Below are 118237 nucleotides of genomic sequence, written 5' to 3'. Positions count from 1 at the left end.
ACCCCTAGATGCCAGTAGTCTCTGCAGGTCATGCTGCTTCATCACTGCCTCATTTTTAACACCAGTGCATTTCATTGGAGAGATACATGTTGCTGGATGAGAACCTATGCCCTAAAATATCATCTTAAGCTAATGACTACAACCAGGGCTCCATGACGTCAAAGAACTGTATCCATCCTAGGTCCTGGACTGACAAGACATTAAGAAATTGTTAAGGGTTGTATCAAAACTGCAGAGGCAATTTAAAGCAAATCCTTTGTTAACAGAAACTGGCTTTGCATTCACCGTATTCTTTCAACACATGTAAAATGAAGGGGAAATAAAAGTTGTGTGTGTTGCTTCATTGCAGCCAACACCTTGAAAATGTCTGTTGCCACTGTATGTCAGGACTGGAAACAGAAATATTATCCATGTTCGTCTAATAGTAGAAATTACCCTGATAGTGTTTGTGTACTAAAGAAAGAGTGATAACTGGAAACATCCTGTGAATGGAAAAGTAAGTAAAAGTTACTGACTTGCTTTGTCTTCAAAACAGATCGCTGGAATTAGAACAAAAAATAACCATGAAAAAAGGAGCAATACTTATGGCATTATGAGCATTTTCTTATCATTTTGGTTTGCTTCTTGACATTTCTCTCAAATGTAGGTTGTATGGTCTCCAGAACAGACATTTTCTGTGAAGCATTTAAGCAGATGTTAGACTGCTCTGAAACTGTAACAGAGAGAGGACTGTATGCAGATTTTAACTGGAAGCAGAAAGAGCCAGAGGGGTTCCTTACACTGAAAGGAGAAAGAGGGAGCCAAACCTTTGGCGATCTACCACTCTGCGAACAAGTCAGAGAGCAGGTCTCCCCCCCTCTCTTTACCTTTTTCACAGCCCATCTAACTTCTGATGAGCAGGGATGCTCCATAGAGGGACAGGCCAGGAGCCCTTTGTCCCTGTTTTCAAAGAGATTTAAGGAGCATCAAAGACCCAAATGTTCTTGGTCTTGGAGTGCCCTTTCAACCCTTGATTCTGACCATTTGGCAGACCTGGTACTTCAGCTCTGCCATATGTTTTGCCTGACCTATTGCCCCACTTACCCTGACAAGAGAGTACACACGCGTACGGTGACAAGCACTGGGGTCAGAAGCACAGGCAGCTGTTCAGCACATGCTCTTGCTGCTAACCTTATCCTTCCCACTATGACCACCCTTTGCTACCCAGTCAGTGTTTTTTATGAAACTTGTTGGAGATTAACTCTTGAGACCTTGTCTCCTCTATTAGACATGAGAGAAACAGGTTCAAATGAACTGCACAAATTAAAAATGGCAAAGGGCAGCAAACGAGGAGCCCAAGAAGCTGAGAAAACTGGCCTGAGTTTTCACAGATGTGTCTCATCTACTTTGAAGAGAGAAGCCTAGTAAACTCTGTCCCCAAAAGTCACAGAGATAATTTTCTGCATCATGGGAATCCACACACTACGTTCCCACACAGGGGTTTTTGAAGAGGGAGATACATGCAGCAAAACTGCTTTTGATGCAAGCACTGCAAAATACCATGAACATTCCTGACAGTCTATTTTCAAACATCTGGTTCAATCCAGTTTTAGATGAAAGAGATACTCAGATGATGTAATCTTGCTTCCACACAGTCCCATTTTGATCACAGATAGCATAGGAAGCAGAATTTGGGCTATGCTCAAGTTTTTAAGCGATTGTCTAGAGCAGTTGATTTTCTTGTATTTTCCAGTAAAAGATTCAGTGGGGCACTTATTAAAACAAACACAAAGCCATAATTTTAGTAATGTAAAACCTGTCATTTACATCCAACAAATAGATCAAAAGATGCTCTTTTATAAACAAAATTCCCATCCCACAGACACAATGGTGTGCACAATAACATCACACTTTGCCAAGAGATTCCAGTATAAGACACAGTAATTCAAAAGAAACAAGGTGTAAGTTTATTGGACGCCAACATTTCTTAGTCAAGATCTAAGTAAAGAAAACACACAGTAGAAAAAGTTGTACAAAGCAGCAATGGATTTACATTACATTAAAGAAAAATTTACCCTAAGCTATTAAGTCTCAGTCCTAAAAAAAGTAAAAACCCATCCTTAATTAAAATTCAGCACTGGTGTATTGAACTGATATACAATGACTATAAGGTATACAGGATTATAAAACCAGCTTCTTTTGTCTTACCTCTATAATCCTTTAAAATGACAAGTGATTTTGCGTAACTAATTGGAAAATTCTGTAGCAAATATAGTGGATAATTCCAATTTCTAGAAACTGTAGGAAACTAATCCCCTGTACCCAAGCACTAAAAGTGATCCCATTTTCCTGCTTTTTAAAAAGGGACACTGTCAAGAATAAGCCTTAAAAATGTGTACTTGATAGGTATTTTGCATGTTACATTGCAAAAGATAGTTTGTTCTGGTTTTATGTACATAATTTAATTAAAGATGCTGCTGCAGTAGTGGGAAGCTGGTGGCTTTGAAAGGTAATGTGTATCGCTGAGAAACTGGGAAAGGAAAAATGGGTTGAGGACTTCATTCTGCAATAGTGAGAGAAAGAGCATCAGGAAAAATAAGCTCAGCCCCCAGAATTCAGATACATTTTTCAGACATCCTTGCAACAATTGAGGATGCCCTTAATAGGTATTTTCATGCCCAAGCAGCTCAAGTGTTACAACTCGTGTTTTTAAACTCTTTGATTTTATTAATATCAAGTACTTAATACAGATAGGTACATTTACTGTATACAACCTTTCTCTTGATAGTGTCCCTTTATGTACAACAGTTATAGTACAGTTTATTTCACAAGTCATTTTAAATAAACAAGAACCAATGACATTAAAAAATACTATCAGGCTGTGTTCAAGAAAAACAAAAGAAAAAGATTTTAACACTGATTCATTAACAGCAACATTAAAAAAAAAACACAAACCAAACCCTAAGCTTGCTTTGATTTTTATCTAAATCTTCTGGTAGGAAAATGTAAACAGTTTCACTGAACAGTATAGGCACATGCCAGATTTAATGGCTCATGCCATGTATTTGCACCCTCACTGTTAGTGCCAAGAAGGTAGGCATAGTCTGTCCTTATCCCATGTGAGGAACTTCTGGTTTTATCACTGGAAACTTGGAAGAAAAACAGAGTACATCTAGCTTCAGACCAAACCCACATGCCCTACTTGAGGGAAAACAAACAAACATGATCAGACAAAAATCTACTGGATGTCACTAGGCGGCCTGCCTAAATAGGAAATGCAGGAACAAGTCTCTTAACAGCTGTGTTTTGGTTCACTGATAAGGCTACATCTCCATTCTGAAATACACAAACTCAAGTGTCACCTACTGCTTCAGCAGGCTATCTGCTCAACTCACTGTCACAGAATGTTTCACCCCCCCTTATAAAAAAAAAAAGGAAGAAAAAGCACACATACAAGAAGTAGAGATGGTATTATTACTGGTTCATGTCCTTTGTTTCTGAAGAACTACAGAATTTCACCTAGCTGTAGATGCAGTTTTTAGGTGGAGGAAAATTAATTTTAACTTTTGGTTCTAGGACTTTAAAAAAAAAAGTGTATGTATTTTTCTGCCATTGCTTACTTTCAATGGTTGTTCATGGTCCCAATTTAGCAAAGGACTTAAGCACATATTTAAAAAAAATTAAGACTGATCTCAATGGAACTTAACCATAGGCTTAGACACTTTGCCAACACAGTGCCTGAAAGGAAAAGAAGTCCCAAAAGTCCCAAAACAAAATACATTTCATGGCTCAACCCTGCTCCTCTTAAATAGAATGGAAGTTTCCACTGTACTTCCACTGAAGCAGGATAGTTATCTGAAATTTATCTGACAGATTATAAAAATAGAAAAAAAGAATTAAAGATTCTAATCTATATATTAAAACATCTGCACATTCCTGTCATAAATTTTAAGAAAAAAAGCAAAACATTTTTTATATTTAACAAGAACCCTAATTTTGTGTCACTTTATTTCACAGCTACAAAATTAAAAAAAATATGATGAAGACACGTTTTTGTATCAATAAATTTGCCTTTTATTTTGGCTGTGGCCAAACTAGACACTCTACAAAAGACCTTTATTTATAAACAAGCAACTAACATTTTTTCCATAATTTAACTTTTAAAACATATATTAAAGTTATATAAGTGGAAGCATATTTATTCTGTATCCTCCAAAATAAACACTTCTATCAAGGGCTTTTTAAGATACTGTATAAAAGCTAATAGAAAACCAGAACTGCTATATAAACATCTCATATTTAAACTTCAGAGATCCTAAATTTCTTTACTAAACAACAGGAACTGAATTTTTTTAAAAAAACAACCCAGAACATGCTCAGAGTTAAAAACAAAACTTAAAAAAAACCAGTCCAAAACCCCAATAACTAAAGCAAAACTTAGAAGGAGGCTATTTAGACCAAAAATATTTTATGGATTTTTTTATAATACATAGTATGCTAGGAAAAAGGTCAAGGTTTCTTCAAAGATGGTGCACAAGCTTTTAATTTAAAGTATGTGGAATTTATCATTGTATCACATGGCAGAATCCCAGTTGGAAGTTAGATGACTATGACGTAGCTGAACTAGTTGCCATCTTCCTTCAGAAAGCATGCTGATTTTTAAAAGGCTACATATAAACTTTCAGACTGTTGTGTAGAGGAATCATTGGTGAAAACTTAGGAACCATTTTACAGAGACCTGTTGGTATTTTATATACACAGATTTCTTAAATACTTGTAACAGATACTTAGTGAAACTTCATGTTTTTCTGATTTTGTTAAACCAGATTAACCAGATTAAATGCAACAACCATTTTATTTTTAAATTGTTTCTGGTAAGAAAGAAATTTAGTCTTATTAGGTGGTACAAAAAAGTCAATAACTAGAAAGGTCACTATTAAACAAGTACCTTGTTTTAACTGCGATGTCACTGAAAGATTTTAACTGACAAATTAGCGTAACCATAGTCAGATACAATTTGCCTGAAAGAGGGCAAAAAAGGACAACACGTTACTATTAGATGTGGTTAGTAACAATTTTAGACTTTAATCAAAAATGAAACAGAAAAGGTTTGAAACTAACACTGCAATTTTTTTTGGTAGCTGAAAAAAAGTCAGTGGTCCATCCTGAGCCAATTCTTTTAAACTTAACTTACAGGTCAAAGATAATAATAGAAAAAAAATCTGTTGGAAAGAAAAGGTGGCACACTTGGGCTTTCACTGAGAATAATCTACTCCTGTGTCTGCCTAACTGAGGATGCCCATCCTCAGATTCTTAGGAGTTACACTTGTGCTTAATTCTGCTAAATCTTAGTGTCAGCTTGCAATTCTTTTTGAGTTCGGGATGCTGAAAAAAAATTCATAGTTACGCACACAATTAAAGCCTCACTCCTGCTCCCCCTGAAACCGGTAACCAAACTCCTGTTGCTTTCAGCGAACACAGACTGGGTTCTGACTCGGTAGTGTGGAATGCAATCCCCCTCTCCCAACCTGCACAGGGTAAAGTTGGTCAGGATTGTAAATACTGTTTGCATCATTTACCTTCCCTTTAATCCATCATCACTCCATTAATTAATTATAATTCCAGCAGAAGAATTTGTCACTATTAGTTTACCACCTACTTCTGGGTAAATATTTCTTTTACATACAGAATAATTTTGGACCCTTACTACAGCTTCTGGTAAATATCTATGATCCTACCTATACTAAATGCTCCAGTTGTGATTTGAGGTAAAATAATGGAACCACACAGAATATCTGCAGCCCATTATTACCACGATTTTCAACAAAATAGAAAATTGCAACACAGTATCACAAATTATAGAAAGCAGCAGAAAGAAATATTCTATGCATTGTATTCATAAAATGCAGTGATTGTAGTGTGATGTTTTTTTCCTCTGCTTTGAGCTGGATATGTGTGCTTAATACAAATTCCAAATACATACTTCTTCATTTATACAGGTGCCTATATAAATATTTACATTTTTAGTTTTTGTTAAAACATACCTTTGTACTCATGGCCAAGCTTATTACTGTGTGTAGGAACACAACTCCTCTTCTGTCCCTTAATGAGCTCTCTTTTTTTTTGATTTAATAGTTATACATTCCTTTGTAGTTAGAATTACAAACAGTTGTACAAATAGTGGAAACAAAATTATGAAACTTGCCTGACATCCATTCAGTCTTAGTTCATATTATAAACAGTACCATTTGCATTATGATGGCTGTTAATACAATGACTTTAGCTACCAAAGTATCTATAGTAAATTAGTCTTTGGGACATTATATATAGCAAAGTACCCCCTCTCCCAATTTTCCTTAGAAACTCATAGTTAAACAGCTGAAAGCAGGCTTGCTGCTACTTTTCGTATAAAATCTTAGTAACAATATTGCTGACTTTAGATTCTATTTTAATTTGCACAAGTTCCATAAAACAAAACAATTCTACGTTCCCATAAAATATCAAACATTCGTATCCAATAACGTCAGGATTACTCAAACTTGAGGTTTATTTGTTATTGCTAAAGGTTTCTAAGACCTAAGTCAATACAGCAAGAGACTCCATCCACTTCCTCCCTAACTGCAAGTGCACGGCGACTATTCATAAGGAGCTTGTGTGTTGGTTTCTTTAAAAAAAAAATTAATGAAGTTGGTTACAGTATTTCACTACTATAAACTCACAGTTAGAATCCAAATTGTTGTTGCTCTTTCATTTAATATATAACTTTATATATAATACACACGCACACACCAACATCACAGGATGAAGATCCATGCATACAATCCAGATGTGATCATGTTTCAGTGTTAAATGAAATAAAAATTGTTCTGTTACTATTAGATCCCAGACCACAGTATTTTAAATTACTCTGCTTTCTACCTACTAATCAAGTTAATTTACCTTAATCTTCAAATCCAAGCAGCATCACAAATTCCAAATTCTTCATCGCTGTTGTCATTTTGATCCTTTCAGATTTCTAGTTTATATGGCATACGTCTGAGATCCTGAACACAGCCTCCACTGAACCAGCTTTTTAAGATATCCATTAAAGCTAATTGTGTGTCTGTTCATGGCTCCAAAGACTAAAAGCTGTCTTGAAAGTCCTATGACAGAGTTTGCACATGTATTGTCTTTTGAATGTGATTGCTGAGAGTGGTGGAGCATGATAGAAGAGTGTATCTGACTCCTGTGGTACAAATAATTTTTCAGTAGTAGTGGAGCTTTCAGACAAGCCTGTTGGACTATCAGGCTCCAAAGGCTGGATTTTGGGAAGGGGTGGAGGTGGAGGTAAGGGTGGTGGTGATGGGGAATTAGCTGGTGGGCATATCTCAGGCTCCTTATTTGTGGACTCCTCTGCAGCCTGTGACATATGAGACTGGAAGTGACTCCACAGACGGAAATTGGTTCGGAAGGCCTTGTTGCACACGTGACAAATAAATGGCTTCACGGAGCATAAGAGCTCTTGGTGACGCTCCAGCTGTTTGCGTACAGTGAAAATCTTCCCACACTTTTCACAGGGCCACAAACCAGCATCTTTGTTGGAGACTACTTCCTTAGGTTCTCTGCTTGTTTCAGTGACCTCATCCTCGATATCATCTGCAGGCTCTTCTTTGATCTGAATTTTAAACTGCTTGGAAACACTTAAGTCTTCAGGTAGGCAGGAGGAATCTTCGGAATCAAAATTTATTTGTTCTGACGAATCACTGAATACACCGTCTTCCTTTGCCGCAACAAAATTGTTCATTTTATTGGATTCTGACTGAGGAGGCAATCTTGACGAACTAGTTATTTCTCCGTTGTGATCCAGGATAGGTAACGAAAAGTTCTCTAATGGAGCCATTGTGTTTTGATTGTGAACTTCAACTTGATGACGCCAAATACTAAAGGATGACTTAAAGGTACGCATACACTCAAGACAAGTAAGCTTCTTGTATTCACATTTGCTTTCATGCTCATGCTTCAGCTCTGGAGATGAAAACCTAAGGCTGCAGTAAGGACAGACAGTAGCGTTTCTGCAGAGTCGCTCATGATTTCCCTGTTCAATAAGCGAAGAAAGCTTAGCATTGCAGAGACGGCACTGATAAACCTCTTTGTTTTCTACTGGGCTTTCAATATGAATATGATCTTTCTGCTTAGAAGCCTTATTTCCTCCAATTGGTTTCTCCCCTGGGTGCATTTTTATGTGCTGTTTAAATTGCGAGAGGAAACGATAAGCTTTCCCACAGTAGGTACAAATATAGGCTCCTTTGGTTCTTGATCTTAAATTCCTTTTGATGACTTGTTGTGCTTGTGAAGCAGACTGTCCCTGAAAACCTTGCTTGCCACGTCTTAGTTTAACTATTAGAGCTTTTTTAATTTCTCTCTCTCTCACTATATCGATCAGTTTTCTTTGGAATTTTTCATCCAAAACAGCATGTGAACTGGAAGCAGGTGAGGGATTCTTCACAATTCCATGTTGTGTCTGGCAGTGTGTCCACACTTTGAAATTTGTGTGAAATCTCTTGTGGCATATGTCACAAGCATAGGGCTTCTCTGGATTATGATACATGTTAACATGACGATGAAGACCTGCTGTTGATCTGAAAATTTTAAGGCAGTGCTTGCATTTAAATTTTTTATTTGGTCTTGCTTCTTCCATCTCACTGTATTCCTCTTTACTGACATCAGAATCAGGAAAATCAGCATCAAGATGCGTAGGGCTTGAGCCTTCCTCAAAGTTATCTTCTGACCCAGGAGAACCCTGCTCATCCACCTTCAATTTCTTAAATGGTAGTCTTCTATCAGTTTGAAATCTCCTTTTTGCTGGAAGTCTGCTTGGTTCCTTGTGATCATCCTCAGTTTTAAAAGGAAAGTCTTTATTTGTTGATGCTGAAGCATCACCCACTGTAATTCTTATTATTTCAGCGGGATCTGAAAGTGGACTGCTAGGTTCAGTTTTTATTCGTACCTCTGTGAGAGGGGAAGCAACCTCCCTATCAGTTGACTGAGAGGCACTGAAAGACCTAAGGCGATGTGGGTGTATTACCTGTGGTTTTTCATCTAAGACTAACTTCTCTGATGATTCTTTCAAGGATGACTTCTGAGCTACAACATTAAATGTCTTCTGGGAATCATTAGTTCCCGGAGAGGAGGATGATGATGCCTGTGAAGGTTTTAGGTCAACAGAAGGTGAGTAAATAGGAACCTGGCTGTCCATGGACAGTGACCTTCGAAGGAGACTTTTTACAAGTGGCCCACTTCTGTCAATACTTTGGTGTTCTGGACCAGATCCACTAGATGGGATTACTAGCCCTAACTTTGAGTAGTATAGCAAATTCCTGTCTTCACCTTGCCCATTTCCTTTTCCTGCCTCTCGCAACAAAAATGTAGAATCTGATGCGCCACGCAGAGACAAGACTGGCGGACGTGGTCTTTTTAATGGCACCTCTGTGGTCTTTCCTCTTAAAAGCTGACCACTGCTTCCTGGTTCATCGCTTGCAATTTCTTTCTCTGCTAAAGGCATTTGAGGCAGTACTGTGTTCCGTTTCACTAAAGCACCTCTGCTCTGATCCTCCACGGTTCCAGAAGTTTCATGAAGCTTGGTATAGCTCACAGGGCTTTCTTTCAGCCATCTCCTTTCAGTCAGTGATAAGTTGTGAAGGGTTTCAGTTGGTTTTGTTACTTGTGGTCTACTGCTAGTTTTGGCAGGAACAGAGGGTGAAGGTTTAGAAGTATGGCTAGTATGGCTTAAATCATGTTGTGTTTGATTTACACTTTTCGCTTGCGCTTCAATTCTGTTCTGACAAACAATGACACTCCTCTTCTGAGAACTACTTTCGTCTTCATCTTGATACAGTATTTTCTTAATAGGGCAAGCTGGAAAAGGAGCTTGAGGGCTCTTAGAAACAATGTTTGTAAGAAAGGATATTCCAAGACTGTAGCCCAGTTCTTGCACAGCTGCAAGACTCCCTTTCTCAATGAACAAGGATGAAGAATAAATGTAGTTTAACACATTATCAAAAGCATCTGGTTCACAAAAGTCAAGTTGAAACACTGACTGAGACTCGTTCTCTTTATTTGTGAACAGAGTCTGGAAGTATTCACTGCTGGCAGCCAGGACATTTTTATGAGCTCGAAATTTCTGATCTCCGACTATAAGAACAACATCACACAGCTGTCCCTTTAGACGCTCCTCATTCAGTGCGCTTAGAAGTGAAATGGCATGTGCTGGATTTATGTAATGCAAGAGCCCCTCCATGATTCTGATGTCTCTGAAAAACAACAACAACAACAAAAAGTTGTAGGTTGCCTTATGTGAACTGTTGTTAGAGATAAACACAACTAATCCCTCTGTACTTCATAAACTGTCTAAACCAGCATCAACAGTGCTGAAGAAAACAGCTTGTTTGGAAACTAAAACACTACTGTAAGCTCCAACAGATGCACAGGCATGCGAAGAACCAGCTCATGTGCCTGCTTTCAAATGAGCCGTTAATAGGTGTAATATTCTTGGTGTAAGATCAGCTAACTAACTGGGGGCCACGGGAGCTGTGTTCTCTTCCCACAGTACACCTGTCCACATGAAGGAAGAGTTCCATCATTTCACTCTTCATCATCTTTTTCTCAGCTTTAGTTTTATGCAGATCTATCTTGCCAACTGCATTGATATAAACTCTTGAATCAGATATGTAAATCTTAATTATGCCAGGTCACCTTTTTGAGGCCAAGCAACCCTGACAGTCTCCTGCTGACTAAACAAATTAATGGAGTTTTGTTGTCATTTTTAACAGGATGATGGAAAGGGCATTAACACTGAGAAGGGAGAAGGAAGCAAGATTCTTGTCTGTAATCTAGATTAATTCACCATGTTTGCTTATGTTTAATAAGCGTTCTTAACATACACTTCTAGCTATCAAACATGTAGCACTTACAACTGCACTGAGAGGACCTGGTTTCTTGGAAATTTCACAGTTATAATTCAATTATCCCTGCATAGCTTTCTTCTAGGTAAAAGCAATCAGAGAACTAAACTCCCTGTTTTATTCATTATTATAAGACCACATTATGCCCACAACCCATATACCTGAGCAACAGTTACCCTCAGAGTACAATAAGCACAAATTAAACTGCAGTGCAGAAATCGCCATGTTCCATATGCTTCAAAACGCAGCCCACTCCGTACTGCAGGATATCTCAATAGCCGGTTCCTGATTAGATCTTAACAAAGGATGAGAATCAAGTCTTAAGTCAGTTTAAACAAAGAACTTCTGTGGCATGAATTGTAATTTATATATCTGTGTACATGCACACACAGAGAAATCAGCAATATCCAATTTTCTTTTTTTCATAGATAGTCTTACAATTCTGTTCAAGTTAACCTGCAAGAATTTTACACTATCTTCCTCTACGGTGGTAGTAAAAGAAGTCAATGGTGTGTCTGTTAAAAGCAGGTCTCTTCTTTTTACAGCTGAGTTGAGAAACTACTCTCTAGATATTTACACATGATGTACACTACTACAACAAAAACGTTTCACTATTCAACAGTTTACAAGCAAAACGGAAAAGTTTATCAAAATAAAAAGCAATATTAAGAAGCAGCAACCCCATAATTAATAAAGGGGGTAGTGGTAAATCTTACAACTAATGGATATAAATAAGTGATCAAAGTCTAAATCGGTATTCTTGCGAAATGAATCAAAGGGTGCCACATACAGTGTCTCAGGGCATTGATTGTACCATAGGACTGAGCTACCACTTCTACACCTGACACTACTGAATGAGTTGATAGTGTCACGGCAACAGCAAAGGCAGAATCCTGCTTCCTCACCAGATCTGTCTCTTTACTGAGTGTTTCAGTGTCTTGCAGTGTTGTTTCATAAACACTAATTTATCCTTAAGTCACCTCAGATAGTTGTAATGCATAATCCCCCCGCACCCGCCCCATCTAAAAACAGCAGAGCAGACAAGCTCCCATGAATATGAGAAACCAATCTGGTTTTGTTTGCTTTGTATGTTTTGCTTAAAAGTACTGTGAGAGGTGGGGATGTGTGTGCGCTACCTGTCTCCTCTGTGGATGCCACTGCAATTGAAAGTGGTAGAGTCTGACTGGCCCAAGTCCAGTCTCTTGGTCTTGAGCACCCATTAACACTTGGAATGTTATTAGAACAAGTGTTCCAGGAATGCATCTTTTCCTTTAGTGTCATCTGAAAGAAACTGAGTTTGCAAACTCAGGTGATTCATCTCGGATGCAAGCTGCAGCATGGTATATGGAGGTAATAGATCAACAGTGTGCTTATGAAGGAAACTTGAACTAAAACAGTATTGTAGAGACACCCAACAGAAGTTCCTGCAGAACCCATGTTTCAAGGACACAGTGGGAAAGGAATATATTAGTCAAATGTTTTGAAGTATTTTCACATCTTTCATTCTAATCTGCTTTACCCAGGCCTCGGGTCTCTTGTAAGACACCCACAGGATAAACACCATGTAATTACTATACATTCCTTTGTCCATTGTAACACAGTCATGCTGTTAGTAGAGATGTGTGTAAATTCTGTACTTCTAAAGTAGAATCCAATAATCACCCATCCTTCTTTCTACATTCTCCTTTTTATTCATGGAGCACTTTCAATTTATTACATTAAACAAGACAGAGATCAGCATCCTATTACAATCTTCCCTTTCATTCTCAGAGCATGGTCTCTTCTGTGCAGTGAAGGAGGCAGAGCTCTTAGGTGCAATGCAACTGTCACTTTAACAGTAGCCAAGGCTGCAACATACACAAATGGCAAGGGACCAAATTAATCCTGCAAAGGCAGCTTTAATCCTGGTATTTCCTAATTCAAGGGCTTGACTTACAGTTTAATAGCCTTTAAACACAACAGTCAGAAATAAAACAAGTTAAGAAACAAAGCCAGAACTGGTTTGCAGAACCATTTTAACACATTCACACAGAGCATCTGAAAGCCTGAAATACTTAGATGTAAAAAAACCCCCAAAGATTACCAGAGTCCATGTGTAAGATATTAAAATTTCACTGCATGAACACTTTTCAGTTACAAAATTGATCCAAGCCATTCCTGCTCTCTTTTGTTCATCTTACCTGCACCCTGCAGTTCACTCCTCCTTCAGCTGTGCCAGTACAAATATTTACATGCCTGTATTACACAGCAGATCAGACAATAAATAAAAACCAAATAATATTTATTTTCAAACGCTTATATTAAAGCACAACCTCAAGAACGAATGCATTGGCATAACTGAAAAGGCAGCAAACTGTGGCAGCGGAGCAGCTATAGGAAGGCAGAAACTCCTTACAACAGTTTGCCATGAAAGCCAATGCTTGGCTGACTGAACTCAGCCCCGACAGGAGAGGTGTGCCTAGCTATAGTGCAGATAACAGCACTACGGCAGTCTCTTGTAACACTAGATTTCATTCCAGGTGTGTGAGGCCTCATGCTTCCTCAGCTGAAGATTATTTTGCCATTAACTACCTAAATTCTTTCTGGCAGATAATTTGCTTCTATTTTCCAGTTTTTTCCAGCCACCTTCACTACTGACTGGGAAAAAAGCTACTTCCTCTATTCTTCCCTGATATTCAGGTGACATCAAAAAAACAGTAGGAGCATATCAGAAAATATCCCATTGTCTCTGTCCAGGTGTTACATACTACAGCAGCTACTGGTCCTCAGGAGGAGTAAGACTCCAGACCCAGGAAGGGCAAGTGGAGCAGGAGCACCTGCAGCCTTCCTTCAGAAAGCCAGGAAGAGATTTTTAGTGTCAATCTTCAACAGCCCTCTACTGATCTCAGCAGACTAGATTTCAGAGACTTAAGTACCATATTTGATACAAGATTTATTTTATTTTAATATTTGAATAAGGATAGAAAAAGACACCTCTGCTATTTCAAAATTACTTTCTGCAAAAAGGAAATCTCTACTTGGGAAAGCTCTTCACAAGGAAAGGGTCAAAAATCTTAATCTTTGGCCCAGCAGTTTACTGATCTTCAACAGCTACTTCCCTTTGAAGTAGTAGTTCACCTTCCTTTCCTCTGTCCCTTACTCTCACACCTCCTCATCCCAGCCCTGTGGTACCCTTCCTCTTCCTTTCACCAGCTCTTGCTGCTCATTTGACCTCCCAGTAAATTGATCCAGCTCCCTAAAATGAAGCAGCAAACAAACAAACGAGATCAACCCAGCTTTTCATATCTGTTTGCTATTTTATAGGTTAGGAGCTTAATCAGCTCACTGAGAGGGCAGATGAGCATCAGAGTTGCTGCAGGAGAAGCCATGAAACTACCCTTTCTTTGTCAGCGAGTTGTTCAATCAGCTTTGTACATCTGAAGCTTCACTTTCAGAAACAATGAAGTCACTGATGCTGAAACTTTACAAATAGAATCCAGCAGATACTTCTGTGAACAGTTTCAGCATAACAGCTTACACTTGCAAATACACAAGCAACTAAAATAAGATGTTGATGTTGCCTGCTGACTTCCATTATAACGACATGGCTGTCAGCTAAAGCTATGTTAATAGCATGTTGGGGGTGGCAGGGGGAAAGATGATGTTCTGAAACACTTAATGAGATGCAGTGTTACAGCAAGGAGGCGCAAGGGCTGTGAGAAACTGCAGTTAGAAGTGGAGAAATCAAGGAAGGAGGAGAAAATGCACACAGAGGAGACTGGCAACAAGGGAGACTTAACAGGGGTTTCAACAGGGAAAACATACATCAGAAGTGTGGTGGGGGCAAACCCACTACATAACCCAAATAAACACAGATTATAAATCTCACCCAAGAAATACAAGGTGACTTCCTGGGGTACCCCCAGGGAAATGCAGGAATGTTGCACTCAGTTGTGAGTGCTTTGCAGAGGCTTTGATAGCTCTGATAATTCATGTGCTGCTACAGACACAAGGGCCGGGGGGAGTTCCCATTACTCGTCAAGAGTCCAGATGCAAAAGAAACCTATGCTGCTTAAACTTCTGCTCAAGGATCCTACCCTGGATTTTACTGAGGTTGACAACAGTGTATCAAATGCCTCTTCTCCCGTCAATAGCCTTTGCAACATACATACTCTCCTACGGTCTATACATATTTACACACACACACCCCTACACACCCCCAAAAGCACATGTAAAAGCTCCAAACCTGCAGAGCAAGATTGTCTGCACTTCTCTAATCTTTTTCTAACTAAATATTTGAGTAATCTCTTGCTGCAAGTTTGGGGATTCTGTCTTCCTGGATTTAACGAAATGCGATTTCAGCTGTGGGGTGGTTTAACTCAGCCGGCAGCTGAACACCACACAGCTGTTTGCTCACCTCCCCCAGCGGGATGGGGCAGAGGATCAGAAAAAAGGTAAAACTTGTGGGTTGAGATAAAGACAGTTTAATTGGACAGAAAGAAAGGGAAAATAATAACAATGATGATAAAAGAATATACAGTATAAGTGATGCACAATGCAATTGCTTGCCACCTGCTGACTGATGCCCAGCCAGTTCCTGAGCAGTGGCCACCCCCCTGCCAATTCCCCCCAGTTTTTTTGTTCAGCATGATGTCATACGGTATGGAATACCCCTTTGGACAGTTGAGGTCAGCTGTCCTGGCTGTGCCCCCTCCCAGCTTCTTGTGCACCTCCAACCTCCTTGCTGGCGGGGCAATGTGAGAAGCTGACAAGTCCTTGACTAGTGTAAGCACCGCTCAGCAACAACTAAACCATCGGTGTGTTTTCAACATTATTCTCAGGCTAAATCCAAAACACAGCACTATGACAGCTGCTAGGAAGTAAATTAACTCTAACTGAGCCAAAACCAGGACAAACCACTATTGCCGTTTTCCACTGCAGACGACAATACTGCGAACTTTCTCCAAGACAACAAGGTTTTTCATTTCCAATAGGTCAGCAGCAAGGAGAGACTCAGTGGTACAATGACAGGCATAAAATCAGCTAAATAATATATTTGCTAGTGTGTTAAACTGATGTATTAATTTCCAACTATTTATCTTTCACACCTACAGAATCAGAAATTTAGGGAGAAGAAAAGAAGAAACTATAATATTGTACAATCTCTCTCTTTTGCCCTCCACTAGAGACAAATAATTAGCAGTTATCCTGATACAGGCTAGAAATTCTCTTAGAAATCAGAGGCTACTTTTCACATTCAGATCATATCCATAGTTTCACCAACTGACAATCAAAATAGCTCCTCCTGACTGGCAGCAAACTACAAAATGTCAGAGTAACACCATAATGCTCCACTTGTCCTCATTCTTGTTTACAAACAAGTAGCAGCTAAGGGTGCAATTTCATCTTACTCTCAGTCTAATGCAGGGATTGCTCCTGCACGGAGCAGTCCATGTCTCCCCCCTGACTAAGGAAGGACCAGCTTGCTGTCAGGTCAGTAAACTGATCCAGCTGACCACGGGATTGCACAACTACTGGATGTAAGGGAGAGGGCAGGAACGTGTGCCGGCTGTGAGCTTTCCTGAGTCTTCTTTAAAGAGTTCATGAAGATTAAAACACATCAAACACAGTTTGATTAAATATTTGTCCTGGCCTCAATGCCTTGACTGAAAGGTATGTAACTTATCATCCAAACTGCTGTAAACCAAACCAAGAGATAAAAAGTTTAAAAATACCTTTCCCTACGGAGCTCTTCAGTTTTCGTTCTCTTGAGTTTTGTAACATTGCCATTAGACTTTCTGATGCGACAAGACCTAAAGGCTTGATGGCCATACAATTTGAACACCTACAGAAAACTTATTCCAAGAAACATTCTGTATGATTTTTTGGCAAGAGATGCATGAAATCAAGAATTTAAAGAAGGGGAGACACACACCGAATGTGTACACTTGTACTCTTTCTACAGGTAATGCTGAGATATACTTACCAAATTGAATAATATTCAGTCACCTGCTTTACTATATGAGCCACTCTTTCTTTAACTGACCCAATGCACAACGAAATCTTGTCTGCTTTTAATTTTACTGGTATAATGAAAATGACAAACCCTAATAATGGACATATTTCTATTAATATAAAGGTACTTTTTTACAGGCATAGTCTATTTCAGATGGGAACTGAAGCCAATTATACCCATATAAGGTACATGCCTATCAACAGAACTGTGTTTACACTGAAGTTTCTATAAGAAAACAAGAGATGGGGGAAAAAAAGTCATGCGCTTAATCTGAAACATGCAGTAGTAAATTAGAAGTGGAGCCTAAAAAATTGCCAAGTGAGAACTTATGATTTAGCGAATGCAGGTATCTTCCACCCACTGAAGGGATCCAAAGAAAATGCCATTCAGCCATCATCTCCATTCAGCCATCATTAATTATGGGGAAGATACTGGGAAGATGATAAAGGATACTGTAAAAGGGGAAAGACAGCAGCAATTTTATATGAGCAATTTTATAAGAGATTTACACAGTCATGAACAGTACATGGAAGTTTTTCAGCTTACTCAAAGTCCACGGCATTTGGAGGTAGGCAATATCTCACAGTTTTTAAAAATGAAATTTTAAAAATCCTCCTCTGTGAAAAAGAACACTATGTATTTTTTTCTTTTTTTTTTTCCTCAAAAGTATTTATGAGAAAGAAGCTGGTCCTATTCTTACTGAACTTCCAGGGAATTTGGCCATTGACCTCAATAGCTGAAGGACTGTACACAAAATAAGCTAATTCCTTTTGGTTATCACAGGTAGATTAAGTTGGGGCAAACAGGGATTAGAAATCACTGCAATTCTGCTGCTTTTCCCTCTGTGTTTCTCAATTTACTTTAAAAGGATTTTTACTTTAAAAGGATTTTTGAGTGTCACATTTACTGTATCAAGTACACTTTTTTTCAAAAATTCTCCAAAGATACTCACAAATACATTCAGAGCAGAATGCCAAATAGTTCACCCCAAAGTAGCTTTCATGATTTTTATCTGGCTGGCACCCACCCCACTGAGACTACTGGTAGACTCCTAGTCCCAGTGTACTGTGGTGTCAGTCTGGGTGCTGGCCTATGCATGAGCCACACGGTGCTGGAGGGAAATCAGGGCGTCAGAGGAATGGGGGTCAAGGGGTTGGCAGGGACACTCACTGTCCCCCCCAGAAGAACCACCCCAACATTCTTACAACCACAACTTACCAAAGAGATTACTGAGAATGAATTGCAACCTAAAGATTACTCACACTGTTAAGTGCTGATGTAGGATAAACCATGGATAAGGAGATTAATGCTCTGAGACAAAAAAGGGAAAAGTATTTCTTCCTTTCCTGAAAAATGCAATTTAATTACGTATGGATTATTATGAAAGGACAAGTTTCACATTTTTTTAAAAAAATTATTTGGCCAAAGAATTTTTCATGTCTTTTCATCACAGGTTGTAGGGAAAGCTTTTGCACAATAAGGTGTAGTGTTTTCACTAACTCTCAGAGGGAAAACCCCCTTAACAATCAGGACTAGGTGATTTTAAAACTTTATTTTTGCTGGGCTGTAAGACTACTGATCTGATAGCAACAGTGGTAGAGGTAGAATGAGTTTAGGAAGGTAGAAGAATTGCTCAACACTTTCTTTTCTTGTTCATAAAATACACCTGAACTGTTCTACAACAAAATAATACATAAAGTAGCCAATAAGCAAAGACAACAGATTTTGGTTTGTTTTATTTCACTGCCGAATGAAAGAAAATGTAAAAGAACCACTTCTTAAATATTACCATTAAGGGAAAAAATGGAAAAAAGATTACAGTACATAGACTAATATTAAATCTACACAACAAATATTTGGGGAAAGGAACTCCCTCTGCACAGAATATCTATTTTTTTGCAGTCTTTCCACTTGCAACAAATGATTTTGCCACCTCCATATAGTTTTTTTCCCTTCCCTTCCGAGGATCTCAGATCAGTAAATGCAGCAGAATTCATTATGAAACAGCTCAGTTGCTCAAAAGTTGAGGATTTCTTTTAATGACAGCTGGAAATAGCTGCAACTAGCTTGTGACTCACAGCATAGCACCTCCCAGTGCAGCACAAACCATATGGTGGTTACAGCCCAACTTCCTCTCCCCTGCTCCTCCTTCCTCTACCCGGTAGGTCTACACTTGTTTTATCTGCAAAATAATGATAACTATGGTTTAGAAACAACTTTCAAAACCTTGAAAACTATAATGGGAAATTACTGGATGTTTTTTTACAGTAACTGCTTCACAGCTGCTGAAGTTCAAAATGAAACAACTTCAATACAGTATGAAAGCTCACGGCTTCCTGTAAAGTTGTCCTTTAAAACCCAAACGCTGGCATGCCTCTAACTAATTTTAAGGAAAGCCAGCCAGCCATTACTATGAAGATGATCAGAGCACCAACTATTTAATTCTCTAGCATCATGCACACAAAACCCCATGAGCTCACAAAACTCGATCTCTTCGTGACATCAAGCTTCTAGTCATCTAGAGCGATCCCAGCATGAAAAGCGTGTTCAATTCGAGTCAGCTGACAAGAGTATCACCCTCCCACTTGGAACCTACACAGTAGGAAAAGGAAGCACAAATGTTCACACTTATCACACTTGTGTACCATGAAATGTACAGCGCAGAGGACTTCAGGGACTTCCTACAAGGTATTGCCTCTTTTTGTTATTTAGTAAGAGAGCTAATACATACTGAAGGATAAGTTACCTTAAGCACACAGCTCGTTATGACTTTAATCCCGGTTTGGATCAGGGGGCAACGTTGAAATTAGTGGAGGAGCAAATGCACCACTGAGAGCAAGAGGCATGGTCACTCACGCTCAGTTCCGATCCCCAGGGGTTATCTTGGCCCCAGCAGGCCCAGGGGAGCTCACAGCTGGAGAGACCCCTGATAAATCCTGGTCTGGCTCACATCGTTGTAGCTGAAAAGTCCAGAGGTTGTAATGTGGGACATCTCCCTGTGAGTCCCTACTGAGAACACAAATGACAGTTCTTTAAATGTTCTCAAACCAGTCAGGTTGGGTGGATTTTATACACGCAAAGTAAACCAAATGTTCTTATGAGATTACAACTGTATAGCATGTGGGTAATAAAATCTCTGAGAGAAAGGGATGTCGGATCCCTTTCCACCTAATAGATAGCCACATAATTTGTTTTTTTTGCAAACAAGGTTTATAAAAACAGTTGCAAAGTTTGCTCAAAACTTCCCCTCAAGAACATCAGCATAAACCTGGTGGAAAATTTTAGTCAAAGCAGTTAGTTTGTCAGTTTGAGCAAAGTCAGAACAGAACACTGTAACTGGCAGTGTTAAGGCAACACAAACATAAAGCACTACTAGATTTTCCTGTAACACATATTTACCACTCCTGATTTAATATAGAGAGCCTTGTTGTACAAAAACACATTTAAAAAATCTATTTTCATATTAACATTTATCTCAGAATAAAATTATTGACTATAACTTAACTACAAGATCTTCACTGTGTTCACAAAAAGCTGAGTGATTATGTAATTCACGACAATCTCTTCTTACACCTACAGCCTACCTACCTCCTACTTCCCCTCTGAGTTCAACAACAAGAAAAAAATGAATAGGTTTTAAAACAAGTGCCATTTCATTATTAAGAAGTGCTTACCCAGTACACAATGAAATTCCACAATGTTTCCTGTCTCACAGTAACTCCTTTGGGTTAAGTTTTCCTGCGTTCATTACTTTACATGAGCTGCATCCAATCTGGACGTATAATGACATGAAAGAGCACTAAAGTAATATTCTGACAGCTGCGATTGGGTAGAACACCTTCCACAGCTTTCCGCAAACGCATAGCACATGCTTGTGCACAGCGAGGATTTTTCCACTAGACTACGAGATGTACTTTTTCCTACTCATTAATAATATAGCCAAACAGCGCTTGGCCCAGTAAAGCTACACTTTAACACCTGCGTGTACTTATTAGGTCGCAGCAACCTTGCTCGATTGCTTTTCGCCCTGAAATTTGCAGGCTACCGAGGCTCTCCTTTCAAGACCCACCAGGGAGGACCCATGAGGTACGGCCCACCCGGACCCTCGGTCATGCTTTACAGCTGGGATCACAGCCGGTATCAGGCTGGGGGTGACAGCCGTGAGCCGCAGCTCCGGCGGCGGCGGCGGCGGCACCGGCACAGCACGGCACCGGCACGGCCCCCCGCTCCGTCCCGTCCCTCCCGCGGCCGCTGGGGCGGGGCGCGGCGGGGTAACCGCCTCCCTGAGGGGGCACCGCCCCCCAAGGCGCAGCGCAGGTAGCGGGGAGGGGGGAACACGGACCACACATGCAGACGAGCCTGCGCCCGCGCGCTCCTTCCCCGCCCCAGCCCAGGCAACGGCCGCCGCTCCGCATGCGCCGTGCGGGAGAGCGACGCGTGCGCTGCCCCCGCTGCGACCGACGCGCAGGCGCAGCTCCGCGGGATCCCGGCCCGGGGCCAGGGGGAGGCGGCACAGGCGCAGGAGGGCCGGCTGAAGCAGCGTGCGGAGGCGGGGCATGCGCAGAAAGGCAGGCCGGCGGGTCTATGTGGCGGGCGTGTGCCGGCGCAAGGGCCGGCAGACGGTTTCCTCGGAGCAGAGGGAGCATGCGCGGAGACAAGGGAGACGCGTTTCGTAACCGGCGCGTGCGCACTGCTCCGCCCGGGGACCGCAGCCCCGCTCGGTGGGGGGAAAAAAAAAAACCACCTCAGAGTTACGTCAGGAAAAGACGCCTTTGTACACGGGGAGACCCATACGGCGCGGGCAGCCCCCGAAACGGGCGCAAGACGCGGCCGTTACTCACCCTCTCCGCCGCCAGCCGCGCCCCCCCCTGCTGCCCCCCTCGGCGCCTCCTTTCACGGTTCGCCCGCGCGCGCTGCTGCCACCGCCGTGATTCCATCCATCTTGAATTTGACGTCATCCCACACTAGGGATGAGGTCATCGAAGGGAACGCTCGTCACGTGCGCAGCGCTCCGATTGGCCGGCGGGGGAGCGGGGGGCGAGGCGCTGGCGCGGCGGGGAGGGTGGCGGTTGGGGACGGTTACGGGGGATCCCCCCCACCCGCAGCCCCTCCCCCACAGGTAGCACGGCGGGCGGGAGCCCTCGCGCGCGCCTCCCGCCTCCCGTGCCCGGCGCCGCGTGGCGGGGGGAGGAATGGGGGGGCGCCTGAACGCCGGTGTACCCCGGTCCCCCGACACGTTCCCGCTGCCACCCTCCTCCCTTCCCCGCCCCCCCCCCCCCCCCCCCTTTCGCCCAGTAACGGCTTGGCGCGCGCGGGAGGGACGCTGAGGCAGCCGCGGCGGGGGTGAGGGGTCAGGGGTGCGGTCCGCACCCGGCGGCGGGGGGCGGGGCAGGTGTGGTACCGGTGTCACCGTGGGGCCGCTGACGGTGGTGGCAGGATTTGACAGGGTGCCGCTGCGGTAAATTCCCCCCCCCCCCCCGCTGGCCTGGGCCCCCCGTGCTCCGCCTACGCCTGGGGTCTCACCTCTGCGGGAAGCATGAACTCGCAGTTCTCCTAATTTAATAGTCTATTTTGTTGTTGTTTGTTTGTGGGTTTTTTTGACATTTTAGTCCATATTTTTCTAAAACGTAAGGGGGGGAAGGTCCAACGTGGTTTGTGAAGAAGCTCGATTTCTGGTGGCACACACGTGGCCTCCTCGCAAGTTGGTCCGGTGCTCCCCGGTATCAGCAGGGAGGCGCAGGCCTGGGCGCGGGGAGGTTTTGGCTTGGACCCTTTGTAACTGCTGTACTCGTTCATCTTGATGTGATTTGAAAAATTATAATGGACGTTATCGTTGGTTTAGGGTTGGTTCTCATTGAAATTACCTGCTTTGAAGAGGGCTTTATGTGTCAAAATACAAGTATTAAAATAGAAATTAGAATTACAAGTTTTCTCTCGTTTTTGTTGAAAGCTAATCTGGCCAATTATGTTTTCATTAAGGACAGCTCGAATTCGAGAGACTAACTGCTAATCCACATATGCATTTTCCAACAGTGCTTTTAGATATTCCACGTAAGTCTCAAATACTCTGAAGTAGCTACTAGAGTCTCTGTAGTGTGCTTAGTGCTGCCTTTAAACCTTTTTGCAAGGGTGTGTTGCAAATGGGCTAAACCCCATGTAAGAAAAACGGCGATGTACCCCACTAGGTCCGGCACCTCTCTTCCCTTTCCAGATATGTTTTTTGCTATCGCTGTCTCCTCAGGTAGTTTTGCAAACTTGCTAGGCTGCCTGCAAAAGGAGGGAGGGTTTTTTCGTTCGCAGACTTATGCTACAACCACTTCTGTCCTGACATGAGCGCGGCTGTGTGATGAGCCAGCTCGAAAACCAAATGAACTGCTTGGTTTCATCTGCAATAGTTCCCCGATCTGGTTTGTTGCGCAGGTATGCGGACAACTGCTCCGGCACGGTAGGACCTACTGCGGTAATGGGAGCAACCAACTAGGAAAGCAGTTGGATCTGTTTGCATAAACCAGTTTATGCAGTGACACTGGCTGTGCTGCCAGTGAAGCATTTGTGAAACAAACCTGAGCTCGTAAATCTAGCAAGGCCCTGCTAACTTTTTTCATCTGTACTCAGCTATTTCGCAGCCAAGCAGAAACAAACTGCTCTTGCATAATTATTTTCCTGTTCATGCTTCTCCAAAAGGGCCTGTGTCACAGATGGAAAACGTCCATGCTGGAATTACACTGCTGAAAAAATGGTGTTCTTTAAGGTGTACACACACATGTGTGTAAGTATGCCTTACTGTGCAGGGGTTTATTGTCAGTATTTTTAATATGCCCGTTTCCCTAGTGAAAGTCCGGCCATTAGAATAGAGCCCATGTAGTGGCTTGTGTAATATTGGCACCAGACAGCAGTTATTCTCTGTAGCTCTTACCTTAACCAGTTGATTTGAGAGTATTTTGAATGTAATTCTCAAAGACTTTGTGGTTCGAAGGGACATAAGACTCAATCTGACTGTATTCCATGATTGAGTCTGATTGACTTGATGTTGTTAAAGTTACATGGATGCCTTAATTCCCTGTAAATCTTGATTCTAATGAAATCTAGACGAGGAATTAATGCTGTAGAATTATTTGGGGTTTAAGTTATCTCTAGGTTAATTTTATCAAACATACCATTCGCAACTATTTGAATACTTTCTCGTTCTTCAAGAATAGCTTGTTTATGAACATTTTTCCCAAACATTTCTGATTTTAAATGCTTTGATGGAGCACTTACTTTGATATATTTTTCATCTGGATATGTGTGGTTGCAGCTGTTATTACCAGATGTATGCATGTCAAGTATAAGGTTTGTTTTCCATTCAGAGTATCTAGTAGCTGGTCAGATTAACTTTTGATCGTACTTGCCGACAAGTTTACTCACTGGAATTTTGTTAAAAACTGAACGCCTGCAAACCGTAGAATGTAAAGCAAACTATTTTAAAAATATGGGTGATTATACATGGACTTTGATAAAATGTGAAAACGTGAAATCTGTAACACTTGCGTTGGTTGTATGTGTAACACTGAGAAGTTACTATTTTTTGTGATGCAAATATTGTACTATAGTGCCAAGTTGTGTACTCTGAATAGTCTAGCTTTTTTAATGCTAACCTTTGTTTCATTTTCAATATAAAAATAATTGCAATAAAGTCATGCCCTGGAGCTAGGCTGTCTTTTTCTAGATCTGTAGTTTCAGCCCTTTTTTGATGTACAGACGCCTAAACATTTTTCAGTGAAGATTTGGACCGTGTGTGATTAATTTAAAACTAATGGCATCAGGTTGTATTCTTTCAGAGAGCCTTAGAACTATGTCAGATACCCTTAGGTGCTCCTATATTAGCAGCTGAGAAAGAGTTTTGCAGAAAAAAAAGCTTGGTTTCAGGGAAGGAGAAAGGTTAAAGAAAGAAGAACGCACCTCAGAAGGAATGTCATGCAGTCTAATTTTCCTCCATTTTGGTGGGGGAACCTTGAGTAGGTATAGGTGCTAAAATTTTTCATCTTGGTAAATATTCTTTGAGTCTTGTGTCCGTATAGAGAGGTCCATTCTGTACTTCGATAGCTTTAGGAGTATATGCTGCTGCCGCATCCCCTCCTCCTAAGCAGCGTGGCTTTTCAAACTCTTAACGTTCTCCCGTAGCCGCTGTAATAGCGGAAATACAGTACCCAAGGACCGAGTGTTATGTCTTTCTTGTTTCTCACCAAAAACTCTGGAATTACTGTTGCCAAGGTCATATTGCAGAGGGAGATAATTAATCTCTAAGAAACTGCCTCCTCTCTCAGTTGGCCCTGAAAATCTTACCAGCAGAGCAAATGCTAGTGCTGCAGGACGCGCTGTGGCTGTTACCCTGTTCCTTCAGAAACCGGCTTCTAGCCCAGAACTTCGGAGGAGTGAAGCGCTGCTACTTGTGATCACAGAAAACACTTGAATGAACTGGTTCCTTTCAGCCACTGTTGAATGCAGCAAATGTTTCTGGAAACACTAGAGGTCTAGCTTTATTGATTCCAAACATTCTGCCAAAATATAGATGCAGAATTTTCTATGAGTTTCTTGTTGCTGACAGCTGTGCGTGGAAAAAGGTGCCTGGATTTTTGTATTTTTTTCTGTTTCTAATATGTTTGTATGAAACCTCCATAATGACTGCCAGTAGGTAAAAAGAAATCTTACTTTTTCAAGTTAAAACCTGTCACTCACCTTGTCACGAAAGTATGGACACTTACCAGTATCCAGAGAGACAACTAGGCAGTAAGATACACAATGAGAAAGTTACAAAAATTGCAGTGTTTCAGTAACCGGTGTGAAGCAAAGTACACAAGACTCTTTCTGAAGATTTACATTTCTTATCAGGCAAATAATACAGTACAGTGTAAATAATGTATAATGTAAATAATACAGTATAATGTAAAACTGTCTTCATTCCTGGTATTGGAGTCTCGGAGTGCCAAGTCTTGAGCTTTTGTAGCTGTCACCCTCATTCCTCTGCAAATAGCACAATCTAGTTAATATTTTCCACTCAGACTCCACATGCGTAATGGCTTGGGCAGTTTCAAATAAATGCTGCCAGATGATGACAAGCTAGATGGTAATATTACCCTAGAAAACTGCGAAGTAGTAGTGAACACGCACCTACTTAAAAACGTGGTAGTTCCACAAGTTGGACAGTGATGCTGAGAAAAATATGCCACAAGTAATAAGGCATGCATTCTCTAAGCGGGCAGACGGCCATGGTACTATGATTGTTGTTTAAAAGAATAATGCATCTTCATTTGCAATGGGTAAGCTATTCGTGGGAGCTTTAAAAAACGTGGATAAAAAGCTGCAGGAGCAACTGAAATACAAAATCTGTCACGGTGCAGCAGATAGGGCGCAATTTCATGTTATCAGTTTTCACAGCTCTTTTTAACTTCAGCTGGAGTTTGGTGTCCGAGTCTTCTAAAAATAAAATCCTGAGTATTCTGAGTACAGTGGAAGTGTGTAAGACAATATTAAAACGTGGCTTTAATTTCCTAGTCCTAGTTACAAGTGTGTACATCCTGGCTCTTTATTTTAGGCAAACTGTATGTGAAGAAATTCAGGAAAAAGCAAATGGAAAGTCAGGTGATACAGCAAGCATATTTGATAAGTCTGTCCATACATTAACTCCAAGCAAGGAAAATCAAAGAAAAAATGAAGTGTCTTTGCTTGTTGTAACAAACAGGAAGGCTCATGCTTTTGTTCCTGTTTAGCAAAGTTTGTTTTCAGGAAGAATAAATGGAATGATAGTCCAAAGTTTTGCATTAGTACAATAATTATGTTTATCGTCCTGTTTTCCTGTAAATGTGGCTTTAGGGATCAAGTTTCTTGGCAGAAAGCACTGTGACGGTAGCCTCTCTTCTCTAGAAGGTTTATATAAGTGAATCAGAGAGAGCAACAAAGAGCTATTAGTGCTATGGTATATTTTAAAAGTCAGCTTGTTGCTTTAATTCCTCAGTATCAGACAGTTTGGCCTCAAACAACAGTCTTCTGGGGCTAGAGATTACACAGAGATGGATGGCAGTTTTCGGAGTTGCAGCAAGTGCATTTGTGTTCAGGCATTGCTACAATGCTGGAAAAATATGGTGTATGCTGAGCAGATCATATTTCTGGTAAGTTCTCTTCAAGTAAAAAATGCAGAAGTTAGGAAGTAAACCTATTGGCTTGCTGAAAAAATTGTGTCTACGTTTCTTTGTTTCATCAAATAGTGCCAGAAATGTTATTTCTAGATGGTATTTTTTTGTTTGTGCAGCCAAAAAGCTATTTTTTTTTGTTTGCGCATGTACTCTACCCAAGGGTGCTGTTGTGTCACTAAGTCGTTTCATATGTGATGTTAACGTGCTGGTCCTAAGACTACAAAACGCATGTTCTGAGGAGAGCTTGCAATGTGTAACAACTTTAAACTTATTCTCATGCCCTTCTGTGCACTATAAAGACCTGACTGTGATTTGAGATGAGGAACTGAAACTTGCTTTCAGGCCGCGAATACTGAAATACTGCCCCGTAATAGCTGTGGGTCAACTTTTGCACTTGTATGGCCTGTGCAGTCTTACTGATGTCATCTCCATACTGATTTATTCATTACTGAGTAGAAAGTTCAAAGTGGTGTAGCAAAAATAACCAAGATACCGAATTATCAATGTCTTTATGTTCATGGTACTGGCTGAATTTATTATTGTTGATTCTGTACTGTCTAATTGCATTCTTTGCATGATGAGTTCAGACCCAAAATGGAATGGGGATTTATTTAGTAAATGTTGCTTTACAGTTCTGAAGTACAGAAACAGGGCTCTGGAGGAGGCCTTTGCACCTGGCCTGCTTCTCTGTCAGTTTGACACTCTTCCCCCCCACTTCCCTGTGGCAGTTCATTATGTAGGAGCCAATTATATGTGGACAACAGAGAGGCTGATTGCCTCTCCTGTACAAGCATCTTGCCTGGGGCCTCACTGGCTGTACTGTGTTGCATTCTAGGCATTTGCTAGCTACACATGTTTACACAGCGCTATGTAGACGTGTCATTTTGAATGCTGAGCGTGAAGAGGCAAAATTTGGCCTTGCTGTTACACAGTTGGCTTCCCCTCCCTCAAATATGCAAACATTACTCTCTCCAATGTCATTCTTTTAGTTAGATTTGCAGAGGTAATGATGTACAGATGACCGCTGCAACTAGAGCACTTGCTGGAGAACCACAGGGTAAGTGTTTCTCATTGAAAACAACTCTGATGATAGTATCACACACGTTAGCTGCACTGTTTTGGTTGCCAGACCCTTTCCTGTATGATGATTTCTTACAGCACCTCCCTTGGTGGTGTCATGGGTCTTCCTGGAAAAAACCAACCACCCAGAACTTTGAAAAGAAGGGTTTTTAATGGTCAGACTACCCAGAGTTTTCATAAAAGTTTGAAGACCTCAGGGAGGTCCCCACACAGCTAGCTAAACAGGAGGTCTCTCACCAAGAACCCTCACTTGGCATCAGAGTTAGAAGGGGCCGGGGTCAGTGAGATGGAAGTGATAGAAAGGGAGACCTCAGGCAGGGTACCTCAGTTCTTCAGCCTGAGCTAGGGCTGTATGGTGGTGCAAATGCACATGGACTGGACATGTCTCACGCACAGTACCTGAGTGCCAATTTCGCTGAAACTGTGGGCTTCCACCTTGCAACTGATGTCCTTTTGGGCAGACTGCAGTGAAGCCTCATCATTATAGTGCACGTGGCATGCATTGCCACAAGACACTGAGTATTGGACATTTTTCTGCACAATTATGAAGCTGAACAGAATCCTAGCAAAAAGAGTGAAAATTTGCAGGCAAATCTGTCTTTTAACTGTTTTTTATTTGTGTACTTTGTAATGTGTGTATGTCTGAAGCATTATTATTTTACTGCACGTATGAGAAGGCGTTTCACTAGCTGTGATACCTGGTGGTTCAGGATTAGAGAAATCTTAGCTTGACATTGGCCCCTAGGTTAAAATTGGCTTTAAGGTTATACAGGTATATTTTGACACTGGATTAGAAGATGGTGGCACTTAAAGCTAATTAAAGCACAGAAAATAGTGAGAATCTCAGAGTGGCATAGAAGGACCTAGCTATTGCCTTTCAGTGTGTGTGGCCGTTCTTTCTCCTCTTAAGGTCTCCTCCTATTTCCAAAGTAGCAAAAAGTAGTATTAAAGTTGTATTTAAGTACCAAAGGGAAGTTCCCTGTTGGAGCAAACCTGGTGAGAATACAGATTTCCCTTTGTTTGTAAACGATGGAGGTAGTCAAAGTGGGAAAAGGCAGGGGGTGCCGTGCTGCCAGAATGGCATACGGGGGAATTGCTGCTGGAACCTGACACACTTGCAGGGCAGATTAGTTCAGTGTTTTCCAGGCTAGAGGAGAGGGTAGATTTGAATGATTTAGAGCTGACATCCGTGGTTGAGGAATCTGACCCTGCAGTCTTGTCCGTGGACTCCAGAGTTACTGAAGGGGCGTATTTGTTCCCAGGAATCTGTAGAAACGTGTGATGTGGAACAGAAATTCTGTCTTCTCCTCTCTGGCAGGCTGCTCAGCTGCCTGGATATGTTTTTCCCCCCTTCAGCTGGACATTTTTTCATTTAAATTAGTCTTGTAAATGGTCTGGGAATATGTGCAGGCTCTCTGCTTTGGAAACTTTTCCTCCATTGCTTCAGAACTGCTGCAGTCCTACACTGCAATGAGAGTTAGTGTGTGGTCTCGTTTTATTTATTACTGCAACACTGACCTGGAAGAGAGAAAGTGAGAGGGAATTCTATAATTTATTACATATTTGACATTCTATTTTAAAAGATTGATAAACTGATCTTTACATTATTTTGTACCCTTAATTGATGGTGTCGCTCTTGGAGACTGTCTGGCATGTGCAGTGCTTCAGGTGTTGCCTAGCTTTTCTGTGAGAGACCTGCAGAAGGGCAGACCTGTCCATTTCAAACTGTAGCTTGTAATAGATGAGATCTCCACCGTACCTGGATAGCTATAGAACCAACACTGGTTTCTGTTAGCCAAATGTTTTTGAAAGGTTGTATCTGGAATTACTTTGCTGTTAAAGCTAAAATGACACACTTTCTTCCTTTATATGTTTCAGCATTCCCTCTATTTTAGGTCAGATGATTCATCTCTGCATTACTGTTTCTGCATTTCCATTGCCTTAATTGGATCTTTTGGAGGCATTATAGTCTATATGGAATTGACAAATGCTATTTCTAGAAACAGACAGTTTCCTTCCTTCCCTCCTTCCTTCCTTCCCTCCTTCCCGTCTTCCTTCCTTCCCTCCTTCCCTCCCTCTTTCCCTCCCTCTCTCTTTCCCTCCCTCTTTCCTTCTTCCACCTCCCTGTCCTCTGCTTTCCCCTTCCTCAGTCCCAGGTTGTTTCTTTCTTCTTGTCTTTACTGCACCACAGCTTTCCAGGGAGCGAGCAGGAGGTTTCGCTCACTCTGCTGCTAAAACGTGACGGGTTTTCTTTAGCCATGAGCTATCTCAGAGGAAAGTCCTTGTGACTTTTCATGCTGTTTTAAGGTTCAGCCAAGTATCCACAAAAACCCTTGCAGGCAGGGGATGTCAGGAGATGTCCTGGACCAGCACGTATGCTGAGTATTTTAGATGCTACATCAGCAGTTACTGCTATGCTCTTTTAACAGCAGGTCCCAGTGCACAGAGGGTGACATGGTTGATTTTCCTCCCACTCTGACCTTTTCTCATGATGTTGTGCCTTCAGCCACCAAGAGCAGCCTTCCACCCATGTGCCCACCAACACAAGGACAGCAGTGGTTTCTGTGTAGAGTGGTTAAAAACTAGGCTCAACCTAATTGCATCCCCATATGTCTATTGGGTGCAGCTGTACGGAGAGGCTGGTGCAAGTGTTGAGTTAACCATAGCTTAACAGATTACTGCTTGCCACCTAAGCAGAAAAATCTGGCTGGAAACATGTTTTTAGCCAGTGGCAAGCTAAAATACCACTAAGAATGGAGAACATTGAAGTGTTTAATATTTAAAAATGCCGTCTGTGATGCCAAATTGTTAATAGATTTGTGTTTAAAGATGATGTATACATTTATGTTTTAAAGGAAGCATTTGAAAAAAAGTAATTTGTCATTACTACTTACAGAGAACTCTCTGTTTGCAAGTTTAAAATTTTGTAGTTCGAGAGGACTATTACAATCATGTAATAACACCTTTGCATGTAAATAGTCCATTAATTCAGTCCATTAACCCTGCACTGAATTTATAGCTTCAGATAGAGCTTTACCTTTTCTACCTCCCTGAAAGACTTGACCTTTCAAAATCACCTCCTCTTCAATTAAAGAAAAAAAATTAGGAAACCAAGGAGCACTTCCTCTGAAAATGTCTTAAGCAAAAGAGGTAAATAACGTTATAGCAAAAAACCTAACAATTTTCCAGGACTGGAAGCTGTAACTTCAAGAAAGAAGAAAAAGGCAGGGTTATTTTAACAGTGAGGATTATTAACTACTGGAAAAATTTGCCTGGGGTTATGGTGGCTTCCCTGTCATCAAGACCAGGTTCCTGTTGGGGTTGTGCCGCAGGGGGTGCATGTGCCCGGCCCATTCCTGCAGGCGTGGCTGGTGTCTGGAGCCTGTGGCAAAGCTTCAGCAGGGAACTGGCCCTCACAGTCTACTTGAAGCTCTGAGTGGGGCAGCCTGAAGGGTCATGTTGAGTGGGCATAGCCAAACTCTTAAGTCCTGCTAAACTGCATACTGATTGTTGTCACTTGATAGCTACAGATTTTAGTGAATTAAAGAGACTTGTTTGTGGTTTTTAATCTGCTGAAATTTCTGGACATGTGTTTGGCTTCAGGTATGGGCTTGTTGGAATAAAACCTAGGCAAAACTTTGCAATGTGTCACTAATGGATGACCTAAAAATAATAAATCCAGGGCATTCTCTCAAGATATAGTGATCATTTCCCGTTGCCTGGGAATATCTCTGGCACTGACTACAGAACTGGGAATTTATTTTATGATGCTGTGCAGAAAAATTCATTTACAATTTTCCACTGTGATTCCCCCAAGAGGAAGAACCCATGGCTCATACAGAGAGAGCAAATTTTAGTGACACCTTCTATTCATCTTGGCAAATTCATGAGCAAGTTTCTGTTCCTCTTTCTATACTTCCATAAAAATTTACTGAAAGACACCCTTGTCTTTCATTATGAATTCATCATGAAAATTCATCCCATTTATTTTCAGTGGGAATTAGCTTGAACTTACTCTAAATAGCTTATTATTTAAATTTTAGTTTATTTTTAAGAACTCTTTTAATAATCCTGTCTTCACATGGCATGCAAAAATCTTTGCCCTTTTCTTCAGGGAGGACTGTGAATTTTTGTAATGTATCTCTAAAAAACATTTTATTACCCAGACAGTAAGGTGATTTAGTTTAAAGGGAACCTCGTACATCTATAATGCCTTGTGCTTGATAGAAGAATACAAAGACCCCAATTCCATAGTAGGTTTCAGGCAAGTAAGCTGCTGCATACCCCCCTGAGCAACAGTATTTGCCATGGCTTGTAGAGTTGGGACATTTCTGTGACTGAATTCAGCCCCCAACAACAAAAAGGACAAGTTGAATGTCTTTGCTCTTTTGGAATATACTGATGAGAGCAAAAAACCTTCATGGTTTCTTGGGCTGGGAGAAGTTTTTTGTGTGACCTGGCATACACCCAATGTACATCTTCAAGCTGCAGTTTTGGGGGAATACGTTAATACTGGAAATAGGCTTGTAAGAACTGACACCATGAAGGTCATGAAATAAATCACGTGGAGCCATTCCGATGACAGCCACAGCGGACCTGTTACACATTTAGAAAACAAATGCCTCCTAAAATCAACAGTTTCAAATAGTTTGAGTTTCTTCTCGCCGTTGGTATTTTAACATTTGGTCAATTCCTCTGATAACAGTAAACCCCCAAATCTCCTTTTATGGTAAATTCTATTAGAGTGGATCCTGCTGTTGATGGGAGAGCTAATCAAAATTAGGCTTAGCTGGTGATGAGCTCAACAGAACGAGTGAGATTTTGTTCTTGTTTTTCTTTTGTTTACATGGTAACTGGCTCTTTCCTTTTCCCATACAAATAAATGTCATGTAGCATAGTTGAGATGTGCTGCCTTTTATTTGCCAGAAGTTGCTAATAATTGAATCACTTGAACAATGAAATTTGGAGGCAAGACTTTTCAATGGAAGAAATATTAATATCCTACAGAATGAACTTTGTGGCATGTCAAGACCACCCTGTCACACCTACCTCCTAAAACTTATGAATTCTTTTGTTCTTACAGGAAAGATGATGAAGTCGTCCATCAAAATTCACTGTTCAAGTCACACACTTTTTAGCACCGTCTCAATGGTTTTAAACATCACCTCAGCAGCATCATCTTTTCATAGCACAGCAAAATAATTCAGACATCAAACTGATCCTAAGTCAGTCCGTAAAATACTTTTTGAGGAGAACAGATTTTGAACTGATCCTTAAACATGCGAAAACAAAATACATTTCATTTGTTTTCATAGCAGCTAATTGCATAATGTGATTTAGCTTGAATGCAGAGAGCTGGAAAGAATAAACAACTTAATGAGTTCCTTTGGGACTTGCCTTTATGGTGCGCATCTAAAGACTTGTTAAGGACAGAGACTTAAACTAAACTGATTCTAGAGGGTGTTTACAACATCCAGCTCAAGCATTCAATGCACAGGGAGCTGTTTCCTTCCTCACTGGTTGCACACAGTTGCCGGAGAGTGTAATGAAAGCCACTGTTTCTTTTTTTCTCCTTTGCCTCATCTACCCGCCCCAGAACTGGTCCTTCATTGTCACAGCTGCCTTCTGTATAAATTGTGATGCTTAACGAGTGTAATAATCATGGTTGAAAAATGGGTTTTGTAAGATCAAGTTTCAACAGGCTGATTGTTCCATCAATTTTAATTTAAATATTAACACTGTTGAAGCAAATAGAATTCCTCTTGCGGTGGTTTTATCTTTGCACGTATGTTTATATACATGTATATATGTATGCATGTACCTGTATGTATCTGTTTATATATACATATATATACATGTACATGTGTTTGTGTGTGAATATAAACATATATGTGTACAAAATTAAATGTATGTAATGGCATAGACATCAGGATAAGGAAAAAAACCTAAGCAAAACATTCATCTGTATTTACTCTTCAGACTGATAGAAGTGTGAAAGGGGAAAGACAGAAGGCAACCTAAAAGTAAAGTAGATTAAAAAGACCTTTCTGCTTGGATAATCATTAGTGCTGTTTGTAGGAATGCAGAAAAGATTTTCCTAAGTGGACATTGAGTTATGTGCATAACTCTTACCCTTTTGGGAAAACAGTCCTCCCAGATTTATTTTTAGACAACCCTGGACTGAAAATCAGCTCATTCTTTAGGGACTAGGTAGTTGCATAATGTAGGCCCGACTCTTCAAAATTCAGATGTTTGCTTTTAAAAAAAGAAGCTAGATCTCCCACTTTGTACCTGGAACAGCAGAAAGCTAGGGGGTACCATTATTGTTGGAATTTGCCTTTGCCTCCTTTTGATCGTGTCTCCCTTGGAGGGTGTGTCAGCATCAGCGTCTTATAGGCAAAAACGTTCTGACTGTTCCTCCTTTCTCTGCCCGAAGGACCAGAGAATTACACAGAACCCATTTTTCAAGGTCTACATCACCCTTGTGCCAAATGGAACTCCAGGCAATTGGCTGAGTTTTTGGCTGCGTTCTGTCACTTGCTGCAGCTCTTTAGAGTGCAAAACTGCCTCAGCCATGCCATTTTTGACATGGAAGTATTGCTTTAGTTGTGGACCATATGGTAAATGCTTTCTTACTGGACTCCTGTTATCATAAAGATATGATTGTTACCACGAGGATACTTTTCTGTGTTCATTCCACAGCATGAGGTTTCCACCTTTCTGGTAAAGAAATGTACTCACCGCATCATAGAGGAATCGTCAAATTCCAGCACTGACATCAGGGTGATTTTCTCAGCTTAATGATTAAGGGTCTACCCGTCTGCTGCTGTTTATAAGCCCTCGGGCTTATCAGGTGAGCTTTTCCAGTGCCCAAAGTTGTGTTAAGCATTCTTGTCCCTCTTGCTTCTGGAAGTACAGATTTATAAAAACCAGATCTTTTGCAAGCAGGGAATGACATTGCCCATCAGTATTTTTCCTCAGAGGTGCATAATGGCTTAGAATCAGGGTCATATAGGCAAACCATTCATTTAATTCTTGTCATCAGCTAAGCTTTTGCTTTCTTAAAGCCTTTGCAGCTAACGCATGGAAGTTTTGTACTCTGTCCTAAAGCCTTTTCTGATTTTGCCAGGGGGCCCTGGTCCATCCATCCCATCAGACCTCTGAGAAGCAAAGAACAGTGAACTAAAGGAAAATGTGCTAGATGCAATCCTATTTCATTTGCCTCCCACTTTTTAAGAAGTGCAAACACATCTCGTTTCTCTCATTAAACTGATGTAACTGATGTGTGTAATTATATCAGCAGTACTACCTTTTTGGGGAGACACACCTACCTTTCAATGAGAATTTGAGGCATTAAATCAGTGATGCTGTGCTCCGTCATCATGAGCTCCGTCTCTCAAGTAGGGCAGTATTCAGTAGTTTTTGAATATGATAGAAATTATTTGCAAAGATGAAGAGTGATGGAATATGTGTGCTGATATTTATACTTGGCATTTCAATGATAGATGAATGTTAGTCATTACAATAATCATGTTCTCATCATCCTTCAGTATCATTATTATATCTATAAACCGAAGGCCCTATCATTTTCACCGGCAAACAAAGAAAATATTCCCTGCCCCAGAGCACTTGTAATCCAAATATCACAAAGGACAGGGTTACATGCCTCCTTAACCAAAGCCAGATGTTTGATTTCAAGGAGGGAATTAAAATCTATTTTCACTAGGGAATTTTTCTCATGTGGAAGGTCAGCATGGGAAAAGCACGCAGGAAGTTTCCCTACTGGCATTTGTGCTAATTAAGGTTGCAGAACAAATTCAGTAAATAACCCATTGTTTTCACAAGTCAATAAACATTTTGAAAAGCATCTCCTTTTGAGCTTTAAATATCAACTCTCAATATCTGGCAAAATGTAATTTTTTTTTTTTAGTTAAATAGAGTGAGATAATTTTGGTTGGGGTTTTTGTGATCTGAAAACTGGAAGGAGAGAAAAATCAAGAAAATTATTTCCTTCTATTTCACAGTGCATGACTATATATTTCTCTTCACCTGAGAATGCCAAAACCTGTTGTGAAGTCTCTTTGTGCTCCAAACGTCGAACCTCCTTGCCAGGCATCTCTCCTTTTTCTTGATTAGGTTTGCAAAGAAGGTGATTGATTGTTTCTCTTATGGTTTAGCAAGCCAGTGATGCAATATAATCTTTATTCCAAACCAAGCATTTAGATTCCTACTTCCCCTTTCAGCACTATGATATTTTAAAGAAACTGCCAATGTTTATGTCAGCAGTTGATGTTGTTAGGAGGTAGGAATGATTTTGTTTTCCTGAGTTCCTGGAGAAGCAGACAGTGCTCCCTAACTGACGCAGGAGTCGCATGTAGGATAGGGTGTAGAAAATGCAGCAGTGTTCCTGGCACCAGAACTGGAAATATCAGTGCTGAGGAACTCTGCTGAGATGGAGCACGGTTCTTCCCCAGTATAATGTAAAACATGCTCTGAGGATGGAGGCTTCCCTCTGGCTGCACAGTCCTGCAAAGGGCCCCTCTTGCAAGAGACCTGTGGGCTAATATTAGACTTCCACTCCTCCATTACTTAATTCATAGGTACTGATGGAATAAATCATGCTAGTGTGCTGGAAAATACTGTGCAAGCTGGAGCTTTGCTCTCCTCTGTTTAAGCAAAAGCTTGAACTCAACAGATGCTTCAGATGACCTAAGTCACTTGGTGGGTGAAACCATGGTGAATGTATATGTGTCAAAATGCAGAGTCAGAGCAGGATGCTAACAGCCTCCTGCTGAGTAATTCAGAGGGCGGTTTAGCCCTGTAGTGCCTCCTGGGCAAGTCAGAATGTTTGTTCAGACTTGGCTTGGTTCTGACAGACACCTGGTGCAGGGATTCTTATAAATAGTTTGTAATCTTTATTTGGGGGAAGGGTATGAGAAAGGGCATGGAAAACTTATGGATCCTTTGATTTTAATCACATTGATGATTTAGTACCAATCTCAAAACAGAAGTCATTTTTAAAAAAAAAGAAAAAAAGAAAAGCACTTCCTTACTGGATACAGAGAGTTCTCTGAAACTATTGGTGAATTTTCTGTTTGTTCAGATTTCCTCAGAGACACAGGTTTGGGTTCATAACTTTCTGATCATTATATTTTGTCCAAAGACTATATCTCATTCTCTTTCTTGCAGCCCAAGCTTCCCTTTACCCCAAACTTCCATTCCATATTGATTTTAATAATTTGGTGGTCTTCTGCCTGTTTGAAGATCTCCCTGCCTCCTTTGTACTTAGTAATCCAGTGTTCATCTGGGTTGATCACCATTATAGGTATCAGCAGGAGGAAAAAAGAAATCATACACCTCCTCAAAACAACTTACTGCATTCCTTGTTCTAAACAAATCTATTCAAGTGTTGGTTCCTTCTAACCAGATTAAAAGCTCTTGTTTTTTGCAACCCTTTTCTGAAGTCTCTGCTAAGTATTCACACAGTGGAGGTGGGGTGCCATAACTTGCCCTGTGTGTGTAGTAGGTTCCTTTAGTCCAGTGTTTCTGCCTTGAAAGATTCCTCTTCATAGGCTTCTGTGCTTTTAACTGAGCTGGCTCAGGACGACATGGAAACAATCTTCCTTTAGGTCCTTCAAAGCAAGAAGCTTCCTATATGCATTTAAATCTAATGCATCAATAAAAGATCTTGTACAGATTGTGAAACATTCTGGGGTTTGGACTATAGATTAGCTTCTGCAATAATTTAGAAAAACCTTTCATCAGAAACATGTGCTTGCATCTGTGTGTATATCTCTATATCTCTTAGCTGGAAATAAGGGCCAAATCCTACTTTGACTAACAGTGAAAAGCAGATTGTGTGTTTTGGCTGGTTTATTTTTTGCTTCAAATCTGCTTAACAGAGGCAGATTTTACATATGAATGCAAAAGATGGATTCATGAAGGGAATTGCCAGTTGGATGGACTGTCTTTCCTATCCATATCCTTGCTGTGTGTCGGATGGGTTTAGGAGGGATAAGAAGTAGGGAGTCATCCTTCTTTCAAGAGGAGCAGCCAGTGCCTTCAGTAAAAAATGGGTTGCAGGCAAGTGGCACTGGCACAAACCAGTGAAGCCTGGCGACATCTGTGTGCTGGTCAATGGTATTTGCAAGTTGTTGCTGTTCTTGAGCCCTGTGGCACTAGGTCAGCAAGGCAGCAGGAGATCTGTGTCAGCGCCGTGTTCCTGGCCCTTTGCTGCAGGGAGCTGACGGTCCAGCCAGCGAGGCAGTGTGAGGAGGGGCTCTGGTTCCACCACCAAGTGCTGATACAGGCCAGGCATGGTACTCTTTGCTGAACAGGGCCTTCAGGTGGACTTGGCCCTTGTACCCCATGGTGGGGTGCTGAGCAGGAGACCCTCTGACTTTTCTTCCAAGTAAGCCTTCATAGCAAAAGGTAATATTCACTGCCCAGACTTCTTTCTTTTGAAAACACCCATTTTTTTCAGTCTTATAAACAAGAAACATACTATGAAATATCTTAGATGGGACTTAGTTCCCTGCAGCACTGCGAAATCATGTACGAGGTGTGATCAACAGTCTCATCTGGTACCAAACTCAGCATTGGGAATGGGACCATGCCATCAAAGCACTGGAGCAAACAAGAGCTGCTCTGTGCTGAGATTGCACAACCAGCACTCAGTCAGAGGAGCAAGGCCAGGCAGAGGTTCAGCATGACCTCCGCCTGACTCATATTTTTTCCTCCTGTTACCAATAAGAACTTTTTCCTCATGAGTCACTTTAAAACAGTTTGTGCGTGTTCAGGGAAACAACAAAACCCGAAGATTTTCCTGAGGAACAGTTTGCCGATGAGACAGAACAAATCACTGAATACAGTCAGGGACTGTTCTGCCTGCACAATTGAGCTCATTAGCTCTTAAGACTTTAGGTAAATGGGTTTTACTGTCGTTTGTACATGTCCCTTCATCTTTAATGCATTTTTCTCTGAAACACATCAGCGAAGTAAGCAAGTGTTACTATTCCACTTTTTTGATATGTGTCTGAAGCTCAGGGAAACAAGGACCCTTTCAAAAAATTGCCAGTTTAGCTGTTGTCCATCCTAACGTAGGCCTAGCATATGCTGGCAAAACAGTGCTTTTTTCTGTTCTACTTTTTTCTCAGGTAACATAAGCAAAAGCATATATATATTATTGTAGCCATGGCTTTCACTAGGTCTGAATTACTGGGCTTTATGCCACCCCCATGACTTCATTGCAGTGGCAAATCTGACCTGCGTGACTTGGTCATGGCTCCACAAGAGGTCCATGGTAGGGGCAGGGAATTGAAGTCCCTGAAATCGTGGACTAGTGTTTTAACTCAGAGCTGAGTAGTTAAAGTTTCTGAGAAGTTCGGTCCTTTGTAGGGAGTAGACATTAAGATGTCCATTATACATATTGATTTTCAGAAGCTGGAATAAGTTTGTATCATGATACCAGGAGTGATTTATTTTGCCTTGCCTCTAACTGGACAAAGGTTACTTCTGGCTAAGTCAGCCTGTTCCTCTTTTCTAACACCTTTTGGCCTTGCTGACTGATTTAAGCCAGTTTTGACAGAACAGCTGCAGGCTTAAAGGCAATTAAGTTCCTGCAGGCTTCACAAAGATCAGGAGTGGAAAAGAGCAAAGAAACTTTAGCAATGCCCCACTAAGGGAAAGACTGTGATTTGACCTCAACCTTTACCAAACATCTGAAATACCATAGCAAGGGCAGTTTTTAAGACTGCCCTGATGATGAGACAAAATTCACATGGGAGTCACAGGGAACACAATCATGGGGCAGAAATCAGATGGAAATCAGGTCCATCTGAACTTCTTGTCACCTTCATTGGCAGCTAGTGGCATGGTTTCACCTGCGTATCCCTGACCTCAATCAGTTTATTTCCACTGTGAGATCCTCAGGACTGATGGCACCTCCATCCATTCCCACATGCTGTGGCCATAGTCTGGGCTTTCTCAGATTGACAGGCTGTAATCAGATTGAAATGGTGGGAGTCTGGAAGAGGTATCTGGGAGAAATTTACTGACAGCTGATTTTAAGAGATCAGGTTAAATGATTTAGTGGTTCTCAAGCTTTAGGTCATGTGCACCTACAGGAAGGTGTGCCAGCTTCTGGAACACAGAACAGCTTTTGTTAGGTTCCCGTGGAGCCCAAATGCATAGTCCTGTTTCCTGCATGCAGACCAATCCATCTTGAAACATCATGACCATTTTGGGCATCTGAAATAGAGATTACTTCTTAGACAAAATAATGCAAAGTAAAAAAAAAAAATGTTCCAGCAACTGACCTTTCTTTGTCAAACTCCTAGTCTAAAGAAGATCTTCTAAGTGACTAATTAAATCAAAAGTGAATCCGTCTAAAGAAATAAGTGACTAAAAAATATGATGAGAAAGCCTGCTGTCAGCCATAGTATTCCAGTTACTGATAGTACGGTGTAGGAGAGTCAAATCCCATCTCTGAAAATCTGCTTCTTGATCCTGTGAAATTATACATTAATGGATTTTGACATGGCTTTTATTGGCACAGCCCTTCTTTGTAAAAATTGCATACTTTAGATAATTCAGGCGTTACAAATGTAACGGCAGAAGATACAAACAACAGAGCCAGGAGAACTGATCAGCTCCAGATGACTGGGCCAGGAGGACTGTGAGGAGCTCCTTCCAGAGTGCACTCCAGGTCACTACCCGCACCACACTGCCAGGGCTTTTATTCCACTAAATACCTCCTTCTCCATTCCTCTCCATTGACTTTCCTCAACATGAGAGCAAAAGTGAGCAAATTGTGCACCGGCGTCCTAAGATAACACCTAATTGAAAGGAACAAGGGATAAAAGACCAAAACTTTACCTAGGAAATATACCAATGGTTACTAAAACTATAATTATTTGTAATGAGCCGTACATGTACGGGTGGTGAGTTTTCCAAAACGACTGATGAATCTATGTAGTTTCCCAGCAGGAGACTCTGCACTGACATGTGCTGAGTAAGCTCAACTCATTACAGCAACTGCAATAATGTGAAGAAAGAGCACATGCTACTGCCTGGGATGCAAGGCATCATCTTAAACTTACTGCACTTAACACAGTGCAAGAATACGTCTGGAAGATGTGAAAGTGGTTGCTCAGGATGCAGGATGCATGCTTTATTGCCTGGGTGTTCTCTTCCAATATCTGCATTGCTAAAAAGCTAAGTTGCTGTGTGCCTAAAGGCTTGTAACACTGAAGAAATAATGCAGATACAAATCAGAACTGCAAAGAGTTTCCAAATTACAAGGTAAGTCCTGAAATAGACATGACTTTTGTATCTGTTTGTAATTTAGATTAAACGCCCACTGACTTTACTTACAGCTTTGATTGAAAATGGGTTTCTTCATATTCCGTATTTAGGAACTGTTTCATTCACTACTACAGTAAAGTTGCAACTCACGGTTAGTTGCCTCACCCTGAATGTAAGCCTGCTCCAGCTGCCAGCCGTAAGACTGAGCTGTAAATATGCAAACTTTTATCCATGTTTTTTAATAGTCCTAAAGATGAGCTTAAGGGTGTATGCTTAAGGATGTATACTTAAGTCTTTTAGAACGGGGGGTATTAGTCCTTTACTGCAATTTGGAGGATCATACTTCAGTCATAGAAGAAGTTCTCAGAGATGATGATTACATTTGTTTTATAGCTAACTCTGGAAAGCAGCAGCTGTTTAAGACATGGCAACCCTATCTAGCAATTTAGGATTGTAAGTGGGAGAACCCAAATGCAACCCAAGTCATATGCCAGTCTGGAATTACATCTATTTGAATTTGGCCAGGACATACACTTCTCGCAGAAGGTGTCAGGTCAGTTCTAAGGGCTAAAGATACTTTTTGTGAGTGCTAGCTGAAAAATTTCAGTTGATATTTCTTTCAGAAAATTTAGATTGTTGAAAGAAAAATATAGACCACGAAAAGAAATATTTCTATTTACAAATTGAACTTCATAAACTCAATTCCTCTCTCTTTTTCTTCAAATTAGCGGGTTTATAAGTCAGATGGCAACCTCTGTACGGCCTACAGCCAGGGTCTCCCTGTTGCCTCCCTGTGCTGACAGGAGATGTAAGTGGTGCACCTGGGGGATACAGCCTGACTAGACCTCCTGGTGCATGCAGGAAAAGGGCTGCTAAGGTACACATTCTCCTCAGACATAGCAGAAATATTTCCAAATCAGTTTTTTTTTGTGTGTGTGTTGAAATGTTCTCTACCCATTTTCCCATTTTCTGCAAGAACATTTTTCAGTTGAAGTTTGGGCAAGCCTTAATTTTCCTTTTTTTTTTGTTTTTTTTCCTCCCTGATGAGCTTGGCATTTTACTTTCCAAGCCAGAAGAATAGCTCCCAAGTGCCTTGGCACTACACGGAGCCCTGGCTCTGTCCTCTGCCAGAGGATCTGAACCATCCAGCAACTCCCCTCTTGGCCCCACATGTTCTCTAGGGCCCCAGCTCTCCTCCTACCTTGTGAGCGATAACACAGTGATTGCCTGACAGTGTTTTACAGAAACAATATTACTGATATTCTGAACCTACACAAATGAGAGAGTTTGTGGTTCCTGGCTCTTTCATCCACATGAAATTGTCTGCAATACTGTAATATATATTCAAGTGCTGGTCTGAACATCTTGCCTCAGCTCCAAGAACTGTACCTGTGATTTTCCATACTTGAGTGTCAGCTCCTCATAAAATATCATGCTGTGTTTACTCTTTTTCTTTCTTTTCTTTGTCAGTGATATTTCACTGAAGTTATTGTCCTGCATTGGAAAGCTGCAGGCACATGTATCTTGGGAACTTGCCTTCATGATTTACACAATAAAAAGAAAGGGATTTTGGTTTCTCAAATCTCCTGACTCATGCCCTGCCTAATAAGGTTCTTGTTTGCCTAACATTGCTCTGGTTTATATGATGCTGAAATTGCAACGAAATGAGGAGCACAACGAGAGCAGCTAGTAAAACAGCTTAAATTCAGGAAAAACATTGGCATAGACATTTGCTTTTACTCTTAGTTTGTTTTCAAAGTACAGAATTAAAGACCTAAAAAATAGTATTACCTGATGTGTGGAGAGAAACAAAATTCAAGATCCATATAACTGACATTCAAGGTATGTAAATCTGGCTCCTAGCTGTCAGTTGTTCAAAGTGTGAGAGGGAATAAGTGCTTAGAAGGATAAACGTGGACTAAACCAGCAATTTTGAAATGCCTTTTTCTTAAAATGAGGCGGGGGGCGGGCAAGGTGAGTAGGTAGAAGAGGCAGGTTCCCCGGAGAGAGCGCGAAGGAGAGAGAACTGGCAAAATTCCCACTGGAGCCTCTTTGTTTCTGTTGCCAGTAGTTATCACCCACCTGCAAAAGGTAAAAAAAGAGCACACCTTTTCCCTTAACCCAAAAGCTTGCATGTAAGGACGATTGAGCTCTACCACCTTGGAAACGAAGTGATAAGAAGGGCTTATCCAGGACAGGTGATACAATGGCCAGGATCACTCTTATTTCTGTTGTCATCTTCTGGGCAGCCACATGGCAGGGAAGGGGAAATGAAATTACAGGTGAGTGATCCAAACCTGGTCAGAAGGCCACGTCTGTTCTATAGGACAGCTTAGTTTGGATGTGGGATACCTCTTATTTGAACTAAATCAGCCAAGGTGGCCACTTCCCAGAGAACTAGTAATGTCTCAGCAACCATTTAAGAATCCTCTGTTGATAATTAAACAAAATCTAACCAAACCAAAATATAACCTTTGTCCCCAACTCTTCATCCCCAGACAAAAGCCTTGTCATTTCCTTTGTGCCAGAAATGAATGGATAGGATTGCTGCTTTGTGTTCAGTAATTTGCAAATTTTTATGAAAATTGTCTTTAAAATAAACTTTTGGAGAAAAGTATGTAGTAATGTGTCTGGCAAATTCCTAGAGATGCTAAAATGAAGCTGTAGAAGACATGTTTACCTTTCGTCTATGGTATGGGCTGTAATTTGGAAAAACCTAACCCAATTGCTAGGTTGTAACTTAAATTATATCCTAATTTGTTCTTAATTTCTGGTTTGATTTAGTTAGATGAGAAAAGACCGTGATTTTTGGCTGCTTTTTGTTGCATTTTTTTACTTAAGTGGTTTTGCAAGTCTCAGTTAAAATACAAACCATATTTCTTACAGCTTTGCAGACTTTTCTGTTATGCTGTCAAAGTCACAGCTGAAAAAGGGGTTTCTACAGATTGGGGGTCGGCAGAATCTCCATTCTAGAGCCATTTAAAGTCAATGGTGTTGACTTTAAAAAGAATTTGGAATACCCAGAAAAATTGAGCCATTAATCCATTTGTCTGCCTTTTAAAGCTGAGTTTGAATCTGCCCCCCATGAACCTGTTCCAAAGGATTAATTTTAAGGTTATGTCAAGAGAAGAAAGGGGCTTGTCTTTGGCTCTTGCTCCAGCGAGAAAAGATTTTGCAGATCCCAGCTCACAGTGGCTTTTCTGGCACTTGAGCAGTGAAGTTTCCAGAACTGCAGCTAAGTCTATTGCATAAATGCTATCAAGCATTTTTTATTGCTGATTTTCGGCCATTCTCTCTGTTCTGATCTGGGTTTGACCTTGGGTTATAAGCAGCCTGCTCCTATGCAGACTTTCCTTTCAGCCTTTCATCTCAGTATTTGTTTTGATTACTAAAGTATTTGCTTTAATTGTTTCGGCTCTGGCTTAATAAAATGTATACTTTCCCTGACAGTGCTGAAAGCGGGTGGTTGCTAAGATAAAAACCTAAAGTCCAGAGATGATAGGCGTAACATATCCCTTCTAATGCCAGGTGACTGCCTTCTCCTGCTTTGTGACTGACTTCAGCTTTGTGTTGCTGGAAACAACAGCCAGAGCATTTTAATTCCATTTGATAGTGCCATAATCCCATAGATGGGGGTAATGAGAACAGAAAGCCAATTTGCTAAAGAGCCCAAATTGATCTAAGCCATATTGCTCAGCAGGAAACTGCTGTCAGCAAATAATAGAACTCTGTGAGTGTCAAAGCCTGTTTTAAACTGTCTGGAAGTGATGGATGATGGCAAGGTTGGTGCTGCTGCATGTTTCCCTGACACCTTTGGTCTAACCTCTTCCAGCAAGGGTATCTTTTTCTAACACCATAGCTTTCTCTCAAACCTTCTCTTTTGGCTTTGGCAGCCTTATTCTATACCTAGTATCAATGTTTAAGTATGAAATATGATTTCATATCTGCTCTGACAGCTGCAGCTTCTAATTATAAACTGTGTCTAATTCTATACTGTTTTATTCTCAGTTTCATACCTGTATTTATGTTGCACATTGCTGTACAGCCTAAGCCAGCTCAGCTGACTCTGGAATTTTTAGCTTTCCAGTGCTATGTCCTCGCTGCAGCCACAGCTCTGCACAGATGACACGAATCTTCAGTGCTCTCTGTACTCGGTTGTTCTCTTTAGTGTCTGCTTTGCTCTGGCTATGCTAATACGTGAGCTCTGGAGAAATGGAGGGATCATAGTGACAAGGAACCAGGCTGAGCTTTTCTTCCTTACCTGCCCTATCTGCCTCTAATATAATTTTACACTGCAACAGTATGATTTCTGAGTGCAATAGTTTCTTTTTCTCGTTTCCATAGAACAAAATTTGTCTTGCTCCTCCCACCTCCCCTGATCACAAATAGATGTTTGTGCACTTTATCCAGATAGAGGCTAGATCCAAAATGATTTAGGTACTCCTTCCATCCCACTTAGGGTATTTAGCCATTCAGGTCCCAAACTAATGAAAAAAAAAAAAAAGCTGAAAGAAGATTTTATTTTTCTCCCATGCCTACATGTCTAGAAGCATTTGCTGGGGTGGGTATTCTTGGAGCACTCCTAACATGTGGCAAGGGAATGCTTTACAAAATACAATGACAGCTACCTGTTTCTTACAAGGCACTTGTGCCTCATGTGAAGTGGTAATCAATCAAATATTGGATAAAAGCAGCCCTTGATCTCTGATTTCTGCTCCAGAACCCACATTTGTTCTCTTTCCCCTCTGCCACAGGGATGTCCTACATTTAACCGGGGGAGGGAGGCCACCTTATTTTCTCTGGTTCACTTCACCTTCAGTTCCCTGCACAGCAACCTATGTGAGACAGCTAGGTACAGGCTTTCATGGTCCTGGTCAGACCTTTATCTCAGGCTTTGGGGTCCTATCCTAGGTCAGGCAGGGTATGGGTTTCAGCCCCTCGGCTTGAGACAGGCTGGGTGTCTTCCTTCCTGCCCCTCATGACCATCTCCATTCACAAGGAACAGCCCTGGTGCTTTTTAGTGATGTGAAGCGCTTCCAGCTGCTGTCTCTGGAGCTAGCTTCAGGGGCTGGATACAAAAGTGCCCTGGCTGAGGCTGGGGAGGAGGAGGAAGCAGGGAGTGAGATTTCCAGATATGCCCTTATTCTTGATATTTTCCTGCTGACCTGCTCTAAGCAGTAGCACAGGGCTCCCTGGAGCCTGCTGGGAGGTCTCTTGCTCTCACATGCACCCCCTGTAGCGCACCCTGGTATCAGACTCCACCTTTTGTTGCAGGATGGAGGCACAGATGGGTTAGGCAGGGCAGGGCTGGACTACCAGGGGCCCGATGCTCTCCCTGGGTCTGGTCAGACACAAGTTATTTAGAGTTGAGAGGAAAGGCTGGGGATGGTCCAAGGTCAGTGTCAGCTACCCTCTCCTTCCTCCTGCTCTTCCAAAGTGCCCTTGTCCACAGGGAGGTGTCTGTGTGTCTGTTTAGGAACTGTACCAAGCAAATCCATTTTTCTTCATGGTCTTTGTATATCTAAGGCAGGGGATATCTTTCAGGCTGTTCTTACTCAAGTAGTTGCTAGGGTTAGGGCTGGAGGAAGACCTTCTGGGTGATTTGGTCGAGCTAGCTTGAGGGACGTATCGTGGCCTATGGTATCTCCATGCTTTCTTCTGGACTGTCCTTGCACTACAAATGGATCGTCCTGTTCAAAGCTCTTTTACCAGCCCTGTTCAAATTGCACAGATATCTTTTGTTTAGCTGGAAAGCTAAACATGATAAAAGCACGATCCTGAAGAACCTGACGGGTTTTTTTCTTGAATTGTTTTTACATGTTTCATCTTTTGAGAGAGGAGATAAGCTATACAAATAAGATAAGCCATAAATATTTTAACTGTATGCTTGCTGTGTATACTATGCTAGCTTCAGTCTGTCTGTTGACTGGCCCTGGTCCCCTCACAGCTCTCAGAAATAACAGTCCTGCCATACTTAAATGCCTGCAGCTAATTCATATTTATTAAAGTTTCTTTTGCTTTGTCTAAAGGATGATATAGGCGTTTTAATTCTATCCTATCTATTTCCCAGATGGGACACAGGGTGACTCAGCCCCTTTGGGTTCTATAACGTCTCATTAGGAGACAGCCTGATGTCTGTGACATGACTGTAGGCTGCTTACTGCTAAGTCTTAAACTCCATCTGGTTTTGTTGCTGCTGTTGTTGTTGTTTGGGTTTCTTTGTGATGTGGGTTTTTTTCCTGCTCAAGTATTTCAGTTTTAAGTAAAGAGTGTAACAAGTTCGCTGCTCATCATGACTGGTTTCAGAACTCCAGAAACTGAGTCCCATACCCAGACCTGTGTGAAATTATGTTGTTAATGAACTTATTACTGTCTTCATTTCTATTGAAGTCAATGAATCACAGCAGCTCTCAAAGGGCCTGGTCTAATATGATCTGCTACAAGTACAGATAGGCAGCACAGGAGCTCCAGGAACACCTTTTGTGTCAGATACCTGAAAGTCCTTCCCAATGATGCGTGAGTGCACAGTTTTAGCCTAGGGCGATGTCTGAAGGATGTCTTATTTCAGACATCTGCTGTGACTCATCTGCCCATGAGTTCCTTGCCCTTCATTCACTTCGTAGTCAGCAGAGAAAGACGAACATTTTGGCAGTGTGAACCTGGAGTGGACATCTAAAGTACTTGCATGACTCTGCCCTGGGAGTGCCTATTCTTCTCTGCTGTTAATTTCTGTTAATGTATATTAATTTCCTTAATACTTACTTCAGTTAAATTGCCCTTTTTCTGCTTTTCACCTGAAGGCACTGAGAGCTCTTTGAATTTTCTGCCAATCTGCATCCTTTTATGGCTGAAGTGATGTCTATGACAAGCAGTCACTATGAATCCTTTCTTCTGTTCATTTTCTGAAGTGATGTCCTTCCTATCATCAGCCTTCCTGGAAATCATTCATCTTTGTTGGTTTTGTCACTGCTTTCTACTAACAGTATTTTTAACTGGATGCTGCAGGGAACTTATGCTCTGGGGTGACAAGTTACTGCTGATCCCTTTCTTTCCTGGTTTGATTTTTTTTTTCCTTCCTAGAAAAAGGCCTCTCTTTGCTAGGGTACCATCTGTGCAACTATAGCCTGACCAAAAATGTCTTTAAAATGATTGCCTACCAAAAGTTCTATATGAAAAGCACTTCCTGTGGAGGATGGATACCATGGATGGTGTGTCCCCGGACATACTACAAAATGCAGTATCATGCTGTTGAAGTCCCTGAAAACATCACTCTTACAGATTGCTGTGAAGGATATGAGCAAGTTGGACTCTACTGCTGTTTAGGTAAGTTTTAGTCAGATTAGTAGTTGAAATAAATGTCTGATGGAAGAGGGTTCACTTAAACCGAGACATGTAAAGGCTTAATTCAGTTCTGGGCAATTGGTTCCTGTTCACTGACATCAGTGAGTCTGCAAAAATCTACAGTAAACTTGGTCCAACATGGTAAGGAGTAGACATGAAAGACTAATGCTCCTGATTGTTGCTCTTTACCCCCCTAGTCACGAATTCACTAAAGTTCCAGGTGAGCTTGGAAGGCACCTGCTCGTTACCCCTGCAAGGGTTCATTACTGGTTCTGGTTCAGGCCAATATCTGTGGCAATGTGCAATTACTCACGTAGCCTTGCCTGGTGCTGCGTCTGTTCTGAGCATGCTTGCATTTACAGTAGGAGATTTCTTCTCAAAAGTAATTCAGGATACACCAGAATAACACCTCCTTTGATCTGGAGCAGGGTCACTTCTCAGGATGCAAACCCAGTTTTGGTGTTAATTTAAAACAAACTATGGCCTCAGGACAAGTTGGCACCAACCACTTTCTGATCAAAACTAAACCAGGGTCCATTTTCTTAGGGCTTCCTTGGTTACCAGGGGCTATGTTGGAGGACTGAAAACTGGTGAACCTTTTGATGGATCTGACCTAACTTCTGAGTTTTAACAAGACTCTGCTTGGAAAGACTTAATCATCTTTGACTCAGGATGGAAGCTTTTTCCCCTTCCCATATCAGGGCTACCAGTTGTCAACCAGAAATGCCTAATATTTAGCAGAAGTTGAGTTGTAGGTGAAAGGGATTCCTTGGGGAAAAGGGACTTTTTTTTTTTCTTCAGTGGATAAAGCCGTGTGCTGCTTTTAAGCTGAACAGGCATCTTGGATTAGCTAGACCATCGTTGAACTGTTCCAGCATCTACAAAAGTTCTGCAAGACATAATTTTGCCTCCTATTTTCAGTATGACATTGCATTTTCTCCATTTCCCCTTTTCAAGTTACCATCCTGGGAATTTACATAGTCTCAACACTGTAACAAAAGATTGAAAAGGAAAGATCCTAATGCAGCCCTGGTCCTAGCTTTGGGTCATAAGACTTGGGTGACTCAGTTCTATGGGAATGTCCCTGAACCTGCTTCTATATCTGATCATATAACGTGATATGAGAGGGTATGAGCCATATGTCTTGTCATGGGATCTGTAAAGGACAATGTGATCATTCTACTTTTAAGTTGCTTCAGATCATTGGAAAATGAACTTCCAAACGATTTTTACAAAATATTTTCTCAATGGTTACTAGTAGAATATTGTGTCTAGCAGGAAAATTCCTTTAACAGAAAGATGGGAACACAGAAGTGGTAGTTGTGTTTTACTTCTTCTTAAAATGATATGCTAGAGAAGAGGAATGAAAGCATAATTAGATACACATCATCCCTCATTTATTGTATCCTGCAATTGTTTGGCTCTGCGGCTGTTGTGGAGTGTCAGCCAGGGCAAAATTTGACCTGCAGGTTACAGTATGTCCAGGCAGTATTCTCAGACTGACAATGGACTAGCTGTTGATAATATGTATATTCTGAGCAGCAGTTCCATGCTGGGGAGAATCTCCAGGAGATCTAATTAGTGTTGAATAGTCAGTTCAGTAAGGCCTTTTTGATATACATGCCTGTGCATACATGTGTGCACATACGTATCAAGTGCAAGGCTGAGAAGTAATTGGAGAAAATAGCTTGTTAATTCTGTAGTACAAGGAAATAGCTGTGTCAACTAAATGTTGAAGGGTAACTAGCTAGTTGTGGTTGACTCTATTTGCACAAGAAACTCTATGAGTGATCAGGATTTTCAAGGTGTTTCCGAACCTCTGAAAATCAAAACCATGTTCTTGGGTGGAACAAAAGGCATCTTGGTAACATTTTAAATATTTTTTCCGAGTATAATTATATGCTTTTTTAAAAACATCTCTAGGGATGTTTTAGGCTTGAGAGCTGTTGATGAGTTTATTTCATCTAACATTCACAAATCTTTAAATCTCTTGTAAAGCTTAGCTGCAGAATTTCAGCTCTGCCCTTGCCACATTGTTGATGGGCACTCTGGGCAGGTTTGTCCATGAAATACTGTGGTCCCTGTGATACTTTTTCCTGTCAAAGTTAATTTGGGAATATTTTAAACCATAAAAGGATTTGTATGGCTTCTAGGTGATTTCTGTGTTTACATTATTCTGGTATCTTTGCTTTTCAGGGCATTAGTCATAAATTCTGTGAATGGTAATGCACTGTCTAGACACAGTCTTAAATAAATGATGAAAAGAGAAACTGGAACTGCTGAAATTACTGCACAGCATGCTGTTGAGCTACTGCTATTTTATTCTTGATGTTATCTGTGCTGGTGTGCTCTCCATCCTGTTAGGAGCAGAAAGGTCTCCATGACCTTTCACGGTAACGTGCTCCTGGCCACTTCCCATCTTTTCTTCGTAGAAAGAAACATTTACCCCTTCCTGGGATATGGCAGGCCCCGCTTTTCTTATTTCTTTACTGTTGGGGAGAAAATGTCTATATCATTAGTCAGCTTGCTCTGGTAGTTCTCACTAGTTGCCCATCAATCCATTAGGATAGTATCACACATACACACAGACAACTTCAACTTCTTTTAAATAAAAATCGGAAAATTAAGTATCTAAAAGTTATGAAGTGCTAGAATTAATTATAAATGTAGAATTAAATAAAAACAATCTGTGTTTCCTCTGTGCCTATGTATGCAGATGAGTAAACACTTTGAATTACCTGATCCTGCACTGCCTTGCCCTGAGGGCCACGTTTCCATGTGGTGCTCAGGGATGATGGAGCCCCTCTAAGGCTCCAGGTCCCAAGTCTGCAGGTCAGGATCCTGGACCTACAAAACCCATGGCTCTGAAAAGTTGTTATGAGTGTGTTGTATGAGTTCCCAGCACCTTGCATGAATTTCTTTTAGGCAAACACAGGGTTCAATTCTCCAGGCTATTTTCCATCTGCTTGAAACAATGGTATGGTTACTCCTGGTGACTGGTTTTCTGCCCACCTTCCACTTTACTGCATAAGATGAAACCTTATCTGCCATCTTAGCCTGCTTGATCCCCAACCAAGGAGAAAAAGTGCATCAGCATGTGAGGAAGGCTGGTTTTTAAGTACACATGTACAAAAATACGTAGAAATAAGTAGGCCCAGACAACCTTAATCCTGAAGGCTCTTAACCTGAGAGCACCTAATTTGCAATGCTAATGCCACACTTTTATCAGGGTTTGCTTTTTGTGCATAACTTCCTAAGGTGTCACCGGGGGCGTGCCAGCAGCATTGCAGCATTCCCCCAGGGTGGGAAGGTGGGGATCTCACCTGGAAGCAAGTGTGCCTGGCTGCCCTGTGTTTTGGGTCCCCTGTGTGCCCCCAACAGCCACAGAAATGGGGTTATGGGTGTCAGAGGGTACATGCCTGCCAATTCCTTATGATGTCTGCTTATGGGCCTCCTGTCTGGGAGTTGCCTTGTCCTTTTTTGAGCCCACCAAAGCTGTCAACCTCCACAGCATCCTAGACTCACACACTGCGGAAGTTCAGTCCCCTTTGGCTAAAGAAGTGTGTGCTTTTACCCATTTTATTGTGGGCTCTGCTGAATACTGGCTCTGCTTTCACCTTACTCACTGCGTTTGGGATTTTGCAAACCTTTTTTGTAAGACCTGGCACTGAGCCTTGTTGAACCTTGTACAATTGGCCTCGGCCCGTTGGTCCAGCCTGTCCAGATCCCTCTGCAGAGCCTTCCTACCCTCGAGCTGATCAACGCTCCCACCCAACTTGGTGTCATCTGCAAACTTACTGAGGGTGCACTAAATCCCCTCATCCAGGTCATTGATAAAGATAGTAAACAGAACTGACCCCAATACTGAGCCCTGGGGAATGCCACTTGTGACTGGCCACCAGCTGGATTTAATTCCATTCACCACAACTCTCTGGGCTCAGCCGTCCAGCCAGGGTTTTACCCAGTGAAGAGTACACCCGTCCAAGCCAAGAGCAGCCAGTGTCTCCAGGAGAATGCTGTGGGAAACAGTGTCAAAGGCTTTATTAAAGTCTAGGCAGACAACATCCACATCCTTTCCCTCATCCACCAAGTGTGTCACCTTGTCACAGAAGGAGATGAAGTTAGTCAAGCAGGATCTGCCTTTCATAAACCCATGCTGACTGAGCCTGATCACCTGGTTGTCCTGTACGTGCCGTGTGATGGCACTCAGGATGATCTGCTCCATAACCTTCCCTAGCACGGAAGTCAGGCTAACAGACCTATAGTTCCTCAGATCCTCCTTCCAGCCCTTCTTGTAGATGGGTGTCACATTGGCTAACCTCCAGTCAACTGGGACCTCCCTGCTTAGCCAGGACTGCTGATAAGTGGTTGAAGGTGGCTTGGTGAGCACTTCTGCCAACTCCCTCGGTACCCTTGGGTGGATCCCACCCGGCCCCATAGATTTATGTGTGTCTCAGTGGTGTAGCAGGTTGCTAACCATTTCCTCTTGGATTATGTGGGCTCCATTCTGCTTCCCGTCCCTGTCTTCCAGCTCAGGGGGCTGGGTACCCCAAGAACAACTGGTCTTACTATTAAAGGCTAAGGCAAAGAAGACATTAAGTACCTCAGCCTTTTCCTCATCCTTTGACACTCTATTTTCCCCTGCATCCAATAAAAGACAGCAATTCTCCTTAGCCCTCCTTTTGTTGTTAATGTATTTATAGAAACATTTTTATTGTCTTTTACAGCAGTAGCCAGATTAATTTCTAGCTGAGCTTTGGCCCTTCTAATTTTCTCCCTGCATAACCTCATGACATCCTTGTAGTCCTCCTGAGTTGCCTACCCCTTCTTCCACAGGTCGTAATCTCTCCTTCTTTTTTCCTGACTTCTAGCCAAGACTCTGTTCAGCCAGGCCAGTCTTCTTCCCTGCTGGCTCATCTTTTGGCACCTGGGGATGGCCTCCTCCTGTGCCTTTAAGATTTCCTTCTTGAAGAACGTCCAGTCTTCCTGGACTGATTTGCCCTTCATGACTGCCTCTGAAGGGACTCTGTCAACCAGGCTCCTAAACAGGCGAAAATATGCCCTCTGGAACTTCAAGACAGCAGTTCTGCTGACCCACCTCCTTACTTCTCCAAGAATTGAAAACTCTATCGTTTCATGATCACTGTGCCCAAGACGGCCTCCGATCGTCGCATCACCCACAAGGCCTCTGTTCACAACCAACAGGTCCAGCCTCCCCTTGTTGGCCCACTCACCAGCTGTGTCAGGAAGTTATCATCCACACATTCCAGGAACCTCCTAGACTGTTTCCTCATGGCTGTATTGTATTTCTAGCAGACATCTGGTAAGTTGAAGTGTCCCATGAGAATAAGGGCTAATGATCATCAGACTTCTGCTAGCTGCTTATAGAATATTTCATCCATCCCTTCATCCTGGTTGGATGGTCTATAACAGATTCCCACCATGATATTTGCCTTGTTGGCCTTTCCCTGATTCTTACCCATAAACACTTGACCCTTTCATCACCATCATCAAGCTCTAGAGAGTGAAAACACTCCCTAACACACACCACCTCTCCTTCCTTGTTTATCCCTTCTGAAGAGTTTACAGCCGTCCATTGCAGCACTCCAGTTGTGCAAGTCGTCCCACCATGTTTCCGTGATGGCAACTATATAATAGTTTTTCTGGGGCACAATGGCTTCCAACTCCTCCTGTTCGTTGCCCATGCTGCGTGCATTGGTGTAGATGCACTTCAGTTGGGCTTTTGGTCCTGCCACCTTTTTGGGGGTAGAAACCCTAATTACTACATGATCATTCTCATGTGCTTCTGTGGTTTCTGACACATCAGTAAGCCTTGTATTGCTGCTGCCACATCTCCATCCCCTGCACCATCCCTCAAACATTGGCATACTGCCCCCAGCCTTGTCTCTAAGATCCTGGTTTTATCCCTTTCCCCCTTCAAATCTCATTTAAACCTCTTTCAACAAGCCCTGCTAAGTCCTGTGCAAAGATCCTTTTCCCCCTTTGAGATAGGTGTACCCCATCTGTCACCGCAAGCTCCAGGGTAAGCAGAGGTACCCAGAGTTGCATCTGAGCTGTGGGCTCACCAGGGGCCCCTGCCAGCTCTCCACTGATTGCTAGTGTGAGTGCCATCAGGGCAGAGCGTGGCCTTGTCATGGTGCTGCCAGTGGAATGAACCCGTTGGAGGTGGCAGCAGCTGAATTTCATTAAGTTTATTCTGAGCATGCACAGACTGATTTTGTGCTTTGAAGGCTGTGTTCCTCCATTGTCCAACGGCTGCATCCTTGCTGAATTTCAGCCCATGGCTCCTGAATACGTTCTAGTGAATGATATGTCTTTTCAGTGAAAGGTATTAAATATTTGTCAGATGCTGAACCGGCATATGCCCTCCATCCTGATTAAGCCCTAGACAGGCAATTGGGGTGGAAAGCATCCATCTGGGCAGGTAAAGTCCAGCAATGCTCAAAGACCCCAAAACAGGGTCATGTGATGAGGATTGTCAGTCTGCCTTTGTAACAGGCTTTGCCAGGAGCTCCTTCTATAATATCATAGATTTGTCTCCACCTTCTGATGCCTGAGACAAACGCAGGGTTTTGGTCCCTGGCTCTGCTGCATCTTCTGGGTGAAACCCAGCCCCTCCAGGTGGAAGGAGAGAGAGGAAGGGGGTTACTGCTGAGCTAATGGTGTCCTTCAGCATCTGTCTCCTGGGAAATCCCCCCATCCTGCCATCACAGCAGACCTGGCAACTCCTATGTGAGCAGGCTGGTAACTGAGCTTTCGTTGCTAAGCACGGGGTGCTGCATTTCTGCTTCTGTTCATTTTTGCAAATAACGGAGGAGAAAAGCCTATACTTTACCAACTGACATAGGAGTTGGCTGCCTTGCTCCCCAATGCTGGCAGTGCTTGGTAGGCGACTGTCCCCAAGATGATTGAAGTAGAGAGTGTAAATTGAATTTTCAAAGTGCATCTGTACAATTAGGCAGAAATGTGATGTGAATCCATCTGTTTCCGTTGATGCGAAAATGATGACCTTTTGATTTTAGATAAATGGCTAGTGTGGCACTCAGCCAGGATTCAGTAGTGTTTTCTGAAATTGCATGTGACTCATTAAATATTTTACGCTGCAGTTAAACATGCCAAAAAAAGACCCTGGTGAAAAAAGCTGCTTTGAGCCTCAAACCTGCTTGATCTGCACCTGAATCTCAGAGCTGGAAGGATTTAGATGCTTGTGTCAAGCTTAGCAAGATCCACCTGGTTTGAATAGTAAGGAGCACTGGTGACATGCTAACACGGCAGAATCCCTTGGTGCTCATGTTTGTGCAAGCTCCTGGTATGAGAGGCTGCTTAGCCTCTCTGCGCGGGAGGCTGGGATGGAGCAAATGCATGAGACTGGGAATGTGTGTAGGACTCATCTCAGGACAACTGAGGTTGTATCACCCATTATTGTGGCCTTAGACTAGAAATCGGGAAGAGGCTTTCTAGCTGTAGGACCTGTCTGGGGGAATGGCCTGAGTACCCCTGAGAGCCAGAAGCAGAGCTTCCTGGTCTGTGCTGGGAAGCAGGGTAAGACTACTGGGGCTTGCTGGACCCAGAAGTAACTTAAGTAAGATTGCACAGGGTTTTTTCCTCTTGTCCTCTCGCTGCGAACCTAGGCCTATGACTCAAAATGAACTTTGGAGGCAGAGCTGGTCCTGGGGAAGACTAAGGAGGGCAAGGGCCTTTGGTTTGCAGGCATGAAGTGGCCCACACTAGGCTGCATTAGGTAGCAGGACAAATCCTGTTCCCTGTAGGGCAGGGATTCATTGGGGTTGGGGGTGGGAGTAGAGTTTCCTAATTTGCTGCCCAGAGCTCCTATGGGTCTCACACCAACTCTACTTGAAAGATGCTCACAGACCTGTCAAAGCTTGTGGTCATTGACTGTATGCACACGATGTATACACACAGACTGTATCAAATACCATATAAAAGAGTGTGGGAAAGTGCTGTCCCATGTATTCTGCATAAAAATCTTCGAAACTACACCTGCAAGTAACCTGCATGCTGCTGAGAGGTCTCAACTCAGTGCGCTGTCCTCCAGCTTGTGGGTTTTGGCAGGTTTTTCAGCAGAGGTGTGGACCCCCATCATTAAGCTATGCTTACTTATCTTAATTACCTTTCAGAGACCCTTGACAAGCATACTTTGGGCCCCCCAAAAGACACAGACTATAGTCTTAAAACCACTGGCCTTAATAGGCTATTTCTTTATGCAAATATGACTACATGTCCAGTGGATGACCAGTAATGAATGGATCAAGAGTTTGTAGGACCAAAACCCAGTAGGCACAAAATGAATAGGAAAGAAAAATCTTTTAGGTTAATGTGAAAGACTAGAGCTGAGCATTACCTGGAGCTATATTTGAGGGTGTGGGTGAAAGCAACGTTTGCAGAGCTTAGAAATATTTTCTGTTTTCCTTCAGAGAAGAGTATGTGCTGGCATTGAGCCAGGACTACTGTCTGCCCTTGGCTTGGGATGCAGTAACGTTCTGCCGTAGCTGCCCTGTCTGCAGGGCTCTCCAGCATGGGCTGCCAGCCTCCTGGGGTGGCTGGCTGGCTGATACGGAATGGCTGCTGCCAGGCTGCAGACCATGGGCTTAGTTCTGATCTCCCGCCCCTCTCTGTAACCCGCTGAACTGTACCTGAGAACAACATTTTTTCGCCACTCTTATGTAACATCTTCAATTACTATAACTAAAGGTTAACTTTGTCACAACAAAAGGTTAAATGAAAACTCCCGATTTCTAGCTTAGACATTACCTACATTACCTGTTTCCTTTGATCATTACATTGGCCCATTGCTTCATGAGAATGGTCACCTCACAAGAAGGGACATTGATAAGGCAAAGACATTTAATGCTTTCTTCGCCTTGGTCTTCAACACCAACGGTGGGCTTAGGGACCCCCAGAGCCCTGGGCTAGTGAACCATGACTGTGGGAATGATAAACTTCTAATAAACCCTGAACATGTGCAGGACTTGCTGCTCCAGCTGGATCCCTATAAGTAAGTCGATGGGGCCTGAAGAGGTTCATCTGAGGGTACTTAAAGAGCGGGCTGATGTCATAGTGAGACCTCTCTCAATGATTTTTCAATGCTCTTGGGAATCTGGCGAAGTCCCAGTTGACTGGAAGCTGGCAAACGTTGTCCCAATCTTCAAGAAGGGCAACAGGGATGACCCCAGTAACTACAGGCCTGTCAGTGTCACTTCTGTGCCTGGCAAAATTATGGAGAACATTATTCTGGGAGATATTGAAAAACACCTGACAGACAACGCAGTCATTGGCCCCACCCAACACAGGTTCATGAGGGGAAAGTCCTACATAACGAATTTTATTTCCTTCTATGACAAGGTTACCCACCTAGCTGACCAAGGAAAGCCAGTTGTGTGATCTTTTTGGATTTCAGTAAAGCTGTCGATACCGTCTCTCACAGTATCCGCCTGGACAAACTGTCCAGCATGCAGCTGGATAAACACGTAAGGCAGTGGGTGAGCAACTGGCTGATGGGTCGGGCTCAAAGGGTTATAGTAAATGGGGTTACATCAGGCTGGCAGCCAGTCACTAGTGGGGTTCTGCAGGGATCCATCTCGGGGCCGGTATCCTTTAATCTCTTTGTTAATGACTTGGATGCAGGACTTGTTTGCTGATGACACAAAATTGGGAGGAGCTGTTGACACTCTCAAGAGCAGAGAGGCCCTGCAGAGGGATCTGGACAGCCTGGATAGCTGGGCAATCACCAACTGTATAAATTTTAACAAGGGCAAGTGCTGGATTCTGCACCTTGGGCACAGCAACCCTGGATGTTCATACAGACTGGGGAGCAAGAGGCTGGAGAGCAGCTCTGCTGAGAGGGACCTGGGGGTTCTGGTCGATGGCAAGTTGCACATAAGCCAACAGCGTGCCCTGGCAGCCAAGAGGGCCGACCGTGCCCTGGGGTGCATCAAGTGCTGCATTGCAGCGGGTCGAGGGAGGGGACTGTCCTGCTCTGCTCTGCGCTGGTGCGGCCTCACCTTGAGTGCTGTGTGCAGTTTTGAGTGCCACAGTATATTAAGGATATAAAGCTACTGGAGAGTGTCCAGACAAGGGCTACAAAGTTGGTGAAAGGTTTAGAAGAGAAACTGTACGAGGAGTGGCTAAAGTCACTTGGTTTATTCAGCTTCAAGAAGAGGAGACTGAGGGCAGACCTCATCGTGGTCTACAGCTTCCTCACAAGGGGAAGAGGAAGGACAGGCGCTGATCTCTCCTCTCTGGTGACAAATGGTCAGACCGGAGGAAATGGCAGGGACATGTGCCAGGGGAGGTTTAGGTTGGGTATTAGGAAAATGTTCTTCACCCAGAGGGTGGTGGAGCACTGGAACAGGCTCCTCACGGAGGTAGTCACAGCACCAAGCCTGACGCTATTCAAGAAGCACCTGGGCAACGCCCTCAGAGATATGGTGTGAATTTGGAGTTGTCCTGTGCAGGAGTTGGACTTGATGATCCTTGCAGGTCCCTTCCAACTCAGGGCATTCTATGATTCTATGATTATATATTATTTGTATTAGTCATAGCTGAGATAGGCACATTTTCTGCTTTGCAGTGCCTCAGTGTCTCCACATTCAGAAACTATCTATATCTACCTTAATGGAAAATTATAAATTCAAAATTTCTGTAACAGAAATGTTATGAACAAGATAAATCTGAGAACGTTTAAACTCTTGAAATGAAATAATGGTATTTTAGGCTCCAATTTTCTCCCTGTGAAAACCTCAGAGCAGACACACTTCTAAAATGAGGAGGAGGTGTTTGCTGTAAATTAAATAGCACAATTTTATGGAAACAATTTTCTATATTTTTGTTCTCAGAAATGTTTTTGTTACTTAGCACTCAATAGATCCCCTGTATTTGCCTCAAGACCTGGTATTTGTCCAATGGAGAATATGGAAACAACTGATTATCCTTGCATGTTCGATACTGAATGTCCAGGGCTTAAAAAATGTTGCAACTCATCCAAAGGACTAGGCTGTGTGGATCCATTGCCAGAGGGTATGTTACTGATAAACTCAAGACTGCTTCTAATAGAAAAATGCTTGATTTTTCCTTCTAAGGGTGGGAGTGGGCAGGACAACTGTTACCATAGCTCTTCGTAAACCAAATACAGGAATCTGCCTTGGATCAATTCCAGGATATTCCTCTTCAGTACTTACACCCGTGAGTGCTGAACTGCAGATGCTGCAGGTCCAGTGGACCTTGCTTGAGGTTTTTCTTCTTCACTGGTGCTGCTGCTTGTGGCATATGGTGAACGAGGCCATAGCTGATGGCTGTGTGTGGGCCCTTCATATTTGCCAAGTTAAAGCTTGCTTTGGTCTCTCAGAGCATTCCTATAGCTCTGTCGCTTTCTATAGCATCAGACCTGAGATGACTTGGCTTTTTTATTTTGCACACTTCAGGAAGGACATTCTGGTACAATGTGACAGTGCTTGTGAAAATGGATTTTAATGAATTAATCAGAGTGGATTCCCACCTTCTGAATCATTCACGCCTTTTGCACTCCATGGTATGTACAAATACGAACACTCTGTGTGTTGCTTTTTGCGTCCACATTTCTGTTACTTGGTAACCACCACTTCCTCCAGCCCAGGAGGGCTCTTGTAGTCCTCTGTGCTGGGCATAACCTTGCCAGCCAGGTGTTCCCTCTTTGTTCCGCCAGATAATTTTCTGGGGCCCTGATTTAACCCTAATTGGTGAATGTCAGCCTCATCCTCAAGGAGCTCAAGCAACACCGATTTATCAGTTTCTCTAGTAAAATTTTCAGGTCTCTTCTGAAGGCAATTTAAACACATTCTGAAATATAGGGGGTTTTCCTGCTTAAGAATTGCTTGCTCCAGTTCCATCTCAATTCAGTTTTGGGTCTATGACCAACAGAGTCTGGATTTCAAGATCTGGAAAACGTGATGTTTTCTGATAAGGAGTTTTGAATTAAATCTTTCAAGAGACAATTGCTGCTGATCTACAGCACCGGGAACTACATGGCAGGTGGACTCAGCAGCACTAGAAATTTCACTGTGAAACCCCAGGATTATGGCAGGGGATTGTGTCTGGGTCAAAGGCGTTTCATTGTCATTCTTGCCACAGAAGCAGTGCTGGGGGAAACAGCAGGGTGTTGCTTTTGCTGTAAGACTGAGGCTCTGCATCCTGCATGGATTAGCAGTGGCATTGGCAACAACACGTGCACAGCCACAAAACAACAGCATGGCGTACCTCTCCCTATCCCCAACATGGCAAGTGGGAAGAGTCCAAGGAAACCAAGAAAAGTACAGCCCTAGCAGACCCGTAAGGCACGCTTCCTGAAAGGAGGGTCTGCGGGAAGCACCAGGCTGCAATCTAAAGCTGTGCTCAGACGGGGGGCTCACTCTGTCCTCTAAGTGGTATTTAGGAAATGGATTGATGAGTGAGGACGAAGACCCTCCAAGCCATAAACCTGAAGCATTTCCCTAAAACATATCACCATGCCATGGAGAAAACCAAGCTTGAATGTGGCCTTTGAAAGTACCCAAAAGGGCAACCCAAAAGGGCAACCTATTTCCCTCCATTTTTGTTTCTACTCCTCCTCAGTTTCCAGCTGGGAGTGGGCGAGTAGCAATAAAACCCTTCTTCCATCATCAGTGAGCACTGGCCAGCAGAAGAATAGAAGGTAGCAGTAGCACGGGAATGTTCCATGAATTTACTTCTTCCTCAGCTAAAACCATGACACTCCTACCTGAATTCACCTTCTCATATCCTAAAAAAGCGAGCAACCCTGGTCCTCTCTCTGTATAGTAAGGAATAAAGGGCAACGATCTACCAAGACTTTCACATCTTGGACTAAAGCAAGCTATGACAAAGTCACTCAAAAGCAGGAAATATAAACTGAAGCTTTGCAATGAGCTACTACTCAGAGGAATGTCTTCCAGGACCTGTCTGTTCCACTGACTGCTAATGCTCAGCCCACCACCATGTCCCTTCTCTGATACATGACTTGCAGTTGTGATGACTTGGTCAGTCCTGGGGTGTCTTTGTGGCTCTTAGTCCCAGCCTTCTTGCTCAGTCTATTGCTTTTCGTCTTTTTCTTTCTGTTCCCTTTGCCAGCAGTCTTTTTAGTTGCTTAAAGTAAAAAGTTTTGAACAGCTTTATCACATATGAAGTGCAATAGCACATCTAAAGTATATTCTGTCTGTTGAGATTTTGATGTTTAAGCATTACAAGCCAAAGATACTTTTTTCTTATCTTCCTGGGTTGCATCCTTCTGCCTAAGCATTTGAGATCTGACATGAAGCTCCACACTTCCCTTAGCATGGTATTACTGCCCTGTAACTCTGTTGTGAAATGTGATAATGAGAACAACTTACATTGCATAAATACAGATCTAAATGTTACCACTTTGCTATGGTTTCTGGTCGTTTCTACACTCAGATTATGATGATAATCATTGCACAGGTTATGCCTCATTGGCATACAGTTGTGCTGATAAAGAAATGAGATACCAAAGCGTTTGTTCCCCTGTTTTCCAGATTACTGGTGCATTACAGCCCTTGAACGCCTCTGTGCACCATATCCAGAGTAACCGTGCAGAAATATACACTGGGACAGTGGCCTCCCAGGTTGTCGTTGGACTGCGTCAGCCAGCTCCGTTAGCAGAGGTTTCTTCTTCCTTGAAGGACATTGTGAAGCGTGTGTATGAAGCGATTGACATAGAAGTGCAAGGTTAATTATTATAATCCTGTCAGCAGGGGAAGCTTTTTAAGGGGGCATCATCCATCTTCACTTGGGATTTCATCTGTATGACTATCAATGTCCTTTCAAAAACAGTGTAGTGAATCTTGTAAACTTTGCAAATATGGCCCTAACCTATCCATTATAGGATAAGGAGGGTTGTAGTTGGTTAACAATTATTCTGTAGTGAATATTTTGGAGGGGAATACTCCTGCTTCCTCAATGAAATTTATTTTCTGCTGGTAGCATAGCACAAACCATCCTCATACAAAAAAGCAAAATTTGTAGCACAATCATCAGTTGTATCAAAAAGTCTGTTAAAAAAAAGCGTTTAAAATATTGGGAAGCAGATATAGTCTGTTCTTATAGACAAGTATTACTTCCAGTAGCTTGCATGAAACAAGGAGTATTTATAGTCTGTTAATTACTATAGTGTATTACTCCCTCCTTTCCAAATGTTAGGTAAATATTTAAATCTATTTGATTTAAATTATTTTATTCTACTTATTACTGTGTAGTTATCTGAACATTTTCACTCCTGAAATGCATCCGTAAGTACCATTGTCATCTCTTCTTATTGTGTTTACTTTTGAAAACTCAGTCCAACTTACAGTGGAATCACTGGGTAGATTTCCTTCTCTCTGCCACTGACATCTCTTAGGTTTGGGTGACACCCTGCAACTGTAATCAAGAGTTGCCGCGAACTGTCCTCATATTCCAATGAACTGGTGTAAAAGTGATAGGGTTATAACTGAAGGGGGGCTAGTTTCAGGGAAGGGCAGCATTGTGATTTCTTTGCACCCATATACACCCAGAATTGCTTCAGCAGTGTTACTGCAAATTTACACTGAATTTGTCACGTCCAGAGCCTAGTCTGCACACATCGCAGATCGATCTTGACACTGCTGTCAATATCTGTGCAAGGTGTGTTCCTCTTAGATGTCAATGAATGTTCCCATGTTGAATTCAACACTTGTCCCGAGAAAAACACTTGTGTAAATCTGGAGGGTTATTACAGCTGTGACTATCAGCACGAACATGCAGATGTCAACCCTCACCATCTGAGCCCAAGAAAAGAAGGTAAGAAATGTAGGTCTCACCTGGGAAATACTGAGAATGCTTCTGAAGGACTTCATGGTCTATTGCAGGAGCCACCTGCGAGGCAACAATTTCTGGCACACACAGTGCCCCTTCCCCTCCTGTCGGGAGAAGATGCCACATAAACCAGCTGTTAGCTATTTCTGATTGAAATGCAGAGTATGCATTTCACAGTACCTGGCAGTTTCTCCTATCTCACCTTCAGCTGTCCTCACTCACCTGCCAAACCCTCTAGCTTCAGACCCTGACTGCTTCTCAGAGCAAGCCGCTCGGTGTCAGTATACCTCCCCAGCCTTCTGGCGAAATAGGATTAGTGACACTATTTGTACATGAACTCTCCTTCCCATTTTGACTGTGTGACTGCGTGACTGCAGCCAGGACTGGCTTATACACCCTGGATTATACAGGGTCTTCTGCTGGAGGCAGACGGAGTTTGGCAACGGGTGAAATAATACTTTGCAGTACCAGTTCAGCAAAATATAGAGGCGTGTACTTACAGCCCACAGACATCAATGGGCCTGCTAATAGGCTTAAAAATAATGAGATAAATAAGTGCTTGCAGATTCAATGCTTTAGTTAGAAAACAATTTTACAATCCTTTAATCTCAAAAATTAAGATAATGTATTACTTTATGCTTTTGTAATATGATAATGCGTTTATTTTCATTTCTATTTATGTTACTTCTACTGCTGCTTTTCAGCTGTGGAAAACACAAATGATATTATTTTGGATTTGCTTTGTTAGGAATGCTTTAACTCTTTGATAATACTATTTTTCCCCTAGGCATGGCAGCATCGACTCCAAGTTCAATGTTGGATCTCGTTAACACTAGCAATAGCACTCCATCTATAAGTAATTCAAGTCTCTTGTCCATGACTAATCAAGCTACAGATGCAGGGTGCTGTAAGTAACCTTGGGTTTCAATGAATATTGTCTTGCTTTTAATTCAGCCTCTCTTTGATCCCTTTGTCCTGGGGCTGGGTGAGTTACAGGAGGGTGTTCACAGAAGCTGGTCATAGTTTTGGAGTGAATATCTACCTATGGAAATGGAAAGAGAGAGGCTCTCCCAACAGGACATTCCAGTCAGGATCTGTAGAGCTGTGACCACTGGAGAAGCCCCACTGTTATTCCCATGGTTACTGAAGGGAACTGGCCTCCTGGAAGTGGAGGTGGCCACGCTGGCTTCTTGAACCACTTGTGCCTGGTGAACCATTCAAGTCGAGGTCACATCACAGGGCTTGTGCTGGATAATCCTCCAGCGTGAGAAGTGTGCCAGTGAGGGCTGTGTAAGGCCAGCACCGCTAGCTTGCCCTGGACCCAGCTCACTGCATGTCCCAGTCTTGTCCTAAAACAAGGTATGGGAGGATCTGCTACTGACCACAGGAACTCCTCCTGGCCACAACCGTCGGGATGTGGGCCACTTGCTTTCGAGTCCCTGAAGATGTTGGTTGGTGAGGGGCATAAGTCAGGGAGGTTGGCCAAAGCTACTCTACACTGGAGTCAGCCTTTGAGAATACTCTCCCTGCAATACATGATAGCTGTCTGAGGGACTATGGTGGGAGCAAATCCCGGTAGATTTGTCTTCATATGGGTGACTTCAGGCCTTTCAGGTGAGAGTTATCACTATGCTTTTATAACAGCATCCTGTTCTTGTGGGAGGAAATAGCTTTAAGTAGTTCTTTGCCTAGTTCAGAGAGACAGGCTGGATATTCCTGATCTTTACCCACAACTTCTGGTCCAAGGTGAAGCTAGAGGAATTAGACTGAAGTCCCTGTAGAGTGGGGGTGGTATGGCTTTGGGGTGTTTGGCAGCCACCTGGCTGAGAAGCCTTGAAACAATTGTGTCCTATTGAAACAATTTAAGAAAACAAATTTTTTTCTCAGGCTAACCATTAGCATGAAAGAATTGAAGTTGTGGCAGCAGCATGCCATGGTCTCTAGGGTAGCATGGGGAATGACGTTTATCTCACGTGACCCCAGCTGTCTACAGAAAAGGTATCTAGTCTGGGCTCTTGATAGTGGAAACAGACAGGCTCTGCTGGAGGGTAGTTCATCTTACCCGACTTAGACACCTCCGCCTCCTTTGAAGAGAGGAATCATCTCTGAAGGCTCCTGTCTTTTCCCATTGACATGACAATGATTGCACCAGACTAGAGTGGCATAAAGAGGTGAAATGCTGCCCACCATTCTGCCCCCAGCCTGTAAAAGCTGGGGTCTGTGGGGTTTTTCCAGGCATAAATCAAGGCAGCCTTTGCCTGAAGAGTGCATTTTGATGATTAAAGTGACAAGAGGCACAGCAGATGTCAACAAATATAGAGTACACAGATTCACTATTCCAAACTTCTGTTGCTTGAACCTGTAGCTCGCTGGCAGATTATTACTGTTACTAGAGATTCAACACAAATAGGTATAGTAAAAGGAAATAAAGAGAGTAAGGACCCAATTAATCACCCTAATGGGATGGTTCATGTATGAGGGTACTGTGGGAGGGGCAGAATCTCTCTTGGTGTAATGTAAAAAGGAGCTTCGCACATTGATTGTCAAAGAGATTGCCCATCATGGATTCAGAATAGCACAATGCTTTAAACATGAAATGTTGATTTTTCTGTGATGACTCTTCCTGGGACTGCGATAGATCCCTCTGCAGTTAGAAACCACAGAATCTTCAGCGTTACCAGCAACAGTTTTGAAATGTCCTGGCATGTCACTTCTACTCTGAACCATACTTTCCAAGTCCAAGTGTTGAAGGGCAAAGAGATTATACAAAACCTGAAGACAGAGGAAATGAAAATGGACGTGTCTGGACTGGAAGCAGGCATGATGTATTCAGTAGAGATCAGCTACGAAACCTGTGGAAAAACCAGCATCTCCCATCAAAATGTTAAAACAGGTAAATAGCCACTTTAAAATAGATATAATTTTTTTTCCCTCTCTCTTTCTTTCTCCACTCACTTGCAGTTCAGCAATGAGCCATTTGGTCCTCTCTGCACTCCATTTTTCACTTCCTTCAGCACTTTTTCTCTCCTCTACCCCAGCATTTACGCAAGGCAGACTATCAGGCAGCAGAGCTCTGGCCTTAGTTGATAAAGCAGTGCTGGAGCTGACTCAGTCTATTACAGATATCAGGCTAAGATAGAATACTTTTTTGTTGCTGTTGTGCCTGGCACTGCACTCTGCTGCCACCCATCTCCCATCAGGCCCCATTTATCCTGGTTGACAGCTGTGGCCAGTGAGAAATCCAGTCAACTGGTTTGTCAAGGACTCAGCTGAGCTAAAACAAGAGAGCCCAGAGGAAGGCTAGATTTGGTTGAATATTTGTGAGTGACCAGGATTAAAGGGAATAACAAGTGCCGTGTAAGAAAGCTTGCGGAATACCTGAATAATTTTGTTCAATTAGCTAGTGGTGCTGGCTCCCTGAGACCCTAGTGTGTTGCTCAAACATAATTTTGCTTTCCCTTAATCCTTAAACTATTTCCTAAGCTTTCATGCAAACAAAGAAATAAATCTCTCCACGTTTTCTTCAAAAAAGCAGGCAGTGAACTATGTGATGCTGGCCACAGTGAGAATGCTGCTGTTTGTGTTTATCCATAAGAGCCTTCCCTTTGATCAGATGAGGGATGACTCCAGTTTGGGTCAAAAGGAAATTACTCCCTTTGTAGAGGGAAATTAGGAGGTCTAGTGGTTACAGAAACAGGGTGCTGAACTTCAGAGTATGAAGTTGGAGCCCCTGAGAAAAAGAAAAGTTTTCCAAAGATCAGTCCAAAGAGTAACAGCCTCAGATTGTTTATACAGGTTAAAGTGGTTAATAGATTCCTTGGCTCTTGGTTTTGGCTCACGAGCTCTGCACGTTATCTGCCAGGGCTTACCTGAGAGAGAAATGGTATGCACTGTTCTTTATTATTATTTTCAGTCATGCTATCCATGCTACCAAGACCAGGAAAAAAGTAATAATTGTGAATGGTGGACCAGAGGTGAGCTCACAGGCAAATCAATCCAGGATGTAACTCAAATGCAGGAGTTATGCAGGGTCAGGTCCACAAGGATATATGTATAACCGGTTCTCATGCAGTTGTAATTAGGCACCTAAATATCTTTATGGACCTGATGTAAGTGCATCTCCTCAATGCATAGGAAGTTTGTAGCAGAATATTAGTTTTATTTTCTTGGTTTAACACCAAACTCACTCAACCTTCTCCCCTCCTTCTCCCTCCATCGTCTGAGATTTTGGTCTGGGTGCATCAGTTTTGACTGAATCCTTTCCTCTTCTGCTTTGTCAGTGTGTGTTTTAATATTGTGTCCTACAGAGGCCAAGATGTTTGGTGTTACTATGAGGATTCTCAACTACAACTTCACTGATGATTTCCATAATGCCAGCAGCTCAGCATATGAAGAATTTTCAAGACTGTTGCTTACAGAGGTAATGCTAAAATATCTGTGTGTAATATATTTTTTTTTTCCAATTTAGAATTTATTTAATGTGATAGAGGATTTTACGCCTGGCTGAAATATCCCTTGAAAATCATCATACTGCTTCCTGTGACCTTTCTTTATAATTAAAGCAACTCAACTGACCAAACAGATCAAGCCCTTTGCCTTATTAGGAATGGAGCCAATGAGAATTTGCCCCTACAGAAGAAGAAAGGAATTAAAAATGCAGGCATGCAACAGGAACTCCATTCCTTGGATCTTTAGTCTGGCAATAAACTCATACTAAATTGACTTGAGGGTCTTTAATGGATTATTGAAATGACATTGCTGTCATTCATTTCAGCGCTGTCTTCTCAGTAAATGTCTGGCTGTTCTCAGAGCTCTTTCTTCTTAAAGAAAAGTGACTGGGACAGGCTTTCTTCTCCAGCCCCATTCATTGCATACACACATGTAGCCACTGTCCATGCTCAGGTGTAACCAGCCATAAACAAAACTTGAGTCATGAAGCCTGTTACCAGCTCTCAGCTTCCCAAACAGGGGGGACATTTCAGACGCAGCACTCTCTTACAGTTTTGCTGTGGTGAACAGGGCCCATAGAGAGGAATTGGAATCTCCATCCAAAATCAGACTTCCCCAAAACTAAGGGGAAGTCATAAACTTATGTGAATATAAATCCAAGGAAAAAGCCAATAATGGAGCTATACTTTCAAAGGCAGCACAGAAGCAGCATTTGCTCATGAGAAATTGCAAGTCGAACCTCCTGTCCTGGTTTTATTTCCCATAGCTGCAAATTGTTTGATTTCATTGTGCAGGAGGATTTTTGTCACTGAATCTCCTCTGAGACTAATGCAGATCTAACTGGCATCATGAGGTTGGGAAGGAAAAGGAGCGTTGCTCATCTGTGTTGCTTCTGCCCCCTTGGGTGTTTGGGAGCAAAACATCCTCCTCTCACTTCCTCTCTCCTGTCTTTTTCTTGCCTCCCCACACTGGTCTGAACTTAGACCAGTTAAACATTTTGTAGGAATTTTTGGAGCAAACTCTGGCTGAACAGGACCAAAGCTGTGTTGATTTATGGTGCTGCTTTGCATGCTCAAAGGCACGCTTTGAGGTGTATGTAGGAACAAAAGGCTCAAGCACAGAGGTGCCTTCTAGAGATGTAAGGCAAAATGGTCAGCTCCTGCACGGCTCAAATTTTGACTGCAGTATGCCAGCTTTAATGTTCAGAGTAACACCAGCTGTTCAACTGATGTGTCTACTTACTGGATTGGTAATCAACAATAATTGTGATATTGCCTTGAAGCTGGGCTGTCGCAAGCACTTTTTCATGAAGTTATCCACCCCCATTTTCCTTGTCTCTCATCCTGAAATCTCTTTGTCATTAGACTTGGCTGCAGGCTGGACTTGGACTGGTGACTTTCAAATAATCCCTGGGAGCTAAAGCTATGCCCATCTGGTAAATGAAACTTCCTGAACCATTCTCTGACACTGACATCAATTGGCACAAACCAACCTGCATCTGTTCAGCTGGGTCTTCCAAAGTACGGCGGTCACGTTCAGATTGCCTCTTGGGACTGGCCCCTGCCGATGCTAAGTGTCAAACTCTGCCTGGTTACTGCCTGGGGGACTGCTAGCTGATAGCATCCAAAATCAAGCCAGAGTCTGCTCCAGCAACAGTGGAGATGACCAGTTTCCAGTGTCTGGGAGCGCAGAGGTGAATATATAGGAGCCTTGGGGCAAAAACCCTACATGACATACAGAACTAACATCAAGGGTCTGATACATGCAGACTTACTGGGCCAAATCAGCTGTGATGCATGCAAACGGGCAGAAAGAATTCTGCTCCCTTGAGCCAAAATGAAGTCTGTTTTGTAGGACCAGTGGTGAGATGGGTACCATTTTCAAGGGTACCTGCTTGCACCAAGGACACTCACACTTGGTGTCACAATATGTGATGTGCCTCAATAATCTCTGAAAAGTAAGATTGCTGAAACACTTTGAAACTTTTCTTTTTACAGCATTTTCTTTGTTGTCCATATATAAATCTTTAAAATGGCATCACCGTAGTTCAGATTTAAGAGGAGCTATTCCTGTTGGGTTCCTAATTGCTGATGCTTCTCTCCCTTTGCTCAGCTTGGAAATTCATTTCCAGCCAACATTTCTGCTTTATACAAATCTGGGAAGCTGAAAGTGCAGACTGAATCCCTGCAAGCTGGAAGCATAATTGTGAGGCTCAGAATCACTGTGCAGGACCCTGAGTTTCCCGTTGATGCCTCCACATTTGCCATGGTGCTTTCTTACCTGTACAATGGCTCTGCACTTCTGGTGGATCAGCAAAACACTGCAGTAGAAGGTAATTTTAATTTTTTTTTTTCCAAACAACAAAACAGTGTTTGTATTTTGGTCATGCACAGTATCACCAGCATTATTCTTGAAAAATACTTTATAGAGAGACAAAGTATGTGGAGGTTACAGTGGTTTGTTGGAGGGAAAACCACAACATGAGAACTCCTCTGTGGGCTTTTATCCATAAGCCCAGAAGGGGTTGGAAGAAGGAACACTGGCTGTACCTGCAGGCACTGCTTCCCTCCGCTGTGTTTAAGGAGGAGTGGAGCCCCTGATTTCCCTATTAATTTTCCTCTCTCCTCCTTGTGAGCAGTTGGAAGTTTGCCATATCTTTCTCACACTGAATTGCAGATAGGATTACTCTGGAATATTTGTAGTCTTTGGGATACACATGCCCTCCAGACAGTTTTGTGATTCAAGGCTGTGGAGCTGTATTTGGGCCAGGGTTTAAGAAAAGAAATCTAACATCTTCACTGTAGAAATCCAGTCAGAGTAATTAAAAAATATCTTCTCAGTGAATAGGACTAAAGAAACACATATGGAATTTATGTTAAACTAGACCTTGTTTGATCTTCAGTAATCACCATTTTTATCTTCAAAGGACTGAGTTCTGGCTTCAGGTTTCCCAGCTGGCAGGACCAGCCAAAGTTCAGAGAGTTGCCAAAGCCAACAGAATGGGTTATTCTTCTCCCCCAATTCATTGAGACCTTAAAAGCTTAGCTACTGTGATGGGGGAAAACTCCCTTTGCAGAACGCATGGAGGTTAAGGGGAACAGGACAGAAAAACAACAGAAGGGGCGAATTGCACCTGAAGCTTACAAATATCACAGTGGAAGCAGATACTGAATTGCAGGGTGTTGATGTGTGCCAAAAAACTTCACAAACATTATTGATCCTGGACTGAAAGAGTGGGGAGGAAGAAGACAATGGCTCTGGACTGTAACTTCCATTGCAGAAAGGCAGACGGCTTCCAGTAGCACCAGTCTTAGCCAGGAGCACAGCCAGCTCCTCCTTAGGCGTAGAGAAAAGGTGTCTATTTCTTATCTCTGCCCAAACAAGCATTTATTTGACATGAGTTTCCTAAAGTCAAATGTGGAAAACAAGGCAAAGGAGTGCAGCACATGAAGGAAAGACTTGTATAATGGGCTGTATTGCTTCCTGACCCCTGAGAGCCCTCGGATGTGCCCTTTGGCAGCAAGCCTGCACAGCTCCTCTTGCATGAGTGGAGCAATGCCACCTGGGTCCTCTGTGCAGCCTGGCCACCAAAACGCTACATGCTTGGTGTAGTGACAGTGGCAAAGCAGGGAATTCAGCTTTGAAACAGCAAGGACAAGAAATCAGAAGGGATAGCACAAATTAAGAGAGTGGAGCAATTGCACCTCTCTTCGTATTGAGTTTTCTGCCACGATTAATAGAGACACTAAAATGCTGTCTGTTGTGTGAGGCATGGTAAGGAAAAAGAAAGGGACGTGCGCTGAGTCAGGTCCAAGTACAATAACACGCCCTCTGTAGCAGGCAGGAGCCAGTTCCTGGAGAAGTGTAAGAATACACCAAGTGTGGATGATGCCTTTCACTAAAACTCTCTTAGCCACCAACTCTTTTCAGCTCCAGGACTCCCTGAATCCAAAGTGATTTCTTTGGGTTCTCCTCCATGGGTTTCCCGTGAAGTCATGCAAACTACCTGCAACATCATTAGGCAAGGAATTTCACAGATTTTTACCCTTTGCATGTACCTTTTATAGGTATAATGGGTAACCAGAACAAATACAAAGGTGGGTCTCTCATAATTCTTCGAGTAGGACTGTTGGTTGAGGGGTGTGTGTGAGGAAAGATCTTGCCAAATGTGAAAGGCCAGAGAGATGCCAAGAGCACACAAAGAGAGCACAGAGCACACCTTGGCTAAGATGTAATCATTATACAGGAAAAAAGCACAGCATGTGTGAGCATGTATGTGCATGAATGATGCATTAGTGCCAGTGAGCACTGAGAAGAGAACATAAAGGGTTTGGCCTCATGCATGATCGAATGTGGCCATCAGGGGTGAAGGCATTTGCTTAAAAAGCCATGCTAAGTGATGAGAAAGGAAACCCTCAGAGACAATGGAGCCAGTGAATGTAAGTTATTTGGCAATTAGCACAGGAGCATCTCTCAGATGGTGTTTGAAGCCATCAAGAGTCACAATTACCTCATAGCGTAGTAAGGCATTAATGAGAGCACTTTCGTTGCTAGTGCTTTAGTCAATCCTGCATGCTTCTGTATTCCCTCTAAGTGGCTTAGACTGTAACATAATAGGCAGATGCTGGCCATAGGTGCACGAAATTGTCTGATGGAAACAATCATGGATAGAACAATTATCTAACGAGGAACAAAGGAAAAAGAATTGAAATATTAGCTGGAAAGAAGTAAAAGGGGAAGGCTGTCTGCAAGAAAAGCACTCGTTGTTCAAAACAATTTTCTAGCCTCTGATCAGAATTATTTGTCCCAAGGCATTTTTCAGTCTAGTTTTCCGCTCTCCCTCACTTACGGCCCTGAGGCAGCGAAGGTGTGTGCCCAAGGGAGTGCACACGGGGAAGGCTCACGTGGGATTCACTGAGATTATTCATGTCCAAAGCATTAACTTGGCCTCTTTGCATGTTTGCTGGAACAGGGTGCAAATGGTGATGTAAGACTCCAGTTCTAAATCCCTCAAGAATGAAAAGACTTGGCAATACAATAGGTCTATAAATCTATGAAAGAAGCATCTCTAACTGATTCAGAGCAGCTGAAATTTGACATAAAGCACTCTTAGAACATACTCATGCACTGATGAACCAGGTTCTCTTTTCTGAGACTACCAGAAAGAGGGTCACAGTTTTACAGTATTACCTTTGAGAAGAAATCTTTTCTAAAAAGAGTTTTTGCCCTTAGCACTTCCTCTGTTAAGAACTGAGGAGTGCTTCTTGTGGGAGTTACTAGCATTTCCCTTTTATCTGAAGCAGGAAATTATTTGGATTAAGTCTCAATTTAATATCCTATCTACTGGTAGCTAGTGGTAACAAATCTATTCATTACCTGATGTATCTAGAGGTACTGTACACAGAACTTGGTATAACGTACGCTTTTGATATAGCTAGAGTACAAACCTACAGTATTTTTTTTCACTTCAAATGAATGTTTACTTCTAAAAAAAATTTATTAAAAAAGCATTTACCTGGAGAAGATATTTTTCAGAGCATAAGGACAAAGGTTGATTTTTATGTGAAAGAATAACAACAGTGTTCTGCATCACTCAGAGCCTGACTGTCAGGTAAACGATGAAAAAGAAGACAGCATTCATAAATTAAAAAACTGAAGAAAGGACTACTTTATTACTATTTCTAGCTTAATGCAGCCAGAAGAGAGGCTGTCTGACCGGTGTTGTGGTTTTGGTCTTACAGACTGGGATGAATGTGCCTCTGATGCTGAGAATGACTGCTCTGTGTTAGCAGAGTGCATCAATTTGATGGGCTCATATCTGTGCAGATGCAGGACAACCATGGATACCAATCCATCCCGACCTGGAAGAAACTGTGAGGGTGAGCAAAAGACTGGCATGTAGTTTCTCTTCACCATGAAAGGTCGGAATAAGCTGTGTTTTTCTACCTCTGCTTTTATTGCAACTGTTTATATAGCACACAACGTGTATATAGATGCACCTTCTCAGTCTCTGGCTGAAGGTGCGTATGTGATCTGTCTCTGAACATGAAGGTGAACCTTATATGTGTTTTCAGATTAAATCTCTCTGAGATCCTTCTTGATTAGCCTAATGACTGACTGCTGAAAAACATGACACATACTATTTTCTCTTTTGGTATGTCTGTGGCTAATTTCCTCCCACTGTAATGATCCATGCCCTCCCAACCAGAAGAGGAGACCCAGGAATTGAATCTGCTTCTTTGCATAAGCACAAACCAGATTCAACACCATAAAAGCCACGTGTGCTACAATGTGTTAATGAAATATCCAAGACCTGCTTCTGTAATGCTGTTACGTGTGGCTGAGTGGTCTCAGCCCCATTTTCAGTCAGACCCTAGTGTCTCATCCAGTTTGAGGTCCCATTTCAATGTGCGTTTGCTGTGTTGCAGGTGAGATTGTGGACCCTCTCACTGAAACGATGGCTCCTGAAGTAACAAACAGCACAGAGTTTGCTCCTGAAGAAGGAAGCCCTGCAGCCCCTGCTTCCCCTGCCACCACCGAGATGGTGGCTGCTGTAGGCTCTGGGGTGAGCACCACCATACACCTCTCTGCTGCACTGCCCCTGGGTGACAAACAAGTGCCCCATAGTCATTCTTCCATCCGCATTCCTCCAACCCCTTGGATAGAAGGCCTGGCACCACAGATGGGCTTTGGCAGGGACAACAGCCCTACGGCGACAGGGGTCACAGCCAGCAAGGAACTGGCCATGAGTGCAGAGCGGCAGGCAGCCATAAGTCCGTCGCAGCAAAGCTCTGTGGCAGAGGCTTCCTCCGATGCATCACAGCAAGCGGCTGCTCTCACAAATGCTCCCATGGGCACAGCTGAACAAAAGCAGCTCAGTTCACCATTGCTGGTGTTTCCAAATCAAAGGGCCTTTGCTACCACTAGAAGTCACACAGCTTTTGGTATGCCTCAAGCCACCTCTCAGGGTGGTCCTGGTACAGCTCTGCCGGCCACAGGGAATGCTGACATTCCCACCCTCAGCACCGCTCTCAGGACACACGTAGATACAGGAAAAGACAACAGCTCTTGGTCTGAGAAATACACTGGAGCCTCGGGGTCACCAGCTCTGCCAGGCATCTCTCGAGCTCCCAGCCCGACACCAGGCCCAGCCGTGGACCGCAGTGAGTATGCATCTGGCAGGGACCTGCACACGTTGTAATTCAGCTGTGTGAGAAGCAAAGCCTCACTCAGAGTCCAGAAAGACGCACAGTTGGAATCAGTGGTCTGGGATGAAGGCATCTGAAACTAGTTTGTCTATGTCAAAATTATTTTCTTGCAGGAATTGGCATTTTTTTCTAAATCAGCATGTCAAAATACTTTCTCTTTGTGGTAATTCGGCAGTTAGCTTTATTGGTGTTACATTTCTTCATCTCAAAGCAGATGAAGCAAATCATACAGTGCATTGAGCGTGGCTCAATGAAACATATGGTGCTCGTCCTTTTGCCACACATCTTGGTTTCTCCTGCATGCTCTGGCACCAGGGTACTGCAGCAGCAGCCACATTAGGGTTACCTCAGAGACCCAGGAAGGCAAACGACCTGCCTTCCTATTCCTCTCAGCAGAGGAGGGATTAGGCAGAGCCCTGCAAACCCCTGTGGGGCAGGAGCTGCGTGGAAAACTGTAAGCCACTTTTTCAAGAGCTGTAACTGAGAGTAAATAGGCTGGCAGGGAGGGCTTCCTCTGTTTGGGTTTGGGCAAATGTATTGCAGCTAATGAGAGGATTTTTCTGTTGATTGGAGCTGAATCATATTTCAAGCTTCAAGTCAGACTGGGTCTTTAAATTATGGTTTTGTTTGGGATAGGAATGCTGCTGTCTCTGCCCATCACTAAATGTATTTTTTCTTTAGTGTGTTAGTAAGTGACACCTGTTTCAGTTTTGTTTCTGCTTGTCTTTATTCTTCCTCTCATGCCCTCCACATCTCTCCAATCCCAAACCACGCTCCCCTTTGCTCTTTGCTCTTCCCCTCCTCTATGATCTCCTGTTCCTGGGGGGCCTCCACTCATCCAGCCCCACTTCTGGTTCTCCCTCACTCTCTTCTCCCTGGAAAACCTCTTTTCAGCCATGTAAGGCCAGTTCTACTGCTTCTCCAGCTTCTCTTGTAGTACCGGGTCCTGACCACCAGTGCCACAGTGTCCACTTCTCCAGTCCTGCCAAGCTCTGGGCAGCCATGCCGATGCCCCTGTTCAGCTTTTGTCTTCCCTCTTCTTCATGTTGTACCCTTCGCTCTGCCTGGCATTGGTGAGACCAGGGAACAGAGCTGAGCAAATAACTGATTTGAGACCTCAGTGGCCAAATGGAGGAAACAAATAATTTTGGACCAAACAACATGTTGACCTGAATTGAAAAGTTCAATTTACCGCTTTGCTTTGTGTTCCCCCACCCCCTTTCAATGTAAGAAAGAGAAGAAAAATGTGTGGTTTTTTTTTTAATGAAAACAACAAATAAATGTTATTTTTTTAAAAAATATCAAAATAGCTAATTTTAACTGACAAAAAACCAAAGGTCATTTTCTTCCAGCTGGAAAACAAATTGAAGAATTCCTCACAAACGAGTTCAGATTTTAAATGTTTGTTTTCTTTTCCTGATGAATCAAATATTCAGCCAAGTGCTTTTGCTGGGAAAGAAGGCTGTGAAGGGATTATGGCTGGGGAACAAGAGGAAGAGCTACCATAGTGGTAGGGCAGGAAATTCAGAGGGCAAAAATCCATGTTTGGTGAAGTTTAATATATAGCTTCTCCTTGTGACTACATCTCTGACCTGGAGGGTCAACCTCAGCCAACTCTTCATAGTCTGTCATGTCTTCAGAATACTGGGTTTTGGGTTTTTTTGTTCTTGAAAATTGTTCAGAACATTTTCCACTCTCACCATCAGATAACTGAAGGTGGTTTATCTCCTAAATATTCACATGACAGGAGAAGCCACAGCAAAAAGCAAGCCCAATTCCTTTGATCTGGCGGTGGTGGTGAGGGTTCCTTTGAGATCACAGATATGCTGGGATAAAAGAAGTCTGCTTCAGTGGCTTGCTTTAAGCAGGCAGGACGTTCTCCTCTCCCATGAAAAGCTTTACTTGATGACTATTTCTTTCCTTCTAGCACCTGTCCCAGCTCAAAGGATTATTGTACCCAATGTAGCTAGAACCAACTCTGATGTAACATGGTCCACAGAGTTTATGCAGAGCCCTGCTTTTCAGTTCTTGCTGCTTCAGAAAAAGCAGCTAATATAGGAGACTAAAACTCAGTTTAGGCCTTTGACAGTCTCAGAGCTGGAACCTGGTGCCTTATATACTGTTGAAATCAGGACAGATGTGTGTAGGGAGGAAAGCAAGCTGGTACACCAGAAAGTAAAGACAGGTAACTTGATTCAGAAACAATTTTAAATGGAATGCTTAGTCAGATAATAAGAGTTCTTGAAGTCTTTGGTGAAGACTATCCTATATTCATATAAAACATTGAAACATTAGAGCTTGGTATGCTAGGAGTGATGATCTGTTAGCAGCTGGAAGGGAGTTTGAAGACAATTGGCTGGCAATGGTCACGGTATTGGGTGATGGCAGTCAGCTTGCCTGGCTAGCTACTGAAAGGATGCTAGGGGCATGAATCATGTCTTGAGAAGCCCTTTCTCTCCTGCTTGTGATCACCTTCAGTGTCTGCAGTAACAATGCTAAAAATATTTGCCTTCTGGAGGGACTGGTGTCATCCTGTTGTGTGTAGAGGGAGCTGGGACAGCTAGCTGCATCTAGGAGAGCAATTCAGGTGCCTGAACATAGCGATAGAGCAACACTTCAGGTGCCCCAGAGCATCCAAGACAGAGCTGGCAGGTATAAGACCTACAGGAGGTCTGTGCCCTCCTTGGGAGGCATCCAGGGGCCAGAGTGGGCAGACCAAGGTGCTGGATGCTTATGTTTATGCATTTGGGTTTTTGGCTACATTCCAGAGGGCTGGCCTTCTGCTGTTATGAGTTGACAAATACCCCATGTGGCCAGGCTGTCACATACTTGTCCATGGACTACAGTCCATGGAATATGTATTTAAATTGTTGTTTTCTTACTTTGCAGCTGTCCAGAAACTTAGTGGCACAGTACAGATAACAAATGTGAAATACTCTTCGGGCTTTAGCAACACAAGCAGTGAGGAATACCAAACCTTTGCACAGCATTTTGTTGATGAAGTAAGTGACTAAGAAGGACGTGACCTGTTACCAGTCTCTATGAAACCATGCGTGTGATCTTTTTCCCATGCAGGCTGTATGCCACACGTGTGTCCCTCGACACACCTGTAAGGTCGGAGTCCCTCTGACTGTCTGAGACTGCAGGATGAGTGTGCAGCCTTGTTTTAGAGTGAGACCAGGATTTGGGGATTCTCTGGTGCCTCCGTTTCCTCTGCTTCTCATACCCGGTTATACTGGCTTATTGGTTTCCTCCAGGGATGTGGTGAAAAGTTAATGGATATTTGCAAAGTGCTCTGATATCCTTGCCTTGCGCAGCGGTGTATTAATGAGTTGTATGATTGTTATTACCCTTTGCCGTAGTACCCTAAGGCTGGCATTTCTTATAATTGTCCTTGTTTTTGTAGCTCTGTATCTGGAAATGGAGTGGTTTCTTGGTAAGTCACCTCTGCCCTCACTTCTAATTAGAGCGTAGGATATCAAAGCACACTGTGGTATCAGCTGCACCTTTAATGCTGTCACACTTGTCAGGCATTGCCTTTGACAGTATGAATCTCCTAATTTCTTAGTGAATTTATCAGAAGTTTGTTCCTGCTGGTGTTTACTCAAACACACCTGTGCTTGGAAAACCACTGGTTATGCTGGGCTGCTTTATCACCTTCCCTATCTCCCCTTAACTGTCTGTGTTTTTAGAGGCCTTGATAACCACGATGATAAATCCATCTCTGACAATCATATGAATTTTCAAATCCTGCAGAAGCCTCCCCAAACTCTCACTGTGTACAGAGTTACGGCCTGTCACTGAAATACAGCTGCCGGCAGCGGGTGCACTGACAACAGCGTGCATTCGGGCAGGGGTCAGGCCAGCATAGAGGGAAAAGTGTGATCTGTTTAGCTGTGCATGATGTTTTCTTGGATATCAAATCAGTGTCCCACTGGTCATTGCTGGTTTGCACCTTTCTGGATGTGTTAGTGGAGCACAGCTTTCTCAGAGTTGTTTCAACCCCAAGCTGTCACATCAGAAAAACAGTCACAAAATGGGAGCGACGTGATTAGCAAAGTGAAAAGGGAACAATTCTCCACTGACCTCACTCTCATTCAGCATCACGCTCTGCCTGAGGCTATTTTGGAATAGCATAGTTTTAAAATGGACTACAATGAATATATTTTCCTCATGGACTATCCAGTCAAATACCTTAATCCAGAAAATCATCAAGACAAATATATTTGGAAAATTTGTAAAATGATTACATAAAGGAACAAAAGTAAGTTTTTGTGTCAGTTTTACCCATTTCTCAGAGTTTCAGGCAGAAAATGATCACTTGTGATTATAAGGAATTGTCTCTTTTTTCCAGTGTACTGGTTTTGTGGATCAGCCAGTGAGATGTGTTAGCATTGAGCTCCCTCTGAGCCATTGTATATAGGCTATAGTATCTGCTGTACACTATTCTATATACTGTACAGTAGCTGCTGTACATGGCAAAATAAGTGCTTTATTACAAATGTTGCATTTCTAGATGCCAAAGAAAAGGAAGTTTAGGAAAACAAAAAGATCTGCATGTTTTCTTTTCAGGTTATAAAGTCCAGAAATTGATCCTTTAAAGTGAGAAAAGTTTTGTGGGTTTTAAAAGCACTATCAAGTTCCAGTTAAATAAACTTTGCCAGAGATTTTTTTTTAAACCTCTTTGGAGTCACCATCTACAATTTATTCACAACTCCTGATGTGAATAATATCCTTTAGTGTAGAGCTGCCCCAGCACTTAAGTGCCATGTGGTTAAATTGGCAGCACAGCAAATGGAAATACTGTCCTTTAAATGATGTGTAGCTGAGAAGGAGGTAAAAACTTGACGTGACAACTTGCACTGTCATTGTCCAGGCTAGTTTCATCATCCTCCTTGCAATGCAACTGAAAAACAACATAACTAAGGGTGAGAGAGTATTTTAGTCTTCTTGGGTTTTGCTCAGCCTGTCTTTTGCAACAGCCAATAAGAATATCATGGCACCTAGGGCTTGTCCTCAAGGAAATGAATCAGGAAAACAAAAGGATTGAATAGAAAATGCATTCACTGTGGTGCATTAAATTCCTGAGTGGAAAAGGTTGTTTTGAATTTGCGTGTCTTAAACTTAACTGATTGACAAAAAGTGTGAAACTAATAAATGATATTGCCTTATCAAGGTGACCCCCTCATTTGGAAGTGACATAGCTTTTGTTTGATGTAGCTTAACGCGCTTAAAATGATTGCAGTTGAAGCTATCTGAATGTGGAATGAGTGTTGATACAGGGATTAAGAGTGTTTCATTATTCCAGTGTAATTTCACCCTTTTTGTTAATTTGAGTTTGTCCTCAATTTGGGACAACCTTAAAGCTGCTGGTGATGGTGGCTGGGCAGGTGTGTGCTCTAGCACCTTCTCTCTGAAGGTGCAGCCAAAGCACCGACAGTGGGGAGGGTTTTTTTTTCTGAGTAAAAAAACAGGCTTCGTGCAGGGTTCTGTTCAAATTAATGTTCCCTTTACTTACTTATTTCCAGTTTCCAGACTGCTAGTACCTTCCCTGCTCTGCTGGCCACGCAGGCTCCTGTGCGGGTACCTATGATAGCGCCAACAGCTGCTGGCATTTTGACTGGGCCCTATGGATCGGTGGTCCCAGAAAACCCAGCAAACGTGCCACAGCCACCCATGGGGTGAGCTTGGCTGCTTGAGCCTGCCACTTCCCTTTTGCCCCAAAAACCTATTGGCCTTTCCCCTCCTGTTAAGTCAGTTTTAGCGTGGCTTCCATCTGGCCCTGAACTTGGACTTTATCTGCTTCCTTTTTTCCTTGCCTGAGCAAGGGACATTCCCTTCCCTCAATGCTGGTGTTAATTTGCTTATGTTCCCTCCCTTTCTTGTGGTTCTTCTTCTTCCACACCAATTTCTTCTGGTCTGGCATTGCTAGTGTTTCCTTCGTGTGCTACAGAAATTGTAGATACAATGATGGATCCCAAGATAATTTATTTGTCTAGTAAGACAACCTCATGCTCAGGGGTATTATGTATTCCTTCTAAAAAGTTCACTCTTTCTTTTCCTTTTTTCTAGCCCCAATTCATCAACCATTATTTTGATAACCTAGGGTGTGGGACTGTTGTGAAATCATGTAGCCTTCCGGATAAAGGGTTTTGTAGTGTCACCTAGTGGCTAAATAGATATACAGGGAATGCCCCCCCGGCACTTTTCAAAGTCTGTGTCCTGCTTTGAGAGGAAAAATATGAATAAGGGCAGAAACAAAACAAACAAACAAAAATATCAGGCAAAAATTTCCCAAGCCTTAGGTAAAAAGAAGCACCGATAAAATAAAATCTTCAAGAGAGAGGTGAGAAAGGAATACTGGTGAAATCAGGGATGGGCTAAGAGGATGTCACAGGCGTGTGTATTTAATGTCCAGAAGTTCAGAGAAAAACTGTGAAAGATGAACTGACTGACTGAAACGAACCGAAAGATTAACTGAAAGGACTGACTGCCAACTTTTCAGTACATCCTTGTGAAACAGCAGAAAGAGAGAGGAGAAGGGGCCCAAAAGCCCCCTGACTTGGTCAAACATGAGATTCTGGGTCTGGCAAGGACAGCCTACAGTCTGCCCAGGCTTCCATAGGGAAGTTAGCTCTTTCCATCCTCCTGGCTCTGCCTGCATGCCTTGTGGAGCATTGCAAGGTTTGCTGTGTGGGACTTCCAGATGCGTGGGAGCCCTCTCGAGGCGCTTGCAGGGGGTTTGTTCTGTGCAATGTTACCTTGCCACCAAGCACATGCAACACACATCAGCTCTGGTGACTCAGAAGAGGGCTGCTGCATGCCTGCAAAATCTGGGGCCATCTGCAGGGCTGGATGATACATAGTGGGCAAGTAAGGAGGGCCTGGATAACACACAGCAGGCAGGTAAGTCATGCTTGGCATGTAAATGTGCAAGAGCTGTGGTCACCTGGGAGAATCCAGCACAAAATGCATGAGTTCTGTTCGTGGGTGCAGCAGAAGTGAGGGTGTTTCTCCCATCGGCTCCCACCGCTGACCCTTGCCTTGCCCCTTCCCTGGGCTCTCCCTGGTAGCAGTCACTGCCTGCACCCCTGAGCATTACACCACAGACATAAGCTCTGCCTTAAACTCATGGCTGAATTCCAGCCCTGCTGCTCCAGATATTTCCTGCAGGAGGTGCGTAAAGGAAGAAAGGGTTGGAGGTGGCAGCAACATAGCCCCTGCCTGCCCCCTTAATCCTCTGGAAAGTTGAGCTAGGGAAGGAAGTGAGCGATGTACCCTAAAGAGAGGGCCTAAAGCAGAGCAAGGTGCTGGGAAAGAGGTGCGACTCTCCTGCGCAGGGCAGCGGTGTGTGAGCTCTCACCTGCGCCAAATGCTGCTTGTCTGGCCCTTATGGTGCGGTTGCTCTGCTGCTCTGTGCCTTCCTCTCTGCTGGCATATCATGGGAGCCTGACAGCCACAGGAGGGTGAAGGCAAAGAGCAAGTACTCTGAGAAATCACTAAATCGTCGGTGTTTCTGTGGCTGTTTCCATCTTGTGTCCTGCATTGAAGCTAGTGGCTGCTACCTAGAAGGAAGCTGTGTGTATCCCGGGTTCAGGAGGGTTGACAGTGATGGCATGGGATTTGCCCTTCATGTGCTGTTGGGAGCTGCTTTCTTACCATGGATGGTCTCCTGCTGACAGTTTCTAAATGCAATTTTAATACCAATAGCTGAGAACAACCTGTACCACCTGCCCGATGCAGCCTTGAAAGTTATGTCCCACGCTTTCTGTTGCTCCACTTTTTGCGTGGAAGAATTTAAAAACACTTCCCAGACACACGTGAAGTATACTAAGAAACACAGAGGATCTGTGAGCGTCTCCTGGAGAAAGGGAGAGGAGAAAATATACAATTATAATGGGAAAATTCAGGACATTAATGGATGGTATCGCCCAGCCTGTGCTTACCCTGGCATCTAGTCTTTGGATATGTGCTCTGCCTGCATTGTGGTTAGATGCTGGGACAAGACCTGGCATGCAAATCTCTGTATGTATGTGTGCACCCTGCTTTCCCTTGGGATGTGCAGGTAGGCAGGGAGTCCAGTGCAATCTTATTGGGCCCCTTTGTGTGGGTGATTAGAGGAAAAGGACTAAGGGGAGCCCTTGTGGATGTTTACCAGTTTCTCTTTGTGGTGAGTTTCTCAGAAATAGGTCTGTATTTCTGTGGATAATGTTTTCTTAACATGTTCTTTAAAGTTGAATTAGTATTAGCCTTATGTCTTATCTGGGGTTGGTCCCATGAGATGATGCCATCTGACCTGTGCCTGCTCTTCCTGTGACGGGTGCATGGCCTGGAGATGAAGGGGAACGGTGCTGGAAATGCAAAAGCTGTTGTACGTTGTACGCCCCCTGCCCCAGGCTCCTGTATATGCCTGGGTGCCCTACCCCATGGATTGCCCTCCTGTGGGAGGAGAAGGAGATGTTCCCATGGGCAGCTGCCCTCCAGAGGTACCACCCATCCTTGGAGGGTGGAAAGGGAAGAGGTCGAACATGCAGCTCCGGTCTGTTTATCTCTTTGAGAGGGGTTGGTATTTCCGCCTGAGGTGGATGGCGGAGAGGCTGAGCAGCCCAGCTGATGCAAAGCTTCACACAGCATTGTTTTTTCCCGTCTCACAGAAAGCAGACCATCCTGCTATTCACTGTCGTAAAGGAGGCTGCTTTGGGGGCTATTGTGAATAAAGCTCAGTGTGCTTTGAAAAAGGTGCCATTCTCTTTCTTAGTCCGCTACTGAATTCCAAGGTCACTGTGTACAGGCTGTGAATGTTTATTTTATTGATTTCTCTAGGCTGCTCTAAGTTCAGCTGTGATTTGGTGCTGCAATACTTTGAAGGTGACAGTTCCTGTTCAAAATAATGCAGTCATCTCCTAGCCCTGCTCTTGGACTCTCGGGGAGGACCATGAGTAGGGACTCTGTGCCCCAATGACAGTCCTAATTTGCAGAAATAATGTGATATTCCTCGGGGAAGACTTTAGTGAAATATTTCTGAAATCAAATAGAGGACTGACTTGATGGGAGGTTGAGTTTTGTGGCAGTGCTTATGGCATGAAATGCCTTTCTGGTTTTTTACCCTGGTCTGGGTATTTAAAAGGAGGGAAGTTTATACTCAAAGATAAGCAGGAGAATTTTGCTTATTTTCTTGGCTCCAATGAGAAATCACCTGTGAAGCAAAGCTTGAGGGTAGTCTGCTCTAAGCCATAACATACCTGAGCTAAGGGAGCCCTCCAAGATATATATGCAGCATGGAGTGTCAGGAGGCCTCTCCACTTCCATTGGCAGCTCCTCCTCATATTGGGTTGTCCCCTCTCCCTGGAGGCATTTTGAGAGGCAGAATATGGGAGCTTCCCTGCAGTCTCCCTTGCTGTTACCTGTTACCTGTGCCAAATGACAGACAAGGTATCTTAATTGCTCAGCTTTTTTAATATTCATGGTTAAATATATACCATATCCTTCAGCTGCTGCAGAGTGGAAATGTTATGAAGCAAAAGGTCAGTTTTCTGCTGCTTCCCTCCAGATTATGAAGCACAACTGTAAAGCATAATGCTCTCTTCTGGGCAGTGTACTAAGTCTCAAATGTAATTGCTTCTGTCTGTCCACCTCCACATGCATTTTGTTTTTATTCCAGGTACATAAATCTCTGCCCCTTGAGGTTCTTCAGCAGACGGATGCTGGTCTGATTAAAGTGTTGATAACGGGTATTACTAATGGGAGCACAGTGGTAAGTTTCAATTTACTGATTGCAGAAGATGTGGATATCTACTACATCATCACTGCTTTTCGTGATGCCTTTGAACACAGTTCCTATTTCACAGTTGACAAGAGCAATCTCTCCATAAACGGTAAGGATCAGCTTATATCCCAATAGCTATTCAGAACTAGAAAGATGATAAAGCCTATTAATCTGTATTTTTTTGAGGTGAAACATCTGTAAAACAGACGGATGAAAAGCCATTCTTTTTCCTTATATTGCTCCTGCTTTTCCGTCCACTGAGCTTTTTCAGAGAACATCAGAAGATGAAATAAGAAGGGAGGTACTCCTGATCCAATAGGACAAAACCAACTTGTCTTTTTGTCTATAGCAAGCATTAATTTTATAGAGAAGAAGATACAGAGATTTTAGAAACAGCGGTCACAAACTGAGGGTTTTATAAGCTACCAGTGGAAACAGGTCCCTGTACACAGATATAACTAGCTCTGTTTAAAACAATTTCAAAACACATTACCCTCTGCTTCACACTGATAATATTGCATGTGATAAAAACCTCAAAAAACAAATAGATGAACACGTGCATTCTTCTGCACTGAGAGTATGGGTTTTCCCTCACACACCTGTGGGTCAGGAGTTCACATGAAAGTCCACACCTTACCAAGGCCAGCACAATGGCAGATTGTATAACTTCTTTTCCTTTATACGTAATTTAAGTTGTTAACAAGAAACAGTCTCCTGACTAACTGATGTTGAATTCTGTTTCACAAGTCAATGTGTCATCACTGGAAAAAAATGCAAATTCTATATCCTTAACATGATATGTTCGTCCAAAGAATATTGCTATAAGCTGTCAATCAGAATCTCATGCAAAATGACTTCAGAAGCATGTATATAGTCTGCCCTGTACGTTCTCTTTGCCTGTTAACCCTACAGGTGTGAATCTGGAAAGTCACATATCCCATTAATTAGTAAGATCACAACTGTCCTGGGGTAGTGCTTTGTAGAGTGCCTGCTCCCCTCAAACCTGTGCTAAAACAAGTGGTTTGTTTCAGGGAGATGTCCCCATAGAGCAGATGGTTAGTGCTGCTTTCTGAGTCCCACCTAGGGTGTTACGTCCTTATTTGCACAGTTACAATTAGGCCTTGGGAAGAGAAAGGGAAGTAAAGCATATTTGTCCTTTCAAAAATGAAAATTTTGGTCACACAAACCTCCTGCTTCACTCATGCTGGGCATTTACTAACCATCTGTCCAGGAGTGTGGAATGAGGGAGGAAGCTGAGGAAGCCCCTGGGGTTAGAAGCCTCCCCTTGGGCTGTTGATCAGTTTAGGAGGATAGGAGCTCTGCAGCAGGGTTCCTACATTTCAGAGAGTATCTGCTGAGCATCTTTGGTAGCACAGCTCCTGGAGGGTTTTGTCAGTGCTTGCAATTATCCCTCTAGGCTGTGCTTCCGGTGTCCCACCTCTCCTAGACTCAGCGGCTGCCTGACACATACAGTAGAGTATCACCCCTAAGAGGTGTAATCCCACCATGATGTCTGTCCACCGTGCTACAGTTTCAGAACCATTACATTTTTATTTATACATGCTCTACCTTTGCCTTTTGCTTAAATATACCCAACAGATTATGATGAGTGCAAGAGCAAAGAGGATGACTGCTCCCCAGATGCATCGTGCCATAACACACTTGGGTTTTACCAGTGCAGCTGCAATGAAGGATTTGCTGATGTGCACCCAGAAAGGCCTGGAAGAAGCTGTGAAGGCAAAAAAGTCTTTTATTATCTAATGGCTAGTGGAATGCTTAGTGATCTGATCTTTACTGGATCATGGCCACCCTTGCCACAGGTTTTGAAATTTTACCAGGGATTAATTTGGTTCATTGTTTTCAGCTGGATCCTAGTGGAAAAAGTCTTGCAGCAGACTTTAAGTATTTCTGACTGTAATCCTCTGTCATGAGAGTTTACTATATTAAGATTTAATGCTGTCTTTGTAAGGTTCTTTTAACAGTTCTGCTTTCTCATGTTTGCCATTAAAATTAGATAGGATTGTCAAGATTGCTAGTTATTTGCAGTAGCAGAGGGAACAACAGAGATAATAGAGAAGGTAACAGAGCACTAGGTATCTAGTTTGACCCGTGTATGGCAGCAGGGGTGAAACCTTGGTATTACAAACTACATTTTTTGTATGAGTTAATTCATCTTGCTTGTCTCTTCCCTTAAATCATTTGTTAGCTGTCATATGATGGGTCTTTAAGCTCCTAAATTCTTTTAGGCTTCATCACTAATTTATATTTGTTTTGGTAACCACAGTCATAAGCTACTCTTTGGCAGAAGTCACAAGGATTTGTCGACTGATACCAACCTTTACTCAGTTTTGTTTAACCAAGATATTTAGAATTATAATAATGAGCCTTTAGGAAATATAGCTCTGAAAGATCTCAGACTTTTCTTTTTCTTCCTCTTAGGTTCAAATCAGCAACTGTTTAATTTGGGCATTTCCAAAAGCTGGGGAATTTCAGAAGGATATATGTATTTCATGTATATATATATGTACAGATTTTATATGCTACTTGGGAAATAGATGCTATTTGTATGTACAACCCATTAAAATTTTTTAACAGAATTTTTGTGCGATGAGACACATCCTCTGTGTTTCACTGCAAATGGAGTTTATTATCTTGGTGCGCTCTAAGTCAGTGGTGGATGAATACTTAGGTTGTTTCTGCCAGCAAAGAGCCATGGGGTAACCCCAGAGCCTCTGCTGGATGTCAGGTGTTCGACATACACATTGAGTTCAGCCTGTGCTTTCCTTTTTCCCCTGCTCGCTTTCTTCCTGAAACCATTAAAGATGGCTATTAACACATTTGTTCCAACTCCCCACTCTATCTCTGAGGACGCATATGTGCAATGTGGGCTTGCTACATTAGGTTTGTCCTGCACTTCCCCCAAAAAGGGTTTTCCAAAGTGCTCAGGGTCATATCTTTTGGGTACCAGCTGGTCACAAATGGGGCCAGGTTTTTTAACAAACTCTGCTCCTGTTAACACCCCGCATCCAGCTGAGCAATTTACAGCTGGGGTTCTCTTGCAAGCACTGATCTTCCAAAAGCTGTATATATGTTTTACATGAGCACACTAATTATTGCAGCTCTCAGGAAATAAAGGACTTCAGCTTTACTCACAGGCACTTTATGTCTCTCTTGCACTTTCTTAAAAAAAAAGCCACAGCTTTTGCAGGAAGTACAGCAGGTTAAAACAAATCAAAACAAAACAAAAGCAGCTAGTTTCCTGCCAGTAGCTGTGAGTTTCCTCCTAAGGGTTTGCTCTTACCTTATAAAATCAATTTGAATCTGTAAATTACAATAGTACCTTTATTTTTGGCACTCTTCAGCATTCCCTATCAGCCAAGAGGCAACGCTGATAGATAAGAAACCTGTACACAACACAGTTTTACCTGCAGCATCTTTGCAAACTTCAACTCATGTGTCCTCCCCGGCTTCACTGGACTTCTCTACCGCTGAGCACAAAGCTCTGGAGGACACCACATTCTCCAACGTGGTGCTGCCTCCTCTCACCACGGATCCTGTGTCAACTCCTGACATTTATCCTCAAGCATCTCCTGTCTCCCTTGTTAAACCTGCCCAGAAGGTTTCCATTCAAGATGCTGTGAGAGTGTTCTGTGAAAACGAGAAGATCATCCTTGCTGTCGAGAAGAGATTTTTATGGCAGGAGTCTATCCCAGAAACCTCCCTCTACATGGGGGAGCCTCACTGCAACGTGAGCATCAGCAATGGCACCCACGTTGTGCTGCAGGCAGGCTGGAGCAACTGTGGCACTGAAGTTGAGACTGTAAGTCCCTTGAATCGATGAATGTGAGGAAGCCCTGGAACACTTTCAATTGTTCTTGGGGATGGGGTGAGGAGGGGGGCAATGGTGGATCCTTAGCTAAGAGTACAATCTAATGCTGAAATGTTGGACAAAGAAACTTCTTGGGAGAAAGAAAACCTCTTCCTGTGAGTGGAAAGTTACCTCCCTGTTCAGGGAGGAGGACAAGCAGGAAAGAGAAGGGGAATCTTTGGAGTCAGGCAGCAAAAATCAAGGGCTTCTCCAAACTGAGAGTCACTTCCCAAGTCTCTCTGGGTTCCTTCTGCAGCTTCTCTTTTCTTAAAAGCAATTTCATTATTGTATTTAGAGAAATACCTGAGATGCTACCAGTAATGGGGACGGAGACTGGTGGCTATCTCTTTGAATCCCAAACCAAACGGTATGCTCAGGCCATACCAAAGTACAGAAATTCTCTTGTGGAGCAGACTGAGGAAGAAGAGCAAGGCTGGTGGATTTCCACTGTCTCAGTGTACAGCAAATAAGATACTAGAGGTTTAGCCTGTTTGATTTTTGCAGCGAGAAGAATGGAGAATTCCTAAGCACTTGAAGCTTGTAAGCCTAGAGCTCTGTTATAACCCTAGATACACTGATGTTCACCAGTCGTGCTTTCTTCTTTCTGTGTTTCAGAACATAACTAATACCATAGTGAAAACCATCCTTCGGAATGACATTAATGCTCAGGGAGTAATTCACCGTTTAAAAGTTGCCGGCCCCATTCATTGTGTATTTCAAAATGATCTCTTGACTTCCTCTGGGTACACTGCAGAGGGGTAAGTAACAACTCTCTCTGCTTTAAAATGCTGTTTTGTGGCTGAGCGCTGCTGCATTAGAAAAACCCCCAGGGAGCTTAGCTGTATCCAGTGACAGTACTCGCTATACCAAGTAGTCTGCCATCCTGCAAGTCCTGTGCTCAGGTGATCCCTGCTGTGGGCTTCTCTCCTACTCCATCTAATGTCTCAATAGATCCAACAGCCAACAAGATTGACAATTGCCTGGCTAAACCATACATTAAAATAAACCTTTGGGAGCTACTGATGCAGGTTCAGGAACCAGAATTCCTGACTGCTCTTTGCCTTCCTGGGCAATCATGTGTAGCAATAACAATGTTTTCCTGCTTTTGGAACATAACAATGATGTATCTTTTCAACTGATGTAGGCATGCAGACTGCTGTGTTGGTGCTGAGGATGGCAGTTTTTCATCCCCACAAATCTTTGTTTGATCAACTTGGAAAAAAAAGATATGTAATGCAAATTCTTTTTTATCAAAGTCCCCATCTTCAAGTCAGATGGAGTCTAGTCCACTGTTCACAGAAAATCAAACCCACACTCACAGAAAACGTGGCAGCACAAACTTTGCTCTGATGGTGAATGTTCTTGCTTTGTACAAGCGCATCTCCTCTCTCTTGCCTAGTACCATGCTATCATCACCAAATCTACTTTCTGGCTCCTAACCCTCCAGACATTGTATTTTCCTTTCTATCCCCCTGCAAAGTCTTTGTCAGTCCCCTTCTCTCTGAGGTCTATGACTTTCTCATGTCCCTCATTTACTGTTCAGATTTGTCCCTTCTCTTTAATTTTTTTTTGTTCTTCACTTCTTCACTAAGGTTTTACTCTCCTTATTTTGAACTTTAACACAGTTCAGAGTCTTGTTTCCCTTCAGGTCCACTCAGATATCTCCTCTGCTCTATTGGTATTTTCAAGACATTCCACCCTTTGGATTTTCTCACTTGCGTTTCCATGCTCCCTACCTTCCCAACTGAAAACTTGACGCATTTTCACCCTTTCCTCTGGACCAGTGACCTAACATCCTGGACTGCAGATAACTCTTCACTTGCACTAATGTGCAAGAGGTGGAGATATAGGCACTGATTTATAGAACACACAGTCAAATTTGTGGTCTTTAAAGGAGGTTGATTGTTGTTTCAGACTTTACACCATCTTTGAGGATTTGCATGGATCTGGACACTTCAGAACAGAAATGCAGTTGTTTATTGGAAACTCCCGAATACCAAAAAATTTCAGTGTCTCTGCCAGTGATGATGTACTGATTGAAGTGGGGATCCAGAGAGCAGACAGCAAGTTCAAGGTGGTCCTCACTGACTGCTGGGCGACTCCAACTAATAATTCATTGGATCCCTTCTCATTTACTTTTATCAGCAACAGGTACAGCAATGAGAGTTAAATATAGCATGTGCCACACCTTAGACCTTCCCATGGCACTGGCTACTAATGTGTTATATTTTAAATGCCTTTTATATGTATTCTCATTATTCATATACACTGTTCCTTACCATTCTGACTGGTCACACCTTTGAACAAGGAAGGTAGGTATGACAAGAAATGTTTTCTAAGGGTGATATGGTAGTTGTTTGAGTTTGGTTGTCTTCCCCATAGTTTTGTAAAGGAATAGTACTTTTGACCTGAAGAAATATGTGGGTTTGTCAGTCAGTAGTGAAAGAACATTGAAAAGCATGTGCTTTATCTATTTGTCTCTGGTTCAGATATTACAAAGAGCTTATGTGACTCATTAGAGAAGGTGTAGGTTAGTTGATTCCTATGTGATGTGACTCACTCACAATATTAATGCAGCCTCTAGTGAGAGGGGAGGTTTGTTCCTGTCTGGATCCCTGATCTCACCCCAGTGTCATATTCCCTGGGCTCATCTGCCACCTTAAAATGCAGGTTAGTCATTTTGCTCCGTAAGAAAAGCTATTCCTTTTAATATAATGTTCTTTCACTTTCTGTTTGGTGAAGCCAAATTTTAATCCTTCTTTCTGTCCCTCTTTTCCTTCTTTGCCAACTCTCCAACCACTTCTCAAATCTTCTATTCTATTTGGACACTGTGAGAATAAAGCACCAAATAGTCCCTTATCACCCCTGCACTGCTGGAGAGTTCCTTCATGGCAGATCTGGCTGCAGCTTTCTAAAGGTGCTAAACACCACACAGTCATTTGCTAACTCCCCCTGCACCCCACAGTGCGATGGGGGGAGAGAATTGAAAAAAAAAAAAAAGAAAAAAAAAAAGGATAATTCATGGGCTGAGATAAAGACAGTTTAATAGGACAGAAAAGGAAAGGATAATAACAATAACAGAATATACAAAATAAGTGATGCACAATGCAATTGCTCACCACCCATTGACCGATGCCCAGCAAGTCCCCAGGCAGCAGCTGCTGCCCCCTGGCCAACCTGCCCCCAGTTTATATACTGAGCACGACGTCATACGGTATGGAATATACCAGTTGGGGTCAGCTGTCCTGGCTGTGCCCCCTCCCAGCTTCTTGTGCCCCTGGCAGAGCATGGGGAGCTGAGAAGTCCTTGATTAGTGTAAGCACCGCTCAGCAACAACTAAACCATCAGTGTGTTATCAACATTATTCTCATCCTAAATCCAAAGCACAGCACTATGCCAGCTGCTAGGAAGAAAATTAACTCCATCCCAGCTGAAACCAGGACAATATCTACCCCTTATTCTATATGATCTACATCATGCCTAGGTCCCATACTTTCCAATACTTTCCAATTAATCACCACCACTTTTCCTGTCTTTTGATATGTACACACATGTACCATTCCCTTGGTCTATGGGCCTTCCCTATAAAATGTTCATTGAGTTAATTTAGTCCATGACTTTGGACTCCATCTGTCATAACAGTCCTTCAGTGCAGAAGAGGTGGTGTGTGGTGTTGGATTGTTGCATGCTGAAACCAGTTTTGGTTCCATTATTGCTGGTCTTGTCCAGTTGTATCATCGCTGCATTTTTCTTGGTTTCATTAAAGTTCATTCTTCATTATGTAGGTGATTCTTACTGTAATACCATTGATTTGGCATACAGCTACCATAGAAGAGATATTATATACATTATATATACAGAAATTATATACATTATTATATAGCAAATAACATCATACAATTCAGTTCATTGGCTATTCTCACCCAAAATCAAATCCTCTTGAGGAACACATCAGACTTCCCCATCCTCCTGCATCACCCACCAAGTGCATCCAGTCCTTGAGCAAAAGCAATCCCACGAATGGGTTTGTCTTTGCCTGAGGCAGGAATAACCCAGACTGTCTTCCCCAGCATATTTTTCATGTCCATTACAGGGGCTTTATCACCCTCTACAGTACGTAAAAGTTTGCACTGGGTAGGGCCAGCTTGATTGGCAGAGCCACTAGAGTTGACTAGCAAGGTGGCTTTTGTTAGATGTGTATCCTAATGTTTGAACATCCCAGCACCTATTGCTCTTAATGTGGTCTTTAACAGTCCATTGTATTGTTTGATTTTCCCCGAGGTTTTTGGCCCAGGTGTCCATGAAGTTGTTTCATAAATGAGTCCTGTTGTCTGTCTCAGTTCTTTCTGGGGTGCCATGTCACCATCAGACTTACTTTTCAAGATGCAGCATAGTGTTCTGGGCAGTGGCATGGGGCACGGCATATGTTTCCAGACATCTGGTGGTTGCTTCCACCAGGGAGAACATTGCGCTTGCCTTGGTGGGTTTGTGGGAGTGTGAAATAGTCAATCTGCCAGGCCTCCCCATATTTATATTTCAGCCATTGTCCCCCATACCACAGAGGCTTTGCCCGCTTCGCCTGCTTGATTGCAGCGCACATTTCACATACATGGATAACCTGTGCAATAGTGTCCAAGGTCAAGTCCACCCCTTGATCACAAGCCCATTTATATGTTGCATCTCTCCCTTGATGGCCTGAGGTGTCATGGGCCCACCGAGCTAGAAATAGTTCACCCTTATGTTGCCAGTCCAGATCCACCTCAGCCACTTCAATCTTGGCAGCCTGATCTACCTGCTGGTTGTTTTGATGTTCTTCAGTGGCCCGACTCTTGGGTGTGTGAGCATCCACATGCCGTACCTTTACAACCAGGTTCTCTACCCGGGCAGCAATATCTTGCCACAATGCGGCCGCCCAGATGGGTTTGCCTCTGCGCTGCCAGTTGTTCTGCTTCCGTTGCTGTAACTTCCCCCACCGGGCATTTGCCATCATCCATGAGTCAGTATAGAGATAAAGTACAGGCCATTTTTCTCAGTCAGCAATATTTAAAGTCATCTTTCACTTCTGCTAACTGAGTTGATTCACCTTCTCCTTCAGCAGTTCCTGTGACTTGCTGTATAGGAGTCCATACAGCAGCCTTCCACCTCAGATGCTTTCCCACAAGACGTCAGGATCCATCAGTGAACAGGGCATGTTGCTTCTCATTTTCTGGTCGCTTATTATACAGTGAGGCCTCCTCCTCTGGTGATATTCTGAAATCTTTGCCTTCTGGCCAGCCCATGATCCCTTCCAAGATTCCTGGGTGACTTGGGTCTCCTGTTTGAGCCCATTGTGTGATCAGAGAAAGCCACTTACTCCACATAGCATCTGTTGCATGATGTGTACAGGGGACCCTCCCTTTGAACATCCAGCCCAGCACTGGCAGTCGGGGTGCCAGGAGCAGCTGTGCTTCAGTACCAACCACTTCTGAAACAGCTCAAACCCCTTCATATGCTGCCAATATCTCTTTTTCAGTTGGAGTATAGTAGGCCTCGGATCCTCTGTATTCCTGACTCCAAAACCCTAGGGGTCAACCTTGGGTCTTCCCTGGTGCTTTCTGCCAGAGGCTCCAGGTAGGGCCATTCTCCCCGGCTGTGGTGTAGAGCACATTTTTTACATCTTGTCCTGCCCGGACTGGTCCAAGGGCTACTGCATGAGCTATCTCCTGTTTAATCTGTTCAAAGGCTTGTCGTTGCTCAGGGCCCCATTTGAAATTGTTCTTCTTCCAGGTCACTTGGCAGAGAGGGCTTACAGTCAGACTGTATTTGGAATATGCATTCTCCAAAACCCACAATCCCTAAGAAAGCTTGTGTCTCCTTTTTGCTCGTTGGTGGAGACATGGCTGCTATTTTGTTGATCACATCCATTGGGATCTGATGACGACCATCTTGCCATTTTATTCCTAAGAACTGGATCTCTTGTGCAGGTCCCTTGACCTTACTTTGTTTTATGGCAAAACCAGGTTTCAGGATTTGGACTACTTTCTGCCCTTTCTCAAAAGCCTCTTCTGTTGTGTTGCTCCATACAATGATGATGTCATCATTATATTGCAGGTGTTCTGGAGCCTCACCCTGTTCTGGACAGTCTGGATCAGTCCATGGCAAGTGGTAGGACTGTGTTTCCACCCCTGGGGCAGTTAATTCCAGGTGTACTGGACGCCCCTCTAAGAGAAAGCAAACCATGGTCTGCACTCTGCTGCCAAAGAGATTGAGAAAAACACATTAGCAGTATCAATGGTGGCATACCACTTGGCTGCCTTTGACTCCAGTTCATATTGAAGTTCTAGCACATCTGGCATGGCAGCATTCAGCGGTGGCATGATTTCATTTAGACCACGATAGTCTACTGTTAGTCTCCACTCTCATTAGACTTTCACACCGGCCATATGGGACTGTTAAAGGGTGAGCGGGTCTTACTGTTCACTTCTTGGTTCTCCAGTCGATGAAGCAGCTCATGGATGGGAGTCAGGGAGTCTTGATTGATGCGATGCTGCTGCCGGTGCACTGTTGCGGTGGTGGTCGGCACCTGTTGTTCTTTGACCCTCAGCAACCCCACAACAGAAGGGTCCTTTAAGAGCTTACAAGGTAGACAGCTGTTTAGTTTCCTCTGTCTCCAAGGCAGCTATACCAAAAGCCCACTTGTACCCTTTTGGGTCCTTGAAATACCCTCTCCTGAGGTAGTCTATGTCAGGGATGCACAGAGCCTCTGGGCCAGTCACAATGGGGTGCTTCTGCCACTAGTTCCCAGTTAGACTCACGTTGGCCTCCAATACAGTTAGCTCTTGGGATCCCCCTGTGACTCCAGAAATACATGGGTTCTGCCCCTGTATAGCTTGATGGTGCACTATGCACCTGTGTCCACTAAAGTCTTATACTCCTGTGCGTCTGATGTGCCAGGCCATTGAATCCAAACAGTCCAGTAAACCCAGTTATCTCTTTCCTCCACCTGGCTGGAGTCAGGGACCCTGTAGTCCTGGTCATAGTATTTGTTACTCACTTGTAGATATGAGTCAGGAGTCCCTTCACCAAGATCAGAAGATCAGACTTTCTACTCTGGGGACCTGTTTGCTGGAAACTGGAGCAGCAATTTTCCTGGAAGAACCCCCTTTTTGTGATTGATTTTACTTGCAACTCAGGTGCCCATGCCTCTAGGGTCAAGGTAGGTTTTCCACTCCACTTTCTCATGTCCTCTCCATGGCCACACAGGTAAAACCACAGGGTAGCCTGTGGTGTGTGTCCTCTATATCCTCTGTCTTGAGCAGAGGGATGCTTACTCCTAATGGCTGAGACACAGGTGGGGAGTAGGTCATATCCTCTTTGAGTTGCTGGAACTCCTGGGACAGTTTTTCAGACAGTTTTTCCACAGCTGAGACACAGGCCTGTAGAGAGGAAGAGACACTTTCTCCATATTGTGGGAGCTGGCCAGCCAATTCAACCACCATCTGTTCCTCTCCATTTTTCCAGGACATTACTGCCAATGAGTTGGCATGTGATGATGGTGCACTCCATACGAACTTCCACCACATGGGTTATGTGTACTTGACTTCATCCGAATCTTTGGATAACTGCTTGTTGTTCAGGTTGTCATAAATCACCTCCAGCACAGCTAATTCCCTCAGGTACTGGATACCCATCTCTGTGGTGGTCCAGTCGCCTGGATGACATATAACATCTTCCTTGAAGGGCTATCCTTCCTTCACACCTGACAGGAGTCCCCTCCAGAGGCTGAGGGCTCGTGCTCCTTTTCCAGTTGCTTTGTCAATGTCCCCTTCCCTAGGAAGGGATCCCAGCTGCTTGGCTTCCCTACCCAATAATTCCAGGATACTGGCCCTGTTATCCCAGCATTGGAGCAGCCAGGTGACAAGGTGCTCACCCGGACAACACTGCAATATTTTTGCATATTTTGCCGCTCACTCAAGGCTAGGGTTTGGGTGGTTACCATCTCATTTATGGGTTCTGCCTCTTCTTCCCCCTGTTCTCATGATGGCCCTGGTTCTTCTTCATTCCTTACTAAATGAGCTGATTTTCTTGTGAACTTCTTGTGTATAGGGGCAACGGATACTGGCACAAGTTGGTTCTCTGGTTCAGCTGGAGTGCCTGTTGCTGGGGTTTGAGTAGCTGCAGTGTGTGTTGTGGGGGTTGGAGTAGCCGCAGTGCCTGTTGCGGGGCTTTGAGCTGCCACAGTGCCTGCCGCGGGGGTTGGAGTAGGTGCAGTGTCCATTGTGCAAGTAGTTCTCTGAATAGTATTCTTAAACAGTTGTTTAACCCTAAACAACTTGAACCACATTCAGTTTGAACATCCTAAGGATATTCAAAATCCTCAAGAGCTGTTGAAACTAGCCTGAAGGAGAAAGGGAAGGTGAAGGAACAGGGGAAAGTGTGGCCTGTCCCCACCCTCCGTCACCCCCCTAGATTGGTTCTCTGAGGAGAAGAGGTAAAAAGTGTGATTATTAATAGTTTTCAAGAGAGGGCTCCTGAAGTACAGGGATGATGGCAGTGCTGAGTACAATCTCACAACCAATAATTTTATATTAACACAAGCCAGTGTTACACATTACACAGCAAAGCGGTAACTTTAATCCAAGTCCCAGAGGTGATAAACAGGACATAAATACTGATGAACAGTATATATGCCAAGTAAGGTGTTAGGTAACAAAGCTCTAAGAACAAGCAGAACAGGTCTGAGAGCAGATAAATCAACATTGTGACCAGTGACTATTAAATTAACATAATGAATGCTTATCACAAACTTGTTTTAACGTGCTCTGATCAGATCTGTCTTTATCTTGAACCCGTTGTGCCCCACAATGGGTGCCAAGAAGGACCGTTGTGGTTTAACCTGACAGGCAGGTAAGCACCACACAGCTGTATGCTCACACCCCTCTGCCAGTGGGAAGGAGGAGAGAATAGGGAAAAAAGAGAAAAAAAACCCAAACCTGAAATTTGTGAGTTGGGATAAAGACAGTTTAACAGGACAGAAAAGGAAGGGAAAAATAATAACAATGATAAAAGAATATATACAATAAGTGATGCACAATGCAATTGCTCACCACCCAATGACCGATGCCCAGCAAGTCCCCAGGCAGCAGCTGCTGCCCCCTGGCCAACCTGCCCCCAGTTTATATACTGAGCACGACGTCATACGGTATGGAATATACCAGTTGGGGTCAGCTGTCCTGGCTGTGCCCCCTCCCAGCTTCTTGTGCCCCTGGCAGAGCATGGGGAGCTGAGAAGTCCTTGATTAGTGTAAGCACCGCTCAGCAGCAACTATACCATCAGTGTATTATCAACATTATTCTCATCCTAAATCCAAAGCACAGCACTATGCCAGCTGCTAGGAAGAAAATTAACTCCATCCCAGCTGAAACCAGGACAGAGCCTTACAACATGAGTTACATGTGATAACCACAACATGCCTTCTATAGCCCTAGCTGCTATGCATGTTTTTCCTCTTCTCTTTCAGCTGTCCCATCCCAAACACATACACGACACTGCTAGAGAACGGGAATTCAAGCAAAGCGCGGTTTAAGATGAAAATTTTTTCCTTTATCAACAATTCTGTGGTCTACCTACACTGCAAAATACGTATTTGTATGGAGACATCAGGAAGCACCTGCAGGAGGGTAAGTGCTTTGCTCTGCTCTGCTATTTTTCTCCTACATGCCATATGCAGTCCTGCTATGGAATTGAAGGGGTAATGTCTGCAAACAAGGTTTAAAATAGCTCTTGAAGTTTTCCTTCATTCTCTGCTGAGAGCAGAGAGGGGTGGGGAAGAACTACAACTGTGTGGAAATGTCTGCCTTTCTTCCCGTTCCTCATCCTCATAGTTAAAAGCATGGACCTTGCACACAAATGGGGAAATCAAAGTTGGGGAACCTGAGAACTGAACTTCTCACCTATGCAGAGGGGTGGCTTTAAGGCAAGGCACGGGTCACAATGAGATAGGCTGTTCAGAAACCTGTCAGCTCAGATGGACATGCCACAAAAAAGCGAGCACCCATATTGGCAGCGTCAGCAGGAGAGCCTGAGTAAATTGATTTGGAATGTTTTTCTGTCCTTTTTTTCCCCTAGAGATTTGCTTCTGCAGGTGAGAGTTTAGGTGCCAGGAAAGGAAGCTCAGTGGCATTAAGTTTCTAGGACTGGACTCCAATAGAGTTTATTACAGCTTTTAAAAACCCTATTGTTTTTTAAAGCATTAAACCAAGCAGTGTTCTGATAACAACTGTCTGTGCTCCAAAGCACTGCTTTGTTTCTTTCATCTAAAAATGTATTGCTACAATAGAAATAAGAAAAAATAGGTTTTGCTGATGGCTTTTTTCTTTCTACTTTATAGCAGACACACAGGAATTCTGCTTTCTCTGTCAACCTTCCTGGCTCTTTTTCTGTCAAGGATGTTTTCATTAGCAGTTTCGTGTTCCTCCATTGTTTAACACTTTCCTCTAGCTCTAAATAACTCAGTTTAAGCCCATTATAAAGCAAAAGACCTCTTCCTAAAAGATTAAAGATGGCTATCAGAAGACACTTGTTTCCCTTCTCAAAGTATACAGCTTCCTCCAGATTAAAAAGAAAAACAAAGTAGGAACAGGAAACACGACTGACAGATGGAAAGATGACTCCAGTTTTCACAGCTGAATTTGCGTGTTAAAAATCAGTGCTTCAGCAACCCCAAGCCTGTGCCCTCAATTTGGAGGAGGTGGTGCCCTCCTTGGCTTCTGTGTGTCCTGCACCGATGAGGAGGGTTGTGGTGGTGGGTGCAAGGCAAGGGAATAAGAGGGATGGGCTGGACAGGGACTCTGTGGACTGGTATGGCTGCTGTAAGGAATCAAACAGCTGCTTTGCTAGGAGCCGCTGGGTTTGCTGTTAGAGCAGGCTTTAGCTGTATGGGTTAGAGTTCAGGAACATGGTTAACTAAAAGACTGGCTTTGATCTGAATTACATGGGTCTGTGATGGGGTAATTCTGCTAGGCCAAAATGAGGTTTGATTGAGATTGATGTCTGCAGTAAACAAGGCACAGCAGAGTTAATCAGTGAGGCCCTCTTCTTTCATATATTCTATGTTATTAATTTCTATATTTTATATATATATGGGATATATTGTTTTTTCTCCTATGCAAAATTTACCCCCTACGAAAAGTTAGTGAATTCACTGTCTTAGACTTAAACTTAAAATGTTATGTGCAGAAGACAAGTACTAGCCACATCCCCACACAGGATGACAATGGCTTTTACAAAGAAGGGAGGAAGAGCTCCAGGAGATGCAAAGATCCAGGAAGACTGGAGCAAGAATAGAGTATATTTGGAAATAATGTGAGATGCCTGAGAAAGTGCACATGTTCTAGGATCTAATCCTCTTACCTGTCTGCTACTCTGGAGAATACTGACTTGCTTCAAGGCAGATTTGCTTCAGCCCTTTGCCCACAAAATTGAGACTTACATCTTGTTTTATTTCCTGGGTAACCAGTCTTTTTATTCCTTGTTTTCTTGGCAGAAAAGTGAGGTGCGCTAAAGTTTAGAGTAGAAAAACCAGATAGGCTGGGAAGCAATGTAGTAAGAAATGAGTAAGAAACATGACTTTGAATGGGAGGAGGAGTGATGTTCCACCACCACCACCACGCCTATGTTTGATGGAACATGTCTGTTCCGTGGTCACGTGGAACCAAAAAATCATTGACACCAGGGAGCACCTATGTAACCGTATCCTCTAATGGATCTGTCTAGCTGGGAATGCTATTCAAGGGTAGGCCAAAACCACAGCTACATGGGTATTTTTCTGCAGGCTGACACAGCTAAGGACACAATTGCTGACAGTGGATTGTAGAGATTTTTCACTGTAACCAGGCTGGTAACACTGGTGAGACATTTTTGCGTAGACAAGCTGGTAAGACACCCTTGCACTTCCCTGCTTTCGTTTGCTGATTATGGTATGGTACAGCAGTTTCTCTGTTTTTACGTGCACTCCCAGGAAAGCAACAGTACCTTTTGAATAACCTCAACAAGCTATAGTTCCTGTCAGAGCGCTTTAAGTTGCAACTTAAACCAAAAAGGTAGCAAACAAACTGAACGGTGCTACTGAGTTAGCGTGCAGAAGATGAGTGTGCTGTATATTCTGCAAGTGCTGCTCACACAAAGCTAAAGGAGCTAATCCCCAACATCTCACAGGGCAGGGCTTTCAAACTAGTAGTTCACATGGCACTGAAGAGTTGTGCATTGCTTCAAAATGACACACAGCTTGGCGGGGGCTGAAAGTTGCCCCTGCTTTTGCTGGTGCTGGTTGTGCTGTGCCTGCCATGGGCAGCAGAAACATTCAAATAAAAATGTTTGCAAAACCCTGGCAAATAGAAATAGTGAGAAGTTTATTCTCCCTTAAGGTTTCTCTAAAGCAACCAGAAAGTTAAGGAAGAGATTGTCTGTGTGAAATGTCTGTTCACAGCGGTGTTTTCCAGTGTGACTAATTACAGATTTTATACTGATGTTTCCCTAATGCCATTTCTTTTGAACTTCCATTTGGTGCTCATTTCAGTTTAAAAATGCATAACATTAAGAAACAAAACCCACAATGAGTGAGAATAGCACTGGGCTTTCACGTATTCATCAGAAGGCTTTGTATTTTTAATTAGTAAGCCATATGACTTGTTGGAGTTTGAATTGACTGTTGCAGAGATGCCATGTGGTTCGATCCCTGAAGACTGGTGAAACCATTGCTATGTACAGAACATCCTGGGGACCCCTGTGTACATCGACTGGTGAGTTTTGAGTAGGTGCTTACAAAAAGGGACACAGTAACTACCATTTCAAGATTCTTTGTCACTGGCAAAGGAACCTGAAGACCTATGATACAAGGTTTTCATGCCACTCTGCATATTCTTCTGAGGACTGGGCGTTCTTACTGAAGCCATGTGGCAGGCTGGAAAAGCACATGCCCTCCTTGGTGGAGTGGCTCAGATTGTCAAGGGAATGTAGAAAGGAAGAGGATAAAATGTGTCATGTAGCTATTTGCACAGCATAGCAAGTACAACAGCCACAAAATCTAACTGTTATTATGATTGCAAAGTGTGAAAGTAGCTTGAATCTTTTAGATTGCAATCAGTTTTTCAAGTGTGTACTCTACACTGTTGTTAGACCTCAATTATATTGCGCCCTGAAGTCCAAAATCAGAGGAAATAAGAGATTGTATTGTTTTGTTTCCTTAGACTCCTTGGTATTGACTTCATTACTACTGTGAGGGAAAGTGGCAGAGCACGGCTGATGCGCAGCACCTTGGTTAATCTGGTGGAGTGGTACAGTACAGGTTAATAGAGAGTGAACGCCAGCACAAGCACAATGAGAGCACAAAGCCTTGTGTCCAAGCAAGGACTAATTTGTTATGCGTCTGCCTCTTCTGCATTTACCCTGAGTGATGTTTCCAAGGCCACCTGCGGCCTCTAACATTTTCAGTCATTTGGCCTCTTCCAGCCCTTTGCATTCATATCTTATTCGTGTAAAACACTCACTGAGAGTATTATCCACACCGATATCAGAGTTTTAACACATGGCTACTGTGAATAGACAGAAGTCACCCCCTTTCCTCTGTCCAGTTGCCTGTTTTGCCAGTCACTTAATGCTCTTTTGACTGTGGAAATAAGTTAATGCTGGACTGTTAGTGGGTTCAGGGTATTTTTTTCTAGAAACTGGCTCTGACTTAGCATATTTTATTTTTCTTCCATTATATGCAGGTATTAGTCTGTTAGAATAGACTTTCAGCGTTCATTTCCAAACTAGTTATTTTTTTTTTAAACTTAGCGATTAATACAGCTTTCTTTGCACAGCCCTTACGTCAAGTAGATCTCACTCCCATTTTCACTGGAGACCCCAATGCATTTCTAATATTGAAAAATGGCCATTACACAAAAGGAACTCTGGTGAGGGGAGCTTTATTGGGGTTTACTACATCGATTCCTAGGGAAAGGTGGCACTACTAGGTGTTGTCTCCTATTTACAGTTTGGATACTCACACAGCATTTTAAGTGTGAGGCTAGTCCTAGACAATGATATGCGTCTCTGTGTTAAAAGAGACAACATGAATTATGATGTCAGGTAAGCTGCTGCAGTGAAACATGAAATAAGCTTTAACTGCTCTGCCTATACTGCTTGGCCACATGCTATAGCAAAGACCACTGATACATATCCTCAGGAAGGCCTGTTCTGTCAGTGTCTAGCTACAGGCTGCCATTTCCACTGTGCATCTTCTTTTTTATTCCTTTGTTTCATGACGAAATTCAGAAATAATCCTAAATATATTATGCAACACTTCTTTGGCCTGTCTTGGAATCATGCCCTGGTTGTTACATAGCTTGGACTCCACTACTGCATACCTCTGTGGCTGCCAACAGTGCCTTTTGCCAAACATCTTGTCTCTAATTACAGCCATTAATGCATTAGTATTTGTCTTCTGTGCACCTCAGGTACTGCAGAAGTGCTTGGCTAAATAAGTGCTGTCCTGAAAATGTATGCAGACAAATGGATGGTCACTCATACTGGAGGGAAGCAGAGACAACAGCTGTTTTTGGTGTGACCAGGTGAATGATCTGCTCAGCCTTGTAGCAGAGCTGAAAGAAGAAGTGGAAAGGTTAAGGAATATCAGGGAGTGTGAGAGGGAGAGAGAGTGGTGGAGCTACACCCTACCATCCCTGGGGCCAAGGCAGCAGACAGAGGCTCCACTATTCGCAGAAGATCCCCTACCCTCTTGCCACCAAGCAGAAGGAGGGGATCTACATCCACACCAGTGCACGCAGCACGGGCAACAAACAGGAGGAGCTGGAAGCTGTTGTGCAGGTGGATAGCTATGACTTAGTTGCTATCACAGAGACATGGTGGGATGACTCTCATGACTGGAGGGCTGCAATGGATGGCTAAAAGCTCTCCAGAGGGATAGGCAAGGAAGGAGAGGCAGTGGGGTGGCTCTGTATGTTAGGGAGTGTTTCGATTGTATAGAGCCTAGCGATAGTGATAATAAAGTCAAGTGCTTATGGATAAGGATGAGGGGGACGGCCAACAAGGCAGATAGCCTGCTTGGCATCCATTATAGACCACCCAACAAGGATGAAGAAGTAGAGGAAGCATTCTACAAGTGGCTGGCGGAAGTCTCACAATCGGTAGCCCTTGTTCTCGTGGGGGATTTCAACTTACCAGGTATCTGCTGGAAATACAACACAGCAGAGAGGAAAAACAGTCTAGGAGGTTCCTGGAGTGTGTGGACGATAACTTCTTGACACAGCTGTTAAGTGAGCCTACCAGAGGAGGTGCCTTGCTTGACCTGCAGTTTACAGAGAAGGACTGTGGGAAATGTGGTGGTTGGAGGCCGTCTTGGGCTTAGCAACCACGATATGATAAGAGTTCTCAATTCTTGGTGAAGTAAGAACTGGGGTCAGCAAAACCACTACCATGGACTTCCAGAGGTCAGACTTTGGCCTGTTCAGGGCACTGGTTGGGAGAGTCCCTTGGGAGGCAGTCCTGAAGGACAAAGGAGTCCAGAAAGGCTGGGCATTCTTCAAGAAGGAAGCCTTAAAGGCACAGGAACAGCCTGTCCCCAAGTGCCGCAAGACAAACCGGTGGGGAAGATGACAGGCCTGGCTGAACAGGGAGATTTTGCTGGGACTTAGCGAAAAAAAAAAAAAAGAGTTTACCACTTTTGGAAGAAGGGGCAGGCAACTCAAGAAGAGTACAGGGATCTTTTTAGGTCATGCAGAGAGAAAATTAGGAAGACAAAAGCCCAGCTAGAACTCAATCTGGCCACAGTGGTAAGGGACAACATAACATGTTTTTACAATTACATTAACAACAAAAAGAGAGCACAAGAGAATCTCCATCCTCTATCGGATGCAGAGGGGAACATTGCCACCAAGGATGAGGAGAAGGTTGAGGTACTTAATGCCTTCTTTGCCTCAGTCTTTAATAGGCAGACCAGTCATCCCTAGGATATTCAGCCTGCAGAGCTGGAAGGCAGGGAGGGATCAAAGAATAAACCCCCCCATAATCCAGGAGGAGGCAGTTTACAACCTGCTGAGCCACCTGGATGCTCACGAGTCTATGGGCCAGATGGGATCCACCCAAGAGTACTGAGGGAGCTGGCGGAAGAGCTCGCCAAGCCATTCTCCATCATTTATCAGCGGTCCTGGTTAACAGGGGAATCCCAGATGACTGGAGGCTTGCCAGTGTGACACCCATCTAACAAGAAGGTCCAGAAGGAGGATCTGGGGAACTATAGGCCATCCAGCCTGACCTCGGTACTGAGAAAGATTATGGGGTGGTTCATCCTGAGTGAGCTCACCAGGCACGTGCAGGACAACCAGGGGATCAGGCCCAGCCAGCACAGCTTCATGAAAGGCAGGTCCTGCCTGACCAACCTGATCTCCTTTTATGACCAGGTGACCCACCTAGTGGATGAGGGAAAGTCTATGGATGTTGTCTACCTGGACTTTAGTAAAGCCTCTGACACTGTCTCCCACAGCATCCTCCTAGAGAAGCTGGTGGCTCATGGCTTAGACAGGTATACTCTTTGCTGGGTGAAAACATGGGTGGACGGCCGAGCCCAGAGAGTTGTGGTGAACGGAGCCAAATCTAGTTGGCAGCTGGTCACAAGCGGTGTTCCCCAGGGCTCTGTTTTGTGGCCAGTCTTGTTTAATACCTTTATCAATGATCTGGATGAGGGATCGAGTGCACCCTCAGTAAGTTTGCAGATGACACCAAGTTGGGCGGGAGTGTTGACCTGCTTGAGGGTTGGAAGGCTCTGCAGAGGGATCTGGAGTGGCTGGATCAATGGGCTGAGGTCAGTTGTATGAGGTTTTACAAGGCCAAGTGCTGGGTCCTGCACTTCAGTCACAACAACCCCGTGCAACGCTACAATCTGGGGGAAGAGTGTCTGGAAAGCTGCCCTGCAGATAAGGACCTGGGGTTGCTGGTTGACAGCCAGCTGAGCATGAGCCAGCAGAGTGCCCAGGTGTCCAAGAAGGCCAACAGCATCCTGGCTTGTATCAGGAACAGTGTGGCCAGCAGGAGTAGGGAAGTGATTGTGCCCCTGTACTCGGCACTGATGAGTCCGCACCTTGAATGGTGTGTTCAGTTTTGGGCCCCTCAGTACAAGAAGGACACTGAGTTGCTGGACCATGTCCAGAGAAGGGCAATGAAGCTGGTGAAGGGTCTAGAGAACAAGTCTTATGAGGACCGGCTAAGGCAACTGGGGTTGTTTAGTCTGGAAAAGAGGAGGCTGAGGGGAGACCTTATCGCTCTCTACAACTACCTGAAAGGAGGTTGTAGTGAGGTGGGTGTCAGTCTCCTCCCAAGTAACAAGGGATAGGACAAGAGGAAATGGCCTCAAGCTGCATGAAGGGAGGTTTAGATTGAATATTAGGAAAAATTTCTTCACTGAAAGAGTGGTCAGGCATTGGAACAGGCTGCCCAGAGAGGTGGCGGAGTCACCATCCTTGGTGGTGTTAAAAGAATGTGTAGATATGGCACTTCAGGGCATTGTTTAGGAAGCGTGGTGGTGTTTGGACTTGATGATCCTAGAGGTCTTTTCCAACCTTAATGATTCTATGAGTCTGTGATTCTATGATTTTTGTAGGTGCATCAAGCATTTGCAAAAATGAGTTAGAAGTGTGCAAGAGCACACTAACAAACATGAATAGATGCATAATGTTAAAGGGAGAGGGGATTCTGCTTGTGGATGTGGACAAATACATGGAAGTGTCTACATGTGAACCAGGCAAACACATTCTGTCAATGGTCAGTGGAGCCTAGAGAGACAGCTGACAACAAGGGACTTGATTCTTGCCCACTCATAAGCATTTAGTGCTCACAACCCATGGTGCCCCATTTTTTCCTTTGCCTCAGTGTCTGGGTGCTGTTTCGAAAAACTTTAGATGTCCTGCAGGTCCCATACCATTTCTGCCAGACCTGGGCAGACATTGTAGACAGTCTCAGTCTTCTCAGGTGGCACTAGATGCCTGTGCTTAGGCAACAGAGTTGAGCCCATTTTGACCACTTCAGTGTGACTCGCCCGCCTCCACTGACTGCGCCAGCCGGATCGCTGCTGACCAGAATGGGAACTTAGAGACCCAGCACACATGGTGAATCCTTCCCTAAATACTTGGTGTTTAAAGAAGTGTTACATATGAGATAAAAGCAAATGAAGTGGTTTTTAATAATCATAGATGAATAGGGGCAGGATTAAGATGGGAGAATTCTTCACCTCTAGGGTCATTCTGAAAGTAAATCAGCATTTCAAAAATGCTGATCCTTTAATTCTTATTTTAACAGAAAATTGTAGAGTCAAATTCCAAAGACACATCACATTAATGTCTGCAGGGACTCTACACTTGTATTTAAAAAGAGAACTCGGACTGTGGCTCACAGACCTTTCCGTGAGAATCACCCTCCCCAAAAGGCTGATTCATTTCTGTATCACAGCTCTGTGCTTCAGCATGCATGTTGGCTAATCTGTTGGCAAATTTGTTACCTCAGGAAAAGATTTAGGAATGTCAAAGCTTTTTTCTTTCACCTCTTGTTTTTTTAGTACCCAATTTGAAGAGAGAGAAGGAGGCTGGGATGGGAGTTGGATACATCATCCTCATTGCCTTTGCTGTGTTTGGTTTTGTGCTGGGAGTTGTGAGCCTTCTCATTTTCCAGTACCAGCGAAAGATGGGAAGATACAACTTCAGAATCAAGTCTGACAACTTCAGCTACCAAGAGTTCTATGATTAGTGATTTTCAGGTTACCAGATGTAAGTACTGAATTATGATCAGTTAGTTTTTTTAGCTGTTTATCTCTACATGAAATGGTTAAGCACTTGCAGGTGAGCGTACTCTATTTAAGGATATTTGAACCTCCTGTTCTGTTTGCTGTGGGTGAAGGTCATAGAAGTAAGAATGAAATTCCTACTGTTCTTGCCTGTTTTCAAATCTTGTAGACTACAGAGGAGGAAGACAGCCTTCTCTTCTTCATCTTCCTTCATGACTTCAGTTTCAGAGTAAATGACACACCATTTTAGAAGAACACCAATAGACATTTCCACAAAAAGCATATCACTTTTGTTTTTGGATCATGGATTAGTATAATAAAGGAGAGAAACTTTACCACTCTCTTTATAAATCTGCTTCAGAAGCTAATTTGCTTCAGAAGTTATCCTTTTCTGCAAAAGCTTGGGTTTAATTTATTTTTTGAGGGGATGTTTTTCAAGAAAACAGTGGGATGTTAGATATAAAAAGCTTGAAATAATGATAATGCATAGGCAGTGCTTACAAGTGCCTGCAGAGGGTCTGAAAAGACAGTTCTGAGGAGTGTTAATCACTACCACACATTCTGCCTCTGCAACTTGGGGGTCTGACACTTTTCCAGAATACCACAGGATTCAGTACTTTTTCTGTAAAATTAGCGTGTTCTAGCTGCTCACCACCATTTGTATGTTTGTCTTTTTAAGAGGAGGAGAGATAGGTGAGACAGCTGGCTTGCTGAAAAAGAACTCCTCACATTGCTTCACAACTCAAGGGTGTTTACTGTAGATCTGATCCAATTCTGTTCCTGGGAGCAGGCTTATTTGACATTGTTACCAGAGTCAGTCACTAATTCTTTCCTCATGGAGGCCTCATATGTGATAATGCAGCTGCCACGACCACAGGAAATTCACTAGACTTATCATGGTGGTATTTGCAGATAGTTTAGTTTGCTTCACTAAGTACAATTACACTTAATATATATCCCAGAGAAAAGACAGGGAAGACTGTATCCCAGCTTTCTGCTGGTAAAGGCTTGAGTAGTCACTGTCTATTTCCCCATGTCTTATATTAAGGAGACTACCCTCTGTAGTTATCTGTGGGCAGCTCCTAGGCGATCACTGTAGGTGAGGGTGATGCTCTGATTGCTTTCCAAAGGCTCGGGAGGACTGTCTGTTGGGGGCACAAAGGGAAAGTACCCGGAGCTCCTTTGTACAGCTCCAGCAGCTGTACAGTTCCATCGCTGATACAGTCCCAGCAGGGAGCCGTAATCCAGCATAAAGGGCATATCTAGGTCCATTAAATTAAACCTATATGTAAAGGTTCTGAGTCTCTCCACAGAGAGAATAATGGCTTGTCTTCATTCATCATTCTGCTCTCCTGAGTGGTCACGGGTGATTGCAATACTTGACAGCAATGGGAATTCTGGAGTTGTGCAATGAGACTGTAGCATAAAGAATATGGTCAGGCTCCTAACACTTATACATAATGCTGGATTCTCAGCTAAGGGTTCCTTTTAGATGCTGGAACTACTCAGGTCTTCTTTCCTAAGTATTTACTTTTTCTGGAAGGTAGTTGATTAACTGTCTCAATCATGGTTATTTTCATTTTTATTTTTTCTAGTTGGAACATGTCTTCACTCAGCGTTTGGCTTTCATTACTTTTCACAGTGGTGGTCACGACTGGTTGCAATACTGGCTCTTCCAAGTTAATGTTGCATATAAAATGCTTCTATGCCCCCTAATTTTTTTTTTTTAATTTTTTGTAGCAATCTGGCTATTCCATGGTGTCCGAAGATTTATTTGTGACTGCAGTTCCAGGTTGAAGTGAATTTTCGCAGGTTTTTACCATGGATAAAATAGAAGGAAAAAAAAAAAGACTTCATGGCTCTCTATTCAAGTTCCAAGGTTTGGCTCTCCCACTGTGCCTCGTTTCTCTGTGCCTGCCCTAGCACCACTCGTGCCATTACTATTGACAAGCTGCATGTTTCTATAAATGTTCCAGGAAGTAAATCAGCAAACCCTTAGAGAAATCTCCTTTTCAGTTTGTAACTCACTGTTTACTTAAGGTGAGGTTCAAACTTTGAGCTGTGACAATGCCGAAGACCTAATTGCGCAATGCCTTAAGTATACAGAAGCCGGAGAGGAAGTGTTGGATTTACCACCAGATAAAGACAAGGCACTGTGAATCTGGGGCTTAACCTACTCAGAGTGTTCTTCAGCATGAGTTATGAGATTTGATTGTAAATTGTTTAATCAACAAGGACACAGTGAAAAAAAACCAACTATTTTTGCTGCTGGCAGCCCATGTTTTTCCAGATAAGTCAATTGGTACCTACGTGTTCTGTTTAATTAGACCACAGTGATTCTGCAGTCAAGCCACAGAGTGTGCTGCCCACCTAAGTGACAGCACACCAATTGCAACAGAATAGTTATAGATTTGAGCTGAATTTTGCCTGGCTGCAAGACCCTGCAAGCCATACCATTCAGGTACTGATTTTTTTGGTACAGAATAGCATTGGAAAGCTGCTTTTCTTTCCTCCTACTCCAATTTCTGTTAGGTAATAAGATTACTGGGTAAAGGACTTCTATGCTTTGTAAAAGGTCATACAGATTGATCTTGGAGGTTATATACACACTTTTTAAGTACATCAATACATTCCAGAATGATCATCTGCATTCTGCTTTTGATTCAAGTGAATCCGTAAGGAGTTAAAATCTTTGCCTTGTCTTTTTTTTGCTGAAATATCAGTTACCAGATGCCCATATAATAGAAGACCCATTTTGTTGCAATTCATTAGTGAAACTGCAAATTATCTTTGCAGTCTTAGAGTCTGATGAACATAACCATGAGCTTTTTATTATGTAGGAGTCTTTTAACTTTTGGTCAGCTTGCTCTCAAATATATAATGTGTTTTGCCTCTGTGAACGGTGGAAGGATAAGCTATTTTACTATAAATGTATTTCTAGTTTTTAGTACTTACAGTTCTGAAGTGCTTGAAAGTGACAAGACTAGAGATTTGCCTACAGATTTCAGTGGAGCTACGCCGTTTACAAAAGCTAAGCACTAGTCTTCAGGATGAAACGCAAAACAGTAGCTTGTATTTGATACCTTGCATGCTCAGCAGACATTGCTATAGTGACTGAGTCTGTTTAGTGGAATTTTGTTGTCTTAATAAAAGCACTCTTGTAGCTTATTGTTGACTTTGTACTGTTGTATTTTCCTTTTGTGATTTATTCCGGGTATTAGGATGCGCATTGTGTGGATGTGGCAGCTTCTGAAGAACTGTTCAAGTATGAGTGTAATGTTCAAACATTACTCAAAACGAAATACGTGACCTTATCCAAACACCAATGGACTGCAATTACCATCAGCTGCTTACACTTAGTAAGGGTCTCTTTCCTCAACATTACAAAGGGCAAACATATTTTTAGTTTCATGCTTTGCAGCAAAGACAAGCAAAGGAATATTCAACACCCCCAGTCTGATAATAGTATTGCAACAACGTGGTGATCCAATCTGAAACTAGTGTCACACCAGCCTCCCTGGGCATTTGATTTGTACAGTTCTGACAGCTGCTCCAAAAGCAGCGTATTCAGAGCTTACCCTCAGTGAAGTGTACCCTGAGGGTAGTAGTGGAATTGTCTGGACGAGTGTGAAAAGCAGGGAAGAGCACCAGCACTTGCTCCAAATGCCTTTCTCATCACTGTACAAAACTGTTGCATAGCTGCCACCCATTTTCTTCATTTGTCGTTTTTTTCTGTGCTATGTTTCAGTGGCTAGCAGTCACCATTTTCTCAGCACTGTATCCCTTTGTGTCTCCTTTTCATGCTGAGGTACAGAACAGACTGTTCAGCTGAGATATCACAGAATTACAGAATGATTTGGGTCGGAAGGGATCTTTAAAGATCATTTAGTCCACCCCTTGTGTTGTGGGCAGGGACATCTTTCATTAGATCAGGTTGCTCAAAGCCTCATCCAGCCTGACCTTAAACAGTTCCAGGGATGGGATGTCCACAAATTCTTTGGAAAACTTGTTCCAGTGCCTCACCACCCTCATAGTGAAGGATTTCTTCCTTGTATTCAATCTAAATCAACCCTCTTTCAGTTTAAAACCATTGTGCCTTGTCCTGTCACTACAGGCCTTAGTAAAAAGTCTCTCTCCATCATTCTTATAAGCCCCCTTTATATATTGAAAGGCTACAATAAGATGTCCCTAAAACCTTCTCTTCTCCAGGCTGAACAACCCTATCCCGCTCAGCCTTTCTTCATAGGAGAGGTGTTTCAGACCTCTGATCATTTTTGTGGCCCTCCTCTGCTCTAACAGGTCCACGTCTTTCCTGTGCTGCAGACCCCAGAACAGGATGCAATACTCCAGGTGGGGTCTCATGAGAGTGGAGTAGAGGGGCAGAATCACTTTCCTTGACCTGCTGGCCACGCTTCTTTTTATGTAGCCCAGGATATAATTGGCTTCCTAGGCTGCAAGGATGCGTTGCCAGCTCATGACCAATTTGTCATCCACCACTATCCCCAAGTCCTTCTCTGCAGGGCTGCTCTTAATCCATTCATCCCCCAGTCTGTATTGATACTGGGGATTGTCCTGACTCAGGGGTAGGACCTTGCACTTGGCCTTGTTGGACTTTCTGGGCCCACTTCTCAAGCCTGTCAAGGTTCCTCTGGATGGCATCCCTTCCCTCTAGTGACTCAGCTGCACAACTCAGCTTGGTGTCATCTGCAAACTTGCTGAGGGTGTCCTCAATCCCTGTGTCTACATCATTAATGAAGATAAAAATAGTACTGGTCCCAGTATGACCCCTTGTGAGACACCACTCATTACTGGTTTCCATCTAGACATTGAGCCATTGACTGTAACTCACTGGACATGGCCATCCAGCCAATTCCTTATCATCTAACAATCCATCTGCCAAAACCATATCTCACCAATTTAGTGTCAAGAGTATTGTGGGGGACTGTATAAAAGGTCTTACATAAGACAGGTAGATGACATTCATAGCTCTTCCCTTGTCCACTGATGCATTGTAGAAGGCCACTAGATTAGTCAGGCATGATTTGCCCTTGGTAAAGCCATGTTGGCTTTCTAATAGCCTTGCTGGCTTCCCTATATTTTGACATTTCTTCCAGGAGTATTTGTTCCATGACCTTACTGGGGACAGAGATGAGGCTGACTGGTCAGTAGTTCCTAGGGTCCTCTTTTTTACCCTTTTTAAAAATGGGTGTGATGTTTCTCTTTCTCCAGTCACTGGGGACTTCACCTGACTGCCATGACTTTTCAAACATGATGGAGAGTGGCTTGGCAACTACATCAGCCAGTTCCCTCAGGACCCTGGGATGCCTCTTGTCAGGTCCCATGGACTTATGTATATTCAGGCCCCTCAGGTGGCCTCAAACCTGCTCTTCACTTTCAGTGGAGGACTTCATTACCCCAGTCCCTGCCTTGAGGTTCAGAGGCTCAAGATATGTGGGAAGAAAGATAACCACTGAAAAATGAGGCAAAAATTTTGTTGAGTATCTCAACCTTCTCCATGACGGCTGTAACTAGTTCTCCTGTCTTATTTATTTGGACGGGCACATTTTCTTTAATCTTTGTTTTCTGACCAATGTACCTGTGGAAGCCCTTATTATCTTCACATCCTTTGCCAAATTCAGCTCCAACTATGCCTTAGCTTTCATGATCCCATCCCTACATATCTGGGCAGCTTCACTATATTCCCAGGGTACACATCCCTGGTTCCACTGCCTGTGTATTTCCTTCTTACACTTTAGTTTGACCAAGAGATCCTTACTCAGCCTTGCTGGTCTCCTGCCTTTCTTTCCTGATTTCTTACACATGGGAATTGAGAGCTCTTACATTCTAAGAAATATGTCCTTAAAGAGAGGCCAGCTCTGTTCAGCCCCTTTATCCCTGAGGGCAGTTGCCCAGGGGGTCCCATCCACTAATTCCTTAAACAGCTGAAAGTTTGCCCTCCTAAAATTCAGTGTCCTGGCTCTACTCTTCACCTGGCCCATATACCTCAAGATTGTGAGTTCCTCCAGGGCATGATCACTGCAGCCCAGACCGCTGCAAATCTTGACATCTCTAGTTCATCCATGTTGGTAAGCAACAGGGCTAGTAATGCTTCTCCTCTGGTTGGGCTGTCTATCACCTGGATTAAGAAATTATCCTCAGTGCACTCCAAGAGTCTCCTGGGTTGTTTACAGCTTGCTGGGCTGCTTTTCCAGCAGATGTTAGGGTGATTGAAGACTCCCAGCAGGATCAGAGCCTCCAAGTATGAAGTAAGAATGCTTTGTCAACAGAATCCCCTTGATAGGGCAGCCTGTAGTAATCATCAGCTGCAAGGTTTCCTTTGTTGGCTTAGCCCCTGATTTTTACCTATAAGCTCTCAACCTGTTCATTGCTGTTTTTCAAAGGCAGCTCTGTGCAATTTTTTTTACACAGAGGCCAACACCCTCACCCTTCCTCCTTCCTTGCTAGTCCCTTCTGAATATTTATAGCCAGTCATGCGATTTATTCCACCATGTTTCAATGTCAGCAATTAGATCATAGCTTGCTAGCTGCACAGTGGCTTCCAACTCCTCCGGTTTGTTACCCATGCTGTGTGCATTGGTATAGAGGCAATTAAGTTGGGCTATCAACCATGTCACCTTTTTAGAGGAACACACCCTAATTCCTTTGAGGCACTTCACAGGTGTTTCTTGTGGAGGAGGAAATGCATGAGGTGCAGTAGGATCCCTCTGTCTCTACCGTTTCACTCCACCTGCTGCTCAGACAAGTGTTAATGGCTTTGGAGAGCTTATTCTAGACTGCTGTGGTCAGTTTTTCACAGCAGTGATCACACAATTTCACTAGACGAGTAGTTCTGAGACCAAGGAGAAACTTAGAGCAGCAGCACTGACCATGTCCCCTTTCCAGTCTGGTGTTGCCCATCTTTTGTTCTGTTAATGAAGCACTGGCTCTACATAATTATTTGAGAAAATGGATGAAAAGTATGTAGAAATAAAGATTTAGTTTCCACCTCTGATATTGTTCCTTAAGAAGCACGTAGGCCAGTGCTATGCATGCCGTATGTCCCTATTGTTCACTGAGAACACCACACTGTTGACACCTGATGCAAAATGCTCATCGTAATTCCTTTCTCTCATATTATAATGTCCAAGTCCTGGTCCTAGCAGGATTGGGAAAAAGCTGAGAAAAATGGAAAATTCCCTTGTTCATTAAAATATTAAGGAACTGACTTTTTAATGTCTGTTTGGAAAGTTTTCCGGTAGGCTGCGGAAGGAAACAAGTTAAAGGAATGGAAAATGTTTAACTGCAATTGATATAAAAACATGGTGTTGGCTACAATCTGGTAGAAAGCCTAGAGCATGGAGCTGCCCAATGGCTTCTTTGATTTGCTTCATAATATCTACTCTGCCTGGGGGTCTCTCCTGCAGGGCTTGTGGCAAACCTACAACTGAGTAGTATCCTATCTGTAGAGGTGTTTTTTTTTCAGATTTCTCTTCTCTCCTTGCTATCTCCTGATCCTAGCAGGCCCACTGCAGACAGTACTTCAGCCTAGAGTTTTGAGGGAATCCCTGCCTGTTTCTTCAACTCACTTCCATCTGGCTGTGTAGACAGCTACCACCTTGTGCTAAAGACAATCTTGGGTACATAGTTTGGATATGAAACTGTCTGCCAGGTGGTAGTTCAGGAAACTTGTCAATGCAGCACCTTTCCACATGCAGCAAATACCCCTGAAAGTGCTCTCTGTCCTTCTTTCCCAGAACAGAGATTCTTCCTCTGAAATCCGCAGAAAGCAGAGTTTCAGAGGCTTAACACAGACTTGTACACTAAAACCAGTTATAAGACAAGTATAAAAGAGGAGTTGAGAAAAAGCCAGAACATTTGGAGATGGCAGGGAAAAGAACAGTAAAGGACCAAAACAATGAAGTTCACACGCTGTATGGAAGTGTCAGTAATAAATCACTGGTGTAGTGCTTGCACTTGATCCCAAAATGGTCACTCACACTACTCTCTTTAAATCAGCTGGTGCACTCAGCCTTACCTATAATGAAGGCTATAAAAGTGTTGGGATGGTTAGGGTAAATGCATGTTGCTGCCTAGAAACTGGATTTGTTGAAATAACAGCTGTGAGGAATGAAAAAATATAGTAGTTTTATCAAGCTACCTTTGTGTGTGTTTGGGTGTATGTTAGGCAAAATGCAGCATGTTTGGGAATACTGCAATTCTACAAGTGCAGAGAGCTTGATTTGATCCCACTTTTCTCCCTTTTTGTCTCCCTGTCCTTTCAGAGAAAGTATTAGTAGAAGTGTTCTTTCCTATGGAAGTTTGTCACATATAAAAATATTTAATAACTTCTGGAAAATTGCAAGCATTTGTAGGCACAGATGAAGTAATAAACCTTTACTTAAATGGTGATTTTCTCCTTTTCCTGCTGGACTATGGAAGTAATCAATTTCAAAAGAAGTGGCATTTCTCTTCCATGATCTTTCTGTTTAATCCTGTAAAGAACACAGCCTCTTGACAGCTGCTTTTCTTTGACTGCTTTGTGTCTGCTCTTGCTTTAGATAACTCTGAGGAGGATCAGAACCTAAGGACAACAAGAAAGGAAAATATGCCCCAGTTAGTTTATTGATGGTGCAGTGACTATTTGGCACCTCGCTGCATGGGACATTTTACTCTTCCATCACATGGATGGAGCCTTTGGGAAAATGCAAGGATAAGATAGGAAAGCTTGATATAAGCATTGAGGAGTGTTGGGGAACTCAAAGTATGGTGGCGTTATGGAGCTACTTCCACTGGTATTTGGAAATAGATCAGGCATGGTGCAGGAGGTTGTGGGGTAGCAGTATTCTCAACAGGCTGACGCAAATCCATCCCAAAGCACCAAGAAACCTTGCTCGCTCCAGGACTGTGAAGGTGACTCTGAACTCCAGGAAGAGACTGCCTTTCTGACAGAGACATTTGGGTAGAATTTTCATTTAGGTAAAACCTTTCCAGCAAACAATATCCCTATATCCTTGGTAGTGTGCTGGCAGCTAGTAACACTAATGACAGTGTGGGTTCTTCATGGCTTGTGTTCAGTAATACTTAAACTCTTCAGATCCACTCAGGAAATGTCTGGCTTTGCCTCTTGTACTGTCTAGAGCTTTGATATGAAAAGCCAGCCACAAACAATGCTCCCATTTATTAGCTGCCTTGGCATCTGGCAATTTGAAAGGATGAAGGAAGTGCTTCACATCAATATCTTGAACAAATACAGCTATTACTAGTACATGGAGATACAAGGGTGTTGTGTTTGTTCTAGTGCCAACCTTGAGAGACTGATTACTGAGTGTTATATATGAACAGCTTTCTTAAGCTTAGTCTAGCATATTTAATTGTGCACTGTATCATACCTGCTCAGTGACAACGTAACATTCTCCACTGAGTTACTCAGCAAAGAATGTGGAAAATATGGCTGAACTGGAATTTGGAGTGGGATGTTTACTGAATCCAACTTTAATTTTTACAGAAAAGCTTTAGCAGAGCACAGGACCAAACCAAATGCCACAGCTCTTGTCTATGTCAGTAAGGCATAAGTCAGGAGTAACAGCTGAACAAGATACTATTGGTTTCTGGAGGTGTTTCCTTTATGTTCCAGAAAAATTTTTAGCTGATAGGTTGTTTGAGGCTACATATTGCAGTCCATTTAATAATCAGCTGACGTATTCTCAGGAGATTCTAGATACTGCTGCTAATTCCCTGAGTTTCTCAGGATGTATTTGACTACCTGCTCTCTTCCTTTTCAATTGTTTGGATACAGCTGTGATATCTTATTCTTAAACAGGAGGAAGGTACCTCTATTTTTATACAGGTGTATGAGAAGCACCACCTTGTAAAGTTTAGTCTCTCCCCTGAAATGACATCTAACTCCCACCTGACTTCTATGAAAGCCAAAGACAGAATGCCAGGATGTCCAGGCTGTGGTCCTTGTCCTATATCCTGCATATCCTATATCCTGGACTTCTCTTACAAGACAGTACTACTGAAGATTACATACTATCCGTTTTCTGGTGCTCCCTAATACAGACAATTGGAGGCTGCATGGCCTCCCTGGGAAGACATATGTTTAGTAACTTCCAGGTTTGCTATTTCTAGCATTTTCCCCAAAATCAGTTTATTAAACTGATATTGGTGTTTTCATGGAGTAAAGCCATGCACATCAGAGAAAGGAACACCTGAGATGACGTGTGCTATTGACTTACTGCCTTCCTTTGCTGCAACTACAAATGGCAGTGTCACCAAAATCGAGAATAAAACTCCTTAACACCAATGTAGTATTAAGAAGCAGGCATTCTTTATTACGGCACTGGATGCACGGGGGATAATTCCTCCTAACGTGCATACCACAAGTTGTGATAGACAGAGCTTATATTGCTCAGTTATATACATATCCATTAGATTTTCCAGAATAGCTATACATATTCATTC

The 118237-nt window shown here is 43.0% G+C and overlaps 2 protein-coding genes across 5 annotated transcripts; one reads left to right on the top strand and one right to left on the bottom strand.

Moving 5' to 3' along the window:
• Positions 1-5044: 5044 nt before the first annotated feature.
• ZBTB21 (zinc finger and BTB domain containing 21) lies at positions 5045-21895 on the bottom strand. 4 transcript variants are annotated; one of them, XR_012661551.1, is made up of 4 exons: positions 20589-21144; positions 19661-19923; positions 19395-19506; positions 18967-19096 (listed from the first exon to the last, which is right to left on the bottom strand). XR_012661551.1 is itself a non-coding variant. In XM_075099326.1 (2 exons), the coding sequence occupies exon 2, from the start codon at positions 10253-10255 to the stop codon at positions 7070-7072; it is 3186 nt and encodes a 1061-aa protein (XP_074955427.1). In that variant the 5' UTR covers positions 10256-10268; positions 21756-21895; the 3' UTR covers positions 5045-7069. The 4 variants fall into 4 exon arrangements, 2 of the variants coding, with proteins under 2 accessions (XP_074955427.1, XP_074955434.1); XM_075099326.1 differs by lacking the exons at positions 18967-19096; positions 19395-19506; positions 19661-19923; positions 20589-21144 and adding exons at positions 5045-10268; positions 21756-21895; XM_075099333.1 differs by lacking the exons at positions 18967-19096; positions 19395-19506; positions 19661-19923; positions 20589-21144 and adding exons at positions 5045-10268; positions 11081-11208.
• Positions 21896-26809: 4914 nt separating this feature from the next.
• On the top strand, positions 26810-110941 carry UMODL1 (uromodulin like 1). Its single transcript, XM_075099312.1, has 24 exons — positions 26810-27062; positions 28076-28143; positions 34869-35019; positions 48552-48794; positions 59709-59870; positions 60275-60381; positions 62375-62567; positions 63516-63656; positions 64459-64578; positions 66310-66564; positions 67979-68091; positions 70233-70452; positions 73862-73999; positions 74549-75283; positions 78218-78330; positions 84990-85203; positions 86694-86831; positions 88457-88914; positions 89578-89720; positions 90877-91113; positions 98462-98621; positions 101657-101741; positions 107549-107756; positions 109514-110941. The coding sequence occupies exons 4-23, from the start codon at positions 48617-48619 to the stop codon at positions 107734-107736; spliced, it is 4098 nt and encodes a 1365-aa protein (XP_074955413.1). The 5' UTR covers positions 26810-27062; positions 28076-28143; positions 34869-35019; positions 48552-48616; the 3' UTR covers positions 107737-107756; positions 109514-110941.
• The last annotated feature ends 7296 nt before the right edge of the window (positions 110942-118237 follow it).

The sequence above is a fragment of the Phalacrocorax aristotelis genome, chromosome 1 (assembly GCF_949628215.1).
Source record: "Phalacrocorax aristotelis chromosome 1, bGulAri2.1, whole genome shotgun sequence".
Classification (NCBI taxonomy): Eukaryota; Metazoa; Chordata; class Aves; order Suliformes; family Phalacrocoracidae; genus Phalacrocorax; species Phalacrocorax aristotelis.
This window is presented reverse-complemented; position numbering and strand designations above follow the sequence as displayed.

Bases quoted from the DNA above. Each gene is read 5' to 3' on its own strand.
- UMODL1 (XM_075099312.1), top strand. From the start codon at position 48,617: ATGATTGCCTACCAAAAGTTCTATATGAAAAGCACTTCCTGTGGAGGA. The intron at 64,579-66,309 runs GTAAGTAACCTT...GGACTGCGATAG, and splicing joins AGCTACAGATGCAGGGTGCT to ATCCCTCTGCAGTTAGAAAC. The intron at 88,915-89,577 runs GTAAGTCCCTTG...TCTGTGTTTCAG, and splicing joins GTGGCACTGAAGTTGAGACT to AACATAACTAATACCATAGT.
- ZBTB21 (XM_075099326.1), bottom strand. From the start codon at position 10,255: ATGGAGGGGCTCTTGCATTACATAAATCCAGCACATGCCATTTCACTT.